At 42.5% G+C, this 128,959-nt stretch overlaps 1 protein-coding gene and 1 long non-coding RNA gene across 2 annotated transcripts; one reads left to right on the top strand and one right to left on the bottom strand.

Annotated features, from left to right (window-relative positions):
- Window positions 1–63,177: 63,177 nt before the first annotated feature.
- Window positions 63,178–104,137, top strand: Kyat3 (kynurenine aminotransferase 3). The gene is given in 15 exon segments (XM_040751674.1): window positions 63,178–63,311; window positions 66,533–66,620; window positions 76,848–76,906; window positions 77,616–77,760; window positions 81,440–81,589; window positions 84,108–84,122; window positions 84,124–84,195; window positions 84,644–84,769; window positions 84,861–84,981; window positions 88,834–88,910; window positions 92,243–92,332; window positions 95,348–95,534; window positions 98,828–98,901; window positions 99,331–99,417; window positions 103,892–104,137. Coding segments are annotated over 14 exon segments (1,386 nt in total). The 5' UTR covers window positions 63,178–63,311; window position 66,533; the 3' UTR covers window positions 103,988–104,137.
- A 6,083-nt stretch (window positions 104,138–110,220) lies between these two features.
- Window positions 110,221–128,645, bottom strand: LOC110343051. Its single transcript, XR_002385244.2, has 3 exons — window positions 127,644–128,645; window positions 112,487–112,584; window positions 110,221–110,992 (listed from the first exon to the last, which is right to left on the bottom strand). It is a non-coding gene; the product is annotated as an uncharacterized LOC110343051 (long non-coding RNA).
- Between the last annotated feature and the right edge of the window lie 314 nt (window positions 128,646–128,959).

The raw sequence follows: 128,959 nt of genomic DNA, 5'->3' as shown, positions 1-128,959 counted from the left end.
GTTTTTGGCTATTGTAAAAGGTGATGTTTCTCTGATTTCTTTCTCAGTCACTTCATCATCTGTATATAATAGGGCCACTGATTTTTTTGAGTTTACCTTGTATCCTGCCACATTGCTGAAGGTGTTTATCAGCTCTAGGAGTAACCTTGCGGAGTTTTTTGGGTCACTTATGTAAACTATCATATCATCTGCAAATAATGAAAGTTTGACTTCTTCTTTTCCTATTTGTATCCCCTTTATCTCCTTTTGTTGTCTTATTGCTGTAGCTAGAACTTCAAGTACAATATTGAAGAGATATGGAGAGAGTGGACAGCCTTGTCTTGTTCCTGATTTTAGAGGAATTGCTTTGAGTTTCTCTCCATTTAGTTTGATGTTAGCTGTTGGTTTACTGTATATTGCTTTTATTATATTCAGGTACGTTCCTGTTATCCCTGATCTCTCTAGGACCTTTATCATGAAGGGGTGCTGGATTTTGTCAAAGGCTTTTTCAGCATCTAGTGAGATGATCATGTGGTTTTTCTTTCGCAGATTGTTAATATGGTGGATTACATTGATAGATTTTCTAATGTTGAACCATCCCTGCATTCCTGGAATGAAGCCTACTTGATCATGGTGGATGATTTTTCTGATGTGTTCTTGAATCCGGTTTGCAAGTATTTTATTGAGTATTTTTGCATCAATGTTCATGAGGGAAATTGGTCTATAGTTCTCTTTCTTAGTTGTGTCTTTGTGTGGCTTGGGTATCAAGGTAATTGTAGCCTCGTAGAAAGAGTTTGGCAGTGAGCCTCCTGCTTCTATAGTGTGGAATACTTTGACGAGTATTGGAATGAGCTCTTCTTTGAATTTCTGGTAGAATTCTGCACTGAAGCCATCTGGGCCTGGGCTTTTTTTGTTTGGGAGACTTTTGATGACTGCTTCTATTTCATTAGGGGTTATAGGTCTGTTTAGATTATTTATCTGTTCTTGATTTAGTTTTGGCAAGTGATATCTATCCAGGAAATTGTCCATTTCCTTTAAATTTTCAAATTTTGTGGAGTACAGATTTTCAAAGTATGCCCTGATGATTCTCTTGATTTCCTCAGAGTCCGTTGTTATGTCCCCTTTCTCATCCCTGATTTTGTTAATTAGCATGTTCTCTCTCTGTCTTTTGGTTAGTTTGGACAGAGGTTTGTCTATTTTGTTGATTTTCTCAAAGAACCAACTCTTTGTTTCATTGATTCTTCTCAATGTTTTCCTGGTTTCTACTTGATTGATTTCAGCCCTCAATTTGATTATTTCCTGGCGTCTGCTCCTCCTGGGGGAGTTTGCTTCTTTTTGTTCTAGAACATTCAGCTGTGCTATTAATTCTCTAGTATGACTGTTCTCCAGTTTTTTCATGTGGGCACTTAGTGCTATAAACTTTCCTCTCAGCACTGCTTTCAAAGTGTCCCATAAGTTTGTGTATGTTGTGTCTTCATTCTCATTGAAATCGAGGAAGTCTTTAATTTCTTTTTTTATTTGTTCCTTTACCCAGGGATGGTGCAATTGTGCATTGTTCAATCTCCATGAGTTTGTAGGGTTTCTGCGATTTGTGTTATTGTTGAATTCTAATGTTAATGCATGGTGGTCTGATAAGATGCAGGGGGTTATTCCAATTTTTTTGTATCTGTGGAGATTTGCTATGTTTCCTATTATGTGGTCAATTTTAGAGAAGGTTCCATGTGGTGCCGAGAAGAAGGTATATCCCTTTGTATTTGGGTGGAATGTTCTATAGATGTCTGTTAAACCCAGTTGGGTCATAACTTCTATTAATTCTTTTGTTTCTTTGTTAAGTTTCTGTCTGGAGGTCCTATCTAGCGGTGAGAGCGGAGTGTTGAAGTCTCCTACTATTAGTGTGTGAGATTTTATGTGCATTTTGAGCTTTAGTAATGTTTCTTTCACGAATGTAGGTGCCTTTGTATTTGGGGCGTAGATATTTAAAATCGAGACTTCGTCTTGATGTATTTTTCCTTTGATGAATATGAAGTGCCCTTCTTCATCTCTTTTGATTGATTTTAATTTGAAGCCTAATTTGTTAGATATTAGGATTGCTACGCCCGCTTGTTTCTTGGGGCCGTTTGATTGGAAGATCTTTTCCCAGCCCTTTACTCTGAGATAACGTCTGTCTTTGGTGTTGAGATGTGTTTCTTGTATGCAGCAGAAGGAAGGGTTCTGTCTTCGTATCCATTCTGCTAGTCTGTGTCTTTTTATAGGTAAGTTGAGGCCATTGACATTGAGGGATATTAATGACCATTGATTGGTGATCCTTGTTTGCGCTTGATTTATTGTTAGTGAAGTTATTTTGTGTAGTTTCTCCTCCCTTTTTCTTTTAGTGTTTTGTAAAGTATGATTCTATATTGCCTGTGTCTTTGTGAATGTAGTTATCTTCCTTGGCTCTAGGTTTTCCTTCTAGCATTTTCTGTAGAGCTGGATTCATGGATACGTATTGTTTAAATCTGGCTTTGTCATGGAATATTTTGTTTTCTCCATCTATGGTAATTGAGAGCTTTGCTGGATATAGTAGTCTGGGCTGGCATCCTTGTTCCCTTAGCGTTTGTAGGACATCTGACCAGGATCTTCTGGCTTTCATCGTTTCCATTGAGAAGTCAGGTGTAATTCGGATAGGTCTGCCTTTATATGTTACTTGGCCTTTTTCTTTAGCTGCTCTTAATATTTTCTCTTTGCTCTGTAGGTTTGATGTTTTGATTATTATATGGCGAGGTGACTTCTTTTTCTGGTCAAGCCTATTTGGTGTTCTGTAAGATTCTTGTACTTTCATAGGCATATCTTTCTTTAGGTTAGGGAAGTTTTCTTCTATGATTTTGTTGAATATGTTTTCTGTACCTTTAAGTTGAAGTTCTTCACCTTCTTCTATACCTATTATTCTCAGGTTTGGCTTCTTCACGGTGTCCCATATTTCCTGAATATTTTGTGTTAAGGATTTGTTGGTTTTGAGATTTTCTTTGGTTGACGATGCTATGTCCTCTAATGAGTCTTCAACACCTGAGATTCTCTCTTCTATCTCTTGTATTCTATTGGTGATGCTTGCATCTGTAATTCCAGACCGTTTACCGAGCTTTTCTATTTCCAGCATCCCTTCATTCTGTGTTTTCTTTATCGTTTCTATTTCAGCTTTCAATCCTTCAACTGTTTGAGCTGTTTCCTTAATTTTCTTGGTTGTTTTTTCTTGGTGCTCTTTAGATTCTTTGAGAGATTTGTTTATTTCTTGAATTTTTCCCCCATTTCATGGATTTTTTTGTTTGTTTTTTCTTCTATTTCTTTAAGGGATTTCCTCGTTTCTTCTTTGAGGCTCTCCATCATCTTCATGAAATAATTTTTAAGGTCTGTCTCCTCTTCTTCATCTATGTAGTGCTTTTCAGGTCTTGCTGGTGTTGGATCCCTGGATTCTGGTGGGGTCGTGTTGGTGTTTCTATTGCTGAGTGATCTCTTATTCTGTCTTCTTCCCATCTCTTCTTCCAGTGGGTGCTGGTGGGGGCTTTCTGTTTCCACTGGTCTCCTTCCTTACTGCAGCTGAAGCTGAAGCTGGCCTCGCTGGGGTTGGGGTCTTGGAGGGGCTGATCTCTTTCCTGAAGCTGGGCTCGCTGGGTTGGGGTCTTGGAGGGGCTGATCTCTTTCCTGTGTGGGCGGCTCTTCTGAAGCTGGGCTCGCTGGGTTGGAGTCTTGGAGGGGCTGATCTCTTTCCTGTGTGGGCGGCTCTTCTGAAGCTGGGCTCGCTGGGTTGGGGTCTTGGAGGGGCTGATCTCTTTCCTGTGTGGGCGGCTCTTCTGGAAGCCGGGAGCGGCCCCGAAGGTGGAGGGGATGGGTGATGGGCGGGTGGTCCCAGACGGGGAGCCAATCTCACCTGAAGCTGGGCTCGCTGGGTTGGGGTCTTGGAGGGGCCTGTGTGGGCGGTTCTTCTGGAAGCCGGGAGCGGCCCCGAAGATGGAGGGGATGGGTGATGGGCGGGTGGTCCCAGCCGGGGACCCAATCTCACCTGAAGCTGGGCTCGCTGGGTTGGGGTCTTGGAGGGGCCTGTGTGGGCAGTTCTTCTGGAAGCCGGGAGCGGCCCCGAAGATGGAGGCGGATGGGTGATGGGCGGGTGGTCCCAGCCGGGGACCCAATCTCACCTGAAGCTGGGCTCGCTGGGTTGGGGTCTTGGAGGGGCTGATCTCTTTCCTGTGTGGGCGGCTCTTCTGGAAGCCGGGAGCGCCCCGAAAATGGAGGGGATGGGTGATGGGCGGGTGGTCCCAGCCGGGGACCCAATCTCACCTGAAGCTGGGCTAGCTGGGTTGGGGTCTTGGAGGGGCTGATCCCTTTCCTGTGTGGGCGGCTCTTCTGGAAGCCGGGAGCAGCCCCGAAGGTGGAGGGGGATGGGTGATGGGCGGGTGGTCCCAGTCGGGGAGCCAATCTCACCTGAAGATGGGCTCGCTGGGTTGGGGTCTTGGAGGGGCCTGTGTGGGCAGTTCTTCTGGAAGCCGGGAGCGGCCCCGAAGATGGAGGCGGATGGGTGATGGGCGGGTGGTCCCAGCCGGGGACCCAATCTCACCTGAAGCTGGGCTCGCTGGGTTGGGGTCTTGGAGGGGCTGATCTCTTTCCTGTGTGGGCGGCTCTTCTGGAAGCCGGGAGCGCCCCGAAAATGGAGGGGGATGGGTGATGGGCGGGTGGTCCCAGCCGGGGACCCAATCTCACCTGAAGCTGGGCTCGCTGGGTTGGGGTCTTGGAGGGGCTGATCCCTTTCCTGTGTGGGCGGCTCTTCTGGAAGCCGGGAGCAGCCCCGAAGGTGGAGGGGGATGGGTGATGGGCGGGTGGTCCCAGTCGGGGAGCCAATCTCACCTGAAGCTGGGCTCGCTGGGTTGGGCGGTCCTGTGTTTTATACTTGTTCAGTGTACACATAGCTGTGGATGATCAGGAAGATGATGCTTAGGCTGTGTAGTTTTGATGAACACAATAACAATAGGATATTTTACATTACTTGGACTGACAGGATTCTCAGTAACAAAGACAGCCTTTTAAACAGACATCTAACTTTAGGCTTCAGAGCAAATTCAAAGCAGGCTGGTAGCCCCTGGAGACAATATCTGGTTGTCCCTGGAGACGAATACACAAGGTCATATCGACAGGTGTTGTTTTACTGCTTCAAGGTCAGAGATTGAAGCAACTTTAGCTCCCCAACCTCAAGGTGCCTCCAATTGTTTACATATTTCCTGGGAACACACACCAGCTTAGAGCTACTTTAAAGGCCACTTGCTCACTGCCTGGTCATTGCGATATTCCTAGCCTGAGAGAAATTATGGGACTTACCATGGGGCTTGAGAAAGGGTCAGGCTCTAAAAATGAAATGTATAATTGTCCAGACTTGCACTGTGGGAAAGAAGAGCCAGAGAAGAAGGCAAGGAGGCAGAGAGCAAGAAGGCAGAGGCAGCAGCAATGTACAGAGGCAGAAAGTCAGAGACAGCAGACAGCAGCAGGGATGGAGAGGAAGAAAGACAGCAGAAAAGGTGGGGCGGAAGGAGAGAGATGGACAGAGGAAGGGAGGGAGGCAAAGAGAAGGATACAGAACTAATTAGAAATTAGGGAGAAACTGCTAAATAGAACATTGGGAGGAGAGATAAAGAGATTTTTCAGAGAGGATTTTTCAAGATACAGTAAAGAGAAAGTTACCACCAGAAAGTGTCAGTTTTTCCTTAATTTTCGATTCAGATAGAAAAGACTAGCTGTCACTGCATTTGTGGATTTTTTTACATACCCTGGCACTGACTAGGGGATAAGTCAGCTACAAGTAGCTTGTAGATTTCTTTTTAATATAAATCTAATTTCTTGAGCATATATAATTGAAATAACCCTGTTTATCCTAAAAGAGTATGACAGTTAATCATAATGATTATTAATTAACTTGACATAAATCTTCAATTCCCGAGGGGAGAAACATTCAGACATATGTGTGGGGGAGTTTCTAGATTGGGTTAATGGAGGAGTGAAAACTACCCTAGCTGAGGACAGAGAATTCCATCATCTGGAGTTTCTGTCTAAACAAAAAGGAGCAACTGATTGAACCACCAGTATTCGACTTTCTGTGTCTTCCCACCACAGATATAAACATGGCCAACTTCTTCATACTTCTGCCACTATAAGATCCCTGTCATGATAGACAGGACCCTTAGATTATGAACCAAAATTAACCCTTTCTTCATTGAATTGCTTTTGCCAAGTAATTTCTTGCAGCACAGAAGGAATCATACATATACCCAGTTTAGTGCTTTATGCTTTCTTTGAGAAAGGAGTTGATTTATCTGAATTGTCAAAGTTATTTACATGGAGTTTTCAGAATGCTTATTTTAAAAATGTTTTTGTTGAAGACAAATGGTTTTCATAACTTTCATTGTATATATTTATTATACATGGTGTTGTGTCATAACAATACCTTGCTTTTTTGTCATATGTCTCTATAGGCAGTCAGGAGGTATCTATCAAAGAAAACATATTTGTCCTTCTCAGAATGATTCAATTTGATTAATATGATTATTAGAAGTTGCATCCACTTCTAGAAAACAGCATGACCCTGTTCTCAATTGCTTCCCATATTATTTTTAAAGTAGGGTCTCTCAATGAACCCAGAGCCCATCTGTTGACTGTGCTGACTGACTAGTAGCCCCCAGTGATCCTGTCTACCCTTGCCCCAATTTCAGTGCTAGGCTTACATTTGTGTACCACCATGTTTGGTTTGCTAAGTGGCTGATGAGATCTGAATTTTCATCCTCCTGTTTGCACAGCAAGCATTTTACCCACTGATCCACAATCCCCAAAAGTTTGTAATCCCTTTAAAATCTGTTAACCACTTACTTTGCACTTCTGGCTGTTGTGATATATTTTAGATATACTAGTTAATACTCAGATCTGGCCAAAACTATGGGAAAATAATCTTTATTCTTCTTGGGTAAAAATCAACAGGATTTCAAATGCAATTGCTTAGTAATAAGAAAAGAGTAGTGTAAATTTATGGTTGAAATGAATCATTAAAATACCTTTGATATCTGTAGATTACTCATCATAATTTAAAGTCCATCTTTAAAGTTACCATTCTACATTATACTTAGTTCATTATGTTAGTATGTAATCAGTGTCAACAGTTAAAATTTATAAATATCCTATTACAGTCTAAATCTACATGGACTGAAGCAGTCCCTACTTTGGTCAATGGATCTGTGATTCAATTTCTTGCAGTGCTAATGTCTTCTTCCATTTTTCTGTAGCTATTATACATGGGTAATCTAGATTTCAATGGAGGTGTTTTGATTTATAACAAATAAGTTGCCATTGCCGAAATATAGAGCACTTTTGATATAATGGATAGCTTTGCTGGTATTTCTGACCCATCACATCCCTGGACAACTTGATTCCTAGTTATATGTCGATATTTAAGAATGTGGTAAGTGTGATATCATCTGGAAAAGATACTTCCTTCTGAGTAGTGCTGTTGGTAACTTTATTGTCATAAAGAGGTCAATGGAATCCTTGATGCATAATCTTGTACGAAGTGAAATGTGAATGCAAAGATAGCAATGAATATCTTTGCATATTTTTTCAACTAGAGTCACTGGTTCCCACTTTATGTCCTATTCAGCTCTGTCTCGAATGGCAGGATGGCACTACTCTTTAGGCTTTTAACTTATTTCACATCGCTTTCTTTCAAATGTTTTACTTGTTGAAGTTTTATTTTCTCCTCCTGTAGTTCTTCATGTATCTAAAAAGTGTACAGACAATGAATCATTACACTGAGTTTATCATTATATTTTATGCAGTTTCCCTAATAAATTTTATTATTAATTTCTTAAAAGTTGCTCAAAATTGACTTTCAATATGATTTTAACCTATTTTTATTTGTGAATAAATTTTAATGTTCAGTGGGCTGCTTTTTCTCTTCCTTTTTTGGAATTTTTTAGTCTCCCGACAAAATTATGCCTTTTCATTGGAAGCCATGATCATTTTTCATTGGGATTATTTTAGCTAAGAAACAGTTCTATTGATAAACCTGTTACCAGTGTTGATTTTCTTCATTAGTTGTCTATAATCTCTATAGGAAATCATGTGTCTATCTTCAAATTTTATCACAATAGACATTAATCCATCCTCCTACTCATCCCGGATGTATACATACAGCACAGAAACAAATTCTGATTATGTCCCTAAGGCTCTGAATCTTAGTCTAAAAAAATTTAGTCAGGGATGGAGATGAGGGCGTGGCTGAGTCAGGAACATCTCTGCTAGACTCCCAGGTATCCAAGTAAGAGCTAGATACAGCACTGCTCTGTAATACCAGACTTGGAATGCAGATAAAGGCAAATCCTTGAAACTTAGCAGTCATTGGTCAGCAAGACCACGTCCATGAGCTCTATATTCAGTAAGAGAACCTGATTCAGAAAATAAACATGGGGTGACAGAGGAAATTGGAAGTAGATCTCTGGTCTTCACATTCATGTTCAGAGATGGATAAGCACTAACATACCCACATGTGTACACTCAGAAGGAGAAAAGAAGAAAGAAGAGAGGAGGGGTGGGAAGGAGAATTTTAGTGTGAGCTTCCCCAACTTGGTATCAGGGTTACAGATGATAGGGAAGAATATAAGAGTCCCAGACTGAAGATAATGAATTTCCTCATCTAACTCCCAACTGAAGACAAACTGAGAGCAGAGTACAGGAAAGAGGAGGGACAGACAGACTGCCACATACTTGTGAGGGTTAAATAATTCCTCTTATGAATATTCTCTTAGGAATAAACTCTTACCATGTGAGATAGAAAAATTACCTTTGTAGATTCCACTATGGGAAAAACAGCTTAATCTAGTGTACTGTCTTAAAACTGGTGATTTTATTTGAGACAGGAGCTATTGCTCTGGTGGATTTTCCATTCCCTATATAGCTGAGGATGACTTTGACCTTTTGATCACCCTACCCCTACTTCCCAAAGTATTAAGATTGTGTATTCTTTTAACCTTAAGTGAACCAGTGTTTCTTCTTTCTTCTATGTAATAGGAATATAGTTCCTGGTTCATAGAGTCTTAAGAAGGAAATCAACGATATAACACAAAGCACATATCTGACATAATGTAACATATACATATCACATTTAATATATATATAACTAAATCGCTTAGTATGACACCATTACACATCACTAACTGAATCACCAGACACAGGAAACAGACTACCAAACAGGTATTTAAGGAGGAGGCTTGGTAAGCCTTTAGGATGTCTTCCATTTCAAGATGAAGAGAAATGGAGAGAACAAAAGGCTGGATAGATGGCTCAACATCAAAGGGTTGCTACAGGCTGAAATTCAGTTCCAAGCATCCATGTCAGGAGGCTTGCAACATCTATAACACCAGGTTTAGGGAATCCAATTCCCTCTTAGGGCCTTTTCAGATACTACTTACACATGTGCAAATACACACACACACACACACACACACACACACACGTTAAAATATTTTTAAAATGAAGAGAAAAACTTTACCTGTGAAATTTCCTTACAGGCTTCCTGTGCCTTCTCCATCTCCTCAGTCAATTGTTTGATGTTCTCCTCTTGGCTCTTTTTCTGTTGCAGCAACTGTTAATTCCTCTGTTGCATTTCTCTTTTCTGGGCCTGTTTTTCCTCCAGCTTGTCCCTCAACTGTTTCATTTCCTCCATCTCACTGACAACTCTCTCATGTGCTCCTCATGACTCTTCACTTTCTGTTGCAGCAACTGTTCAATCTTCTGCTGCATTTCCTCCTGTATTTTTGCTGTAGCCTTCACAGCTTCAGCTTTCAAATGCTCCACTGGGAAGGCAATCAAAAAGGAAGGTGTAAGGGCAGCACGTGATGATCTCCTCCTCACCTGCTTCATCGTTGCTGCTGACATCATAGTACTACACATGTCTGATACTAGCCAGTGAGGTACACCTTTGTTCTTTTAGATCTGCTTTAGGGTCCCAGGTTTACAAGCAATTTAAACATTCCACAGTTATCAAGGGCAGATAATTCCTTTACTCGTGCCTCACCTTCAATCTCCTTTTCCTTTTCTGTCAGAGTCTGGTCTGTCTGTAGAATTGCATCAGTCAAATCATCCTTGGACCGCAAAAATTTCTGCAGAACTTCTTCAGCCTTCAAGTACAGAGAGCATGCAGTTAACAGCAAGAATGACAACAAACATTTGTGCCTGTCTCCCTATACCCTTTCCTCTAGTGATGTTTCTTGGTGCTAAGATTTCCAGACACAGACACAGGTACATGCCACAGGTTGGACCCACTAAGTAATTCTTGTACTGGAGGCCTGTGTTCAACAAAAATATGGTCCTTCTTGGCTATGGGCTCTAACTTTGCAATTAATGGTGCTGTGGTGATAAGTGGGGTGAGTTTGCTATAACTTTCATGTTGAACAAAATGATCTCACTGAATGATTAAAATACGATTGTATTGTGAGACCTTACTTAGTGGCAGGAACTTCATTTGGTCCCAGACCATTCTTCCATAAGCTGTTTCCCACAATTTCCTGAGGCTGAGCTGCAACCCCAAACCCCCTTTACAGCTCTACAGAATAAAGCTACTCCATGAACATTGCACCCACTTCTGGCTGGTTGGCCAGCATTAGCGACAGCAAACCACAGGATTCCCTTATAGGCTAAAATTGTGCCACCATGGAAGTACCCAACAGTTTCTTCCCATATAGCAATTTCATTGGCTGAACCTTGGGAACTCTCTTTCTGGTTTTCCCCATTAAAACTGACTGTTGTCCCTGTCTTGGGGACATTGAATGCATCCCAAAACCTGCCCAATCCCCAAAATATCATAAATTTTTGCCTGCTCAAACCCTGCATTTGTGGTGGATCATTTTTTTAATTCTCAGACCCTAACATGTCAGACCTTGTCGAGAATCTGAAGATCCACTGGTTGGGTTGACTGCTCCTGACCTATGAAGCAATCTCCAAAAGTAAGCAGTAGAGGTTTGGTGGTCTTGGCATCTTTTTCTGGGACCCAAGAGAGGAGAAACTGGATGCAATATTGTTCCTGGGATCAGAGGGAGATGAGAGACATCTCATCCCCTCCTTGGGCCTCTGGCCATTGGGCATGTCTGAGGCATCTGGTCCCTAGGACTCAGCTGAGATTCACTTAGTTCTGAACAGAACCATGCTTTGCTGACACAGTCTCCCTGGACCCATATGTGTCACTGTGATTTCTCCATCTCTGTCAAGTTGGACTCTTGGTTTCACTTTGTACACTCACTATTTGTCTCCTATCTTACTTTGAGATCATGCGGGGGAAACTCCATCTGAGCGTCACCTAAATCCACCCTAGAATATTTCTTACAGCATTTTAAAGACTTCAAGATTAAGGTCAAGGAATAAGGAAATGTTGTCTTCCCTGGAAAGCTACAGAGTTTCTGACAGCTCAAGTAGGTGACTTTTGGAGTCAACTGACCTCCCAAGGGAACCTTTAACCTGTCTATTTCTCTTGCAGTCCAGGCAACAGTTTTTGCAGCCCAGGCCACCCTGACCAAATGCCTTATATAGTGTCCAGTGTGCTCTACTTGGAAGACCCTGGAAAATGGCTCCAATCCAACCTGTGAGGCTAATTGGAGGGAATTTCTACAGTCTGCCCTATTAGACATCAGGCTCCTATCTTACCTCCCTATGAGGAAGATTCGCTCCCTCTTACCTTATCAGTGGACTAAAGAAACAGAGAACTCAGGGGCTCTCAGGGCTCCCTCCTCCACCCTCCCCCACCAGTGCTATTCAGGCTCCCCTTCCTCACCTTCATACACTAACTTCACTCTACCCAAAAGCTGAGGAAAACCTGGCATCTGTCTCCGATTCTGATCCCCTTTTCTCACCCCTACCATCACGCATACCCATTCTAGGATGCCTTACCATCCCACATCTGGATGGCTGGGACACATGTCCTGTCCTTTGGCATGTCTGTACCATGCTCAGGATCAAACAAGGGGGAAACCAGAAACAGGAACCCTATTGGATCTTCACTCCCTTCACTGCTTAGTGACATTTATAACTGCAAAGCCAGACTCTCACATTCTCTGAGAAGCCCCAAAATTTCCCTGTTGGAAACCATTTTGTATGCCCACTTGGTATATCTGTGATAACCATCAGCTGTGCCTGCTAATCAATCCTCTTCACTTATTGAAAATGGGAATGAATATCAAGGGACTCTAGGAAGCAGGACCTGGAGATGATGGCAGCCAAACCCTATACCTGCTGTCATTCCAGCAGCCTTCCCTTCTCCTTAGCCCAACTGTGACCCCAATTCAGTTGGAGGTAAAGGGTCCCTGAGTGTCTTTCACCATACTTTATTGGGTGGTCTCTTGGTGGCTCCAAAGCAACACACAAATTTTTCTTAAGTCATACAGGTAGTTCAGGAAAACAAGAAGTCCCCAACTGCTTTTCTGGACCAATTGATGGAAGTGTATCTCACCTATTCCCCTACAGACCCACATTCAGAAGGAAACAGAAAGGCTATCAACGTAGCTGTTGTGACTCAATCTGCATCTGACATTAGGAAAACAGCTTCAGAATCTGGAGGGGTTTGAGGGAGAAAAGTCTCTCAAAATTTGTAGAAATAGTCACCAGAGTGTATAACAATCATGAGGACCAGGAGGAGTGAAAGGCTAAGATGACCAAAAAGTAATGTTGACTGCATTAAATGAGGATCCCATCCGAAAGACCTAGCAAGCCAGGGAAGAGGAGGCAAGGCAGCAGGCCCTCACAAGAGTGGAGACCCGTTCGGGACAGACTGTTTTACAAAGATACCGTGTGCTATTTGTAAGGAATTTGACCATCAGAACAGGGAGTGCCCTATTGGGTGAGGGGAAAAAACAGAAACTGCAGATATGTGAAAATTATACATACAAAAATCTGAATTCTCAGAGGTCTATCTGACTTGCTCATTTAGTGGCTATAGGTCTCTTACAATGTATAAGCTTCAGGGAATTCTCTAAATATTCATCTGCAGAAATGGGTTTCCCATTTACTTTCTGCTCAAGAGAGAAGTCCCTCAGAGACCACACGAAGTCTGGGAAGAAGATCACAAACTCATCTGAGTTCTCCACCTCATCCTGGTCAGGGGAGGACCTTAATCTGATTCTGTCTGTCAGCTCTGTCACATAGCTGAGCAGCTAATTAAGGAAAGCATCAGGAGCAATCATAGCACCAATCAAAGCTCCATGGTCCCCACTCTGCATAATTCCACATCTTCCTGGAACCTAGTCCCTAACCTTCATTTGTCTTGTTCCTAACAGTGTGAACACTATAGGTACATATATGTGAGGGTTTTGTTTGTTTGTTTGTTTGTTATTTCATTAACCAAGAGTCAGAGTCTTGGATCTGAAAGGTCACCCGACTCGCTCTGGTCCTATTCAGACCCACAAAATGGATACTGCAGCTAGTGCATAACCTGCTGGGTGATGGATCCAGTGCTGCTGTACACAAAGGTGCTGCTTAGAAGTACAGCCAGGGCTGGCACTCCTCTGATCCATTTCTAAAATCCATATATGAGTGAGTACATACCATGTTTGTCTTTTTGTGTCTGGGTTACCTCACTCAGGATGGTTTCCTCTAGTGCCATCCATTTGCCTGCAAATTTCAAGATTCCATTGTTTTTTCAGCTGAGTAGTACTCCATTGTGTAAATGTACCACATTTTCTCTATCCACTCTTCAATTAAGGGGCGTCTAGGTTGCTTCCAACTTCTAGCTATTACAAATAATGCTGCTATGAACATAGTAGAACAGACATCCTTGTTGTATGAATGGACATCTTCTGGATATATGTCTAAGAGTGGAATTGCTGTGTCTTGCAGTAGACTAAGTTCCATTTTCCTGAGGAATCTCCATACTGATTTCCATAGTGGCTGTATGAGTTGGCACTCCCACCAGCAGTGGAGGAGTGTTCCCCTTTCTCCACATCCTCTCCAGCACAAACTGTCATTGGTGTTTTAGATTTTAGCCATTCTGACAGGAGGAAGATGATATCTCAGAGTTGCTTTGATTTGCATTTCCCTAATGGCTAATGATGTTGAGCACTTTCTCAAGTGTCTCTCAGTCATTTTATACTCTCTCTATTTAGTTCAGTCCCCCACTTTTTAATTGGATCTGTTGGTGTTTTGGAGACTTGCTTCTTGAGTTCTTTGTAAATTTTGGAGATCAGCCCTGTGTCAGACATGGGGTTAATGAATATCTTTTCCCAATCTGTGGGGTGCCTTTTGTCTTGCTGACTATATCCTTTGCCTTACAGAAGCTTCTCAGTTTCAGGAGGTCCCATTTGTTAATTGTCGATCTCAGTGTTTGTGCTACTGCTGTTATGTTCAGGAAGCAGTCTCCTGTACCAACTTGTTCAAGGGTATCTCCCACTTTCTCTTCTAACAGGTTCATTGTGGGTGGATGAATTTATGTTGAGGTCTTTGATCCATTTAGACTTAAGTTTTGTGCATGTGATAGACGTGGATCTATCTGAAGTGTTCCACATGCCAATATCCAGTTATGCTAGCACCATTTGTTAAAGATACTGTCTTTTTTCCATTGTATAATTTTACCTTCTTTGTCAAAAATCAGGTGTTCATAGGTTTGTGGATTAATCTCAGGGTTTTCAATTCGATTCAATTGGTCTACCTGTCTATTTTTGTGCCAATACCAAGATGTTTTCAGGACTATAGCTCTATAATAGAGCTTGAAGAATCCCAGTGCCAGTGAGTCTGAGAAACAGGGAGGTACCCCAGAGAAGTGGAATGAGGCAAGATCTCCTGAGCAGATTGGGAATATCAGGGGAGGTGAGAGGAAACCAGGAAAAAGAGAGGGGGATAAAAGAAGGTGAGAAGAAGGCATGAGGAGCAGTAAGGTTGAGTCAAGGTAAGAATAGAGGAGAGCAGGATGAGAGATACCATAATAGATGGAGTATTATAGGTTTGAGAAGAGAGCTGGCACTAGTGAGATCTCCAGAGATCTACAAGGATAACAACTGGCAAACTAAGCAATAGTAGAGAGACTTCATTAATAACCCCTCCTTGATGATTAGATTGATGACTACCCTATATGCCATCCTAGAACCTTCATCCAGTGACTGATGGAAGCAGAGACAGATACCCACAACTAAACACTGAACTGAACTCCTGGAACCTAGTGACAGAGATGGAGGAGCGATGAACACAGGGGTTAAGACCATGATGGTGAAACCCACAAAGACAGCTGACCGGACAAGGGAGAGCTCTTGAATCCCAGACTGATGGCTGAGAGGATAACAAGGGACTGATGCAGACTCCATAAATGTAGTGCCAGTGAAGAGGCCACAGAAATCGCTGGGGCCTTGGGTAGTAGATCAGTGTTTACTGTGGTGTAAGAATGATCTTTGGGAGCCCATTCCACATAGAAGGATGCTCTCTCAGCCTGGACACATGGGGAAGGGCTGAGGTACAGCCCTGGATGAAATGACGAACTTTGGACATCTCCCCAAGGAGGGCCTCACCCTCTCTGGGGAATGATGTGGGTATGGGGTGGGGGTTTGGGGGGCTGGCAGAGGGACAAGGGAGGAGGTGTGGGAGAGGGAGCTGGGATTGACATGTGAAGCATTCATGTTTCTAATTTAAATAAAAACATGTATTGAGGGGAAAAAAGAAGTACAGCTAGGGTAAAGGCCCAGCAGTCATTTTGGTTGTCCACCTAGAAGTCAAAACATACATGGGACAGTAGATTTGGTTCTTTTGTCACTTTCAGATCGGCAGTGGTATATTACATAGGAATCAAGATTCACCAGACTCAGTCTAGGTAAATTGAAGTTTAGTCGGGGAGAATGCACATACACATGAGATGGATGACCACTGCAGGTTCTAGCTCCAAGTATCCTCCAAGGCAATTTCCTGTGACCCGAATAGAGGGAAGAGAGCTCTGATGTCCAGGTGACCCCAGATCTAGTCCTCTCCCCCTCTCATCATCACTTGTGGCCACACCCAAATGGACATGGTCAGTGCTACCAGTGTGGGATGGGTGAATGCCTAACTACAATGGTAAAATATGCTGACTTCATTAAAGTACACATTTGCCTAAAATATAAGAGAAATCTTTGTGACATGTGCAAGGTACAAAACCAAACAAAAGAAATAGCAATAAACCTACACATGCCATCCACAGCACTAGGAGGGTGCATGTTCTTTTGGTTTGTGGTTTTATTTGTGATGCCACTCACTAGTTCTGCTTAGTGATGAGAGTTTCAGTGCTACAGACTAGCACCCTGCTGCTCTGTGACACCCTCTCCTGAATACTTCCCTCCTCTTTGTTCACTAAACATGACTACATGTCAAGTATGTAAAAATGAAAAGGATGTTATGGTGAAGTTCAAACGCTTTTTGAAAAAAAACTAGATTACCAGTGAGAAGACTGGGTGGAGAAAAATACCTTCAGCCAAGTGCCAGCCTGAGTTCAATCCTCAGAACCTACATGGTGGAAAAGCATTGTAACACATGCAAGACCACATGAGGTGCCTGCCCATGAATGATCAGGAAGATTCTCTCTCTCCCTCTCTTACTCTTGCTCTCTTTCTCTCTCACACACTCACAAACAAACAAACAAACACACATAATAAATGAATACAAAAGGTATTTGCAGCACAGAGAAGAGTGTAGAATACTCTGAGATGAGGGGATGAGTTGCAGACTATATCCTCTGTTCTCACTTTTTCTGCATTTCCCAGGCCCTCGGTGTAAAGCAGAACGAGGGTTTGGTCTGCTTTCTGATGGACACACCAAATCCAGATCCATCTCATGTGAGATTCCAGAGCCTGGAGAGAAGCCTGAAAAGCAGAGAAGCGAAAAGAGGGATTGCATGTGTAGGAACAAGGGATTCCTGAAAGGGAAAATAAAATTAACACAATCCAATTGGAAAAATGGCTCAGTGGTTAAGTGTAGCTACTGCTCTTTCAGAGGACAAGAGTTCAGTTCTCAGAGCCTAAATAGCAGCTCACAGCTGTCCATACCTCTAGTTTCAGAAAACATTATGTCCCTTTCTAGCATGTGTGCATGCCAGGCATGTATGTGGTACACAGGCAAAATACTCATGCATGTAAAATTAAAATAAATATCTATTGAAATTCAGCAAAATCAAGTCAGGAAAATTAACTGAACCCAAAGCTAGTACTGATCTCTCAATCAGAGACATAACAAAAGTTCATTTTTCAGATATGCAGAATGCAAGTCATAAGACTTCCAAACATGCACCGGGGTTCCATAGAACGTGTATAGCAGGACCATTATTTCATTTGTAGCTCCTAAGCTTGCTGTGTGTGAGGCGGTGACTGTAAAGCTGAAGTAAAAATAGATAGAGATACCAAGACTTTAGGATGCCCACCTGGGAAAAGCCAGAGTCAGTGAGTGGACCTGGCCATAAAGAGGACCCTTGTGTCCTGTAAAGAGCAGGACCCTAGAGCTAGGATTTGCAGACTGATGTTGTCTACTGAAGGCCACCACGTCTCCTATGTACTGTACATGTAACTACAGGGTTTGGTGTTTGCCCTTTGGATGAGTCTTGCTATGGTGTGTTCGTTCCTTCCTAGTTCCCTGAACACTGAAAATGGAGATGATTATTCTGTAAACTACAGGTTGCCTTGAGTCTCAGAAGAGCTGGTGGACTTTTATACACTGTTAGAACTAAAAGACTTTGGCAACTTCATTAGTTGGTCTAAGTTGTTTTTGGGGCCAGGGCAGAATAATATGGTTTAAATGGAAATGTTCATCACAGGCCCATGTATTGGAACATTTGGTCCCTGGTTGCTGACACTGTGGTGGAAGATGTGGAAGCTAGGAGGTAGGACCTGAATGGCAGAGGACGAGCCTTTGGAGGTCATTGCTGGCCTTGATTATGGCCCTCTGCTCTCTGCTTCCTGCTCAGCCATGAAATGAACAAGACACAAGCTCCCACCATTACACATACAGCCACATAATCCTGTCTCTCCCACCCTCTCCCCTGAACTGTGAGCAACGTAAACCCTTCTTCCTTACATTGTGCCATCTGGCATTTGATCAGTGATGAGACTAATACAACCTAGAAAACATGAACTCCTGGACTCAGGCGGGTATCTCTATAACTATCTTCAGGTCAACATCATTCAGAGAACTCAGCTGTCTTCTCTAATAGTGAGTGGATACGGCAATTTTTGAAACACCTTGAAGGTATCATCTTAAATGAAAGAACAAGTCACAAAACCCCATATTTTATATGAGGCTACTTACTGGCATCACTAGAACAGTCAAATTCATAAATATAGCATGTAGGATACTGGTACAGGTACCAGTGATCTAATTCTAAAGATTGATGGTGGAGATACGTAGATGCACAAATTTGTTTAATGTCACATAACTGGATACTTAAACAATTATAAAGATAGATATGACATAACTTAAAAAACCGAAAGTCAGTATCTATTTTATATATAGCCTTTTGTAACCTTGAAGATCAGTACAAACGTTGTTACATGAAAGTTTGAGGAATGCCTTAAAGTTTATTAACATATAAATTAAATTATCTTTATCACTGTCTTTCTCCATCTAGGAAAGGAGCCAGCTGTGCTTTTAGAAGGGAAACTAGGAGTTAGATGTGGTGGTACAGTCCTGTAATCATCTCTCAGGAGACCAAGGCAAGAAGATCATGAGGTCATGGTCAACCTGGACTACATGCTGAGCTAAAGGCCTGCTTGTGCTATACAGCATGAACTTCTCTCCAAAATAAAACAAACAGACAACATAACAACAACAAAAAGGTTCCCAGTATCTAACTGTGACAGGAAGGTTAAGTTCTTCACACTTTCAAGCAGGAAGCAAACAAGGTGAGTGTACTCTTGGGACCCAGCACAGCTGTGTTGGTGGCTCTCACCTGTTCTCTTCCCAGCCAGCTTGTTCATCAGGTAGGACTTGCCTGTGTGGTAGAGGCCCACGATGGCCACCACCACCACAGGCTGCATGATTTCAGACAGAATCTCCAGAGCCTCCTGGTTGGCTATCAGTTGACCTTTCATGTTCTTGATAAGGCACATGGGTCCTGGCATATGGCCCTCTGAGGTCATTGTATAACCTTGTCCCCTAGTATAGAGAGACAGATAAGATTATCTGGAACCTTATTCTCTCTCTCAAAAGATAGAGTATTGAAACTCGCGAAATATACAATACTGCTGGCTGCATCAGACACACAGTTGAAAGAAACCTGTATAATTTTGGAATCATATAAGCTGTTGTTGAAGAATTTAACTTGTAATGTAACAGTGACAACATCCTACTGCTTACAACAAAAATATTCTGTTTAATTTTGCAACAAAATTTTTCCTTGTTTGCTTATTAACTGTTTTGTACTAGACATCAAATGGAAAATAAAATCAGATTTAGAGAAATTTTCTTATATTACAGCCTATATAATTAATCAAATATTAATTCACTAGTTTACCATTGTAATACATAAAGATTCAAGAGCTAGTGCTTTATTGTTTGATTCATGCCCTTACAATGATTTCTAGATATTACAAAATATGTTCAGTTTATGTATCTGAATAGTTATACCCATGATGTCACCAGAATTTCTAGAGATTATAAAATGTATCCACTCAGTGTATCCTAGTGGCAAATAGTCTGTATACCTAGAATTAATCACATTGCCATTCCAGAAAGAGGACCAATATAATGTGTTTTTTGCAAGCTTTGTGGAAGTATGTGACAGTTTCTCTTCCAAAACATAGCTTCACAAGAGCAGTGCCTTGAAAATTCAGCTTCATTAAATGTGAATGAGCAATGAATAAAACCTAGATTTAGTCTTACAGCAAACAAGACAAAAAACAACTATGTAAACACTCCAAAAGGAGACCCTAATGAGGAATGTAACCACAGTGAGAGGGTACATTAGCTGTCCTTCACTATATAATCAGACTAATAACTACCTTAATTGCCATCATAAAGTCATCATCCAGTAACTGATAGAGCCAGATGCAGGAACCCACAGATAAGCACTGGGCTGAGATCCTGGAGTCCAGATAAAGAGAGGGCGGAGAGATAAGCAAATTGTTTAAGACCATGTCGGAAAAACACAAAGAGACAGCTGACCTGAGCAAGTAGGAGCTCACTGGCTCTGGACTGAAATCTAGGGAACCTACATAGGACCCAAATAGGGCCCCTGAATCTGGGTGACAGTTTGAGGGCTTGGGCAGTTTGGGGGGCCACTGGCAGTGGACCCTGCATTTATACCCAAGTGCAGTAAACAGATTTTTGGAACCCATTCCCTATGGAGGGGCACCTTGCTCAACATAGAAGCAGGGGTGGGGATGGGCAGGGGTTGGATCCTGCCCCAAAAGATATGACAGACTTTGGTGATTCCCCATGAGAGACCTCATTCTCTCTGAAGGTTGGATGGGGATGATGGGGGTGATGGGGGGATGGGAGGGTGAGAAGAAGAGGGAAGTGGGATTGGTATGTAATTTTAAATTTAATATAAATAAAATATATAAAATTGTAATGTAAATTTATAGTCCTTGAAATCTATTTAGGATGATAAAGAAATATCATCTGTAGCAATCAAACTTATAGTCATATTACACATGTTTTCTAGGTCATAAAAAGATATATTTTAGAAAGATAGGTGATCATTCATTTCCTCAGACATAGACTAAGTTTAGAGTGAAGATTTCTCACCTTCTATAGCCTTGTAGGCTGGATGTTCATTTTCTTGATTGTAATCCTGTGAGGTGTCCCAGGAACCACCCTGTAAAGGCAGTAACTTCAAATCCCAGCAAAGTCTATATGTGATTATTGTCTGTTATATGTCAGGGGCACTCAATCTTTATAGCTATTGTTGCATTTTCTTCTATGTGTGTTATTGTCTACACTTTTTAGGACAACAAACACAGCATTAAGTTATTTTGTGGTTGTTTAAGATTTTATTTTATTTATCATGTGATATGTGTGTCTTCCTCCTGTGAGTGGGTCCCTACAGAAGTCTGAAGATTACCTGAAATCCCCTGAAACTGGAATTGCAAACAGTTTGATACTAGCCTACGCTAAAATTGAGAATCTTTGTCGAAAAATGTATGTGAGTGGTACCAGAGTTTACTAAAATAAGAGTAAACATATATCAGGAAATAACTATCATTTACGACAAAAAAAAACAGAAAAACATGATTTAAAAATCTGAATGAATTTCATAAAAAAAAACAAGTAAAATAAATTCCTCATTGTTAAGTTTCAGATGTTCCCCTTGGTGATCTTGGGTTGTTCTGTTCTCTAGTGTCTGAGGTTCTTGCTTTCCTCTGTTCCTCCACCCTCTGCGGAGTCCAGTTTACCCACTGCAATAACCCTGTTAGGACAGTGACGGGGTCTAATGAGGGAAGCCTGTACATCCCCACAGTGCTGTGACACAGAACTTGCGCTCAGTAACCACCCTCATGCACTGTGTCCATTTTTTTCCTTATTTGAAGAATCTGCCTCTGTTCTACGTGAACTCTTTGATCCCTATTACTGTGCTAGTGGAGCTTGCTACAGAGTTCGTCCTGTAATCTTCAGGTTAGCAAAGTAACATTCTATAGCAGCTATTCATAATTGCAGGACTTGGAAAAATGTTCCAGGAGAATGATATGCATCAAAGTATACAACAGACTCCAAACCACTCAAGAAGTCATGTGATTTCTTGACATCCAGGCTACATCTGAGAAGCTGAGCCTGTCTGCTTTCACTTTCAGTCTTGTGACAAAAGGACAGTGTCCAGGATGTTTCCTTACAAACAGAAGCAGAGGAAAGTCCATGGATTCCCTCCATACTTTACTGGGCGCTATATAGACTTCAAATTCAGGGAGGGTGAACAGACAGGCATTCAAGGGCAGACAGTTTCCAATGGTAATTGTAAAACACAGAATCAAGAAACCCACATTGAACCTCTATTAACGCTGTCCAATTTATTGTATATTGAACTCCCAGACAGAACAGCTCTCGGGGCACAATGGTCAGATATACTATTAAGAACACTTCAGGGGTTTGGAGGGATGGATTGACAGCTAAGGGCAGGGCTTTCTGCTCTTTCAAAGGACAGAGTATGTATGTATCTCAGTAACTATGCAAAGCCTTAGCACAAGTACTGTGACTGGAGGGCTGTGCCACCACACCAGCTCCTAAACATGACCTTGGGGTGTCTTTTTAGAGCTCTTTTCAAATAGACAGAGGCTAAGAATCAGGAAGGTCGAAGGCTGATGCTTGTAGTGCTAAGGGAAGGGAAAAAAAAGATCCTGAATTCCTCACTGAGTAAAGGAATTGGGAGACCAAGGGAAGCATGGAGGACAGAGTCTGCCTAGTATAGACCTAACACTTGTGCTCTGAAGACAATTTCTATGAAAGTTATCTCAGTCATTAAATTGGTAATTAATACTCTCAATAAATGGGGCATGTGTATTTTCACTGTTGTAACACCAGAGCACTTCCTGTGTATCTATGGAAATGACACAGTGACACTGTGTAATTATACTCAGTTATACAAAGACCATATGCTCCTAGGCTTTGCCATCTTCATTATTTTGGATTATATCTAGTTCTGAATATGAGATGGTCTGAAGCATATCAGAAGGTTATACTCTGAAAGGAGAAAGCAGGGGCGGCAACCGGTATGTTTAGACTTTTCACATCAAGGACCAATCAGAGCTCTTTATTTTCATCTTGATATTCCTCATTTCATACTATTGTTTGTTCTGTTTCCTGATTTTTTGTAGGAAAGTAAATCATAAACTCATATCTGTAGATGAACACCTAGATAATTCCCTGAAGTTTATTCAGGGTAAGAGAGCCACAATGGCAAAATGAGGATGTCAATTAAACACGTATAATTTTCATGTATATGCAGTTTCTATTTCTTCTAGCTGGCTACTCCTAAGAATTAGTGCTTAATATATGATTTAATAGAGTGACTCAAACAGTTTCTTTTTTGTATTAGGAACAAATTTATTTGTCTTTCACTTTTTCCTTTATAGTTGTTAATCTATTCTATCTTCTTAAGACTTGTTTTTGTATTGAAACAGAGAATATAGTACATTTGAAGATATATTTGAAAATGGCAAATGAGGTGTTACCAGTATCCTAGCCTGACTTTTGGAGCCATGTGACCCCCCAGCTTCCAGTTGTTTTTGGAAATCAAATGATTCTATACTCTTGAGAATACATATTGTCTCCACACACAGTCCAGCTATACTAAATGGGCTGAATACTTAGAATGAAGTATTCTTTCTTTTCCTAAGAAGCCTAAAAACCCAGTCAGCCTTTTGTTAGACTGAAAATCCTTAAGGCAAACATAGCCCCTCTTTTCTGTTCTTTTGTTTTGTGTTTTCAGGGTCTCACTGTCTGGCCCAGGCTGGCATCAAGTTAAAACCCTCCTACCTCAGGTTCTAGCATGATAGGATTACAAAAGTTCATGTGACGATATTTAAAAATGTTTACTCACCATCCGTGTCCTGCCTGAAAATTCTGTTTTAGCTCTATGTAGGTACTGGACACACACATAAAACAACAAACAAAGGAAAACTTATAAACACTGACTATGACTGCATCTTTCCTCTGATGGGAGGCTTTTACTGACATCATCCTTGCTCCTTGGCAGTGGAGTCCAGAGCAGAGATTTATACTTCTAAAGGTAAATGGATTTCATAATGGACTAGAGATGCCACATGAAGTAAACATGGCTCAGTGATAATTTACCTCTAATAGCTCAAGCTTTAAAAAAAGAAAGAAAAAGAATTCTATCTTCCTCAGGTCTGTATCCCATAAGTAATTCCCAAAGAAGAAATGCTTTGTCTTTGAGCAGCCAGTGCATAGGAAGAAGTTTGGCCAGCTGGAATTGCTGTGGATTCAAGACCTGGACTGTGACTTCATGGAGCAAGTGGCAGAATTCTGTTCCTATGTGTTCAGCTATTCAAAGGTTAAGAGACTTTCAGGAGGCATCAAGGTCAAAAGACCATGTGAGTCCCTTCCCAGCCCTCATGCTCACTGTTTCAGAAAGAGTATCATGAGAAAGCAATGACCAACTTCAGCTTTGAAGAAACATAAATAAACCCATCACCAGTGTAGTGCTAAGCTGTAGATGGTACCAGCATTTACAATAGATTTGTTTATCACATTATCTTTCTTATTGGGAAAAGAGAAAAGGGGATAAAGGAAAAAACTTTTAAATTACTTTAGGAATCTGCATTCACCAGATAGTGATTAAACAAATATATCTGTTAAAATTTAGATGTAAGTATAAAGTCCACACAGAACTAGTCATTGTCACATAACCAAATACATAAAGTTCTGTTGGGTAAAACAATTTATTCTATGTAACCTAATGGGGGTTAACAGCTTTGGTCAGAATCGCCTGGGACAAAATGGAGTCCATGCTGGTAACTAAGATGTAATATTCCCTCTTCTTCTAGTGGGTAATCAAATCATTGGTGTCAGGGACCCAACAATAGGAGCTTAACTACATTTATCCCCATTTGAATGAAGTAGGAGAGAGTTTTGCAGGCAGTGTTCACTTAGCATGATTAACGGATATATAACTAACCACTTCACTATTCTGATTTTCAGTGTAGTGATCCGTAGTGACCAGTTGAGAGTGTTTTGAACCAGCCCAATGTAAGTGATTGGGTCTGTTTCCTTTCCCTTAATCTTTGTCTGACTAAGCTCAGACTCTCTCTCTGATCACTCCTGTGTGGTTGTCATAGAAGCAACATAGTTCCCACAGGGCTCTTATTGCAGGACAAGAAGGGCTAATCTTCTCTTGTTCTACAGAACCGACTCCAAAAGGAATCAAGGGAGGAACTAAGATGGCTCATGGATTTTACTAGTGTGGCCAAATCTTGGTCAATTTGACTCCCCAGAGCCCAGAAATTTAGTTCTCCATTAAGAAGGGCTTAGGTATAGACACCAGCTGCTCCTGATCACCTAAGCCTATTAGCAAAGGGCCTATGGCAAGAGAGGTAAAATTTAAGATGCTCCCACCCCTCCACCATAATAATATTAATCTTGCAGAGGAGTTGATCAAGATGCAAAACTGGGAGGATTCTTATACAACAAAGGGATTTATACAGGGAGTAAGCCTGGAGGACCCAGCAAACCAAGAACCCTGGGGTGGTACCACGAACAGTGTGCAGGTTCCCCATTACCAGGGGCTTCAGTGTAAGGGTTTCATTACAATATTTCTAGTACCTGGAGTGCCCCATGTGATAAGTCAAAGAGTGGAAGCAAGTCACTTGACCTTCTATGCTGCTGAGGGTAATTTTGACTTCTTTTCTCCAGAAGCAGAGCTGATAATGGCTAGGTACAGTGACAAACAAATTTCTGATGTTTTCCTTGACACCCATTTATCCCAATATAATGGTGGTGTGTGTGTCTGGGGTCAAGACACAACTAATGGTTCTCTGTGAGATCTGGAGAGGATGTGTTTAAAATGTTGTATACATGCTATACTTAGAGAAGGGCTCCATAACTCTCTTTGTTGAACTGGCTAGGGACTGGAGCCCAGGTCACTTTCCTTCTTCCTTGTAGAGCCTGAGTAGGTATGGTGGTAGGGCCTAAAACCTCTCCACCACCCTGAACAGACTTCAGTATTCAGTTAGGGCCAAAAGGGTCTGTGATCTATTCCTCCTGTGATGAAAATTTTTGAATGCTGAAAGTATTCCAGGATCTGGGAGGACATGGTTGCACGTTCTGTGTCCCCAAGTCTTTCCTGCTGCCCAGGCAGTGGACAAACCAACATAAATAGTTATTTGTACCAAGTTTAGCTTTCTCACTGGTTGGACAGATTGGTGTTTCTCTACTCATAAGGTCTTAATTCCTTCCATACTTCTTTACTAATGTCTGATATGTCTCACATCCCCAGGAGGAACAATAAGAATCCTCTAGTCCCCCACAATTTGGTTTTCCCAATGGACCAGCATAGATGAATCTGTTGGCAGGTTGGTCTACAGAATGGGTTGCCCACAGCCAAAGTGTTGATACCCACAACCATATCTGTGTGATCCTTGATCCTGGGGTTGTCTCCCAACCTACCAGGGCACAGAGATCCATATGGAACATTTGGAACACATATGTGGTGATATTTGCAATCATAGTCCAATCCATAATGTTGGATAGGAACCATGACATCAGGACTCACATATGTAGGTAGTTGGCATTTAACAATTCAATTAGGGAGAATAGGAAAATCAGGTAGAAATGATTCTTAGCTAGAGTGTGTCCTGTAGGTGGGTACATATATTCCATTTTTTGTCCTCGCTGTATCATCTATCTGGAACTGGCTTTTAAGTGGCAGTAATGTACACAGATGTACACAGGATTTGATTTTGTCTACTTTCACTGCTAAGGTGGTCGTCAATATACCAGTGTAGGGTCCCTCATAGAGAGGCTGCAAACATTCCTTCTGGTGATTCCTGACCTAGTCAAGTTCTCCTGGCTTGTAGTTATAAGGATTTGTGTGGGGGTGGCAGATCATAGCAGATTGAAAAACCTATGTTGAATACTGGCCTCTGGCTTCAGCTGCACTGTGATTGGGACTAGGTACTGTGCTAATGCAGGAGGTTTACTACCTGCCCACGGTAATGGGAACTTTAATTGGAGCTCCTTCAATGGAGGAGCGGTCACTTGGCATTTCAGGACTTCTTTTGGGGGATTAAGGAAGTATCCTTCCCCCAGGGGAAGAGCAACAAAAATTCCAATGCTTTGAGCTTTCTTTTCATGGAATTTTATGTTGACTAATATCATCATTGAAGATCAGTGTGTGAAATGTGCATTCTTCCCACCAGCTGGTCCCAGAGTCATGGCAGTCCCAAATGAATATGCAGGATGCTATATTAATTATGAAGTTGTTGGCCTTTATCTATGCTTTCTTTATGGCTAGTTCTGAGTTAATTATTAACCCATAACTACTAATGTATATAGTTTTACAAAGTCTTATCTTACCAAGGACACCAGCCCCATGCATCCTCTCTTCCCGGGATCACATGTCAGCTCTCTGCTCTTTACTACATTTCCAGAATACTCCTTGACTCCTAGTCCCACCTATCTTGCTTCCCTATTGGCAACAGGGTTTTATTTATCAACAAATGAGACAAACATATACACAAAAGGACTTCCCCTATTAAGTTTGTGTAGCATATCTTTCCTCAGGGGAGAGAAAATGTTTTAAAATCAAATAATAAGAATCAATCATTACAGAAAAGCCATAGGAAACAGGAATCTACTCAGTGCAATCGCTCATTCATTCCACTTGTCACGCTTTGAGAACAAGTCAGACTACTAAAGCAGGGATTCCAGCAGGAGATCAAACAACTGGATATTATATATGGGTGCTCAACATTTCCATGTAGGTGTCTTGATTTATAATGAAGTTTATTATTATTTATTTATTTATTTTTATTGCTTTATTGCTTCAGTGTTTTGCCTGCATGTATGTTCACATGAGGGTGTCAGATCTTGGAGTTATGTACAGTTATGAGCTGCCATATGGGTGCTAGGATTTGAATCAAGGCTCTCTGGAAGAGCAGTCAGTGCTTTTTAACCTCTGAGATATTGCTCCAGCCCCATACTGAGCATATTCTTAAATGGTGGCACACAATTAGGAACCAAGTTGTCCAGGGATGTGATGGTTCTGAAGGACAGGCACAGCCAGTCTCATTTCTTTTGGAGAAAATATAAACTTCTACATTATATCAAAAGTGCTCCACCTTTCCACAATGACATGATTCGTGGACGCTGGTGATTAGCAATCCTATCAGTAAACTTCATTATAAATCAGGACACCTGCATGGAAATGTTGAGCACCCATATATAATATCCACAGGAAGATGGAAAATGTCATTACCATGACAAGGAGTTAGATCACAGCTCCATTGTTGAAAAAGGAAATGTTCCACTTCATGTGGATGGGAACGGTAACAGGACATTTCCACACTCTAAGAGTTGACACTAACTATAGAGTAACATGATGACAACTAATGAAAATAAATAGTTTATGTACTTATGTATAAAGTACACATAAGTATGTATTATGTACACTTCGTATGAAGTAATATATAACTTTAAAGTGGGTTTTAAATGATGATGTGTAATTAAGGAATTTTAATGACTTATCTTTATTATGAACTTACAGTGCTCTTTTTCCTATTATTGGCAGTTATATTTGAATTCCTGTTGACTTTCCCCAAGCATAATAAGGATTGTTTTCCATATTTTGACCAGATTTTGGTTGGTGAAGTATAGATAAACTATATTCCAACTTCTTAAAGTGCAAAGTAGATGGTGAACATCTTTTAAAGGGACTGAGAATTTTTTGAGGGGGTGTAGTTCAGTGGGTGAAGTACTAGGGTTGAAAGCTAAAATAGAGACAATAAAAAAACACAGTCTGAAGGAATACTGGAAATAGAAAAGCTGGGCAAAATGGTCAGGTACTACAGATGCAAGCATAACCAACAGAATTCAAGGGATAGAAGACAGAATCTCAGGTGTTGAAGATACACTAGGGGAAATAGATTCATTGACCAAAGAAAATCTTTTTTTTTGGTTTTTGAGACAGGGTTTCTCTGTATTGTTTTGGAAGCTGTCCTGGAACTAGCTCTGTAGACCAGGCTAGCCTCGAGCTCACAGAGATCCGCCTACCTCTGCCTCCAGAGTGCTGGGAATAAAGGTGTGTACCACCAATGCCCGGCACCAAGGAAAATCTTAAATCCAACAAATCCCTAACACAAAATATACAGGAAATATGAGACACTGTGAAAAGACCAAACCTAAGAATAATAGGTATAGAAAAGGTGAAGAAAACCACCTCAAAGGGGCAGAAAACATACTCAGCAAAATCATAGAAGAAAACCTTCCCAGCCTAAAGAAAGACATGCCAATGAAAGTAAAAGAAGCGAATACAACACCAAATATAGGGGACCACAAAAAGAAGTCCCCTCGCCACATAATAGTAAAAACCCTGAACATACAGAATAAAGAAAGACTATTGAGAGCAGCAAAGGAAAAAGGACAAGTAACATACAAAGGCAAGTATATCAGAATCACACCTGACTTCTCCATGGAAACTCTGAAAGCCAGAAGGTCCTGGATACATATTCTAACAACACTAAGAGACACAGATACCAGCCCAGACTGCTATATCCAACAAAGCTGTCAATCACTAAAGATGGAGATAACAAGATATTCCATGAAAAACAAGAGATTTAAGCAATTGCCATCCACTAACCCACCCCTACAGAAAGTTCTGGAAGGAAAACTCCAACCCCAGGTTGATGGGGAAGTCCTGTGTATATGTCAATAAAGCACTGTTGGCCAATAGGGAAGCAAGATGAGTGGGACAAGGAGTTGAGGAGGATTCTTCTGGGAAAGAGAGACATAGGCAGACACATCATGTAGTCACCAGAGGAGGAAGAGGTCTGGATCCTTTCTCCGGTAAGAGAAATACTTAGATTAACAATTATGGGTTAAAACCTTAAGTCATAGATAGCCAGCAAGAAACCAATCAAATGGCCAACAGCTTCATAATTAATAGTGTCTTGTGTGTCATTTGGGGACTGCGACTGTGGCAGGGCCCAGGCAGGTGGCAAGGAAGGCTACACTCTACACAAGGGATTTAACTACAACCAGAAAAACATAGGCAATAGATGATCCCAAATTATCAAAAGCCAAAAGAAAAAAGAGGTGGAAATTCACATATAATTCCACCACCATCAACCATTCCAAACCAAACAAGAATGAGCAATCAATGGTCATTAATATCCCTCAATATTAATGGTCTTAACCCGTCCATAAAAAGACACAGGCTAACAGAATGGATTTGAAGACTGAACCACACCTGCTACATACAAGAAACACACCTTAGCCTCGAAGACAGACATTACATCAGAGTTAAAAAATGGGAAAAGTGGGGGGTAGTAATCCTAATATCTAACAAATTAGATTTTAAACTAAAATCAATCAAAAGAGATGAAGGAGGGCACGTCATACTCATCAAAGGAGAAATCCACCAAGAAACAGTTTCAATTCAGAATATCTATGCTCCAAATACAAAGGTATCCATGTTCATGAAAGAAATATTACTGAAAGTCAAATCACATATAAAGCCCCACACACTTATTTGTGGGAGATTTCAACACCCCACTCTCACCATTAGACAGGATTACCAGACAGAAACTCAACAAAGAAGCAAAGGAACTAATAGAAGTTATGACGCAATTGGGAGTAATATACATCTATACAACATTCTATCCAAATAAAACAGAATATACCTTCTTCTCAGAGCCACATGGAACCGTCTCAAAAATCAACCACATACTTGGCAAAATATCAAACCTCAACAGGTACAAATAATTGGAATAACTCCATGTACCTTATCAGACTACCATGCGTTAAAATTAGAATTCAACAACAACACAAATTGCAGAAACCCTACAAACTCATGAAAATTGAATAATGCGCAATTGCACCATTCCTGGGTCAAAGATTAAATAAAAAAAGAAATTAAAGAATTCCTAGAATTCAATGAAAATGAAGACACAATGTACCCAAACTTATGGAACACATTGAAAACAGTGCTACAAGGGATATTCATAGCACTAAGTACCTACATGAGAATTAACAGCACAGCTGAAGCTCTAGAACACAAAGAAGCAAACTCATCAAGGAGGAGCACACTCCAGGAAATAATCAAATTGAGGGCTGAAATCAATAAAGTAGAAACTAGGAAAACAATACAAAGAATCAATATAATGAAGACTTGGTTCTTTGAGAAAATCAACAAGGAAGACAAACCTTTATACAAAATTAGGAAACAGCAGAGTGTGAACATGCAAATTAACAAAATCAGAAATTAAAAGGGGAACATAACAATGGACACCGAGGAAATCCAGAGAATCATTAGGTCATATTTGAAAGCCTGTACTCCACAAAATTTGAAAGTCTAAGGGAAATGGACAATTTTCTGGATAGATATCACTTGCGAAAATCAAATCAAGAACAGATCAGCAATTTAAATAGACCTATAATCCATAAGGAAATAGAGGCAGTCATCCTTAAGTCTCCCAAACCAAAAAAAATCCCATGGGCAGATGACCTCAGTGCAGAATTCTACCAGAAATTCAAAGAATAGCTTATACTCATTCTTCTCCAAATATTCTATGCAATAGAAGCAGAAAAGTCTTTGCCAAATTCTTTCTACATGGCTTCAATAACCTTGATACACAAGCCACACAAAGACACAACTAATAAAGAGAACATCAGACCAATATCCCTCATGAATATTGATGAAAAATACTCAATAAAATTCTAGGAAATCACATCCAAGAACACATCAGAAAACTCATTCAACATAATCAATTAAGCTTCTTCCCAGGGATGCAGGGATGGTTCAACATATGAAAATCCATCAATGTAATCCACCTTATAAGCAAGCTGAGAAACAAAAATCACAAAATCATCTCATTAGATGCTGAAAAAAACCTTTGACAAAATCTAACACCCCTTCATGATAAAGGTCTTGGAGAGATCTGGGATAACAGGAACATACATAAACATAATAAAAGCTATATACAGAAAACCAACCGCCAACATCAAACTAAATGGACAGAAACTCAACGTGATTCCTCTAACATTAGGAACAAGACAAGGCTATCCACTCTCTCTATACTCTTCAATATTGTACTTGAAGTTCTAGCTAGATCAATGTGACAACAAAAGGAGAGCAAAGGGATACAAATTGGAAAGGAAGAGGTCAAACTTTTACTATTTGCAGATGATGTGATAGTTTACATAAGTGACCCAAAAAACTCTACCAGAGAACTCTTACATCTGGTAAACACCTTACCTTCAGCAATGTGGCAAGATACAAGATCAACACAAGAAAATCAGCAGCTCTCCTATATGCAGACAATAAAAGGACTGAGAAAGAAATCAGAGAAACATCACACTTTACAATTGCCACAAACAACATAAAATACCTTGGGGTAACACTAACCAAACAAGTGAAAGACCTGTATCACAAGAACTTTGAGTCTTTAAAGAAAGAAATTAAAGAAGACACCAGAAAATGGAAAGATCTCTCATGCTCTTGGATAGGTAGGATCAACATAGTAAAAATGGCAATCCTGCCAAAAGCAATCTACAGATTCAATGCAATCCCCATCAAAATCCCAGCACAATTCTTCACAGACCTTGAAAGAACAATTCTCAACTTTATATGGAAAAACAAAAGACCAAGGCTAGTCAAAACAACCCAGTTCAACAAGCAACATCCGGAGGCATCACCATCCCTGACTTCAAGCTATAGTCCTGAAAACAGCTTGGTATTGGCACAAATATAGACAGGTAGACCAATGGAATCGAATTGAACACCCTGATATTAACCCATACATATATGAACATCTGATCTTCGACAAAGAAGCTAAAAATATACAATGGGAAAAAGAAAGCATCTTCAACAAATGGTGCTGGCATAACTGGATGCTGGCATGTAGAAGACTGCAGATCGATCCATGCAAAGACCTCAACATAAATCCAGCCACACTGAACCTCTTAGAAGAGAAATTAGGAAGTACCCTTGAACAAATTGGCACAGGAGACCCCTTCCTGAACATGACAGCAGTATCGCAGACACTAAGATTGACAATTAATAAATGGAACTTCCTGAAACTGAGAAGCTTCTATAAGGCAAAGGACACAGTCAACATTACAAAGCAGCAGCTCACAGAATGGGAAAAGGTCTTTACCCCACATTTGACAAAGGGCTGATCTCCAAAATATACAAAGAACTCAAGTCACCAAAACACCAAATAATCCAGTTAAAGTGGCGTACAGAACTAAGTACAGAATTCTCAATAGAGGAACCTCAAATGACTGAAAGACACTTAAGAAAGTGCTCAACATCCTTAGCCCCCAGGGAAATGCAAAATCAAAACAACTCTGAGATGCCATCTTACACCTGTCAGAATGGCCAAAGTCAAAAACACCAATAACAGTTTATGCTGGAGCAATTGGTAGAAAGAGGAACACTCCTCCATTGCTGGTGGAAATGCAAACTTGTGCAGCCAGTATGGCAGTTCCTCAAGAAAATGGGAATCAGTCTACCACAAAACCCAGCAGTTCTACACTTAGGCATATCCCCAAATGATACACATTCATACCACAAGGACATCTGTTCCACAATGTTCATAGCAGCATTATTTGCAATCGCCAGAACTGGGAAGTGACCTAGATGCCCCTCAACTGAAGAGTGGATAGAGATAATGTGGTACATTTACACAATGGAGTACTACTCACTGTAAAACAACGGAATCTTGAAATTCCCAGGAAAATGGATGGATCTAGATGAAACCATCCTGAGTGACATAACCAAGGCACAGAAAGAAAAGCATAGTATTACTCACTCATAAGTGGATATGAGACATGCAGCAAAGGAAAATCAGCCTATAATCCATGGGGGCCTTTGTATTTGGGGCATAGGTGTTCAAAATTGAAACTCCATCTTGATTTATTTCTCCTGTGATGAGTATTAAGTGCCTTCCTTCATCTCTTTTGATTGATTTTAGTTTAAGATCTAATTTGTTAGATATTAGGATTGTTACCGCCGATTGTTTCTTGGGTCCATTTGATTGGAAAATCTTTCCCCAACCCTTAACTCTGAGGTAATGTCTGTCTTTGAGGCTGAGGTGTGCTTCTTGTATGCAGCAGAAGGATGGATACTATCTTCAGATCCATTCTGTTAGCCTGTGTCTCTTTGTAGTCGAGTTAAGACCATTAATATTGAGGGATATTAATGACCATTGATTGCTCATTCTTGCTTGTTTTGGAATAATTGATAGTGGTAGAATTATAGTGGATTTCCACCTCTTTTCTTTTGGCTGTCGGTAAAGTGGGATTATCTATTGCCTATGTTTTTCTGGTTGTAGTTAACTCTCTTGGGCTGGGGTTTTCTTTCCAGAACTTTCTGTAGGGGTGGGTTACAGGATACCTATTTTTAAATCTGGTTTTGTCATGGAATATCTTCTTTTCCCCATCTATGGTGATTGAAAGTTTTGATGGATATAGCAGTCTGGGTTGGCATCCATGATCTCTTAGTGTTGGTAGAATATCTATCCAGGACCTTCTGGCTTTCAGAGTTTCCATGGAGAAGTCAAGTGTGATTCTGATAAGTTTGCCATTGTATGTTACTTGGCCTTTTTCCTTTGCTGCTCTAAATAGTCTTTCTTTATTCTGTATTTTCAGGGTTTTTACTATTATGTGGTGAGGGTATTTCCTTTTGTGGTCCACTCTACGGTAGTGGTGTTTTGTAGGCATCTTATAGTTTCATTGTAATGTCTTTCTTTAAGTTGGTAAAGTATTCTTCTATGATTTTGTTGAATATGTTTTCTGCCCCTTTGAGATGGATTTCTTTTTTATTTTGTTAATTTTTTATTTTAATTTTAAATAGCTTGTTTTACATGTCAATCCCAGTTCCCTCTCCCTCCCCTCCTCCTGCATCCCCCTATACCCCCCAGCCTCCCACCCTACTGACAATTCCTTCCACACAGAGGATATCTAGAGTCTGTCATTTCACTCAGGGTAGGGTCCAGGCACTCCCCTAAGAGTCCAGGCTGAGAGAGCATCCCTCTTTGTGCTATGGGCACACGATGTCTGTTTGTATTCCAGGGATAAACACTGATCCACTGCTCCTCGCCGCTGACGGTCTGGGGTCCAAGAGCTCTCCCCTATTCAGATCAGCTGTCTCTGCTGGTTTTGCCAGCCAATTATTTGCCAATTTGTTCATCGCTCCTCTCTCTCTGTCACTGGGTTCCTTGGGTTCAGTTCAGTGTTTAACTGTGAGTGTTTGCCTCTGCTTCCATCAGTCACTGGATGAAGGCTCCAGGATGGTTATAGACATAAAGTTCATTATCAGGAATGGGCATTCGAGGTGGTCTCTACACTATTGCTTAGCTTGCCAATTGGTGTCATCCCTTTAGATCACTAGAGGTCACACTGGTTCCTGATCTGTCTTCTAACCTACGATTCCCTCTTCTCCCTATTCTACCCCCTACTCAACCTTCCTGTTCCCCCATGACCTACTCTCTCTTCCTCTTCTCCCCTCTCTTCTTCCCAGCTCCCACTCCTCCCCACCCCTCGCCATGTTCCCCATCTGTTCAGAGGATCTTGCCTCATTTCTCTTCTCTTGGGTACCATGCATATCTTTTAGGTTCTTTCCTGTTTCCCAGACTCTCTGTCAGTGGAAGTGCAGACTGGCGCTATCCTGATCCATGTCTAAAATCCATATATGAGTGAGTACATACCATGTTTGTCTTTTTGTGACTGGGTTACCTCACTCAGGATGGTTTCTTCCAGTGCTATCTATTTACCTGAGAATTTCAAGATTCCATTGTTTTTTTTTTCTGCTGAGTAATACTCCATTATGTAAATGTACCACATTTTCTCTATCCACTCTTCAGTAGAGGGGCATCTAGGTTGCTTCCAGGTTCTGGCTATTACAAATAATGCTGCTATGAACATAGTGGAGCAGATGCCCTTGTTGTATGAATTTATTGCTGGGTCTTGTGGTAGATTGATTCCCATTTTTCTGAGGAATTGCCATACTGATTTCCAAAGTTGCTGTACAAGTTGGCACTCCCACCAGCAGTGGAGGAGTGTTCCCCTCTCTCTACATCCTCTCCAGCATAAATTGTCTTCAGTGTTTTTGATTTTAGCCATTCTGACAGGAGTAAGATAGTATCTCAAAGTTGTTTGATTTGCATTTCCCTGATGGCTAAGGATGTTTAGCACTTTCTTAAGTGTCTCTTGGCCATTTTAGCCTCCTCTATCGATAATTCTCTATTTAGGTCTGTACCCCACAATTTAATTGGATCCTTTGGTGTTTTGGAGACTTGCTTCTTGAGTTCTTTGTAAATTTTGGAGATTAGCCCTCTGTCTGATGTGGGGTTAGTGAATATCTTTTCCCATTCTGTGGACTGCCTTTTTGTCTTGTTGACTGTGTCCTTTGCCTTACAGAAGCTTTTTAGTTTCAGGAGGCCCCATTTGTTAATTTCCATCTCAGTGCCTGTGCCACTGGTGTTATGTTCAGGAAGTGGTCTTCTGTACCAACTCATTGAAGAATATCTCCCACTTTCTCTTCTAAAAGTTTCAGTGTGGCTGGATTTATGTTGAGGTCTTTGATCCATTTGGACTTAAGTTTTGTACAAGGTGATAAACATGAATATATCTGAAGTCTTCTGCATGCCAGTACCAAGTTATGCCAGCACCATTTTGGACCAAAACGGCTGCAGCAGAAATGGCGATGGTGTATTTCTAGACTTGCAGCGGCAGCAGATTCATTTTGTCCTGTCAGTGTAGTACTTTGGTCAGATTGTGTGTCACTTAATTGTTCCATGACCGCATTTGGCTTCCTTCACTAACTTACTTTACATTTTCGGCAGTTGAGGTGTAGTTTATCTATACTCCATAGTACTAACAGCTGGTCAATATATGGGCAATAATTTTTATTGTGCTTGGTGAAAATTAACAGGATTTCAAGTACAGCTACTAATAGGAAAAAGAGTAGTGTATGTTTATTGTTACAGATAATTTATTAAAGCACTTTTGATATCTACAGATTACTGATCATCATTCAATATCTATCTTTAAAGCTTCACATTATGCTTAATTATCATGTTACTATGCAATCCAGAGTCACCTCTTAATGTTTGGAAATGCCCCGTTACAGTTTCAATCTTTGTGAAGTGAAAATTTCCTTCCTCGCCCATGGATTTGTGGATTCCTTTCTTTGTCGTGACAACAGCTTCTTTCATCTTCAAGTGGAATACATACATATATATATACATATATATATACATGTGTGTGTATTAGATTCCCATGTAGGTATCTTCATTCATAATACCAAGAGAGCATCTTTCGCCCTGCCCTGATCTCTTATTAGGATATTTGAGTCATGTACCCTCTAATGAAAGTTCTGCCTTTTGGGCCAAGCCACTGTTTACAACTGGCTAATGGGCAGGTAACAAAATTCATGCAACCGTAAATGGTTAAGATCTTTTACAGAGATGGAGAACTTTAGGGGGAAGGGCATGACTCGGTGGGTAATGTGCTTGCTGTGCAAACAGAAGGACCTACAGTCAGATCCCAGCACCAACATAACAAACCAGACACCTCTAAGTCTAGCCCTGAGGTTGGGGCAGGGGTAGGAGGATCCCTGGGGTGTACTAGCCAGCCTAGCCAACAGATCGGCTCTGGGTTCTCTGAGACACCCTGTCTCAAAAATAAGGTGGGAAGCACTTGAGAACACTTATGCTGTTTGCTGGAAGTGAATGCGAGCAGAGAAAATCACATTAAGCAAGTTAAATCTGTCTCAGAAAAACAAACGTATGCTTTCTTTAATATATAACTCTTAGACTGCATACAGATATATATATAATTACATATGTATATATGATATGAAAGTCAAAACATAGCCGTTTAGGGAGACAAGGAGGACTAGTGGAAGGGGAAAGCATGAAGAGAAGGAAAAGGTACAGAGGTGTGAAAACATACAACATGTGCTCATATGACACAGCAACATGTATAATAAATATAGTCAATGAAAATAAAAAGACAGTTTTGGGTCAACAAAGAACATCATAAAAGAAGAATTCTGACAACCCCATGTGAATAGCATTGGCACAATTCAGATAAATCAACTAATTTCTCAATGAAAGCATACAACACTAAATCAACCACATTTGTTATTTCCATGATTGCTGCAACAAAACACCCAGCAAAGGCAACTTTTTAGAAACCTTTCAGAATGGAAATGAAGAAATGTGCCAAATAATAATGTGAGATTTAAAATAAGTGGAAAATAATTCAAGCTTCAAAATGAGAGGAATTAGCTAAAATAATATTTATAAATCAATGTGTATTTGCACACTATGTTAATATGAGTTTCTTCTGAACTTCACAGAATGATCCTAATATTGACTCAGAGAATTATGTTGGTCATAGGGGTCAAAGCAGAGCTCTGAGAAGATAATCTGAGATCTCTAATACATGTGTATGAGCTGGTGTGGTGGCACACACTTCAAGTCACAAGACTTGAGGTGCTAAGGAAGATATCTATCAGTTTGAAGCTAGTCACAGTAAGAATTATCTTTTTTAAAATGTGTGTAACTGATACCAGAATTTATTAAAATAATAGAAAACATATCAGGAAATAATTATGAGTAAGAAAACTGCAAGACCATGCTTTACTGATAAGAAGCTATTTCAGTTATAGCCATTAAATCAAATTCCTCATTTTTAAGTTTTCTAATGCTCTCCTTGGCAATCTTGGGTTGTTCAGTCATCCAGTGTCTGGGGTTCTTGATTCCCTCTACTCTGCCACTCTCTGAGGAGTCCAATTTACCCACTGCAGTAAACATGTTAGGACAGTGACTGGGTCTAATGAGTCTTCACGCTTCTCACAGTGCTGTGAACACAGTGTGAGGGCTCAATAAACACCAACATACATTGTGTCAATTGGTTTCCCAATTTGAAAATTCTGCCTCTGTTCTGTGTGAACTCTGTGATCCCTGTTGCTGGGCAGTGGAGCTTGCTACAGAGTTCATTTGTAATCTGCAGTTCAGCACAAAAACTTTCTGCACATGATATTCATAATCTCAGGTCTTGGGGAAAAACTTCCAGCAGCCTGATGTACAACAAACTGCACAGTCAAAATCTCAACCCATTCAGGAATGAAAACCAGCTGGATTCTAAGAAACCTAGCCTGTCTGCTTTCACTTCTGCCTGAAACAAAAAGGAGTCCAGTTTGTCCTGAATACATCAGCAAATCCTTTCTAACAGAAGAATTAGAGGAAGCATGAGGTTTTCCTTATCCATTGTTTAGAGACTTGTAGACTTCAAATTCAGAGAGGGGGAAAGGACAGGCATACAAGGTAAAAGAAGTTTCTGATGGTGTTGGTAAGACATAGTCATACAGAAACCCAATGTGAACCTATACAGAACCCAACTGAACAAAACTCAGTTTACCGTTCTCTGAAATCCCAGATGGAGCAGTTTTGTGAACATCACGGTCTGATAAACTACTAAAAGCACATCAAGGGTCTGAGGAATGGCTAGGTGGCTAAGAGCACGGCTTTCTGTTCTTACAAGGACCACAGTCTGTATCTCAGCAACCATTAGAGCAGCTCACAACTGTTTGTAACTCCAGCTCCAGGGAATCCCACTCCCCCTTCTGACTTCTGCATGGACCTGCACACAGGTGATCGACAGTCACATGAGGAAACAAAATAAAAACTTAAAAACTAAAAAATCCAACACTTTCAAGCTATACTTATTGTTCTCCAAACTGCAGACGAAATGCATATAGAACAACATACTAACACCTAGAAAGATGGAGTGCACCTGTCACATAACACAATAATCACATATAGATTGTGTTGGGCTTTGTTTGGATTTTACAAGACAGGGTTTCTCTGTATTGTTTTGGAGGCTATCTGTCCAGCCCGGCCTCGAACTCACAGAGATCCGCCTGCCTCTGCCTCCCGAGTGCTGGGATTAAAGGCGTGCACCACCACCGCCCAGCTGTGTGTTAGGCTTTTGAAGTTATTGCCCCTACAATAACTTCACAGGATTACACTCAAGAAAGTGAACATTCAGCACACAGGGCTATAGAAGATGGGAAATCTTCACTGCAAACTTAGACTGTGTCTGAGGAAAGGAGTGAGGCCCTGCACAAGGTCATGGACACTCAGGACTTAGCCTGGGCCACATGGAATATCAGTATACACAACTCCATCAGCCTTACAGCACAGGGTAACTGGTCTAGAATTCCAGTTTTTCAACTAGTATGAGGCATCCCTCTGAAGGGCTCTTTGACCTTTCTCTGTCCCCATAATCTCTGTGTCTTTCTGTCCAGCTGTTCAAGTTGGCCCCAAACTCATACTTCTCTGCTATTTGGTACCACAATATCTGCTGTGACCCAATTCAGTTCTGACAGCTGCTCACTGGGTCTCAGACAGTTAAGAAGATACTATGGATCTGCCATCTATGGGTTGTTTTAAACTGTCACACAGGTCCATGCTTGGTGTGTGATTTATGCGATCTGATCCCACACTGGGAGAATAGTAAACAGCCTTCAGGAAGTCAATGACAAAAGGAAGCATTTTTGGACAAACATAGTCAAGTGAGAGTGTTAAAAGGAGGGGCTTGTGGGGCTGAGTTTAGCTGGAGTTTACTCTTAATCTTTTACAAAATAATGAGAATCAGGAGTTTTATACTGAATGATGGGTGAATACCCCCATTCATTTCCTGCTTGGCAGAGTTCCTTGTGTCCATGTCTGTTGTCACATTTTCTTTGACAAGAGCAGGACAGAAGTATCTTATTTTCTTTTCTGAACATATGCTTTAACTCTTGCCTCCTAAGCAAAAGTTAGTTGAAAGAAATGAAGGCAAAGAGAGGAGAAGACCGCAGGGAGGTCTTCCCTGTCAGTATGGATGCTGTGCCTCCTTCTGTAGTGCTGGTCACATGCTCCCTGAGAGAAGGATGCTGTAAGCCAGATTTGTTGGACTTCAATCTGATACACTGGCTTGCCCAGTTCATATCTGAGAGGGAGAGTGTGAAATGAGAAATGGCAGATAGAGATGATAAGAAAGAGAGACAGACAGATACAGGACAGAGTTTGGGAGCAATCCAATGAATACTGGACCTTCCAAATTTATTCTTCAACATTCTTAAATACCCCCAAACAAAAAGGGAAACATGGAAAAAGACTTCTTTATCAAGATACAAGGAAGAAACAGACCTTCTTCCTTAATTCTTCAAATATTTGGTAAGCACACCTCGAACTAAATTTCTCATTATATGGCCTTGAGATCACGAGTAACTACAACTCAGAGAAAGTCTCCTGTTATTTAGATAAGACATCTACAACCAAGATGAAACATCCTACAATAGCCAAGCCTTAAACCTCTAGGTCTTATGACATTAACCTTGGAAATAAGGATAGTTTAAACCCTCTACCTTAAGTCAAGATGAGGCAGAACCATCTCTGTGGGCCCTGATATGATGAGACATGACACCTGAACAAATCATCCTAAGAGTCAGAGTGGCCTTGAGGGAAGTCCCAGTACAGCCTCTTCCTCTTTCTGATGTGGAGTGGATGCTGCTTTGATGGATAGAGTCCACCCTGTGAGTGTAGGATGTCCCTAATGGTAAATAGCCTAATATATTACAGCTGCTGAGAGTACCATACAAGACAAGGGTTTGTAAGCAAGTTTTGGCAGTAATATTTGTGTAGTCTTTGTTGTGGACTGTAAGACATACATTTAGCTGTCTTCACAAAATAAACTTAACAAAATAATGGAGATCTTAGAGTGGGGGAAGGCATCAGCACTATCTGCTTCATTTTGCCCCCGATTTGTCAGGAAAAGTAGAAGAGAAAGAAGGATGGGATCCATGGAAAGAATTGAATAGTAAGAAGGAAGAGAGTGAATCAAAATCATCATAGAAGACAGCTTTCACCTCTGACCTTTAATGGAGAGAAAGGGAAAATTTGACATATATACCAGGCATGCTTATAATGGCTCAGCATAAAACTATGATAATTAAGAAACAATCATCTGAACTGTGTGAATTGAAGACCCTTGACCAAAATGAAAGCAAGATCCTCACTGACATGTGGACAACGTCGGTGGATGGGACAGGGTGATGTTAGGAACAGGGTAGTGGGTGAGAAAGTGTGGTCAGTGGGATAGGATGGTGGGTGGGACCAGCTTGAGTGTGGGGGAAGGAGAGAAATATAACCATCCCTTCATTCTGAAGAATAAGCCTACATAGGCTGAGGCACTATCACAGAAAACATTCTCTGAGAGACTGGCTCACAGGAGCCGTTGGGGACACTAGAATAACACAGTCTGAGGACCCCATGAATAGCAGAGAGTTGAAGATGATGGAGGAAGGACAGACATTACTGAAGACCCTGGGTAGGGTTATGGTTAGGGTTAGGTTTAGGATTAGGGCTAGGGCTAGGGTTAGGCTTAGGGTAGGGAGGAGGCACTGTGTGGTAACTGATTCACTGGGTTAGAGGGGACAGTGTTCACAGAAAAGTTAAGCTGGCGGTTGGGTCATCAGGGACCTTGGAACTGACAAGGGACTTTACTGTGTTTACTCTTCTATGAGAAACAATCAAGAAAGAAGAAGGAACACAGAGACAAATACATCAACATTGTCATACCACCATGGGGACTAGCCTCAGGGACTGAGGCAGGACTAGGATTGCCCTGTCAGTTTGGTGTTGTTATAAAAAAATTAAAATGTCAGAGGCTGGATATTTTATGCAAAATGGAGATTCATTTGGTTGCCAGCACTGGAACCTAAAAATTCTAGAGTGGTAGTTCACTGTCTGCTGAAAACACATTAATTACATTACAACATGCCACATACCACCTTGTCAAGGTAGTCAGAAAGGGCTGATGTCAGCATAGAACAGTAGACTCTATTAGAAATCAGTCTGCCCATAAAGTTTTCATAGTTATTCACTCATTATACAGACAGGCAACATAGTAAGGTGGTTCAAGACACAATTGGGAGTCAAGAGTGCTTTCATCAAGATTCCTTAAATGTTATAAGTTGATGTCTGGTAAATTCTTCCTCTGCCTTTATTTCTATGAACTCAGGAGACAATATCTGTTACCACATTAACAGATGTGATCACAGAAAATACATCAGCATTGAACTGGAACTCCTGTATGAAAAAAGGCCCTGCCACCTAACTGCATGGAGCCTACAAACCAGGTGCTCTGTGTCAGGAGCTTGGAAAGCACGCTGTCCCCTCACTTACTTCACCTCTGAAAGGATATACAATTCCATGGTTTGCCTGTAATTTTCAGAAATTAGGCTATAAAGATTATACATACACTTCCCCCTCATCTTTGCTTTTCCAAGCAGCCCACAAACTAAAAATTATTCTGTAACTCAAGGAAATGCTTTGGGGGGGATTGTTTGGATGCTTTTTCTTTGTCTGCCTTTTTCCCCCAGCTATGTTTAATTATATTTTGGATTCCTGGGTGATCCAGCCTCTGCACTGGTTCTTGACCATACAGATAGTGTCAAGCTTGGGCTCCCTCTTGTGGTATGATTTTAAATAACATATGGGCTCAAGATCTCGCTGAACCAAATACTGAAGATTCTGGTTGGGAAGTCCTGACAAACCCTCCCCCTAGCACAGCTCACTGAACTTTTAAACAATTTTTTATTCACTGCCATAACCAGATGGTTTCAGATTCTCAGTACTTCACCCTACTCAAAGGTTACAGGGATTTTCAACATTTGCTCACCTGGGGAAATCCAGAAAGCCTCACAGGATTGCAGGAATTAAAAAAAGTCAAAGCCCATGCATCTGTGCTGAGCAGCAAGAGCAGTAAGAAGGGGCACTAGCTCTTGCTAGGTCTGGGGAGTCCTGATCAAAAAGGTGGGGCCATCAGCAGGAATGAGATGGCATTTTCAGGATTAATTCATTTTCTTTAGAACTACTGTGACTAGAAAAGGGGGCAGTAGCAGAGGCCCAGCAGCAGATGAACCCCTGGGTGGTATTATCAGGATAGCCAGTCTTTAAGGGTCACCACCAAACTCAATTTTAGTTAGGGACCAGGAGACATGTGACTGAAACAGAGCAGGATATGCATTGGGATTGTCTTTCTCAGTGTTCACCTCTTTTCTGGTGACAGGGACACAGTTAAATGACTACGATCATCATGGACCAGAGTTACTACTGAAAGGTCTGACTGTGATTGATTTACAAGAGGGGAAACAGAAAGAGATGTAGAGTAAAGAACAAAGAGAGAAAATGCTGTGTTGATGGAAGAACACAAGGTCTATTCTAGAGCTGAATGTGACTGATTGATGATCCGGGACCACAAGCTCAGCTTACCACACATAGCTTGTTCTAACTAGTCAAGTCTCCTGAAATTTCTGTAGCAACAGAATAAAGAAAGTCATAGATCAAGGTACTATTAAAATGCATTGGTGGCGATGTGGGGTGGGCAGATACGGGAAAATAGGGACTATAAGCCTTCTGGTGATATCTGATGACAGTCTAGCCTTTGGAGTGGTGAGCCAAGGGGCCTCTTGGAACATTACAAAAAATGTTTTCATTAAAAGTCACAAGGAGGTTAAGTCAAGAACAACAATGGGCAATAAAGGGCCATGGGGGCAGCTAAAGATAACCCAGGAAAATCTGGCTCCAGATTTACAACCATCAGATCTCCACATTCATATGAATTCTAGTCAGTCAGCCTTGTAGGTTCATTGACAGTTGTGGATGTTTTCTGGGAACCTCATGTCACAGCTGAAACCCAGAGTGAAAGATGAAGGACAGGACAGTGGCCATCACACATCTGATATCGGCTACCAAGTGAATTTCTTCGGCTGGAAGGTTGGCTCATTCTTCAGGTGCAATTACTTCCTAATCCTTCCCTTCAGGGTCAGTCCCCATATTGTAGTGAAGGGCTCACAAGACTGAGGACTAAGGCTGCTTACCTTGTCCCCAACCCCAGACCCTCAGACAAATGTTTCTGTCTTCTGAAAATCAGAACCCCAGTCTAAAGTGGAAATACTAAGATACACAAAATTGGGATGTCCAGTGATATTTTATTGAGAGAGAAATCACTTACGTGAGAAGCCAAGAAAGCTGAGAACCAAAGGTCCACATGCTGCTCTCCAGGCCAAAACCGGAACCCAAAAGAGTCTCCTCCCCCTAGCTCATTTTATCCGCTGTACCCTCTACCTGTGAACACTTCCATGGGTATGGGCAGCGCTACAGGTACATAAGATCTCTCCCTACAATTCCCCTTTTAGTCTAAAGAAAAGAGTTAGACTTAAAACAAAACTAAATTGTGTCAATATGTAAAATGTCACAAATATATATAAAGCATATACGCATAAGTGATAAACAAATTATATCTACCTATATCCTATCCTTATCATATCTATCCCATCTAAACCCTAAACTTATCTGAAAGAGATACTCAAGTCTGAATATCTCCTTCCAATCCCAACCCTAAATAATTGAAAACCTACTCTAACAGATGTAATGTCAACAGTAGTGGAAAGGGGAGTAGTATTCTCAGAATTACTTCCTGCTGAAATGGGATGACAATAACCTCATGGGGTCCTGAAGGAAGAAAATGTTAGTGTAGTGAAAGTCTCGAGTGGACGGGCTACAGCATTTGTACCCATCACCCATCACACTTATGGGATTCAAAAATTATACAGGTTTTCCTTCACCTATGTCTCTGATGCACACAACACTGTTGTGATTTTTTTATTTTAATTTTAAATAGCTTGTTTTACATGTCAATCCCTGTTCCCTCTCCCTCCTCTCCTCCTGCACCCACCCTACCAACCCCAGAGTTTCATACTCTACCTTCTGAGAGAAAGAATGAGATTCCAGCTAATCCAGCTAATCTTGTCCCTATAGAGACAGGGGACAAGCCTGCACAATGGCCACAGAGGTCCGCATGCCAGGACCCATGTGCCTCATCTAGAATGTGAAAGGACAACTCTGAGAATCCTGTCTGACATCACGTAGACTGTGGTACGGACCATCGTGGGCCTCTACCACAAAGGCAAATCCTACCTCATGAACAAGCTGGCTTGGAAGAAAGCAGGTGAGTGCCACCAACACAGCTGTGCTGGCTCCCAAGAGTGCACTGCTTCCTGCATGAGACTATGAAGAATTTAACCTTTCACTCACAATTAGATGTTGTAATCCTTCTTGCTGTTCTTATTTTGTCTGTTTGCTTTTATTTTTGAGACAAGATCATGACATAAAGCATGAGCAGGCTTTCACCTCAGCATGCAGTCCAGGCTGATCCTGAACTCATGACCTTCTTGCCTTAGTCTCCTGAGTGCTGATGACAGGACTACCACCACATTTGACTCCTACTTTACCTTCTAAAAGCACAACTGGCTCCTTTCCTCGAAGTAGAAAGGAAGTAATAAATAAATTTAATTTATATGTTAATAAACTTTAAGGTATTGCTAAAGTGGTCATGTAATGACATCAAGTTGCTACTGGTCTTTAAGGTCAAAAAGAGTATCTATATTATATGTATTGACTTTTAGTTATTATCAATTTAAAAATATTTATCTTTATAATTTTTAAGTATCTAGTTCTATGGCATTAAACAAATTTATGCATCTGTATATCTTCCCCATCCATCTCTAGAAGTAGCTCATTGCCCATTCTTTACCACTATTCTACATGCTGTATCTATGAATTTGGCTGTCCTAGGAATGCCACATGAATAAGCAGATTCACAAAAATTATGTGGTTTTGTGACTAGCTCTTTCATTTAACATGACACCTTCAAGGTTTGTCACTGTGAGAATGTGTGGCAATTTTTCTTCATTTTGAGGTTCAGTAATAAAGTATGTCTGACATCACCTTATCCACTCACCTGTAGACAAGACAGCTTGAAGACTCTGAATGATGCTGACAGGAAGATAGAGACTGCAAACATTCCTTCTTGTGATTTCTGTCCAAGTCAAGTTTTCCTGACTTGTAGCTATGAGGTTTGGAGTGGGAGGGGTGTGGCAGCTCATATATGTACTATAGCAGCATGAACAACCTATCTGGGTGCAGACCTCCGGTTTCAGTTGCGCTATGATTGGTGACCCGTCCAGCAGGCCAGGTTATTTACTGGGTCTCAAGTAGGTGTCACCTGTAGGAGTCAAACGGGGGGAGAGAGAAGTGGAAGCCAAGCGCATAAAGACAGAGTCAGTCTGAGTTGCGTCAAGGCTTCGTTTATTAGCTAGCAAGATTTCATTTTTATAAAGCGGTTTAGTCAGGGCGGGGGATGAGGACAGGGGCAGTGGAAAGTACCGGGCCCAGGTACAGGAGGAAATATATCTTATAGAATACCTTGTGTTTAGCCTATTCCAGGAACCAATGTATGCATGACCAGTTTGTTCATAATAACTTTTCAATTCAAATTGTTTCAATTCAAACTGCCACTTAGTTCTGCTACAACTTAAAGGTCTCCGGGACTCCAACAGATTGGGACTAGGTGCTATGATAATCCAGCTGAGTTATTATCTGCCCACATTACTGGGAGCTCCTTTAAGAGGGGGGCTCACTTGGCATCCCAGGGCTCCCTTCCCTTGGGGATTAAAGAGGTATTCTTCCCCCAGGGAATGAGCAACAAAAAATCCAGAGTTTAGAGCCTTCTTTTGAGGGAATTTTTGTTTGTAATATCATCTTTGAAGATCAGTTTTTGTGCAAATGCTCTTAGTGACCCTCATGGGTCACTATGAAGGAATGAGTCACTGTTCCTCTCCCTAGATTGAACTTTATTACAGTGGATCATGGGTAAATCTTGGTACCCATGGACCTTCAGATGAAAGTCTGTTGGGTGGGATTAGTGATCCTCTGGCTCCATTAGAAAGGATAATTGAGGCCTTGTGTTTATTAGGATGTCTACAAACTTTCCCTCTACTTTGAGAGTTACCATAGGCTCTGGGACAGAGACCAAACCCTGACCTCCTCAATTTTCTTCAATGTTGAGAACTTTATTGGAGATTTTTTTCCTCTGGCCAATTGAGGCACTCCCTGTGCCCCAATTCCTTACAAATAACACTGCTGATTTCTGCATAGACCTGTCCCCAATAGGTCTCCAATCTTGTGGGGTCCTGCTTTCTTGTCCCCTTCCCCCAGCTTGTCAGGTTGTTCAGCTGGGGGTCCTCATTTAATGCAGCCAACATTACTTTGCAGTCTTCCTAGCCTTCCTCTCCTCCTGGTCCTCAGGATTGCTGTAAACCCTGATGACTGTTTCTACCAACTGTGAGAGATTTTTCTCCCTCAAATCCCTCCAACTTCTGAAGCTTTTTTCTTAATGTCAGATGCAGATTGAGTCACAACAGCTATGTTGATAGCCCTCCTATACTCTTCTGCTTCTGGGTCTGTAGGGAAATAGGTGAGATACACTTCCATCAGTTGATCCAGAAAAGCAATTGGGACTCCTTGGTTTCCTGGACTACCTGAATGACTTTAGACAAATTTGTGGGTTGCTTTGCAGTCACCCAGAGACCACCCAATAAGGTCTGGAGAAAGACCCTCTGGGAGTCTTTACTTCCACATCAATTGGGGTCCAAGCTGGGCCAAAGAGAAGGGAAGACTGTTGGAATGGCTGCCATCATCTCCAGATCCAGCTTCCTAGACTCCCTTGATATTCTTTCCCCTTTTCAAAAAGTGAAGAAGTTTACCAGGAACACCTGAAGGTTATCCCAGGTGTCAGTAGAGCATGGTCCTGTTCAGAACTAAGTGGATGAGCCACCTCTTCAGCTGAGTCCCAGAGACCAAATGCCTCATTTATTCCTAACAATAGAGGGGCAGAACGAGACCAGGAAAGGAGAGGAGGCTGGGAGTCCAGGGAAGCAGCTGTTCCTCGGGCAGCATCAGGCAAACAGGCCAGTTTCCTGGCCTGTGCTCCAGTGCCTGCGGATCACCTGGGAATGGCACAGAGCTCCCAATCCCGGCGGGAGCCAAGCAACCCAGACTCCAGATCTTCTCTCCCACCAACGAGACCAGGAAAGGAGAGGAGGCTGGGAGTCCAGGGAAGCAGCTGTTCCTCGGGCAGCATCAGGTAAACAGGCCGGCTTCCCGGCCTGTGCTCCAGTGCCTGCAGATCGCCTGGGAATGGCACAGAGCTCCCAATCCCGGCGGGAGCCAAGCACCCAGACCCCAAGTCTTCTCTCCCACCAACGAGACCAGGAAACCAGAGGACCCAGGGAGACCAGGACCAGCATTCGGACAAGGAATAGAAGAACCACCAGATTATTGGACTTGCTAGCACCCACCAAAAGGGAACTCTGGTCCCCAGACCAGTAAGGGGCTCTTTCTGCACCCACTAGAAGAAGAGATGGGAAAGAGACAATACAAAAACACAGTCAGCAACCGAAAAACAAATATGACACCGCCAGATTCTAGAGACTCCACACCAGCAAGACTCCAACATTCCAATGCGGATAAAGCAGAAGATAACGACCTTAAAAGCACTTTCATGAAAATGATAGAGGCCCTAAAAGAGGATATTGGAAAATCCCTCAAAGAAATGGAAGAAAAAACAAACCAAAAAATGCAAGAAATGGAAGAAAAAACAAACCAAAAAATGCAGGAAATGGAAGAAATGAAGCAAAAAATGCAAGAAAGGGAAGAAAAAACAAAGCAAAAAATGCAAGAATTGGAAGAAGAATCATACCAAAAAAGGCAGGAAATGGAAGAAGAAACAAAGCAAAAAATGCAAGAAATGGTAGAAAAAACAAAGCAAAAAATGAAAAAAATGGAAGAAGAAACAAACCAAAAAAGGCAGGAAATGGAAGAAGAAACAAAGCACAAAATGCGAGAAATGGAACAAAAAGCAAACCAAAAAATGCAAGAAATGGAAGAAAGAACAAACCAAAAATTCATGAAAGGCAACAAACGGACGAACAGATAAACAGAAAATTGCAAGAAGCAATGCAAACACTGCAAGGGTTGAAAACTGAAATAGAGTCATTAAAAAAAACACAATCTGAAGAAAGGCAGAAAATAGAAAAGCTGGACAAACAGTCAGGCACTACCAATACAAGCATTACCAACAGAATAGAAGAGATGGAAGAGAGAATCTCAAGTGTTGAAGATACGCTAGGAGAAATGGATTTATCAACCAAAGAAAACCTTAAATCCAACAAATCCTTAACACAAAACATCCAGGAAATATGGGACACCATGAAAAGACCAAACCTAAGAAAAATAGGTATAGAAGAAGGAGAAGAAATCCACCTCAAAGGGGCAGAAGGCATATTCAACAAAATCATAGAAGAAAACTTCCCCAACCTTAAGAAAGACATGCCAATGAAGGTACAAGACGCCTACAGAACACCAAATAGAGTGGACCACAAAAAAAAATCTCCTCGCCACATAATAATCAAGACCCCAAACATACAGAATAAAGAAAGAATATTAAGAGCAGCTAAGGAAAAAGGTCAAGTAACATATAAAGGCAGACCTATCAGAATTACACCTGATTTCTCCATGGAAACTCTGAAAGCCAGAAGGTCCTGGATAGATATTCTACCTGCATTAAGAGACCATGGATGCCAGCCCAGACTACTATACCCGGCAAAGCTCTCAATCACTATAGACGGAGAAAACAAGATATTCCATGACAAAACTAGATTCAAGCAATATGTGTCCACTAACCCAGCCCTACAGAAAATTTTGGAAGGAAAACTCCAACCCAAGGAAGCTAACTACAACCAGAAAAACATAAGCATTAGAGAATCCCTCTCTACCAACAGCCAAAAGAACAAAGGGGTGAAATTCCACACATAATTCCACCAACAACAACCATCGCAAATCGAAGAAGGATGAGCAATCATTGGTCATTAATATCTCTCAATGTTAATGGCCTTAACTCACCCATAAAAAGACTGGCAGATTGGATTCGAAGACAGAACCCTTCCTTCTGCTGCATACAAGAAACACACCTCACCCTCAAAGACAGACATTACCTGAGAGTTAAAGGTTGGGAAAAAATTTTTCAATCAAATGGACCCAAGAAACAAGCAGGGGTAGCAATCCTAATATCTAACAAACTAGACTTTAAAATAAAATCAATCAAAAGAGATGAAGGAGGTCATTACATACTCATCACAGGTGAAACCCACCAAGATGAAGTGTCTATCCTGAACATCTATGCCCCAAATACAAAGGCATCCACATTCATTAAAGAAACATTATTAGAACTTAAATCTCATCTAAAGCCCCACAGTTATAGTGGGAGATTTCAACACACCACTCTCACCACTAGACAGGAATACCAAACAGAAACTCAACAAAGAAGCAAAAGGTCTAATAGAAGTAATGACCCAACTGGGATTAACAGATATCTATAGAACATTTCATCCACATAAAAAAGAATATACCTTCTTCTCACCACCACATGGAACCTTCTCAAAAATCGACCACATACTTGGCAACATATCAAACCTCAGCAGCTACAAAAAAATTGGAATAACTCCATGCATCTTAGCAGACCACCATGCTTTAAAATTAGAATTCAACAACAACACAAATTGCAGAAAACCTACAAACTCATGGAAATTGAATAATGCTCAACTGCACCATCCCTGGGTCAAAGAGGAAATAAAAAAAGAAAGACTTCCTCGAATTCAATGAGAATGACAGCACAACATACCCAAACCTATGGGACACTTTAAAAGCAGTGCTACGGGGGAAGTTCATAGCACTAAATGCTCACATGAAGAAACAGGAGAACAGTTATACCAGAGAATTAACATCACAGCTGAAAGCTCTAGAACACAAAGAATCACACTCCACCAGGAGGAGTAGACGCCAGGAAATAATCAAATTGAGGGCTGAAATCAATAAAGTAGAAACCAGGAAAACAATACAAAGAATCAATGCAACGAAGAGTTGGTTCTTTGAGAAAATCAACAAGATAGACAAACCTTTGTCCAAACTTACCAAACAGCAGAGAGTGAACACGCAAATTAACAAAATTAGAAATGAAAAGGGGGACATAACAACAGACTCTGAGGAAATCCAGAGAATCATTAGGTCATACTTTGAAAACCTGTACTCCACAAAACTCGAAAATTTAAAGGAAATGGATGACTTCCTGGACAGCTATCAATTGCCAAAATTAAATCAAGAACAGATAAGCAATTTAAATAGACCTATAACCCGTATGGAAATAGAAGCTGTCATCAAAAGTCTCCCAACCAAAAAAAGCCCAGGTCCAGATGGCCTCACTGCAGAATTCTACCAGAAATTCAAAGAACAGCTTATACCAATTCTTCTCAAAGTGTTCCACACAATAGAAGCAGAAGGGTCTTTGCCAAACTCTTTCCATGAGGCTTCAATAACCTTGATCCCCAAGCCACACAAAGATACAACTAAGAAAGAGAACTTCAGACCAATTTCCCTCATGAACATTGATGCAAAAATACTCAATAAAATACTAGCAAATCGGATCCAAGAACACATCAAAACAATCATTCACCACGATCAAGTAGGTTTCATCCCAGGGATGCAGGGATGGTTCAACATACGAAAATCCATCAACGTAATCCACCATATAAACAAGCTGAAAAACAAAAATCACATGATCATCTCACTAGATGCTGAAAAAGCCTTTGACAAAATCCAACACCCCTTCATGATAAAGGTCTTGGAGAGATCTGGGATAACGGGGACATACTTAAACATAATAAAAGCTATATACAGTAAACCAACAGCCAACATCAAACTAAATGGACAGAAACTCAATGCAATTCCTCTAAAATCAGGAACAAAACAAGGCTGTCCACTCTCTCCATACCTTTTCAACATGGTACTTGAAGTTCTAGCTATTGCCATACGACAACAAAGGGGGATCAAGGGGATACAAATTGGGAAGGAAGAGGTCAAACTTTCACTGTTTGCAGACGATATGATAGTTTACATCAATGACCCAAAGAACTCTACCAGGGAACTCTTACAGCTGATTAACACCTTCAGCAAAGTGGCAGGCTACAAGAGCAACTCAAGAAAATCAGTAGCCCTACTATATACAGTTGATAAAAGGGCTGAAAGAGAAATCAGAGAAACATCACCCTTTACAATTGCCACGAACAACATAAAATACCTTGGGGTAACGCTAACCAAACAAGTGAAAGACCTGTATCGTAAGAACTTTGAATCTTTAAAGAAAGAAATTAAAGAAGCCCTCAGAAAATGGAAAGATCTCCCATGCTCTTGGATAGGTAGGATCAATGTAGTAAAAATGGCAATCCTGCCAAAAGCAATCTACAGATTCAATGCAATCCCCATTAAAATCCCAGCACAATTCTTCACAGACCTTGAAAGAACAATAATCAATTTTGTATGGAAAAACAAAAGACCCAGGATAGCCAAAACAACCCTGTTCAACAAGGCAACGTCCGGAGGCATCACCATCCCTGACCTCAAGCTCTATTATAGAGCTATAGTCCTGAAAACAGCTTGGTATTGGCACAAAAATAGAGAGGTAGACCAATGGAATCGAATTGAAAATCCGGGTATTAACCCACACACGTACGAACATCTGATCTTTGACAAAGAAGCTAAAAATATACAATGGAATAAAGAAAGCATCTTCAACAAATGGTGCTGGCATAATTGGAGACTGGCATGTAGAAGAATGCAGATCGATCCATGTTTATCGCCATGCACAAAACTTAAGTCCAAATGGATCAAAGACCTCAACATAAATCCAGCCACACTGAACCTCTTAGAAGAGGAAGTGGGTGGTACCCTTGAAAGAATTGGTACAGGAGACAGCTTCCTGAATATAACACCAGTAGCACAGACAGTGAGATCAACAATTAATAAATGGGACCTACTGAAACTGAGAAGCTTCTGTAAAGCAAAGGACACAGTAAGACAAAAAGGCAGCCCACAGAATGGGAAAAAATATTCACTAATCCCACATCTGACAGAGGGTTGATCTCCAAAATTTACAAAGAACTCAAGAAGCAAGTCTCCAAAACACCAAAGGACCCTATTAAAAAGTGGGCTGCAGAACTAAATAGAGGAGTCTAAAATGGCTGAGAGGCACTTGAGAAAGAGCTCAACATCCGTAGCCATCCGGGAAATGCAAATCAAAACAACTCTCAGATACCATCTCACTCCTGTCAGAATGGCTAAAATCAAAAACACCAATGACAATTTATGCTGGAGAGGATGTGGTGAAAGGGGGACACTCCTCCATTGCTGGTGGGAGTGCCAACTGGTTCAGCCACTTTGGAAATCAGTATGGAGATTCCTCAGAAAAATGGGAATAAACCTACCACAAGACCCAGCAACTCCACTCTTAGGCATATATCCAAAAGATGCCCATTCATACAACAAAGATGTCTGTTCCACTATGTTCATAGCAGCTTTATTTGTAATTGCCAGAACTTGGAAGCAACCTAGATGTCCCTCACCTGAAGAGTGGATAGAGAAAATGTGGTACATCTACACAATGGAGTACTATTCAGCAGAAAAAAATAATGGAATCATGAGATTCGCAGGCAAATGGACGACACTAGAAGAAACAATCCTGAGTGAAGTAACCCAGTCACAAAAAGAGAAACATGGCATGTACTCTCTCATATATGGATTTTAGACATAGATCTGGGGAGTGCCAGCCTTCAATCCTATGGCCAGAGAGTCTGGGAAACAGAAACTTTATTTAGTGGCTGATCGAAGAAGAGGCAGACTCCCTTGGTTAAGTACTGAGCTGAACTCAAGAAAGCCAGTAACAGAGAGGGAGGACTGATGATCAAAGGGATTAAGACTGGGCTGGTTTAACCCCCAGAAACAGCTGACCAGACAAAGGTTAACTCTTGAATCCCAGGCATCAGCCTGGGAAGCCAGCATGGGACTGATCAAGACCCCCTGAATCTGGGTGTCAGTGAGGAGGCCTAGGGAATCTATTGAGCCTTGGGCAGCAGATCAGTACCCATCCCAAGTATACACACGGACTTTGGACTCCCATAGAACAATGTGAGGTGCACTCTCACCCGAACTCTTGGGGAAGGGTCTAGGCCCTGCCCTATATGAAATGACAGACTATGCACACCCCCATGGAGGGCCTCACCCTCCCTGGGGAAATGAGGGTATAACGGGGGGGGCTGGGAGGGCTCGGGAGGAAGGGAGGGAATGGGAGAGGGACCTGGAACTGACTTGTGAAGCAACCTTGTTTCTTATCCAAATTTAAACTGGAAAATAAAATTAAAAAAAAATAAAAAAAGAAACACTAAGCAAAAAAAAAAGAAAACAATAGAGGGGCAAAGAGGAGATGAGATGTCTCTCATCTCCCTCTGATCCAAGGAACAATATTGCATCCAGTTTCTCCTCTCTTCAGTCCCAGAAAAAGATGCCAAGATGACCAAACCTCTAGTGCTTACATTTGGAGACTACCACACAGGCCAGGAGCAGGCAAATGAGTCACAGACTCAAACCAATGGAAAAGACTCACATGTTAGGATCTGAGAATCTAAAAATAATTCACCACAAAGGCAAGGTTTGAGCAGGCAGAAAATTTATTTAAAAATCTGATATAATCAGGGAAGGGGCAGGTTTTGGGATACACACAGCATCCTCAAGTCAGGGACAACAGTCAGTTTTAAAGGAGAAAACTAGAAAGAGACAGTTCCCAAGTTTCATACAATCAAAGTGTAATATCGGAAGAAGCAGCTGCTCTGTGCTTTCTGAGGTTCTGAATATCACAGAGCGAGTGGGGTGACCTACCCTCATGAACCAGCTCCACAACGGTGGCTCTTGGTTAATGCTACATAACAAACAAACAAACAAACAAACAAGATAACTCATGCATGTGTAGCTACAGTGTTCCCACTGAGGTTGGGAACCACATAAGTGGAGTTTTGGGAGTAGGGTTTGGGGTGAAGCGCAACTAGTACAGGATGGGTACACTGGAGCTTTGGTTGGAGCTATGGTTGCTTCTGGGGCTTTCCTAATTAGCTGCTCAGCTATGTGACAGAACTGACAGACAGCATCAGATCAAGGCCCTCACCTGACCACGATGAGGTGGAGGACTCAGATGAGTTTGTGACCTTCTTCCCGGACTTCCTGTGGGCTCTGAGGAACTTCTCTCTAGAGATGAATGTGGATGGGAAACCCATGTCTGCAGATGAATACCTAGAGAATTCCCTGAAGTTTATACAGGGTAAGAGGCTACCACTGCTAAATGAGTATTTAAAAAACTGAGAATTCAGGTTTTTCTATTTACACTTTTCTTACACCTGAATTTCTATTTCTTCTAGCTAGCTACTCCTAGGAATCAGTGATTAATATATGATTTAATACGTTGAGTAAAACATTTTCTGCTTTGTTCTAAGAATAAATTATTTGTCTTCCACTTTTTCCTTTCCCTTCAATTTATCTTCCCTGACTCAGACTTGTTTCTATGCCAAAATACAGAATAAGGTAAGCAAACAGTATGTATTTGAAAATGTAGATTAAAGTGTTACCAGGATCCTAGCCCTACTGTTAGAATAGCATGGCCCCCACACAAGTGATGTGATGCTGGGCATGTTTGGAAATCAGATGATGCTGTACTCAGGGTTTACACTGTCTGTGCACAAAGTCAAGATATTTATACTACGTGTGTTGAACACTTTAGTGATTGCTGAGGAGCCTAACGTAATATTCAGCCTTTCCTAGACTTAACATACATAAAACAGACAACACCCCCTTTCTTCCCTTCTTGTTTTGTGACCCAGACTGACCTGAAAATATAATCCTCCTGCCTCAGCTTCCAGGATGCCTGGATTACAAGCTCACATGACCAAATTAAAAAATATATTCTTACCTTTAAGTCCTGTCTAAAAATCCTGGTGTTTTTACCCCATATAGGTACTGGTCAAAAAGAAAACAAAAAACAAAAATTTAATCTCCCTTGGCTCTGTATCTGTAAATTCTTTCCAAAGAAGAAATGCTTTGTTTTTGAGTAACCAGTGCATGGGAAGAAGCTTGGCCAGCTGGAATCGCTGCAGGATCAAGACTTAGACTCTGACTTTGTTGCTGTTGTTTTATTTTGTTTTTGTTTGGTTTGGTTGGTTTTTTGCTCGTCTTTTAATTTTCTTATTTGCATTTTTATTTTTAATTTATGATATTGTTATTATTTCTTTTTAGTTTTCCTTTTGAGGGAGACATTACAAGGGTGAACTTGGGAGACTCAGAAATCAGTGGGATTGGGGTGTGTGATGTAAAATTCCCAAAGGCTTAATAAAAAATATGTTAATTTAAAAAATAATAAAGGCTCGAGCAAAAACATATAATTCTCTACACTGAAAGTTTAAGAAGACAAAACAAAATGTTGGGTTCTTCAAATAGCTACATAAAAATCCTGACAGGGTACCCATGAACAGAAAAAAATTCCAGAGCAATGTGAGTCTCCTCTTTTGTTTCATTTAGTTTGGTTTTGGGGGTGGTTGATGTTTATCATTTTGTTTTGTTTTGTTTTTTATTTTGAAATAGGGTCTTGCTATATAGTCCAATCTACACCTCAAATCCCTGTTGGTGGGATGGTAGTATGCACCACCACACCTGGCTAGATGTCAGCTTCTTTAAGACAACGAATGTCAACTACAAAAATCCCACACCAGCATCACACTTAATGAAAAACATAAACGTTTGCCCCTCTGACCTAGGAAAACCCAAGGTCTCCCATTCTCACCACTCATGTTCAATATGGCCCTGTGTCTCCTCCCACGGTGTGGTGGTTTGAATGGACATGGCCCCTATAGGCTCATAGGGAGCGGCACTATTTAAAAATATGGAGACCTGTGGCCTTGTTGGAGTGGTGTGGCCTTGGGTGTCACTAGGGGTGGGCTTGAGGTTTCAGAAGCTCAAGTCAGACCCCAGTGGTTCTCCCTCTCTCTTCCTGCTGCCTGCTGATCCAGATGTAGAGCTCTGGGCTCCTTCGTCCCCAACTTGTCTGCCTGTGCACTGCAATGCTTCCTGAAATGATGATAATGGACTAAACCTCTGAACTGTAATCCAGCCCCAATTAAATGCTTTCCTTTATGAGAGTTTCTGTGGTCCTGGTATCTTCACAGCGATAGAACCTAACTAAGACAAACAGTGTCACAAGAAAAGATAAAATTAAGCTGTCTTTGTTTGCAGACAATATGACTGTGTGAAAATCCCAGGGAATCTAGGAAACCATTTTTAGAACTAATCAGTGAGTTTTATGAAGCCAAAACATTCAAGACCAATGTGCTGTTTACCATTCTTGTTGCTGTAGCAAAATACTTAACAGAAGCAATTTAAAAAATGAAAGGTTGAGCTGAGGATGGTGGCAGAGCCTTTAATCCCAGCACTTGTGAGGAAAATGTACCCAGATCTCTGTATCAGGGCCAGCTTGAGCTGCATAGCAAGTTCAAGGCCAGACAAGGCTACATGGTAAAGGTGTCTTGGAAAAAATGGAAGGAGGGAGTCAGGGCGACATGGGAAAACAAGAGATGTAGGCATTATATGGCATGGCTCTCAGTTATGGGTTCAGTCTATAATGCTTGATAGGGAAAGCATGAAATATGGCTGGTTACATTGCATTGCATCTGTAGTCGAGAAGCATAGAGAATGCTGGTGATCAGTTAGATTTCTTTCCATCGGCAGTTTGGTGTCCCAGCCTATGGATGGTGCCACCCCCACTTTAGTATAGTCTAAACATATCCATTAACTTAATCTAGAAAATCCCATATCCAGATGTTCTGTCTCCCCTGATTCTACATGCTGTCAAGTTGACAACATAGACAACCACAGGACTGGGGAGGTGGTTAGGTTAGTAAAGTGTTTGCCTGCAAGCATGGGGGCCCTGAGTTTGAGTACTCAACACCCACTTACAAGATGGGCAAGGGAGCACATGTCTGTAATCCCAACACTGGGGAAGGAAGAACAAAGACAAGCAGAAATTGGGGCTTGATGGCCAGCCAGTCCAGCCAGATACATGAACCCAGATGTGGTTGGAAAGTTCTGTCTCAGAAAATAACATGACTAGCCATCAATATCTATATCTAGATGTACACGCTTGCACATGATCACTAGCATATACATCACACATTTTGCACACACACACACACACACACACACACACACAACCAGCTCAGCCAACAAACAATAAACAAACTTTAACCATTTTTATACAAGCAAGGAACAACCAGAAAGCAAACTTTACAAGACAGTAACTAGAGAAAAAGTGAAATCTTTAGCTACAAACATACCAAAATATGGGGTCTCCATGTTAAAAAAAAAAAACCACTCTGTGAACAGAGCGTCAGCAGATTAACTCATGAGCCCAGAATCTCAGAATATACTAACACATTTCTTACTGAGCACCCAGTCTCTGTGAAGATGATTCAGGCCCATTTTCTATACTTAGTCCTTGCTGGATGTGGTGACACAGCAGCAGTAACAGCTGTGTGCCCCATATTGATAGGTCCCAGTGGACACTAAAACAAGTCTAACAGCATGAATCAGCCATTCATCCCAATAAAATGGAAAGAAATGAGGGCCCAAAATTCACAGTGTCAAACACTTGCCTGCCATTCAAATACATATTATACCCTCCCTCCCACAATAAAGGAGGGTGCGGAAGAGAGAAGAGCCTAAAAGAAATGACACTCTCCAACATTTTATTACAGAGATCTTCCCAGCTTAGGTCAGAAACAGTGTCTCTGGGAAGTTAGGTAAGATCTCAAAGACAACCATAATTGCCTGAACTAGAGGGATTATTTGTTGAGAGCTCTTGGTTGGACACCAGCAAGGCATGCTGCCGAGAACTGGGAAGTAGAGGCTACATAGATAGGTAGATGGCTTGATAGTTACGAGTACAGGCTGCTCTTTCAGGAGACCTAGGTTCGATTCCCAGAATCTATGTGGTGAATGGTGTGGAATAATCCTCTTGTACACTGTGAAGACTTGTTACTCAGCTTGGTTTAATAAAAGCATGACTGGCCGGTAGCTAGACAGGAAATATAGGTGGGAGAGTCAGACACAAAGGAGGCTGGGAAGAAAGAGGGATGGAGTCAGAGGAGTCAAGAGCCATGAAGAAGCAACAGGAAGTTCATAGGTAAGATGAACAAGCCTCTGGGCAGCATATAGATTAATGTAAATGGGTTCACTTAAGATGTAAGAGTTAGCTAGTAACAAGCCTGGGCTATTGGTCGAGCACTTATAATTAAGACTCGGTGTGTTTATTTGGGAGTGGGCAGGCAGGACAGGAAAACTCCACCTCAGTGGTGGCTTACAACCATCCCTAAGTCCAGTTCCAGGGAATCTGGTGCCTTCTTCAGACCTGGATGGGCACCAGGCTTGTAAGTGAAGTACATACATACAAGTAAACAAAACACTTTTACAGAGTAAAATTAATTAGCTAATTAATTAATTCAAAAGAATTGGAAAGTAGCTAACAGCCCAACCATGAATAAACAAACATTCACAGAAACCTAGATGCCCTAGAAAGAGATTTAGGAATACACTGATACATTGTTTACTTGACTGTACAATATATTGTCACATCTCCAGAGTATGCCTTACATTTACTCCCTGGCTGGACCAGCAGTAGAGAAAAAGAAACAAAAAAAAAGAGAATCCAAAATTGAAGGCAAGAGATGGAAGTGTGAAAACCTACCAAATCCATTCAAACACACCTTTAGTGATATAGCTTGCACTGAACAGCATTACTGGATATGTGAAATTCAACAGCAAAGTGCGCCATCTACTGGCTGTCACTTTCATTACAACCTACACCCAGCTGGGTGAGTCTTTTTTTTTTCTCATTTTTTTTTATTTAAGTTAGAAACAAGTTTGTTTCACATGACAATCCCAGCTCCCTCTCCCTCCTCTCCTCCCCATCCCTCCCCACCAGGTCCCCCAGTCCTCCACCCAATCTCCACTCCGATCCCCAGGGAGGGTGAGGCCCTCCATGGTGGAGGCTGAGTCTTTTTTTATTTTGTTGTTGTTATTGTTCACCACAGCAAGGGTTGCTGAAACATAGTAAATGCTCCATCAGCATCATCTAGTAGTGTTGTCTCACCCTGACTCCACTTCTGATGCTTCTCACTTTTCCCACCACACTACTATGTAAAGTCAAAATCTATAATGAAGAAAAGACAGGACACCAGTTAGGAGGCCTGGGAAATCTATGGGGCCTCTGATAGTGGATCAGTACTTATCCCTGGAATACGAATGGACTTTGGGAATCCACTCCACAGAGAGAGCTACTCTCTCAGCCTAGACACAGGTATCAGTCTGATATGACAGACTTTGAAGATGCCCCATGGAAGGCCTCACCATCCCTGGGGAGTAGAAAGGGGGTGGGATAGGGGGTTAGTGGGGGACAGGGGAGGAGGGGAGGGAGAGGGAACTGGGATATAAAGTAAGATTTTTTTCTAATTTAAATTTTAAAGTCCAAAGATGATTGATTAGTTTAAAAGGCAAATGCTAACAGCTAAACATCATTCAATCCAGAAAATATACGCACATGGAGATAGATTTAGAGTTTATCATTAGCAACCTTTCTGTGGGTAAATGCACAATGTCTGTTAAGGTTTTTGAGGCATTTAGACTAATGCCAATATCACTATTACTGCCTAGAGGGGAAGCTATGATTTACAACTTGCAAGCTGAGTATTGGGTTGCATGCCTGTGCACCCTGGTGCTCAGGAGGCTGAAGCAGAAGGTTTTTAAAGTGAGATCCTGTCTCAAAAACAGAACAAGACAAAGGAGTTCAACTTGTAGATCCCATGTTGTCTCCAAGAGGGACGCCAAATTACATTCAAACTGACAGGGAACCCTCAAATCAAAGAAAAAGGAAAGCAGCATTGCATCATGCCGCCAGTGAGAATCTCGGAACACAGTGTTCATGCCACATTCCGTGGGTTTTCAGAGAAGACGGAAGCTCATTGTAATGGTTGTATAGGAGAAACAAAGAGAAAAGAAAAGCAACAAAACAGCCGCTTAACCTTTAAAACCCTCAGAATAAACCCTAATGTTTCCCAACCCAACCATAGCAATGAAAACGGAACACCAACCACAGATTTGGCCTCAAAGGGGAAAACTCCAAGAATCCCCCCCCCAAAATAGACAGATTCGGTGACTTGGTCCAAAACGAAGTCTTGGCTCAGCTCACACTGGACTGTAGGATTGCTGGCAGAGAGACAAAGCTCATGCTCAGAATTCCTCAGAGGCCTGTGAAAGTTTCTGTCTCCCAGGAAGAGCCACCTATTGAGATATATGGTACATGCCAAGGCCATAGGACCCTCAAGGCCCCTCTCTGTCTACTCTAAACTTCCAGGTTGTTCCAATTCACAGGGTGCACACACACACACACACACACACACACACACACACACACACGCACGCACGCACCGCACACGCGCCCCTGCAGCTACCGGTTTGTCTTTATATGCCACTAGGTTTTTCTGTTTCTGCTCTTCCCTCTGCTCCCGAGAAATGTATCCCTTGCCAGTCTGCCCCCTTCCTCTCTTCCCTGAGAAGTAACCATGACTGCTCTGGCTTTCCCAAAGGTCTCTGGCTATTTTTCTCATACCTACAATAAAAAATCTCCTCCCCACTAGTGGGTCCATCAGTTCGGGGGCTTCCCAGAGCCCTTGCTTACCATGAGCTCATTTTAGCATCATGCCAAAACACGGAAGAGGCTCACTGCGCCAAGGACGGGGCGCCCTACCAAAGCCTGCTTTTGCTCTGTCCTCCAGCCATGATCGCCATGCTCGGCCTCTCTTATGCCCCCCACCACCTTCGGCTTCTTTAAAAGCTAGAGGAAGAAAATCTAAACCCCAATCTGGGCTCTTAACAGAAAATCGCTTTTCGACACCCCCCCAACACAGAGAGACAGGAAGAGAGAGACAGACAGACAGACAGACAGACAGAGAGAGAGAGAGAGAGAGAGAGAGAGAGAGAGAGAGAGACAGAGACAGAGACAGAGAGAGAGAGTCAGACAGAGATTGAGACAGAGTCAGAGAGAGAGAAACAGAGACACAGAGAGACAGAGACAGAGAGAGTCAGACAGAGACAGAGCAGAGTCAGAGAGAGAGAGAGAGAGAGAGAGAGAGAGAGAGAGAGAGAGAGAGAGAGAGAGAGAGAGAGAGAGAGAGAGAGAGAGAGAGAGAGAGAGAGAGAGAGACTCTACTCTCTTCTTTTTCGCTCTAGTTCTGGCTCGCCTCCGTCCATTAGTTCAAGCACCACTTTGCAGGAAGGGTTCCGTCTCCCTCCTCTCGCCCCATCAGATGGGACAAACAGACACCTACAAGCCCTTCTGTGCACTGCACAGGCCGAGCGCCTTCCACCGTCTCTCACGGAACCCCTGCGAATCCACCCGCAGGCGAGATTTACCCAGCCTGAACCCGGGCACACACCCGTTTTGGCCCGGGTACACACCCGAGGCCACGCCCCGTGCTCCCAGACCTGCTGCTTCGTCCACGCTCTCACTGTGCGCCGCGGGATTGGAGAACGCGCAGCCAATCCGTACCCTAAACCCTGCTGCCGGGGCCAATCCCCGGGCCAGAGCCAGGCACCGCCTCCGCCCCGCCCCCTCCTCCCTCCGGAGGGTCCCTGCTGCTGTGGCAGCCCAAAGTGGATTTTCCCCGGGACCCGCCCACCCCCCGCGCCACCCTCGCGACCTCCGAACTGAGGCCAGGGGTGCATTCGAACCCGGAGAGCGAGGTGAGCGAACGCGGAACGTGGTGCTCGGTGGCGTGGCCCCGGGGCCTGCGGAGTTTGCAAACTCAGGAGCCAAAGGGGGATAGGCGGGCTAGAGAAACTGCTCTTTGGGCCGCCACGGAGACTGCAGGGTCCAAGATAACTGGATCCCGGTCCTCTCTTGTCTCCTTTACTCTTGGTTGTGTACTCTGAGGTGTTTAGAACGCATTCTTGAAAGGACAAAACTGACTCCGTGGTATTTTGTCTGTTGAGGCAGCCCCATGTTCTGGAAGTAATTATGTAGCAGAGGGAGATCTTGTGCTTTTTATCCTCCATCTCACCTGTGATAGAATTACAGGTGTGCACCACCACTGCTGCTTTTATTTGGTGCCTGGGTAGGAACCTAGGGCTTTGTCCAGGACAGGCTTGAGCTACCAGTATAGTTCAAGGTTGAAAAGGGAAACTAACGCAGTTAAACCCGAAGTGTGAGTCTATCATTTCCCAGCGTTTCAAAAGAAAAAAGCAATCTCATCAGTAGTATCAGAAGGCCCAGAATTCCTGCAGATCTGAGCCTCCAGCCTCTGTTAGGTCCACCCTCCCTTCCCGGTTCCACCTGGGATCTCCTCAGCACCACCTGGTGGGCAGGTGACACCAGGGAAGCTTGCTCACAGCTCAGCCAGTCGGGCTGTAAATCTATGAAAAGTTTTCCCAGTGTGCTGTGTCCCAATGCCAGCATCAAGCGGCCACACAGCTTTTTCTTGTGAGAAATTTAGGATTACAGGGATTCCACTTTCCCACAGCATCCAAGCCTTTTCTGAATGGTGCCTCTTAACTCTCACTGATGAACTTTTAATTTTCCCATGCTTCCTCTCTTCCTGTGGCCTTGAACGCCTCTTTGTAGTTATGTTGCAATTAGTGAACTTTACAAACATTGGACTAACAGGTACGGCATGAGGTGACAACAAAGGCACCTGCTCGTTAGCACTAGTCCTTTTAAGGGTGCCCCGGATAATCTCTCCTGAACTTGCAGCTTAACTGAAGATTCTGAACGTCGTCAAATTCGCTAAACTAACTATTCTTTGTGTACGTGTACCGCGAATTTGTAACGTAGTAGTTAGAATGTAAGTTCAGAGCACTAAACGTCAAACGTTTTTAAACTGAGTTTTGCATGCTTTTCCTGCCTTTGAGGTCTGCATTTTGCCTTCGGTAATTCACCGACCTTGAATCTCTAGGTTGCTCACAGTCTTCCTTCTTAATCAGTCCTCTCTAGAGATGACAAAATGGCAGTTTGATTTCTCTGTTGATCATATGTATCAGGTTTTATATGCATGTGCAGTGATTAGATAGGCTGGGGTCACTCTGATTCACATTTTTGCTCACAAACCCTTGTGTTTAGAGAAAAACCAAAGGCCAGCTGCCTTTTTCCTTCCAGCTCCCGACATCTGAGTGTATCCATCTAATTAGTCTATTGGTAAATATCACTATACAGTGTTAATTGCACTGGAGCAAAAACATGTATTTCAAAGCAAAAGCCATCCAGAGGTTATGGTACAGGCCTGTAATCCCACTTGAGAGGAAATCCAGAGGATCAGGAATTCAAGGTCATCCAAAGTTGGAGATTTAGGACAGCCTGGGCTACATGAGACCTTAACGCAAAAGAAATGAATAGGAAAGCTGGAATTAAAACTGTGTGCCACCGTACCTGGCCTAAAAGCTTTATATTTAATTTAGAATATCTTTATAGATCTCCAGTTATCATGATTTAAGTGTTGTCAGTCTCCATAAAACATCAGTGGGTCTGAGAAAATTTCTCAGGAATACTAGCATGTATTCGGGAAGAGCATAGCATGAGGGGAATGCAGTGCTATAGAAAGGTAAGGGCGTATTCACAGGGAATTCAAGGAGACATGGCTTTAGGGGTTTGTTTTCTTCTAAGGTGCTGTGATTAAACACAGGACCTTGCCCATGCGAGGCGAGCACTCTATCACTGGTCTATATCCCAGTCACTCAGTATTTTAGAACAGTCTTACTGTAGCACAGGCTAGCCACAATCACATGATCACTGCCTTACTCTGATGAGTGCTGGAATTACAGGTATATACCACCATGCTCGGCACACAATGGGTCGTTTAAAATGGCTCAACACCAGGAGGGATTACATAAAACACTTTGAAGCACTAATCCTTATTGAGGAGTATTCCTTACACTGTGTGAAGACGTCACTGTGATCAGTTCAATGCAAAGCTGAACAGCCAATAGCAAGGCAGGATTTCCAGGCACAGAGGATGCTGGGAAGGAGAAGGGTGGGGACTCCAGGACACAGAGCAAGCAGCATGGGCATTACAAAGTAAAGGTAAGCATGCCATGTAAAAGAATGCAGATGGAAAGGAATGGGTTAATTTAAGTTATTAGAGCTAGTTATAAGCAAGCCTAAGCTATCAGCCATGCTTTCATAATAAATAATAAGTCTCCATGTCACTATTGGGGAGCCCACAGTCCCGACAAAAGCTACACTTACAAATCCTTTGACTTGTGATTTATAAGGCGTTGCCTTGGTCCCAGTTGAACACACAGTGGCTTGTGTCTAAAGTTGCCATGTCCTATATACCAGCCTGTGGTGGTCTTTTGTCTTAACTATAGGTGCAGAGCTGTAACAACTATAGCTTTATTAACCTTCCTGCTTTATATACTTGGTTTTTGTTCTGGTTGACACAAGCGACTCCATCTTGATCCTAATCACTTGCATGTTTCCTTTACAGTCTCTGTGAGTTCAAGGTCAAAAAGAATAATAACATTAGGATGATTCTAGAAGTGAATAATATAGAATAGAACGAAAATCCAAAAGGGAGGGATGGAGCGAGGGAGGGAAATTAGTTTACTTGTCAAAAATGTGTTCCAGGCTGGTGAGATGGCTCAGCAGGTAAATATGCTTGCTGCCAAGCTTGGCAGCCTGAGTTGGATATCCTAAACTCACAGGGCTAAAGGAGAGAGCTGAGTCCCCCCAAGGTGTCCTGTGAGCCCCACACTCACACACACCATGCACATACTCTTGTGCGCTCACACACCTCACAATAAATAAATGATATTTTAAAACTTATACTATGTTCATATTTATATAAGCTTGCATTCCTTCAGCTGCCTCTGGGTGGCTAGTGGTGATGTAACTAACACACGTGACTCCTTTCCTGACTGATGGTGATGTAACTAACACAGGTGACTCCCTTTTCAATATTTGTCTTCTCTAGCATGTTTTTGGTCCAGAGGAGACTCTACTCCCTCGTCAGCCGAGCAAAGCTTCTAAAGACGAACGCCCTTGGATTCTCCACTTCTGCTGTAGGTATTGCTTATCAGAGACAGACAAATTTATTGTATGTATTTTCTCATGTTGGTTTAAAAAAAGATGCAATCTTTCAGGGACTTTTAGTAAGTCTACTAATTTAGTGGGATGAGGAAGTTGGTAATGTGGATGGAAGGAATCTGTCTCATCAGTGACAGGAACCTAGGTTCTCTGAGCTTGCTTGCCTGTGGCTCTTTATGTTGGCCGTTCTTATTCCGTGTTCACAAAAACATTCACTCGAATGTGATCACCCAACGTGATTATATGAAACTATGACACTAAAAAGTGTGAGGTGGGTGTAGTGGCGAACGCCTTTGATCCTGGCTCTTAGGAGGCAGAGACAGGTGGGTCTCTGTGAGTTCAAGGTCAACCTGGTCTGCATAGAGCATTCCTGGACAGTTAGGGGGCTACTTAGAGAGACCCTACCTCAAAAAAACAAACAAGAAAGGTGAGTGTGTTTTGTAGAATTTGTTAGCTCACATATATGACCCGCACTAAGATATGCTGATCCTTAGTCTGGAATATTCTTAGAAAAAACATGTCTTAGTCATCTCATCTACCTCTAAGATAAGACTCACCACCAGTGTGTTATTCAACCGACTGACTGTTTGACATAAAGTTCACCACCCCCACCCCCAAGGAGTGGAATGACTGAGCTACTTGTTGACTCTAGGCTTAATTTTTAACAACTGCTATTTTAAGGATTGACCCTGTTACAAAACATTCCCACAATTCATCAGAGGCTGTGCATTAAAAATCACAGCAGACTGGGGGGGGGTGTCTGGAGAGGCACCTCAGTCTTAAGAATACTTGCTACTCTTGGAGAGAACTAAGAATTCAGCTCCCAGATCGGGCCATTCACAATTGGAGCCGGGTCCTCATACTTGCTGGGAAGTCCTCCAATGCTTACCTGTACCCTCAGCTATGATGAGATCAAAGAGACCAATTAGCACAAATTTATATGAAGTAGATGAGTTGATCCAAATAAAGGCAACCTGTCTTTTCCACAGGTTGAAGTCAGCCAAAATTCCGGAAGCAGACTTTGCTATCCGTTTGCCTTCAGTTTAGGGGTGTCTAGGATTGTACTGTGAGGTGTGTTGTGGCCAGTGCCCAGCTTCCTGTAGAGGCATAAGATTTTCCTGTAGTTCCATCTCTCTGACAGAGTCAAGATTCCCTCCCCATCACTCACTTGTTCAGTCAGCAGATGTTGAATACATTTTACTTGTTGGCAGGTTGGTTTTGTTTTCTTTGGCTTTCAGACAGGGCTTTCATGTACCCTAGGCTGGCCTGGAACTTGCTAGGTAGCTGGGGCTGGCCCTGAACTGACCTTCCTGCCTCCATCTCTCAAGTCTTGGGCTAGAGGTATACTTCACCATGCCTGTCTGTCTACTTATTTGTTTCTAGAGACATGGCCTCACTGTGTAGCCCAGGCTGGTCCGAAACATGGTAGACAGATCAGGCTAACTTCAAATCTGTATTGATTCTTCATCTTCAGACTCCAGCACTGTAGGATTACAGGAATGCGCCACCAAACCCAGGTTAGAAATAATTCTGTATAAAATAGCGCAACTAAGTATGTGTTCTTTAAAAGTTTCAGTTAAATACGGACACCTTTGTATCGGGTATAACTGCCTCATTCTTAAGTCTTAATTCAGATGTCCCACCAAATTTTACATTCAGTTTTTCACTACATTGCCAAAGCATTTTATGTTTATACTGCCATCTAGTGGCAAAATAACGTAATTCAAATGGTTTTCAGAAGCTAAAACGTTGGAAGATCTGAAATCTGTAACATAATTTTGTTAGTGTTTGATTGAGGAACATGTTTTTTTTTTTCAGAGAGAGAAAGGAGGCATGATTTTAGAACACCCTGCATTTTCAAATCAGCTCTGCCTAGATACTGCAAACTACAGCTTTAGGATGGCAGTTCAATGATCACTTATTTGCCGGAGGAGGGATAAACCATGAAATCCCCGCCACAAGCAACCACACAGCAACTCCATCACCCCTAAAACGTTCTCCATGCCCCTCTGTAGCTCATGCCTTACCCTGTGGTGCTGGGAATTGAGCCCAGAGCCTTGCAAACATTAAGCAAATGTTCCCCTGCTGAGATATAATCCTGGTCCTTTATTTGCATGTTATCACCAAGGATTAGTTCAATTATTTATATAATATTTTATATAAATAAGAATATGATGGTGGCACATGCCTTTAATCCCAGCACTCAGAAGGCAGAGATGAGTGAATATCCATGAGTTTGAGGCCAGCCTGGTCTACAGAACAAGTTCCAGGATTGGCTCCACAGCTACTGAGAAACTGTCTCAAAACACCAAATGATAGATAGGTAGATAGATAGATAGATAGATAGATAGATAGATAGATAGATAGATAGATAAAAATAACACATCATATAGCCCTTTGCTTGGGTTTTTTTTTTCCATGCCTACAATGATTTTAAGTGTAGCATATTGGTGAGTCCTTGCTCGTTGTTGAGCACTAGTTCAGTTTGTAGATGTACCTGTTTTCTTTTCTTTTTCCCCTTTGATAGGCCTTTGGATTGTTTCTTGGTTTGGGTTTCTGTGAGTAAACTTGTAAAGTATCTCTGTACATTGGTTTATTAGCCATAGTTTTTCATTATCTTGTAAACTCAGTACAGTGAGATGTATGGTTTATTTTTATCATATTTAATTGCATTTAATTTTTAGGTCACTGCCAAACCATTTCTCAAACTGCCTGGACCCTTTAATCTTCCCACTAGGGACGAACAGTATACCAGGTACCCTATATCTTTGTCAGCAACACTTAACATCTACAAGCATCTTAATGGATATATCCTGATTAATTCTCATTTCCCTAATGATTGTGAGGCCTAATGTGCTTTAGAAACAGTTTTGAGTGCTCCAATTTCCAGTACTTCTATGATAGTGAATTTGGGAAGTATGACTGTATTTATTCTCATGTCATAGGAAGCAGAGATGAAGCAAAACCTTGTGGGGTTCAAGGCCCCCTCTGTTACCTGTCAAATGGAGGTAACAACGTTCATCTTCTCTTTCTCTGGTACTGTGAGCCTTCTTATCATTCTCTTTTGTGTCAAAGGAGATGCAAATTTAGTTTGTGTCTCATGCAACTAAGGTCTGACAGCTTTGGATTGTCGCTCAGCTGCGCAGCCTGTGTCCTAGAACGTGCGGAGGGTGTCGGGGATTGACAACACAGAGACTCGTTCAACGATGTAAAGAAAACTTTAAGCAGGCCCCAAAAAGGTTCAAGAAAACTTCCTAAGAAAGGCTCCCTCCGGAGAAGCTTCTGCCCTCTCCTCTACCCTGGCTGGTTCTGCTCTGACACCAAAAACTGATCTGGGCGTGTCAGAAGAGGCGGTTAGTCTTTGAACAAGGTCGAGGTCAGGGCGGTTTCCATGGGCAGGCCTTTTCCAGGAACCTATTGCCCCAGGCATTGTATTGTTTTTAGTAAACATGTTTTTAGTAAACTTTGTCTTACAGCTGCCTACTCCCAGGCCGAAGGGGAAGTGGGTCTCTGCTCAAGGTCTGGTGTCCCCACATTGGGTTGTCAATGGAATCTGATATGCCGAGGGAAGCTTATGTCCTTGATAATGTCCCAGTGCCATCCTGGGAGTGCCAAATTTCACAGAAGCCCGAGTGATGGCTGTGTATTTCACAAAATAAACGACAGCATAGGTTGGGGAATGGTATGGTGTTTTAGTATAACATTTCCAATGTGTTGTAAACAAACAAACAAACATAAAAGACAATTCAGAGGTAATATTAATACTAGGGAATGAAGGAAGTAAGTGTCATCACTGTGGGCATTGAAACATCAAAGTATTTTCTAAAAGACTGATAACCCAAAATTAATGAAGCTTATGTGTTCTTGGCAATGTATATCTCTGTTGCATCAAATCACTTCACTACAGCCTTGGTAATACAATGTGAATATTTTTCAGTGTACCTGCCATCATATTGCTCAATTCCAACAGATGCTGTTTCAAGTACTGTGGCTCAGTAGTACGTTTATTATAAAGACAAAGTTTTCTACATCTTCTCTCATAAAAACTTAGTGGCTTTATTACAGAAAACAACCTCAGTAGCTCTAAACCATCAACCCTCAGAATGTCAAAATTGCACTAGTCTATTTCAGATTTTATTGTCTTGGAATGTTTCATTTTGAACTTTATTGTTTGTTTGCAGACTTCAGGTTCATAGCATATCATATTAAGGGAATTTTGCCTTTGGATTGGGAAATTATCTCTATTAAAGAAATGACCCTAAAAAAAAGAAACATCAAAGTGTAAAAATAAGTAAAATAAAGACACAGCAAAATGTGTGTGTACATGTGTGTGTACACTTAACACTGTACACAGCTTTGCCATTTCTGTATTTGGCCTTTCTTGCCCTCTAGTAGTTTTTGGCTGTTCCCTGACTCCTCTGGGTGAAGATTTGATTAAGGACTCCTACTGAATAGATTTGACAGCCTTGATTTCCTCAGCTTCAGCCCCTCCTTTGGAAGACTTTGTCTCTACCTGTCTCATCCTACCTATGTGCATTAGGTCTTATGGTTTCGTCCTTAAAGTGTATGCAGTTGGAACTTTGGTAGCAGTTGTAATTCCTTTCATTTTAGGAACTTGCTTTGCTGAAGCTTTTCCTTATCTTGGCCAAACTCGCCACCTTGTGGTGAAGCTGTGGAATAGCACCCTTTCCCTTCAAGCTTCAAGGATGATTTGGTAGCTTGTGGTTTCGATGGTAACTGTGTGCTACAGCAGCCTATGTGTATGCCAGCCCTGAAATGCAACTGCTGAAAATATCTGCAATCGAAAACCATACTAGACCTATACATGTTCTCTTATATATCTGAGAGTTCATTCTAACGTTCTGCCCTGGGTCTGCCCCAGGAAATAGGTGTGTGTGTGTGTGTGTGTGTGTGTATTTCAAGACACGGTTTCTCTGTGTAACAGTCCTGGCTGTCCTGGAACTCCCTCTGTAGACCAGGCTGGCCTCAAACTCACAGAGATCCATTTGCCTTTGTCTCCCGAGTGCTGGGATTAAAGACATGCAGCATCTCTGCCCACTGATGAATGTTTTATGGTAGTGAACAAAGATAGTCTAAATGAAGCCGCTTTTAAAATACATTGTTAAGACATTAGGTAGGGAGGTCAAAGCAAAGTGTATGTAGGGGGAGGAGTCTCTCCTCTGTGGGCCTCGGGTATTATCTATGACACTAGCCACTTGGTTGGCAAAGTGATCTGTTAGGTGAATACAGTTCAAAGTCTTCCATCAATTAGTGGTAAAGATGCTAAGGCAGACACTGAGTCCCCTACAGGGGCTGAAGATAACCTGAGATAAACTGTAATTAGGCTCAGACCTGCAACATTCCAACCTCTCCCTGCCCACTGTAGTTCTAATCAGCTAACCAACCCCTCTGAAGGGTCAGTGGCTTCTCATCTTCCCCGAGTGTGGCTATTCTTGGTCGTCACCTTGACTATATCTGGAATGAACTAAAATCCAGAAATGGAGGACACGTGGAATCCATATCTTGAGTCAGGAAGACAGCATGCCTTCGATCCCAAGCTTAAGGCTGGAAGACACTCTTTAGATCCGGATCTTGAGGCAAGAAGACACACTCCTTTAATCCAGATTTTGAGGCAGGAAGACACACCTTTTTAATCTGGACTGCACAATCTGCTGGAAGCCTGTGTACCGACAATAGAAGAGGAAAAGGGCGTTCAGTCTTTCTTTACCTGCTTGCTCTCTCGCACGTCTATTCCTTCCCTGCCATTGGAGCCTCCTTCTTCAAGATTCCAGCATAAACGGGAGGCCACTGAGACACCCAGCCTAGTGGAACTGAGCAACTACTGGATTCTTGGGCTTTCCCTTCACAGCTAGCCATTGTTGGACTCGACCTGTAAGTCATTCCAATAATTTCCCATACATCTTTGTATATATGAGAATTCTATCAGTTCCGTGACTCCAGAGAATCCTGACAAATACAGTCAACGAATTTCCTCCGGCGGTTTTAACAAAGCAAATGCTTAAGACACAAGCATTGCCGTTTTGTTTCCTTAACTGCGTTTGTGGGCTGGAAAGACTGAGACCACTGTAAATAGAGACATTTCATCCTACAGAGTGAAGGAAACGTCTTCCTTGACTTTCAGTGATTTCCTGGGGAATTTGGCATCCTTGACTTTGCCAAGCCCTTCATACTAGGTTCTCTCTGTGTGTCCAGAGGTCTCCTTAAATGAGGAACCAATGGGACAAAGTGGTGTGAACTCAGCTTTACGATCTCATTTTAACTATTGCATATGCAACGGGCCTATTGTTGTTCTTTCTTATTTTTTGTTTTGTTTTGTTTTGTTTTGTTTTTTGAGACACCTTTTCTCTGTGTCATTTTGGAGCCTGTCCTGGTCATGGTACTCACTGTGTAGATCTGCCTGCCTCTACCTTCCAAGTGCTGGGACTAAAGGCGTGCTTCTCCTCCTCCTCCTCCTCCTCCTCCTCCTCCTCCTCCTCCTCCTCCTCCTCCTCCTCCTCCTCCTCTTCCTCCTCCTCCTCCTCTTCCTCCTTCTCCTCCTTTACCACCCGATCTATTTTTTAGCCACAGTCAAATTTTTATCTTTATTATGCATATGAGTGTTTTGTCCACATGTATGTCTATGTACTATGTGCAGCAATACTGCCCAGAAGAGGATGCAGAACTCCTGGGAGTGGATTACAGTTTTGACACACCATGTGGGCGCTGGGAATCAAACCTGGATCCTCTGGAAGAGTAACCAGTGCTCTTAGCTCCCAAGCCAATGAGACCCCAACGACCCAATTTCTATGGCCACATTCTGAGTACTGGGAGTTAGGGCCTCAGCGTATGTAATTGAGGGGCACTAAATTCAACCTGTAACAATGACCCACCTGGTTTTGACTTATGGGGTGGGCTGAATGGCAACCATTGCTGCTTAACGAAGTTCCAGCATTTTGACCTTACAGATCACAATCCTCCAGTACCTTTTACTCTCATTATTCATGATTCTCGGTGTTCTTATCGGGAGTCCCTTATGCCTTTTCCTTTGGGAAATTTTGCTCAGTCTTTGAAAGATGAAAATGTATAAAATGGCAACCTCTTTAGACAAAATAATTCTTTGGAAAAAAATCTCGGCCACTGTAGAACCATATTGTGTGATAACTCTGCCTAGTCTCTCCACCAACGCAGCCAATCAAGCCTAGCCGAATCAAGAATTAGTTTAATAAGCAAAGCAGCTCCCGGGAGGTAGAGGAGAAACCACGTGGCAGATCAAGGGACCAAGCCTTAAATAGCCTGTAGGCGTGGTCTTGAGGGGGAGGAGCTGCCGATGGCAGGCTTTCTGAGACTGGGCAGGGTTTGGAGCAAGGACGAGCAGAGCTGGAAGGAGCTTCCCAAGAACTGATAATCAAGATTTATAGAACCCTAAGGTTTATTCGGGTTCACAGTAACATTTGTCTAGCCTTGCTTTTCCCGGTTTAAGTTTTAGCAATTTGGATACAATAAACCATACAAAGAACCCTGCCATGTTCCATAATACAGTCCTTTTCCCATCGTCAGGCACTTAGACAAAAGCGCCCATTCCCTCAGGGGTTTGAAGAAACTTCCAGCTTGCCAAAAAGGGAGTCATTCTTATTTCTGGCAAGAGGAACTTGTGGCCCTCCATTGACATATGACTGGTGCCTATTAACTTGAGAAGGTTAATGTTGGCTTCCTCAATCCCTGATCACAAGCCACACCCCAGTTCACGCGCCCCTTTCTCCCACTTAGTCTTTTGTGCAATTAGAGAGTATAAGCGGAGTAATCTTTTTTTTTTTTTCTCGATGAAGTAGCAGCCATCCCGATTCAACCTCAGATCGTGTCTGTCTTCTCTTCCCCCTCACCGACTCCACGCCTCCACTTTGGGAACTGAACCCCACGGGAGCCTGACTCCGGCAGCTCTATTAGTTATTTCTACAAGAACTTACTGCTTCCTCTGCTGGTTGGCTGTATAACCTGGCTCCGTGCCTCAACCATGAAATCACTTTGACCAAAAAATGTGTAAGGAGAAGCAACGTGTACATATCCAAACAGGAGCTTGTAAGATCTTTCTGTTCTAAGTAGGTTGTGTTCTTGGCAGAGGTGACTATGACTCAGCGGGAGTGACTTGAAGCAGAGCAGCCGCTGAGTTTCAGGGTGTATGTAGTATAGACAAAAGGAAAGCCTTTATAACTTTATACCACTAATATATTAGGGCTGGGAGGTTCCGGCACTTGTTGCTGAAGTGTGAGCACCTGCATTCCAATCCCCCAAACCCATAAAAAGCTGAACAAGACAGGATGTGTGCACCCCAGCCCTCCTACAGGTAGTCGGGGGAGTGAGATAGGAGAATCCCCCAAAAACTCAGGCAAACAAGAGGCCCTGTCTCAACTCTAAAAAGTGACTGACTTACAGACTTGGAATAAAAATAAGGCTAAATGTGCCTTTTTTATCTCCACTAACTAAATTTGAAACAGTCTTACTTCATGTCCACGTTGTCCGCTGCACTCGATAATGACTTTTTTTCAGTTTGTGGGGGAACAGTGCGTGTGGGAGGGGCGCACATGCCCACATGGGAATTTGGAGGCCCAAGGTCAATCCCATCCCGCTATCTTTCTCAGTTGCTCTATCCCATCCCGCTATCTCTCTCAGTTGCTCTCCACCTTATTTTTGAGGCAGGGTCTCTCGTTGATTGGTCCAGGGTTCACTGTTTGAGACGCACTGGCTGACCTGGGAGCCACACTATCTGTCCCTTAGTCTTGTAGTTGTAAGCATGTGAGAGCTTGGCTTCTACATGGTCCTTGGGATACGAACTCAGCTCGTCACGCTTACACAGAAAGTGATTTACCCACTAAGTCATTTCCCCAACCCTGGTTTTTATTTGTATGAATCTGCTTTGCATTTCTGGTCACATGCTGAATGAATCCTTAAGTTCTCAACTCTATCTCAGAAAGAGGGGAAGGCCTTTCTAAAAATATCCTTTTCTGTCCTACTGGGTCTTTTGAGTTTTATAATTTTATTCTCTAGAGTAGCACCATGCTCAGGTGGGACTTCATCAAAATGCTGTTCTAGAAGTGTGTTAGCCTCCAGAGAGTTTGCTTGTGATTCCCTACACTGGAGATTCAAAGATTACAAATAGGAGATTGAGAAAGCTATTTCTTTTGTATTGCTATTGGAAATAGACTGAGAACAATGTTCTATTTAATAACCATCATTATTATCTCTCTCCCAGATTGAATTAAAATTGCTTTAATATTCTATTACAAAATTCCTTGCAAAAATGCTGTCAATCATATTTCTTATTCCAACATCCTGCTAACAATGAGCTCAAAGCTAATTCAATACTTTGGAGAAATAGTCAAAACATAGTTTTTTAATTGAAAGAACTGAGATATGGTGTATGGTATGATAATTACAACTTCTAATATTTTCCTACTGCAGTCTTAGATTACTTGGTATTAGGTGCTCTAATGGGAATGACTACGACATTTTAAGAAGCAAGTTCCAGTCATGTTTTTTAGAAGGTCTTAGTGTGTGAAAGACAGTAGAAGATAGTATAAGTATGGGCTGTAGAGAAAGGTCATGAGTTCAAATCTTGGACTGAGCCTGTTTGAGATTGTTTTATGAACTTTGGCAGATGTGAAAAGTTTTTTTTTAATCTCCATCTTCATCGTACCTCATAATGCTACATAGGGATATATGAATGTTAAAATTTTAGTAATGCAAAGCACACAGAATGGTACCTGGTACACAGCATTGCTTCATAATTCATTATTAAGGAATTTGGAACCATTTGAGTTCTTCCTGTAGGCCATAGGAGGAACTCCCTTATAGAGCTATGGGTGCATAATATGTTATGCAAACTTCATAGCACGGCCCAAGATTCTCTTGAAACCTTCTCTGTCGATATTATTGTTGCGCTTTGAGTGTGTTTCAAGCCTTTAAATTGATTAACTCTGTATGCTGGGTGGTATTTTTGTCCTTGGGTGAGACTGTGAAGATCTGAGGGCCTCAAGAAAAAGCATTCTGTAGGACAGTGGGGAAGAGTTGACAATCCCTTAGAACTCCTTTCCATAGAGCTATTTACAATATAACAGAAGAAAAAAAGGAAGAATGGCCCAATGTTTACTGGCCTCTTTGAATGTTGGCTAAATAATTAAAAGAAAATTTCAATATATATCTTTCAGAAAATGGCTTTGAGATTCAAAAATGCCAAACGAATTGAAGGCCTGGACAGCAATGTGTGGTGAGTGTCTCATATGAACCAAGTTTCCTGTGGTTCCTTAAATTGCATTTTAGCTTCTGCCACAGTCCAGTAATGAAGCCATTCATTAAATTCCTCCCATTAATTAAAATTACATGGAGGGAAGCTGGTCCCTGGGCTAGCACTGGATACATGGCAGAGAATATAGAAACTAAGTTTGACTGTTGTGTTCATGAAATTTATAACTTTTTTTTCTTGGAGTGGGATCTTGCTATGTATGTAGCCCAGGCTGGCCTCAAACTCTTGATCCTCTTGCTTCACCCTCCCCAGTGCTGGGATTACAGACATTTACAGGCATTATTATATCTATATACATATATGACTCAAATATGAATGTTATTAAATTGAGGGGTCTAAGGAAGATAGGGTCATTAGCTCACCCATCATTTGCTAGATATATTCATCTTGTGAGTAGTAACATTTGGTTGGGAACTCATTGTTTTTCATCTCTAAGACTAAGATATATATATATCATGTGATTTTTGTTTTTCAAAACAGTATTTCTCTGTGTATCCCTGGCTGTCCTGGAACTCACTCTGTAGACCAGGCAGGCCTTGAACTCACCTTCCTTTGCCTCAAGTGCTAGGATTAAAAGCATGGGTCACCACTACCTGAAAACATATGATATTGAAGCTAACTCTGTAATTATAGTGTTTTCTAATTTTAATTGTTGCTTTCTTTTTTTAATCAGGGTTGAATTTACTAAGTTGGCTGCAGATCCTTCTGTTGTGAATCTCGGACAAGGCCTTCCAGATATATCCCCTCCTACCTATGTGAAGGAAGAGTTATCAAAGGCTGCACTGACTGATAATCTGAATCAGTACACGAGGGGCTTTGTGAGTCTTATCAGGGTCACATGGGGCACACACTGATAACTCAAGCTGGCATGTGTGAGTGCGCATGCGTGTGTATGTATGTGAACCCCTCCTTCTAGGATCACCTGTCCCAACCTAGAAAATCAGGAGACCCTTGCCCCTACCTCTTGGGATGTGCCTTGCCCAACTTCCAGCCCTTTCAAAGATCTGCTTTGGCCCTTCATTGACTGATGTTCTGAAATGAGGTCACAGGACATCAAGGGAAGGGAAAATAACCTCTCATTAACACTCATGTAGTCTTAGCATTGGCTTCTTAAAGAACCCTGTTTCTGACTAGACGCTTGCTTCCTCTCTAGCCTCTCTAACCCCTTATCCATCATCTGTGCTGAAATGCCCAGGTATCCAGACATTTTAGATTAGATTGACCTTGAACTGTAGACATTTGTCTGCCCTGCCTGCGAGCTATGTGGTTATCATATGATCAAGCATCTTCTTTTCCTTTCCTGAGAATGTGGAAAATGTGGAGGAGCAGGACATGGAAAGAAGTCTTTACATTTAGTCATTATGAGTCCATCTAGGAAAGTCCAAACAGTCCACACACAGTTTTGCTTTGGGAATAAGAGCACAGGGGAAAACAGCAAGACAGACCTGAGCTGTCACAGACTCTCACGGTCTCACTGACTTCATTGGGGTGTTTACGGCTATGATAAAATACCATAGTCAAAAGCAACTTGAGAAGGGCTTTTTTTTTTTCATTTTACAACGTGTAGTCTATCATGCAGAGACACCAGAAAAGGGACTCAAGGCAGGAACCTGGAGGCAGGAACTGGTGTAAAGGTCATGTTTACTAGCTTGCTCCTCATGGCTTGCCCAGCCTGCTTTTTTATAGTATCCAAGACCAACAGACCACAGTGAGCTGAGCCCTCCCACATCAATATCAATCAAGAAATTGAACCATAGACTTGCCATAAGCCAATTTGGGGATGGGTGCATTTTCTCAATTGACTTTCCCTCTTTCTAAATGACTCAAACTTATGTCAAATTGACAGAAAACTAGCCAGCCCACTCACTAAGCAACCAGCCTAGAAGCCCCCATATCAGACCTGAAACTATGGAAGTTGTAGAAGAAAATATAAGGGAAATAGGTCAAGATATTGGTATAGGCTATGATTTTTTTTTTACTTAAAGCCCAAAACACAAGTTACAATAGCAAAAATAGACAAATATGATCTTAGGAAACTAAGCAATTTGTATATGTCAAGGAAGCATAACAGAATAGAGACAGCCTATAGGATGGGAGAAAGGCGCTCACTGGACAAAGGGTAAATGTCTAGAGTGCATGCAGAGGTGGGAAAGCTATATAACAAAACAAGCTTACAATCTACATTCTAAAAAGGAGAAACAGAAGTGGCTAGCATGTATATAAAGAAGTTCTTACCATCACTAATCAAGACAATTCAAACAAAACCATGAGAGATCATTTCAGCACGGCCAGAACAGTTACTATTTAAAAATCAAAGCATAACAAATGAAGAAGAGGGAGAAAAAAATCTCTTCTGCACCTTTGGTGTCACCGTAAATCAGTGCTAGTGACACAAAAGGCAGCACAAGTAGATTTGGCAAACTGCCCAGTGGGTGAGGGCACTTGGTAAGGCTGAACTGCCTGAGTTTGATCCTTGGGCCACACAATGAAGGGAGAGAACCAACTTCCCAGTCGTTCTCTGGCCTCCACATGCACACATTAAAAAATTGTGGAATATTTGCACACTGTGAAAATATATTTTGTGACTGGTTTAATAAAGAGCTGGCTGGCCAATAGCTAGGCAGGAGCTGTAGGCGGGACTTCCAGGCAGAGAGAGGAGGAAGGAGCAGGTAGTCTAGGCACAGGAAGATGCAGAGCAAGCTGATCGTGCAGGAGGAGAAGTAACAGCCATGGGTCAGGTGGTGACATGTAGACAAATTTAAATGTGTTGATTTAGGTTATAAGAGCTAGTTAGAAACAAGCTTAAGCTACAGGCCGAGCTTTCATAATTGGTAAGTCTCTGTGTCATTATTTGGGAGCTGGAAGGACAGAGAAAGACTTGTTACAATGAATAAATGTTAAAAAGAATTTAAAGGAGCAAAACACATAAAAATGTCTGGATTTATATTCAAAGGAAATGAAGTCAATGTCTCAGAGACACCAGACACCCACACCCATGTGTGCTGAAGTGCTGTTCATTGTAACTAAGATACTGAATGAGTCTAGGTGAGCATCAGCAGAATAGAAGAAAATATGCTACCTTCCCCAGGAGACTATTATTCTGCCACAGGTAGAGAGAAAACCAGACAACTGCGGCACAGATAGAACCGGCAACTATGTGAACTGGAATAATAAGGCAGACACAGAGAGACAAATGCTGAATATTTTGTCTCTATGGAAAAGTTAAATTTTTGTAGATCTGGAGGTAGATGAGAGTTGAAGGGTAGTCTGCAGAGGCTAGGAAGAGGAAGTGGGCGGAGACAAAGGGAGATTAAATAATAGATACTGAGACCCAGTGAGATGGGAGGAAAATTTTCTATCCTCTACAGCACAGACAGGGATTACAATTCACAATAACCTGTTATATATTTAAGAACTATAATAGAGAAGAACTTGAAGGTTTCAAAGAAATGCTGGAGGAAAATGCTAATAACTGGCTTTATCTATATACTGTAGTCAAGTGTTGAGGTATTATACTGCCCCTTAAATATGTGCAATTATTGCATGTTAGCTAAAATAAAAATTACTTACATCTGAGTATGAGTTGAACCCAGGGCCCTATACCTGCTAGACAAGCACTCTAGTACTGAGCTGCACCCCAGCCCTAAGGAGAAAGTTTTAGTATGAGAACCACGACATAGCTCACATTCTGTACATGTGTCATCATCCTCTTTCTCATCTTATGGGAATCACTGTCCTTGGTAACTGCTCTTTTCTCATCAGTGAATAATTCTCTGCTTCCTGGTAGCGTTTGTCATCAGCAGCCCTAATGTGCATGTCCTTGGGGAATTTGATTTTCCTTCTCTTAGTCCATGGCAGACAGAACCTCCCCGGCAATTGAGAAAAGCAGATACAGGAATATAGCAAATGCAGGATTTTTTACATTAATTTAATTTTTATGCTATTATAAATATACTGGGAGGTAATTCATTTTTATTCAAAACAACCTCTTTGAAATACTGTATTTGCACATCTTCCCTTTTGTGGATACTTTTCATCAACACCAAGTTTTCATAACCATTCATAGAGACACTCAAAGGCCAAAGGCTTTTCGAGTTTAGTGCTACTTTGGAAATACAGACTTGGAGGCTGGAGGGATGACTCGGTCAACTAAGAGCACTTACTGCTCTTGCAGAGGACCTGGGTTCAATTCCCAGCACTCACATGGTGGCTTAACTGTACAGTCTGTCACACCTGCCTGTAACTCCAGGTCCAGAGGAGCCGGCACCTTTTTTTCTGGCCTCCACTATACTCATGTGGTGCATATGCACACGTATAAGCAAAATGCCTGTCCATATAAAATCAATCTTTAAGAATACAAATGTGGGGATAATGCTGGACATCAAACCCAAATTGAAAACCTTTTTCATTTCAGAGTTACATTACCTCAAAGAAGTAGCTTTCATAATCAATTTCAAGGTGGGTTTTTTATTTTTGTCTTAATCTTTAATACAACAGGGTCATCCATCACTTGTGAAAGCTCTGTCCTGTTTGTATGAAAAAATTTATCAACATCCAATTGATCCCAATGAAGAAATTGTTGTGACAGTGGGTGGATATGGGTCTCTCCTTAACGCCATTCAAGGACTGGTTGACCCAGGAGATGAAGTAAGTACATGATCACTGTTACAGCGTCTGCTTCCTTACGTCTGTCCTGTGCTGGAGCCCTCTCCTCCTCTTGTTCCTTTCTTTTTCTCTTCCGATCCATGCAAGTCTAATGGCGGCACAGTGAAGTTGACGGGCCTTGAATGTGGAGTGGGATAAATTGCCACGTAAGTGTAGTGCACATAAAGATGTCACACCTGTCCAGGGTCCAGACACTTTGAGTCATTTCCTGGTGTATGTCTCCCAGAGTTAACCGCTATTCTGTAATCTGTACCTCAGTTCATTCTCGTGGCTCTTTTGCTGGATAGAAGTTGGAATCAGATGGTACAGGCTCTTGAATTTTTTTTCTTTTCATTCATTGTTATGTCTGTGAGATTTGTTCACGTTGTAGCATTCCTAGTTAGTTAGTTAGTTAGTTTGTGTTTGATACACGGCCTCCTTTAGCCCAGGCTGACCTAACTTTGTATGTGGCCTACATGCACCCCTGTGCACACATACATACACACAGATTCAATAAGAACATTACATTGTATGTACTTGTAAAACTTTATTTTTTTCATCTAGAGGTAGCAATCATGTGAATTTATTCAACCGACCATATACACAATCACAACGCTGTTATGTATACATGCAAAAGATAAGAAAATAATTCTTATATTCAGCAAACTCTCACGGAGACATTAACGGAAGAGCAAAAGTTAGAATTGTGTGGCATTTTCATGAAATTGGGCTAGGTTTTAAAAAGACATAAAAGCACGGGCTCCCTGGGCTGGCAAGGGGAGGGGCTCCCTTGGTAGGGCCATTTTCTGCAAAGCCTGAATTGGATGCCCAGAACCCCACGTGACAGAATAAGAGAACCAACACTGACAAGTTGTCCTCTGACTCCTGATGTGGGATGTCTTTCTGTATTCTTATCATTGATTAATAAAGAAGCTGATTTGACTAATAGCCAGGCAGACTAGAGCCAGGCAGGAAATACAAGTAGAGATACAGGGAGAAAGAAGGCGGTGTAGAAGAAGACACCAGCCATTGGAGAAGCAAGACATGTAAAAAGTGAGGTAGCAAGCCATAAACCATGTGGCAAAGCATAGATAAGAAATTTGGTTTAATTTAAATATAAGTGCCAGTTAGTAATAAGCCAGAGCCATCAGCCAAACAATTAGAATTAATATTAAGCCTCTGAGTGATTATTTTATGTGACTGTAGGACTGGATGGGACATAGAAAAGCTTCCAGCTACAGACTGTCACATGTGCCCCATGGTACACCCAGGCGCATGTGCACAACAAATAAATAAATGTAATCAAAACTGTACAAAAGCAAAAAGCTAGGCAAACGTGGTGGTGCGTACCTGCAGTCCCAGAATTTGGGAGGTGAAGCCAGGAGGTAAGGGCCCTTCTCAGCTCCATAGTGAGTTGGAGATTGGTCAGATAAGATCTTACTTCAGTGGAAGAGAGACAGGGAGGAAGGAGATTATCTTAGTTACTTTTCTATTTCTGTGACAAAATGCCATAATGAAGTCATCTTGCAAAAGAGTTTAATTGGGGGCCTGCTTAGATGCAGAGGGTGAGAAGAAACCGAGCCCACCATGTGGAGAACATGACAGGCAGGCAGACACAGGGTCGCAGTGCTGGGGCCGTAGATGAGAGCTTTCACATTAAAGCGACAACCATGAGGCAGAGAGAGAGCAGAGTGGAATGGAGTAGGCATTGGAAACCCCACTGGCACGCTTCCTCCAACAGGGCCACACCTCCTAGTCCTTTCCAAACAGTCCTGCAGACTGGGGAACCAAGCACAGAGACACAAGAAAATGGCAGAAAGGTCCTAGATTGGGTCTGAGGGCCGGGGTGTGATGGCAGCAGACCCGAGCACCCACTCAATCTGAAACTGTAGCAAGGGTGCTTGCATCCAAAAGCTGGGTGTGAAAAAGGTTCCAAATACCAAGTACCTGGGGGGAAGGAGGTGCCGTGGGCATCACGCAAGAGCAGTAACATCCTCTGTCCCATGACTGAATCACATGTTTACTCTCAAGACACTGCCTTGAGACACTGCCAAGAGACTGCCTTAGCACTCCACTCTAGAGACGATTGCCATTCCCTAATATCCTGCTCCTATCAAGTACCTCTTATACTGTGTTTTGTAACTTGAGCTACACAAACCATCCTTACTGGTCTTGCTTAGAACATCCCTTTGAAATATGGTGAACCGTCTAGGCCCCAGGTACATCTGGGTGTGCACCTATAATAACTGGCAATTTAGAATGTCCCCGCTGTAAGTCTATACTTGGATCTCCCGAGAGACTGAGAACTCCAGCCTTGACTCCCTGGACGTCTTTATCCGGGCTCTTTTGCACTCAGACAGTGGCTCCACGAAGACGGGGCCTGTCTTTTCCATTGCTGCGTCTTATCACTTAGCCCCCCCCCCCCCAGAGGTGCCGCGTTCATGCGGTGCACGTTTGAGGCGCCGACTTCATGTGGTGAGTTGCTAGCTGAACCCTGCGTTCTTGTTCACTTTTCTCTCAGGTCATCATAATGGTGCCCTTTTTACGACTGTTACGCGCCCATGGTGAGAATGGCCGGAGCAACGCCCGTGTTTATTCCCCTGAGATCTGTAAGTCCCCAATCCATCCACCAGCTTGAAGAATGTTTTAACGTGCTAATTTCTTTGTCACTGGAGATGTAGCTAAGTCTTTTGAAAGCAATGAATACAGTAACTAAAGTGACTCACAGACTCCTCTGTCAGTCTAATGGTGTCACACGTTGCCCATAGATACAGCCGGCTTCTGGGAAGGAACAACAGCTGTTGTGCCGACAGCGTTCATTGTTTCCTTTAACAGGTGTGTACACAGATTCCAGTCCTCTGGGTTCTCGAGGTTGAATTAGAGCCTAATTATTTGTGTTTGTATTCTTCGCTAGTCATTTATTCAGTTACCTTTGCCACGTCTGTCTTTAATCTTCTCTTTTCTTTACTAGGTTGTTTGTAAGACAGTAAACACGAATTAATTTGTCCAAATCCCATCTTAATTTGTTCACATCCCATCTTTCTTCTTCATGCCTAGAAACCCACTGATGGGGTGAAGTGGTCTAGCTCTGACTGGACATTCAACCCTCAAGAACTGGAAAGTAAATTTAGTTCCAAAACTAAAGCCATTATATTAAATACTCCACATAACCCCATTGGCAAGGTAAGTGAGCCTGTTCACTTACGCAGGCTGGGAGTCACTGTTCTCTCACGTGTGGAATAATTGTCCGTGCCCTTTCCTTTAACATGTGTAGGTGTATACCCGAGAGGAGCTGCAAGTCATTGCTGACCTTTGCATCAAGTATGACACCCTGTGCATCAGTGATGAGGTTTACGAATGGCTTGTCTACACTGGACACAAGCATATAAAAATAGGTACTGATTATGAAGGTCTCAAGGCTGCATGGGTCTGGGCACATGTGGAACAGCTGATTGGAAAGGTTCCAGGCCAGCGTTAAAAATAGTCTCTGTGATGGGTATCTACGTGAGCCCTTCCGAGAAGTATTTAGATGGGCCGTGCTTGAGTGATTGAGGTTCAGCTTGATGAGCAGATGTTCAAATGGGGGAAAGGACTTGAGATCACAATGAAAAGCTGGGGCGTGAGCAGAGCAGTTCTTTTGCCCATCTCTAGCTTCCTAACGAGAACCCTGCTGTCCTTGGTATGTAAGACACTGGGACAGAAGTTCTCGTGAAGAGGTTCATGACTGTGCTGCATTGAGTTGCCAAAATAACAACAAGAAATTATGGAATGGCAAGCTATGGCTATGGCTAGTCTGTCCTCCGTTGGATTTTGCAATTGCTACTAGGCTGTCTAACCCAAATACTGCAGTATCGTCTGGGGTGGCCCAAGCTCTGAGCTGCAGGGCTGAGTCAGCTGTAGGGTGACCTCGGGTCTTGCACCTGTCTTTCCTTGGATAGAGGCATTGTGCCCCTGATGTCCACATGACTCCCTCAGGTCTTTGTTCCCATGTCACTCTCCCTCACCTCCAGAAATCACTTCCTTCACTTCTTTGTTTTCCCCTCTATTGTTAACAGAATCTTTGCACTTTGCTTCTGAATTACAAGAAGCACAAGATTATTATCTGTGTTGGTCTCTTCTAAATTCCCATTTTCCATGTTAGCGTCCTACACGTGGTAGGAGTGCCTCAACTTGACACAGCCCAGAGTCAATAGAGGAAACCTCAATTGAAAAACTGCCTGAATCACACAGTCATATGGCCACTTCCATGAAGGACTATTTTGCTTGATGATCTATGATATAAGAATGCAATCTACTGAGGGCAGTGTCATCCTTAGGCTAGTAGTCCTGGTCCCCTTCATGGGTTCTGCTATGCTCCCTGAGCTGGAAATGAGTCCCAGGCCTGACTTCTTCAGGGCTGTACTGCGATGGAAAAGTATAAACCAAATAAACCCTTTCACAAGAACAGAAAGCAAATTAGAGCATCAGGCAATCGAATGGCTTTGCTGGATAAGATGAGTAGGAAACATGGAAAGGAGGAGGTAAAGATGTAATGTATGTATGAACAGAAGTCACATGCACCATAACTGTTCCAGTAGATGGAGGGAGACAACAAGTGTTTGAGGAGGTTAGAATGTAACCAGTCTTTCTCTGTCCCACCAGCCAGCTCCCAAATCACAGCATGCAAACGTATTGTAAATTGTGAAAGCTCGGCCTATAGCTTAGGCTTGTTTCTTACAATGTAATTACCTCATTCCTATTACTCACATGACTCATCATTGTCACCTCTTCTCCTGCATGTCTTGCTTGTTCTTCATCTCTCAGCATTGTCTCTGCAGCGTTCTCTCTGCCCCCCAAATCCTGCCTAACCATTATTAAACCAATCCGAGTGACACATCTTCACAGTGAATAAAAAGATTATCCCACAACATTAGAAGCCTTGGAGAAGGGGTAAAACCCTTGCAGAAGACAAAGGCTCTGAGGTTTGCTAACAGATACATTGAAACCTCAGTATCCTGCATCCTAGAACAGGGGCATAATGAAACTAGAAGTGATTCTGCGTGACAGAAAACTGAACATTAAAAATACACTATTGCTGCTGTTGTTTTAATCCAGGTAGGTGGCTGGAAAAATGGTTCAGTACTTAAGAGCACTGGCTGCTCCTCCAGATGGCCCAGGTTCTATTTTCAGCATCCACATGGTGGTTCACAGCCACCTGTAATTCCACTTCCAGGGAATCTGGCATTCTCCTCTTGCCTCTGTGGACACCACTTTGGTACATAGACATATGTGTAGGCAAAACACCATGTGCATAAAAATAATACTTTTCAAATTCCAGTTATGTACATAGCTCTATAACAAAGCTATCTCAGCAAATGCATTTGAGTTTTCTGACTTGGTCATTAATATTCATTTACTAAATCCTCTTTGTAAGTAAGTGATCTGTAACTTTCTAGATCAGATAAGTGGCAGCAACTGCCAAAGGCTTAAGGAAATCTTGTGGATAAAGACCTAAGGTGACTTTTCAAATTCCTGATTAACTTGATTCCCCAGAGTGGCCATAATTATACTTGGAGAACTATAGTGAAAGGAATTGGTTCTGTGGCTGCATTATAAAGTAAATTAATAAGCTCCAAGTTTGGGTGAGGGTCAGAAGCAAATCATGTATTTTCCAGCTTAGGTGATGCATAGGGACTGTGAAGAAATGGAAACTCCAGTCAACCCTGGTGACACACACCTGTAAACCACACTGCTCCTGAGGCTGAAGCAGGAGGGTCTGAGGTTCAAGGCCAGCCTGGGCTAGATAGATGTAGAACTATAGAGCTCAAGCTCACCAGCTGCAGTGAGAAGGAAACACACACGTTTTTTGACTGCAGCCCGGGATTACCAAGCAGCACTAAGACTTACCTAGATACAGTATGTGTTGTAAGTTTTTGCTGAGTGTGTTCTAGGACACTGGGGAGACCCCATCTGGAGATAAGTAACATTGCCAGTGAATGATTAGGCTCAGATTATGAAGGGTGTTTTTTGCAGTCATCCAGATTTTGGTGGCAACTAGATCCATGGAAGAGACGTCTTTCAGTGTATAAACAGAAACTGTGGAAAAGGATTCGTAGTTCAAGGTGTTAATTGCACAGCTGCCTGCCTAAGCTGATGTGGTGTTCCAAAGTTTAGCCAAATCATCCCCAGCCCAGGAGATCTTCCCTCCCCTTCCGCTATTGCCTAACATGTCTGCCTGCCCCTACTCCAGCCCCCAGCACAGTGTCACGGCTGCCGCCTTGGTGTCTACTTACTCTGCCAGACCCCAAGCTCTTCGAGGCAGGAGATACATGTCCCTCTTCTTTGTTTCCTTTGCCAGTCTTAGTTACTAAGAAAGAGTTGATGGACAAATGTGAATGAATGACACTGTAAGGAATCAGTCAACAATGGTTTGGTGACTTACTCGCCTCTGGTTGGAAAAACTGTTATGAAATTAAAGGAAGTGATAATTGTGCGGTAGACTGGGCCTGGTTATCCAGAATGAAATTTTTACCTCAGTGACATTGTAAGCAAAGCAAACACAGATAGTGCACAGGACATTAGTAAACCTGGTTTGCCTTCCTTAAACATTCCCAGTGAGAACCATTGCTCTAGAGGATGTGGAGAAACAGACCTAGGAAAGAGGACTCACAGTAGTCATGTCCAAAGCCAGCCCGTAGCATCACAGCGGTGGACAGTGGCTCAGTGGTAGAGCACACTTAGCAGAAATGTCATGATCATGGTGTCTCTTCACAGCAATAGAAACCCTAAGACAGCTGGGCGGTGGTGGCGCACGCCTTTAATCTCAGCACTCAGGAGGCAGAGGCAGGCGGATCTCTGTGAGTCAAGGCCGGGATGGACCCATAGCCTCCGAAACAATACAGAGAAACCCTGTCTCGTAAAACCAAAAAAAAAGAAAAAAGAAAGAAACCCTAAGACAGACAGACAGATGAAAAAATAAGCACATAAATAAATGTAATAGAGGTCTCGTATCTATCTGCGTATGGTTTTCTGTGTGTTGTTTTGGTCCAACACTGCAATGTTTTCAGGCACTATAACATTTTTAGCTGAGTGAGCTAAAGTTTATGTTATCTAAAAAAGGACTGAAATAACTACACTCATACTATTTACTATCTCTGCTTTCACTGAGTTCATATAGTCTGCATTGTTTTTAGATTATACTAGAGGAAAACTAATTGGAAAGGAAGCATGCTGGCCACTTATCTGCTTATTTTTCTTTTCTTTCTAAGCCACTTTTCCCGGTATGTGGGACAGAACAATAACAATAGGAAGTGCTGGCAAGACTTTCAGTGTGACCGGCTGGAAGGTGAGAGGGGAGAGTATTGCCAGGCTGGGAGTGTGGCTCAGTGGCTGAGCACATACTTTGCCTATGAAAGGTCATGGGTTCAATCCCCATTACCCTCCAGGAAAAGGAGGCTGTTATACAGAGAAGCCCTGTCTTGGAAATAAAAATATAAGCCCATACTTTATTTTCTGCAGACTATTTTGCATTTTAAATGCACACAGAATATATGTGGGGTTTTATACTTAGTGATCGTTTCAGTATTTGCTGATTTGTTTGGTTCTCATGTCAAGCTTCAAACTTTTATTTTTAATTACATGTATTTACTTGGGGGCTGGGGATGTGTGCTGTGGGGTGTGTGTGTGTGTGTGTGTGTGTGTGTCTGTGTCTGTGTCTGTGTGTGTGTGTGTGTGTGTGTGTGTGTAGGGCAAAGGGCTTTGCATGGGAGTCAGTTCTCTCCAACATGTGGATCCCTGGGTCCTCAGGTTGGCCACAAGCAAGTTTTTACCCTCTGAACCGTATCACTGGTCCACATTTCATTCTTTTTAATACCAATAAACTTCCTTAAAAGAAAGAAAAATCAAGTAATTTAAAATTTTATGAGTTATCAAGTAATGTTGCTTTTTTTCTTTACAAAGAATATTCACCTATGAAAAGAGGAAAATAACACTGGCTAAGTAATACTCTGGCTTTAACTATGGCCTGAATGCTGAGTGTTTTTAAGCACGCTAATTCTTTTCATTCTTGTAAGCACAGTGTAAAGTGGGCAAGGTTTTCATCCCTGTTTTACAGATTACAAAACTAAGTCACTGTCTTGCCTGAGGTTATGCTGGTAATAAACTCAAGTCAGGGCAGGCAGCCCACCTTCAGAGTTCATGCACCATCCAGAGCACTGTTGATCCCACCTTCAGAGTCCATGCACCATCCAGAGCACTGTTGATACCACCTTCAGAGTCCATGCACCATCCAGAGCACTGTTGATCCCACCTTCAGAGCCCATGCACCATCCAGAGCACTGTTGATCCCACCTTCAGAGCCCATGCACCATCCAGAGCACTGTTGATCCCACCTTCAGGATCCATGCACCATCCAGAGCACTGTTGATCCCACCTTCAGAGTCCATGCACCATCCAGAGCACTGTTGATCCCACCTTCAGAGCCCATGCATCATCCAGAGCACTGTTGATCACACCTTCAGAGTCCATGCACCATCCAGAGCACTGTTGATCCCACCTTCAGAGTCCATGCACCATCCAGAGCACTGTTGATCCCACCTTCAGAGCCCATGCACCATCCAGAGCACTGTTGATCCCACCTTCAGAGTCCATGCACCATCCAGAGCACTGTTGATCCCACCTTCAGAGCCCATGCACCATCCAGAGCACTGTTGATCACACCTTCAGAGCCCATGCACCATCCAGAGCACTGTTGATCCCACCTTCAGAGCCCATGCACCATCCAGAGCACTGTTGATCCCACCTTCAGGATCCATGCACCATCCAGAGCACTGTTGATCCCACCTTCAGAGCCCATGCACCATCCAGAGCACTGTTGATCACACCTTCAGGATCCATGCACCATCCAGAGCACTGTTGATCCCACCTTCAGGATCCATGCACCATCCAGAGCACTGTTGATCCCACCTTCAGGGTCCATGCACCATCCAGAGCACTGTTGATCCCACCTTCAGAGTCCATGCACCATCCAGAGCACTGTTGATCACACCTTCAGAGCCCATGCACCATCCAGAGCACTGTTGATCACACCTTCAGAGTCCATGCACCATCCAGAGCACTGTTGATCCCACCTTCAGAGTCCATGCACCATCCAGAGCACTGTTGATCCCACCTTCAGAGCCCATGCACCATCCAGAGCACTGTTGATCCCACCTTCAGAGTCCATGCACCATCCAGAGCACTGTTGATCCCACCTTCAGAGCCCATGCACCATCCAGAGCACTGTTGATCCCACCTTCAGAGCCCATGCACCATCCAGAGCACTGTTGATCCCACCTTCAGAGCCCATGCACCATCCAGAGCACTGTTGATCCCACCTTCAGGATCCATGCACCATCCAGAGCACTGTTGATACCACCTTCAGAGCCCATGCACCATCCAGAGCACTGTTGATCACACCTTCAGGATCCATGCACCATCCAGAGCACTGTTGATCCCACCTTCAGGATCCATGCACCATCCAGAGCACTGTTGATCCCACCTTCAGGGTCCATGCACCATCCAGAGCACTGTTGATCCCACCTTCAGAGTCCATGCACCATCCAGAGCACTGTTGATCACACCTTCAGAGCCCATGCACCATCCAGAGCACTGTTGATCACACCTTCAGAGTCCATGCACCATCCAGAGCACTGTTGATCCCACCTTCAGAGTCCATGCACCATCCAGAGCACTGTTGATCCCACCTTCAGGATCCATGCACCATCCAGAGCACTGTTGATCCCACCTTCAGGGTCCATGCACCATCCAGAGCACTGTTGATCCCACCTTCAGAGTCCATGCACCATCCAGAGCACTGTTGATCCCACCTTCAGAGCCCATGCACCATCCAGAGCACTGTTGATCACACCTTCAGAGTCCATGCACCATCCAGAGCACTGTTGATCCCACCTTCAGAGCCCATGCACCATCCAGAGCACTGTTGATCACACCTTCAGAGTCCATGCACCATCCAGAGCACTGTTGATCACAACAGTGTATTCATCAGGATCTGATACACGGGGAGTTGAAGGCAAGAAAATCAGGAAGCCAACTTTCTCTTTTTGTGAGTTCAAGGGCTACAGGAGATACTGTCTCACAAAACAACAAATAATCCCCCAGTTGAAATTCAGTTCTCTTTGAGCCTTACAGATGCTAGACAGGGAGAAGTAAGCACAGGGACTGCAGGGACACCAGGAAAATTAGGAATCGTGCTCTGATTGTGGGGGAGTGTTCTGAGCTGCCATGCAGAATTACTTGTGCCTGTACTTCAGGCAAGTGCAGCTGCTGGCTTTTGATCCTCATGAGTACCGGAAGGGGCACATCGATCCTCATGAGTACCGGAAGGGGCACATCGATCCTCATGAGTACCGGAAGGGGCACATCGATCCTCATGAGTACCGGAAGGGGCACATCATAGAGGGGAAGGGTTCACTCATCACAGGTTCTGTTTACCTTCAGAAGGCAGACTGGGTGGTGAAGACAGAGTTGGGAACTTCACAAAAGCAAGCTTTGCCCCTCTTTCCTCCGGGGACCTTTCTGACTCGCCTATGTTTGTCATTTACACTCAGTACCCTGTTAGATACGATATATATTCTTAGATTGCGTTTTGAAATCTGCTTTTATCTTTTCCCTTCCCAGCTTGGCTGGAGCATTGGTCCTAGTCACCTGATAAAACATTTACAGACCGTTCAGCAAAACACGATTTATACCTGTGCAACTCCTTTACAGGTATGTGTTGGCCTTTGTGAATGTGGGAATGAGATAGCTTCTTCATGAACAAGCCCTTCTAGCACAGTTTGGGAATTTTGGAGTAGACACATTGTCATTGGATAAAGCCTAATTTCAAGATTCATAATTTATGTCATGTCTACAAGGTTCCTCTGATAACACAGGATAACATATATTAAGGGACAGACAACTTTGGTCATTCTTCATACTAGGATAGCGATTTAAAAGGAAAGAAAAGGTCCCTGGGTGTGGCGGTGCATGCCTGTCATGTTAGCACTACAGACTTCAATCAGTTGAGTCATGAGTTCCAGGCTTAGTGCGGGCTACACAGAGTCTTCAACGTATTGCTGGACAATACAGGAAGACCCCATGGGAGATGGGTAGCAGGCAGAAAACAAATAGTATAACTGATACAGGAGGAGTTCTAGAACATACTGTGAAGTTAAAAAAAAAAAAGCAGGATGCATGGTAGTGTGTATTTATACTAAATTGTACTATATATTATGGAAGAAAAGGGAAAACTCCTGTTTTCTAAAAAGAGCTCTTAGATAGTCCACAAGAAACTGGTGAAATGCTAACGGTATGAACAGGAGGACATGACAGTATGCAGAGGCCCCAGAGATGGTAGACTCTTTCTACCAGGACACTCTTTTTCTCAAGAACAATGCCATGCCTTAACCTCCCAAGCCGTGAGATAGCAGGCAAGGACCACCGTGCCTGGCCCTTAGTGTGTATCTTTGTTAAATTGTTGCTGGTTCTGAACACATTTCTAGAAACATCTATTTATCATTCTCCTAGAATACCCCAAATACTAAAAAGTTGTTCTACTTCTACGAGGAGTAATGCCTGAGAGAGTAAAAGTATTGGCTTAAGTGGACTTGATTGATCCTTTCTCATGAAAGGTGTCTAACCCAATAGGAAAAATTCCACTGGTTTTAATGATCCAGGTTGGAGAGTGTATGGTGTCGTGTTGGGTAGGCCCCATGGAGAAGACAGCATATGAGTGCTGGCTAACCTAGAGCAGAGCCCTGAGGACTGAGAGACTAGGAAGAGCAAAGGCCCAGCGGTAGACAGCATGGCTGCCATATCATATCATAAGCATGGCTGCTGGGATGAGGTGACCAGGGAGGAAGAGTAAGAGAGCCTCAGATCTGAGTAGTAGCTGGGAGTCACATCCTCCTGGGCCATGTATGTCACTGTCAGGACTGAGAGACTGGGGAGCCATGGCAGCGATTGCATGTTATCAAAGGAGTCTGGCGTTTCATTGAGGGAGACGGTAAGAGAAGAGTTCCATGGGAGAAACGTCAGTGGACTGGACCAAGGTGAGGATGGCAGAGGTGATAAGGAGTGATGGAACACTGGATGGAGACAGCTGCAAGGTTAAGCCCGTGGTGTTTGTCACTGGGCAACAAAACCAGCCGTGGAAGAAAGGGAAACCCAAGTACTCTTAGCACAGACGTTTGTGTCTCTTTGCTTTGAGGTTTCCGGGGCAATGACGTCTATAGTGAATGGACAAATTGCTCAGGAAGGTATAGCCAAGGTTCTCGAACCGGATGCTGAGTTCCTAGTGTTGAAGAATTACTACTCACTGTCTTATTGCTAAATTCTCCTGCCACAGACTTCTCTGTGATCTTGCCCCCTCTCTCCTCCTCCTCATACTGTCTTTTGCTACAGTTCTGCCACACAGAACAGACTTTTTGCCCTGCCCTTTCCAGTTCTCCTCTGCACCCACCCTTCAATATGTACTAATTGGAAGTTTTACGAAAGCCAAGGCCATGCCCATGTTGTTGACCGTTCTGTCCCCAGCTCTTACGGAAATGGCTCCCTTTGCCTGCCAGGCCTCTAGCCCCCTGCTGGGCAGATCTTTGTGCTGTGTGCCTACTCTCATTGTGACTTGTTTTTATCGTCCTGACCTGTTTCTCAGTCACTGGCATGGTCCTTCCTGGCTTAGTCTGTGAAGGCTGCTATAACAAAGTACTAGAGACTGTGTGGCTCATAAAGGAATTTGCAATGGGCGGTGGTGGCGCACGCCTTTAATCCCAGCACTCGGGAGGCAGAGGCAGACGGATCCCTGTGAGTTCGAGACCAGCCTGGTATACAAGAGCGAGTTCCAGGACAGACTTTAAAGCTACTGAGAAACCCTGTCTCGAGAAACTAAAAAGAAAAGGAATTTATTCCTCATGGATCTGAAGATGACTAGCAGATGCCACAGCTGATAAGGACAGGACCTGCTGCCTCATAGGTGACACTTTTTCAATGTGTTCTCCTGTGATGGAAGTGGGGCTCGAACCACTCCTGGGACCTCTAGTCTTCTGTCCAAGTCACCCCGAAGGTCATATCTCCTAATGCCCATACCTTAGAGACCAAGAATTCACCATATTGGGGGGGCACAACATTAAGTCCTTTGCTCTTACAATATTGGTTCATCTTGGTCCCACTTCTCTCTTCTCTTCTGACTCAGCACTACTAGAAGAGTTGCCCACGCATTCATTCGTTTCTACTCCCCACGTGACTTACACCACCTTGCTGGGATCAGAATGCTTTTAGCATTTCCTCTGAGGAACTCGGAACTCATGTGTGCTTGTCAACACAGCAGGCCGACTTTAATTTCCTCCTGTGCCTTCCTTGGTAACAGGAAACATTGACTCCCTCTTCTCCCCTCTGGCCAGTCTTTAGGCTGAGATTTAACAAGCTGGACCACAGCTCTCCTCAGTAGAAAATGATTCATGTCTCTGTTCCCAAGTACACCATATTTATGTAACACCCCTTTTTGGTCGGGATTTTCATGTCTTCCTCTGTTTGTCACATTAGATTTAAACACTTACATAAAACTCCTTCCTCCGTTAGCCTATGGAGCTGGACAGTTCACAAGAATCTGGCTGTAACTTTCTGAGTGACTTCCTTGCCACAAATCTTAATTGGATGACCTTTATTTATTCTACCAGTAAATGGAGCCATAACTGACATAACCATGCTTCCTTTCCACTTTTTTTTTTATCTTAATATACAATGCAGGCAGCTTTGGCCCAGGCTCTTTGGGTTGATATCAAGCGCATGGATGACCCAGAATGTTATTTTAATTCTCTGCCAAAGGAATTAGAAGTAAAAAGAGATCGGATGGTCCGTTTACTTAACAGCGTTGGCCTGAAACCCATAATTCCTGATGGGGGTTACTTCATCATCGCTGATGTGTCTTCATTAGGTTTGTAAAGTCTTTGCTATTTCACATCTACAGACACTTACATTTGACATGAAAGCAGAGAAGTATGAGGGGAAAGTGTCAAAACCAGAATGGCATTTTATCTCTAGATGAGAATGTGTTTACAACACCAACACTTTCAACCATTCGCTTTCCTTTCAGAACTGTTTACCTTGTTCCAGTGTGTAACTGGAAATTCTGAGCGTGAAGCGGTAGACTTGAAATAATTCCCTTGGAAGTTTTCTTTTGTTTGCTTGTTTTCTAAATGCCATTTGGTAGGAAAATGGAAGTTTCTAGAAGTTGGGAAGCTGTGAGGAAATACTTGCTAGTTTCAAAGGTGCTGAAATGAATGCTATAAACAAGGGGAACCACTGGCCCTCAGTGAGCGTCTACTGCATGTGAAGCACTCAGATTCCCTCTTCTAGGAAACACTGCTAGCTTCATCTTTGCAGGCAGGAAGGCTTAGGCAGTCGTAAATAACTTCCCAGCGTCATGCATCTGGAATCTTTACAGTACTGTTTCCAGAAAGCATGGGATTAGTTATTCATCTTACACTGGGGTGTGGGGCGCAAGCCACGGCTCATGTGTAGGGCTCAGAGGACAGCTTTGGGAATCACTTCTCTCCTTCCACCATGTGGCTTCTGGGGCTTGAATTCAGGTCATCAGACTTGCCTTTACTGGCTGAGCATTTTTCTGACACATGCATAGTCCTCTATTGTCTGTAGTTGATGATATAATCCTGAATTGCCACCAACAAATCTTCAAGTTGGAAGCATAATAATGTTCTACATGGATCTTGTTGACCTTCTCCAACTTATGCAGATCCATCTACAAGACCTGGGATTTGAGGATAGAGATAGGTTGAACTATATACTACAGACAACCTTACTTCAGTTTCAGTGTGGTTTTGTACGTGAATGCAACAAAGAAAGCAATGATCCAAAGAAGGTTGTTTTGAGTTCAGAAAAACATGTAAATAAAAACCAGAAGCAACACTAAATATTAACAGAACTAAATATTAACATACTAAATATTAACAGCCCTTTCCCAGAACTTCTCGGGACAGGCCAGCTTAAACACAGCTGCCTGGAACATGCTATAGATTATGTCTGACGTGAGAGCAAGGTAGAAGACCACATCCAGATTCGGGGTACACAGCACTCAGCTTATCCTTTCACCAGATTGGGTTCTATGGCTATGTTCTGACATCCAACAAGAATAAACGTGTCTTATAAATTGAATGTAAAAGTTCGTCACGGGAGGCACGAAGTCACATCCAAGAACAAGGCGGGGAACACAATGCACTTGAGGTGAAAGGCCTTCTGCTTTGTTTCCTGGAGCTCTCACGCTTTCCCAATGCACTGTTCACCACATGTCCGTCCTTTGGTCATGTTCCCACAGCTTTTACATAGAACTCATATTTCCTTAATATTTAAAAATAGTATTAGTAGTAAACCTTTGGGTATCCTTCATTGATTGATTATGATAACCCTAATGTGGTTTTCAATATTTTAGACCGTAATAACAGTATGTGCCACTGAACTTGAGAAACTGAAGTTTCTCATCTGTGCTAACTTTTAGAAACCGGAGGGAATGATTCTATGTTAGCTTTTAGTGTGTGTGGCAGCATGAACATACATTCATTAAGAGAACGTGGGGGGAAACCCCTGAAGTGGGAGGGGTTCCCTTATCTCTGTATCCACATGGGAATCATTTTGTAATACACAAGCATTAGACATTAGTAATTTTTTTTCATTATCACAGGTTTCAGAAAACTGAGATGCTAGACTTTCCTTTCCAGAAACTAGTCCCAAGGTATGGCCCCATCTTGGATAGCAGGTGAAGCCTGCCCCACCTTGGGCTGCAGGAGAGAAAGGCCATCACAGATTTTACTGTGAGCCTTTGCAGAACATACCCTTGTTTGGTGAAGAGCCTTCCCTCCCACAGGAAACTTCTTTAGACTGAGACGCCTTTGTGATTCATCTGATCTGCATCCAATGTCTTCCCACCAGCCATTCTTTCAATTTCAAATCTACAGGATTTTTCACCCAGATTTATTTATTGGGAAGACAGGTGGAGGACACCTGGGAAATGACACTGGGGTTCTCCACTGGATCCAGTTTTCCCTGGACAATAGACTGTTAGGAAGGAGTTACCATGGTGTTGTACTAAGCAGCCTTTCCATATCGCCAGAGCCAGCCCATCCGGTGCTCACATCAGACTTGTGTCTTAGTTCTAGATACAGTGTGGTTATGTAGGAGCCAGCAGGATTTGGATGGAAAACCCTTTCTGATGTCGTGGAAGTGGGAGGCTATCCCTTCTTTATGACACGATACTTATGGGGGAAATATTAACATCTCAACCTCTCCTCACATGACAAAATTTAATTTACTGTGTGAATTGTTTCCTGTACTAGGATTTAGTTCTCCCCCTTTTCTAAAGATAAAAAGCTAAAGTCTCATCTGATGATAGCATAAGATTAAAGGTAGCCAGGGGGTTTGGAATGGAGAGATGACTCTGTAGGTAAAAGCACATATTGCTCTTGCAGAGGAACAGAGTTCAGTTCCCAGAACCCAAGTAAGGCAGCCCATACCAGCCTGTAATTCCGGCTCCAGGGACCACATGCCCTCTTCTTGCTTTCTTGGATACCATATGCATGCACAAACCCATGTGCATACACACAATTAAAAATCAAATTAAATCATTTAAAAGAAAAATAACCAGGCATGGTGGACACATCAATAATCCCAGCCCTTAAGAAGCTAAGGCAGGGCAACTGCTGTGTGTTCACGGCCATAGTTCCAGTCCATCCTGGACTACAATGGGAAATGCTATCTCAAAAATTATAAATGTACACCATAATTGCCATTACACTTTACAATGAAGAGCAATGACTGACCATTTAATAGTTATTAAAATATATGGAATGGCAGGTCTTGTATTCAGAAGTCTAACTATCACATTCTCAAGAGAGCCGTATAACATTGGTGCTGTCAAATCCTCACTGAGAGTTGACAAAGGCTAGTGTCATGGGGTCATCTTTCTGATGGAGAAGGAGCAGTCCCCATTGCTTGCCATACCCTTCTCTTCCTGTGCTGGCAGCTACATGGACATGCATGGTCCACTGTGTGTGAGTGCTGCCTAGTATGTCAGTCATACCCATCGTATCATGTAAAACTCCAGTGTAGTGTATCAGTAGCCTCTAGAATGTTCTAGGTTAAACCTGTGTGAGTCACGAGAAAATCTGGATCCTGACAGGCTTAAGTGACTCCGCCCACCTTTCCCTGTGGTTGTAGATGCTGACCTCTCTGACATGAAGAGTGATGAGCCTTATGACTATAAGTTTGTGAAGTGGATGACGAAAAATAAGGTAATGTTTACTGACTTTGCCATGCTGTTTTATAGGTGGATGTGCTTTGAATGATCCTGAATCCTAGCTTTGTTTCTTCCCCTTTATTTAAAATTTTTAGTTTAGTTTAGCTTAGTTTTTTTTGAGACAGAGTCTCACCAGGTAGCCTTGGCATGCCTGCATTTTGACGTGTAGACGAGGCTAGCCTTAAACTCTTAGAGATCTGCCTGCCTCAGTTTCCCCAGCGACAGGTAAACCATGTGAGCGAGCATACTGCCCTAATTCTAGCTTTCATCCTAACAGTCCACTTAGAACTCTTTGAGAGATTTTAAAAGTGATTTTCTTTTTAAGAACTATGACCATCAACGGTATCTATTTTTACTGTCTGTGGTTAAGTAACATTTAGAACGTGTGTGGCTTTCCTACTGCGTCATCTTCCTCATTTTTCAGAAACTGTCAGCCATCCCTGTTTCCGCATTCTGTGACTCGGAGTCTAAACCACAGTTTGAGAAGTTGGTGCGGTTCTGCTTCATTAAAGTAAGTTTCTGTGTTCTCACAAATGTACCTTTTATTCCAGTCTATAAAGCACCTCTTTCCTGTTTCTAAAAATGATGTATGTGAAGTGACATTTGTCAAATTTGACTTGGTGCCATGAGGTTAACTGTAAATCGGTATTCAGCTTCTGTTTACTGGTTTTTGTTTATTTGTGGTTTCTTGAGACGGGGTCTCACTCTGCCCCCAGACCCATGACAGTCCTCTGACCTCACTTTTCCAAGTGTTGGGAGCCACCATCCTTAAGTCGGCCTTTTTGGGGGGAACCAATATAATCCCACATCCTCCTCTGACCTATGTGGATGGATATGTGCGCACTAGTTTCCTAATCCCACATCCTCCTCTGACCTATGTGGATGGATATGTGCGCACTGGTTTCCTAATCCCACATCCTCCTCTGACCTATGTGGATGGATATGTGCGCACTGGTTTCCTTACATGTGTGGCATGTACTCACACAGACACATTCACATACACGTGGCTTTAAAAAAAAAAGGAGAAGAATGAATTTTTAGAAATGAAAATGAAAGATGTCTCTATGGCTAGCTGAGAGCGTCATCGTTAGACTGTCCTAGAAGATCTACTATTTTTAAGATTTTATTATTGGGCTATGAGGTGACTCAGCAGAGAAAGCACTTGCTGGGTAAGCATGAGGGCCAGGGTTCAGATCCCCAGGACCCACACAGAAGCAAGACACAGTCAGGGGCCTGTAATCCCCAGGCTAAGTTCACGGCTACACTAGCCCAGAGTTGATGACCAGGGAGAGACCCTGCTTCAATATATAAACACAACAGCATTGTAGTTTCAGGTCTCTGCAGGTAGGACGTGAAACTTTCACCCACACACATGCAAATACCATACACACACACACACACACACACACACACACACACACACTACGTGCATATTATGTCTACTCAAAACACTCTTTGAGGCAGCCTCGATACTGACTCAACTCCCTAATACATAGTCTATCTAACATAACATAAATACTTTTTTGTTTTGTTCTGTTTTTGTTATTCAAGGCAGGATTTCTTTGTGTAGCCTTGGCTGGTCTGGAACTCGCACAGATCCACCTGCCTGATCTGCATAGTGAGTTTGAATCCCAGGACAATCAGGGCTATACAGAGAAGCTCTGTCTTGAAAAACAAAGCAAACAAAAACAAACTTTTGTTTTAAAGCAGTAAACACAGCCCTACCCTTTTCTCTTCTTGGAAATAACTCAGGAGAGTTATACAATGATTTCACAAATGAGCCAGCAAGTAGGGAAGGGTTGCCAAGTGTCCTAAAAGTAATGGTAGGACACAGTGCCTAGAAAGGATCTGTGTCTCAAATAATAGATGAAGCCTATGGAGAGCAGGTACCAAGAGCATTAGGAGTGCAGATGTTCTGACAGTGGGAGAAACAGGGCACAGTCTTGTTATTTAAACACTGTGAGGCTCGGTGAAAGGATACTCTGCTTGGGCTGTGGATTTCCTCATTTATCCGTCAAGTGTTGGCAAAAGTTGGGTTGAGGTAATGTGGAGGAAAGGTCTCCAGTTAGGCCATGTAATTAATTCCCAGTTGGCTGACCTCTCTGTCTCTACATTGGAGTTGGGTTAAACTTACTGACGAACAAGAGAGAATTTCTGTTGTCTTCTAGATGGCCTACTTCCTCCTTGCTAGACATCTGCAAATCCATGGGGCCGGAGAGATGTCTCAGCCCTTAACAGCACTGGCTGCCCTTCTTGAGGACCCAGGTTTAACTCCCAGCACCTATATGGCAGTTCATAACTCTAACTCCAGTTCCAGAGGATGTATGATACCTTCATACAGACATACATGCAGGCAAAACACCAGTGCACATGAAATAAAAATAAATAAGTCTTTTAAAGTCTACACACCTATCTTCAGGTCACACAACAACACAGTCACTCCTCAGATCAGCAGCAGTACGTGAACTGGCAGGAAGAGCTTACCATGGGCATTCAGTCAAAAAACCATTCATAATCACAAAGGCATGAGATACGCACCTTCAAAGGGCATCCTAGTAAAAAGGAAAGACATATAAGCAGAGCAACCTCCAGAGTATTCACTGCAAAAACGAACGGTGCCAGGTACTCATTGTGAGCAACAAGCGCTCTCAATTCCTGTGCCGGCTCTCCATCCCTACAGCAGAGTTTTTCCTTTAAGTCAAGACTTAGATAGTGAGAGTGTTCACTGCTGTTGTGTGTTGCTGTTCCTAGGCCCTCCCAGCAGGCAGAGGTGGAGAATATATAAATACACATGCACATTTGTATATGTCAGTCATACCTCTGTAACAAAGGGTGATTAGTTTCATACTCCCACAAATCTGTTTATCAAACTCCAGGATATTCAAGTGACTTATATAAATGGCATACTATTTGTCTATAATGTATGCACATCCTTCTGTATGTATACTTTAAATCATCTCTAGGTTATTTATAATCTAATACAATGTAATGCCATGCAAATAGATGTTAGTGTATTGCTTGTGAATCATAACAAGAAAAAGAAATATGTGTATGCTTAGTGCAGCTGTAAATTTTTCTCTCACATATTTCTGTCATCAGTTGGTTGAGAAGCAGAATCCTTGGGTAGACAGAAGTGATTGCATACATACTCACATCTGTATTTGTATCCGAATTTATTGAAAACTATCATAGGGCTAATTATAATTTTTCCATTTCTGTGTTTCTATCATTTAATTACCTGATTCCCATCATTTAATTACTTAATGCCTCTGTATGTGATTGATCTCTGGCCAGTCACACAGGCACGTTTTTCCGAGTGTGTTTGCACACACACTCATGCACGTGCACGCACACGTGCACACACACACAGACACACACAGAGAAGACACATACACACACACACACACACCCTTCATTGGATGACCCTACCAACACACTTTGATCCCAGACCCTGTTCTACCATTTTCCCTCAGAGGAGCCTTCCTCGAAGTCTCTATGCCCCACCCTAGGCAGTCTCTGATCTCACTTTTCAGGCTCTCACACCTCATGGCAGGTGCCTCCCCTGTTCTACTCAGAGTCAGTACCCTGTATGGGCTTCCCTACCACACAGATGCTTCACCAACTTGGACCCCCGGGTCAGGTCAGAACTACCTCTGCTGATGTCAGCACCTTTGACATGCACAGTGGCTGCCCTGGCTGCACCATGCTACTCTAGGCTGCTTGGGCTCTCAGCCTCCAAATGTGGTACCCTCTTCTCTCAGCCCCAGAAGCTGGCTTTCCTGCCTAACCATTTTAGGAGGAAGAGAGGGAGGGAGGGAGGGAGGGAGGGAGGGAGGGAGGGAGGGAGGGAGGGAGGGAGGGAGGGAGGGAGGGAGGGAGGAGCGAAAAACATCAGACTAGATTTCCACTGTTAGCTCTTCCATTTACTTTATAGCATGAACATGCATTGCTGGGCTGGAGAGATGGGTCATCAATTAAAAGCACTGGCTGCTCTTCCACGGGTCATAAGTTCAATTCCCAGCAACCACATGATGACTCACACCATCCATAACAGGATTTGATGCCCTCTTCTGGCATTCAGGCATACATGCAGACAGAGCACTCTTACCTAAAAAAGAAAATGTAAGCAAAACATGTATTGCCTATTCAAAAGCTAAGAGGAATAGTTTTCAATAATCACAGCAGTTTTCCTCAGAGTATTGATTAGAATGAACTATTTTCCTTACTGAAGGCAAACCACAGTGAATGATACAATGTTCACAGATAAGGAAATAGAAGCCTGAGCACATGGTTGGGTTTTAATGGCAGCTATTAGAACTAAACCTAACAACCGGGAGAGACTGACTTGGAGAATGGAGGGATTGACAGGGGAAAGTGAGGGAAGTCGCCTGTTATTTTCCAATAGAGTTGCCTCTGAACTCATTGGCCTCTTTCTCTAATTATAATTAATTTAATAGCTGCTTTCAGTTTTTTTTGTTTTTTTCTTTTTAAAATACTTGTGTGCGTGTGCGTGTGTGTGTGTGTGTGTGTGTGTGTGTGTGTGTGTGTGTGTGTGTGTGTGTGTGTTTTCATGTAGGGCAAAAGAGGTCATCCCAGCTCCTGGAGCTGAAGTTTTAGGCTGTTTTGTGAGCCAGCCACCCCACAGGAATCCTCTGCAAAAGCAGTACACACCCTTATCCACTGAGCCATCTTCCCACACCTCACACTTTAGTTTTTACATTTGTGTTTTTACTTTGAAGTTGTTTCTGCACATAAAACTAGATAGTTTCTTATGTCTTCTATGGTTTTTGTTTTGTTTTGTTTTTTGAGACAGGGTTTCTCTGTGTAACCCAGGCTGTCCTCAAACTCAAGAGATTCCTTGCCTCTCTCCCCTAAGCGCTAGGATTAGAGGCGTGGGCCACCATCATTACCACGTGGCTGTATCTTCTGTGTTTAAGCATTGCTATATTGGTATATAACGATACAACTATCTTATTAATCTCCAGAAAGACAGCACGCTGGATGCTGCTGAAGAGATTATCAAGGGATGGCACAGCCCGAAGTCTGATGTGAACAAGCGTGCCTTTCCCAGCCTCTTGTAAGGGCTTAATACTGAGTGCTGCCACCTCATGGGTCCTGAAAGGAGGGCATCTGAACCATTTCCACTGTCTAAAACTCACCCCATTCCTCATAAGGTCCAGTACACTCTGGCTTTATTCGATTGGGACGTATTAAAACACCTTCCACTGCAATTTCGTGAGGGGCAGTTTCTCTGTGTCGCGTTTCCTCACGCATGGAAACAGATATCACACGGACATTTGCTGCGCTAGGTGTGGTGGCATGTGCCTGCAATACCAGCACTTGGGAAGTGGAAGCTGAAGGTCATCCTGGGCTATGTGAGGCTCTCAATAAAATGAAAGGAACAAACAGAAACAGCACACGCTTCATGTGAAGCTTGTCTAGGAGGATTACTGGCTCAGTCTGAAGAGAGCATGGTAAGCTACAGACACTCACGTAACGCTGGCCAGTTTCACTTTTCCGTAGCGCCAGGAACCAAGGGTGCCTATAGCTCTCTCCCAAGGGCACTGAACTTCGCTTCTCTGTCCCAAGTGCTGCCATGCCTTGGAGGTGGCGTCAAGGTCCATAAGGGCAGCTAGGTTTTTCATCCCTTGACCTTGTTGCCTCTGCTGATGGTGACCTCTGCTCCAACTGAGCCGCCCACTCCCTTGGCCATGCCTGGAAAGTGTTGCACCTGTGACAGGTAAATTCATCATCTCGCTGTAACCACCTGTCCTCTAGCTCATGGCGTCCTGAATACCCCCTCTCCTCCTGCTCGTGTTTCCATGGCTGTGTTGCCCTTCTTCCTCTCCCCTTCTCCCCCTCCTCCTCTCCCCTCTGCTTCCCTCTCTCTGTCCCTCTTTAAATATACTACAATTACAAACCCAATGTTTCTCAGACAATGGTCCATAGCCTCTTTTGTCAGCATCAGCTCAGAGCCTCTTTAAAACAGACTCAGGACCTTTCCTTGAGAGTTAATAATTTCAGGAGCTGACCCCCCTGGGGTGACTTTTACATAGACTGCAGTTTGCTGTAGTTCACAGACCCTTCAGTGTGACTCCTATTAGGCCTCACAGCTATACTCATTACCTCACCAACCCTAGCTCTCATTGTCCAGTTTGACTTATTGCCATGTTGTTTGAACTTGCCTAGCTGGCCCAAAATAAGAACTCCACCCTGGGGCTAAAGTTCTCTGCATTCACCAGGGCTGCCGAGCACAAGCAGGCAAGTACCAGCAGGTAAAAGTTCACACCCTTAGCCTTTGATAGATCTCATTCTGAGTCTCCCAGTGAGTCTCCTCTACTTGTCCCAACATCAGCGGTTGCTAACATTCTCTGTGATGAACAAAAATATCTACTCTCTCCCCACATCACAGTCCACCACCAGCACAACTGAGTCACAGCAGAGTCTTTGCTTGTGGGAAAACCAAAGAGACAGAAACTTATCGTCCAGGAGAATGCAAGCCTGGCCCCACCCATTGGGAACCGGGCTAAGTGTGTCACCCCTGCACATAGCAAGCTGTACCTTGGCTCTAGGCAGAAACATGAGGTCCCTTTAAGAAATGGGCTCTGCCTACTCCCACTCTTTCTGCCATTTCTCTGAAGAGATGGGCAGATCTGTCTCTCTGTCTCTTCTCTCTCTGTGTCTCTGTCTTCTCGCTCTCCCTGAACTCCCTTTCCTTCCCCAGTAAACTTCCTTCCCATATAAGTTCTGCCTGATGGTGCATTTGTCCCTCACCTGCCCTGGGACTATTCCAAGGTCCCCCTTGAGCTGTGTTCATACCAGAAGCTGCTTGTGATGGGGCCCTGAGCTGGCATTTGTCCTCTCTTCATTTATATAGTAACAAACATCATCCCTAAACCTGTCCCGGCCACACAGGTTAGGGACAGTAATGGAGCAAGGAAGGTTGTTGGTTAAAAATTGGGCCCAGCTCTCCAAAGGAAAGCTCATAGTTGGGAATGTAGCTCAGTGATACAGTGATCACCTAACACATGCAAGGCCCTTTGCTGGAGTCCCAGACCCAAAAAAAAAAAAAATAGTAAGGTTTAGAACCCCTGGAGACAGCTGTTGCATGCTAACTTCTCAGGAAACATTTGCCTGTCAGCCTTGCTGAAAACTTGGGAAATTTTTCACCTGGCCTCGGGTCTGCCCTTTGAAGCCAGGATTGAATTTGTTCACGGTTCCTCTCATCACCTGTGCTCTGCTCTTATGTGAGCAAACATTCTCTAGGTTGTTTTTCTCAGAATGATTTTAGATGGGATTACCATTCAAATGGATGGCTTTTGTTTTATTCTTGAACTGGGTGCGTTGTTGTTGCTCCTATCGCCTGTATGTGTACACTCCACCATTCAGCAACACCTCTAGCCCTGAAAATAGTGGGTTTTGAATCAAACAGGCGACCTCTACAATATGAACAAGTGCCCTGTGATGTATCGAAGCTTTGAATAGAACAAAAAGGCAACACATAAACACAGCAGCAAGATTGTGTACCTGCCAGCCCCCGCTAATCACGTGAACGAAAGCTTTAAAATAAGCATTTTTCTAGATGTCTACACACAGGATTGTCCCTTTCTCTGGAGAACCATGACTGATATGAACAGGTGAGCCACAGGTCAAGTCACCTACAGACCTCCTATTGGATAACTCATTATTTGATGTCATTCTGTCACTGGCTAAACACACAGACAATCCACGATAATAAGGATCTCATGAAGACTTCTTGTATTCCAGAGGAAATAAAGTGAAACTCCAGTTTGGTTGTTAGAAAACAGTGTCCAACTTTTCTTTAGATTATTTCTATTGTTTAAGCTAAAACGCCAGGGTACCAGCTTTTTGTACAATTAATCCTAAGTGTCTCAGAAGGTAATAACTGGTGAGAAAAAAAGAACACTTTTTGTCCTCTGTATCTCTATCTTCTCCTACTTGGAATTTAGTGATAAGACATAGAGATGGAGCCGCCATCTTGCATTCCTGGAAGGTGTGCGTCTGCACACTACGGAGTACAAAGTGCAGAAAGATGGAAGGAAGTTGGGGTCAACCCTTGGAGGCAAGGGAAGCCTCTGCACCTACCAAGAGACTTCATCATGCACAAATAAACCTTTATTTGTTTAACCAATTGTAATGCTTTCTGTCTTCTGTGGATGAATGTATGGCTATCTGATATAAATGACAGAGCTTACAGGTCAACCTCCCTGAAGATTCGTTGATCAGAAGCAAAGAGAGAGCAGCCTCTCACTCAGTAGGTGCCATCTGACCCCAGGGAAAAGAGGGTCAGGCTTGGGAGGATGCAGGAAAGGGGGACAAGTTACACAGAATCTTGTTAAACTCAGGAATTTTCCCCATCTTAACAGTGAAAGCAACTATGCAACCATGCGATTTTCAAACATTTTAAATGAAAAATTGTCCCCAAGTAAAACAGGGTGGTTCCCAAGGGGATAAACCCCAAGGTACACAACACAAAACAGAAACCTCAACCACAGTTCTGAGACTTGGGAGTTTCAAGGTGTATTCTGAGTTTACAGCTAATTACTCCATCTTGCCAATTAATCACAAGTTCCCCTACTGACAAACAGCCATCTTGGGATCTATCAAAAGGAAATTGCAGTGATAACTGGATTTTCTAATCAATATTAACTTCACCATAGTATACAAAAGCTTCTTTCCTTACACGTACATTCCGGTACTTGTGAAAGAAATATTACATAATTGATTGGAAGCTTTGTTTTTGTAAACTCTCAGCTGTCTATTACTCAATAAATATGTCACTTTCGCTGGAACCTCAGAGCTACAGTTTCAAATAATAGCTTCCTTTCAGCATAGATTCCTAGGTTAATTCACTGTAATTATACTTTGACGTGTTTTCATACATTCTGTTCAACAACAGGTGCGTGAAGAGGTAAAAGTCTCAGGAAAACTCCCATTTTCTAAACTTCTTCCCTGAGAAATGCTGTTCCCTTGGTAAAACACTGGCATCATGCCCCACCCTTGGATGCGATTATTTTGAAGGACTCAGGACTTTACTGGGAAGCTGCAGGGATGGCAGCTCTGCAGTTAAGATCACCTGCTGCTTTTCCCCTGGGCCTGTGCTCAGTTCCAAGAACACACATCAGACAGCTCATAATCCTGTACCTCCCTCCAGGAACTCTAATGCTGTCACTGGCCTCTGTGAGCACACACATTCACACACACAAACACATATTCACACACACACACAAGCTTAAAAACAGTTACATCTGACAGAAGGGTGATTTCCAAAATATACAATGAACTCGAGAAGCTAGCCACCAAAACACCAAACAATCCAATTAGAAAGTAGGATGCAGAACTAAATAGAGAATTCTCAATAGGGGAGTCTAAAATGGCAGAAAAACACTTTTTTTTTTTTTTGGTTTTTCGAGACAGGGTTTCTCTGTATTGTTTTGGAGGCTGTCCTGGAACTCGCTCTGTAGACCAGGCTGGCCTCGAACTCACAGAGATCTGCCTGCCTCTGCCTCCCGAGTGCTGGGATTAAAGGCATGCGCCACCAACGCCCGGCAGAAAAACACGTAAGAAAGTGCTCAAATCCTTAGCCAACAGGGAAATGCAACTCAAAACAACTCTGAGATATCATCTTACACCAGCCAGAATGGCTAAAATCAAAAACACAAATGACAGTCTATGCTGGAGAGGATTTGGAGAAAGAGGAACACTCCTCCATTGCTGGTGGAAGTGCAAACTTGTATGACCACTTTGAAAATCAGTATGGCGGTTTCTCAGGAAAATGGGAATGAGCCTTCCTCAAGATCTAGCAATTCCTTTCCTGGGCATAATGCACATTCATACAATAAGGACATATGTTCAACTATGTTCATAGCTGCGTTGTTTGTAATAGAACCTGGAAACAACCTAGATGTCCCTCTACTGAAGAATGGACAGAGAAAATGTGGTACATTTACACAATGGAGTACTACTCAGCAGAAAAAAAAAAACACAGGCAAATGGATGAAACTAGAAGAAACCATCCTGAGTGAGGTAACCCAGTCACAAAAAGACAAACATGGTATGTACTCTCTCATATGGATTTTAGACATAGAGCAAAGGAGTACCAGCCTGCAGTCCACACCACCAGAGGAGCTAGGAAACAAGGAGGACCCCAAGAGAAGAATGCATGGTTCCCTGTAGAAGGGGATGGGGACAAGAACCCCTGAGCAGGGGAGAGGGGGGAAGTGGGAAGGAGTGAGAGGGAGAAGGGGAGGCAGGAGGAGAACAGGAGAGGTCTGAGACAGGGGAGAAAGAGATGAGGGCAAGGAAGGAGATGCCTTGATAGAGGGAGCCAGTACAGGTTTGGAGAGCGATCTGGCACAGGGGAAATGTTAGGGGATCCCTACAGGAATGACCCCAATTAAGAATCTAGACAGTGGTGGAGAGGCTGCCTTTGATGACCTTCCCCTATAATGAGATTGATGACTATCTTAGTTGCCATTCCTAGAACCTTCACCCAGTAGCTGATCAAAGAAACAGGCACCCACAGCTAAACACTGAGCCATACTCCCAGAATCCAGTTGCAAAGAGGGAGGAGAGATGAGCAAAAGAGCCAAGATGGTGCTGGAGAAACCCACAGAAACAGTTGACCTGACCTAATGAGAGCACACAGACCCTAGTCATAAAACTGGGGATCCAGCATCGGACTGAACCAAGCCCTCTGAATGTGGGTGCCAGCTAGGAGGCCAGGGCAGTCTATGGAACCTCTAACAGTGGAGTCAGTGTTTATCCCTAGACCGCAAATGGACTTTGGAAGGCCATTCCCTATGGAGGGATACTATTGCAGCTCAGATACGGGAAGGAGGGCCTGTGCCCTCCCCCAAATGATGATTCCCTGTGGAGGGCCTCACTATCTCTGGGGAGTGGGTAGGGGGTAGGTTGGGGGGTCGGTGGGAAGCATGGGAGGATGGACAGGTGAGGGAATGGGGAGATGGATATGTAACTAAGAGTGCTTCTAAAATTTAAAAAAAGGTACATTATTGTCTCATTTACTATAGAGGCCAATTTTGTCCATCTAGCTGATACATTTATCTAATTATGCTTTATCAATAAAAACTCAGGAATCAGATATTGGAATAAGAATTTGAATGATCAGGGAAACTTTGAAGAAGTGACCAGTGATTTATCTCTTTCATCCCTCCATCTAAAAGGGTCAAAACCCTCTCTCACCTCACCCACTACTATTTCCTGTGTCTATCTGTCCTCAGTCCTTCAAAACCTCGATGGTTAATTTTGGTCACCTAGTAGCTAACTATTCTCTGATTCAAAACAAGCTTTATTGTCAGTCTTGGGAGCATCAGAATGTAATCAAAATATCACACATTTCCCCCTTTTTGTCTAAATAAAAAGGGAAGGTTTTAACTCTGACACAGAAAAACTAATTACAATGAGAACAATTATTAGGGAACAATTACATTCACAATGTCCAGTTCATTTGCATTTGACAAATGCAGAGAAAATACTCCATTATCTATCCTATCTTGGTGAGTTCAAAGTTTTGTACCTTCTTCACTTTCTATGCTAACATGTATCACCAACCCAAAACCATCATTTTATATCTCTCAACCTTACACACTTTATACCTCTGATGTGAGTTTCTTTTCTGGATTTGGTAACAAGGAAAACTATAACTATAACTAACTACTCTTCAACTCCATCAGAGACCCCAGAAGGATATAATATTGCCTGAGAAGATAGGAAATGTAGAACAACTTCTAAAACTATAGAAATGACAGAAACATCTGGTTGTCTGGACAGTTATACAAGGTTCCTTTGCAATGTTGGGACATCCATCTTCATCATACATGCCTAGAATATCTGACAGACTTTTCTGTGAAGCAGGAATTTTGAAGAACTGTCACACCTTGTTTTGAAAAAGTTTAGCAGTCCTCTCTTTTGTGTCCTGCTTGTCCAATTTGGATAGCATACTTCCATCAGTCAAAATAAGGGCAGTTTCTTGCCCAGCAGCTAACTTTTGCCAAAAAAAGGAAACTCCAGATGCCCGTCATCTTCTCTGAAGTAGGTTGGTGCTGCCAAGAGGAGAGTCTCATTTAGTAACATGAAAAGCCTCGTAGTACTAAAACATCATGGCAGATCTCTCAAGTGTTTGAAGACTACTTGTCTATCTAAAATATATCTTGGTATGACCTTGATAACATACCTAATGTGACTGCAAGTTTAATTGTTATAGATGAATATTAACTCACATTTCTTAATCATCTTAAACATTTAAGAATAACTTTCAATGATTAGAAATCTGCATTACATTATTAAGTAAGCTGCACAGGTACAATACCTTCAACAAGAGTAGAAATATGTGTTCAGTACAAACCATTACAATGAAAAATATTTAAGATAATTGCTTTTTTAGTTAGTTTAAAAGTAGATTCAATAATCTACCCTTTCATTCTATCATTTCTATACCCCCTTTCTTTTCAGAATGAGATCCCTAAATCTAATTTTTGTTCAGCCTATTTGCTGAGCACTTCTGACAACACTTGTGACCAACTCCCCTAAATGATGACAGCTATCCATAACCTCTTGAATGACCAAAAACCACCCACCCCACCCCACCACCTCTTCAGAATGTGGGTGTCATGTTTTCTAGATTGCTTCCTGGTGCCTGGGGAGGCACAGGCGTCTCTAGGAGACCATGAGAAAAACTGAGATAATGGTCAAGTCTTGGGAGCGCTAGCTGTATCATCTGTTGCCAGTCCCTGTGTGACGGGAAAGTGTAGGGCTCATCTGAAGTCCTGGTTGGAGTAGTACATGAGACTGGACCATCTCAACTGGTCACCATGAAATTGTCCTGAGCAGTTTGTAGTCCAAATCTGATCTCTGGGTGGTATTTGAAGGCTTAGTGGCATTACCACAATCCAGGTGGAATTATTGTTGTGGGGCCCTATCATTCTTGTGGAGTCTTCAGAGATCGCTACAGAATGGTCAAGGTTCACAGCAGAAAAATTAAACATTTTATATGTCATATGCAGCAGAACTCAGAGAGGTTAAATGACCACAATTTGTTAAGTACATTTGGGGTACACAAATTTAATTCCTAGATAGAGACTCAAGCCTGAAATCATGTACAGGAAACTTGATTAAGCCTTTTTCTAAAATTAGTACCCTATAAGACCATTAACATTACAACACAAGGTTTAAATTTATAATTCTTATAAATATTGAGATAATATTTATACCTTAAAAAAGTTTTAAAGAGTCAAAGTAAAACCAAAGGATTATGAGATTAGTGGCAAAAGAATAGTCCCCTAATTTTGGTTTTTCTTCTGTGGCATACCAAGTAGCTCTTCTGACGTGAGTCAGGGATTTGGGATTTTCCTTTAACAAGCATGCTTGGTTTAGAGAAGGAGAGAACCATACTTTACCTCCAAAGCCAGCTTTGATTTTTAATTGGACTGGGACTACCAAAAGGTTATTTGCCCTATATGTCTGTAGAGAACAGCAGAAAAAAACATTTGGGAAAATTTATCCTGTTTGAGATGTGCTATATCATTAGACCAATTTACTTTTTTTCTTGGGACATTTTCTCTGGATGATTCATCCTTTTTCTTAAGATGTTTCATTTGTCCACTGGGTGCTTCCTTAGTTGGATGCTTTCATTCTCCTGAAAAAAAAAAAAAAACAAAAATAAAACCCTGGCCCAAACCTAGCTTTGGGGAGTTTCCTTTTTGTCAGGTCATATCTGATCAATTGAAAGACACTTGTTAGTCTTATAAGTTAGTTTGGCATGAATGGCCACACCGTTTGATGAACTATTGACTCTTCTAACCAAGAGGTCTCTCCTGTTCAAATCTAATCTTTATCCATTTTGATGGTAGCCATAGCTTTTCTCCTCCTGTGGAAACAAAAGCAAAACCTCTTCCCCAACATAACACATATTGTGGTTTCCATTTTGAGGTGAACATATTTTTAAAGTATAACAGGCTGACTTATTTTTTTCATCCTCAAAATACTTATTACTTCATTTCCATTAATATCTTTTAATTGTTCCAACAAAAAACAAATAATAATGACATTTTATTAGTATTTACTAAGAGTGATATTAAATACTGTGTGAGAATTGGAATTTTAACTTCACCCACAAAAATTGTTAGGTGTATATGTGTGAAATGAATTACATTTGCTTATGTATAAATGATTTCTGTTAAAAAGCCTCTTACAAACCCAAGAGAGGGAAGGGACACATAGTACAGGCTGATTTAATTCAGTAGTTTTTTTTTTCTATTATCCAATGTCTCTACGCAGCTGTCCTTCCTTTCTTAATAGCATTAAAAACAAAACAAAACTCTGGCTGTTGGAATACTCTCTGTGCTGTATACCTTTAAGTGTTCATTACTATGGTTGGTCATTAAGTATGGGGAACCATGCAGCCAAGTCCTGTCCAATGGGTTTCCTCTGGGCAAGACATCCATGGAAACAAACTCTCACTTGGCAGCCAAGTCCTGTCCAATGGGTTTCCTCTGGGCAAGACATCCATGGAAACAAACTCTCACTTGGCAAGGCCCAGTAGTCCATGAGACAGCATAGGAATTTGCAAAGTTCGTGCAGCTTCCAGGCTCTTTTCTTTCTCATTACATTGGTAATTATTCTTTGGTTGGTTTTTAGTTTTACTTTGCCAGTCACACACGTAAAAGCTGTAATTTTCCCTGGAAATTCTTCTCTTTCCCAAATATTTTCTCCTAGGTTTCCACAGAGGGATAAGGTGTCTCAAATCTCTTATCTGGAATTCCTAACTACAACTCCTAATCCTGGGAACTGTTCTAATTGTCTCTAATTCTCAATAGAGACAATTAGGTACGTATGAGAAAACAACCCCTGGAACATTAACCATGTCTCACAGTTCTGGAAAGGAGAGTAAGGCATGCATACAGAGTAGAGAAAAGGCCTCAAGAGTACACATAGTGCCAACTGTTTAGAGTAAGTTCCCTGGGCACCAAACACAGAATCAATGACAGGATCTAGTATGATCCAATGATGACAAATGCAATGTAAAATATGGGATGGAAAGATTCTCCTTTTTCAATATGCAGGAGCTTATTAGAAGAAGAAATCTGGTGAAGTGAGAGGAAAACAGTGTCTTCTCAACGTCAGCCTTTACAGAGAGACTGAGAAGGAAACTCTCTTGTAGAAAAGGCAACTGTAAGCCGGGCGGTGATGGTGCACGCCTTTAATCCCAGCACTCGGGAGGCAGAGGCAGGCGGATCTCTGTGAGTTCGAAGCCGGGCTGGACCGATAGCCTCCGAAACAATACAGAGAAACCCTGTCTCGTAAAAAAAAAAAAAAAAAAAAAAAAAAGGCAACTGTAAAAACACACCTTGCAGACATGAAAGAATTGCCTGGGTTTAAATATTGTTGTCCTTAAAGCATTTTACCCATGTCTATTACATTCTTTTTGTTTGGTTGTTTTGGTTTTGGTTTTGGTTTTTTGAGACAGGGTTTCTCTGTGTAGCTTTGGAGCCTATCCTGGCACTCGCTCTGTAGACCAGGCTGGCCTTGAACTCACAGAGATCCACCTGCCTCTGCCTCCTGAGTGCTGGGATTAAAGGTGTGTGCCACCAATGCCTGGCGTCTATGACTTTTTAACTTGGTACCTGCAAGTATCTGCCAGCTGATCTAATTGCTTCAAGAGCAGGATGTGCCTGGCACCATATTTAAGCCTGAAAAATGCTGAACACTATGTCTAGAATAACATTATGTAGGGGGTGAGAAAATGCTATTTGGGGAAGCACAAAGGGAAACAATGGGAGGCCTTCATAATGATTATGATGTAATTCTTACAATATGATGTACTTCATAAAATTCAAATATAGGGGACAATAATATAGCTGCTCATATAACCCTGGTAAGAAAAACTCTGCCTAAGTATAAATACTAATGGCACAAGTTATTCAGGGCCCCTTGAGTGGAATCCACCTGGAGGTCAGATTTCTTCCTTGTGCCAATGTCCTTTCTCCATCTCAGGACCTGGACATGAGACAAGGCTGGACCCCAGTATTTGCCAATGTTTATCTTCTGTCCATAATGAGAAAACTTTAGGAACCGTAAAAGGTACCACAATATCTGTTGGGTTCATTCCTGTTAATTAACAAAGTCTTAATTTTGCAGAAACCTTTTTTTACATAGGTATGTAAGTTTTTATTCTGTTTGTGTGGTATTTATTATTAGGGATATTATCTTCTCTCTGCATAAGAATTTCTGTAGGAGAATGAGTGTAGAAAGTAAAATAAGCAAAATATAATCAAGCTCTGGATACAAACACTCCCCATGTACTTCCTGTAATTTCTTTTCTATCAATCCAATTCTTTTTTTTTCATTTTATTTATTTATTGTGTATACACTCTTCCTGCCTGCACACCAGAAGAGGGCACCAGATCTCATTATAGATGGTGGTGAGCCACTGGACTTGAACTCAGGACCTCTGGAAGAGCAGTCAGTGCTCTTAACCTCTGAGCCGTCTCTCCAACCCCTCAAGCAAATTCTTTCTCAGCTTCAGGTGATAATCTCCTTGGACTATTTAAATCCTTGTCACTTTAGGAGGTTTGGAATAAATTACCTAGTTCTTGAGTTGTCAATCTCTCCAAACAATTTTTGAAAATCATTAAGAGTTTGAAATTGATCTCCTTTGATTTGTACTTTCTGTGGTTGATTTTTTGTTAACCTATCTTATATCCTGTGTAACTAACTGAATGTCCTCTTTCTATTTTTGTAGGAGTGATTTGTAATTCCCAACAAGGTAAAATTTTCTTTACTTCTTCAAGCATTTTCCCTAAGGTATCTTCATCTGAAACAGCTAATAAGATATCAATCATATAATGGTAAATTATAGATTGAGGAAACAGATTATGAATTATTTCCAATGGTGTTGCGGAAAATATTGACTCAGGTAGTGCTGTTTAACATCCTTTGAGGAAGAATCTTCCACTGATATATTTTAACAGGATGACAATTACTGTAAGAAGTCACAGTCAAGGCAAATTTTTCTCTGTCCTATTCTTGTAAAGGTACAGAAAAAAAAGCAGTTTTTTTTAAAAGTCAGGCACTATAATAGACCATCCTTTAGGTAACAGAGAGGGAATTCCAGGCTGTAAAGAGCTCATTGGCTGAATCACCTTATTAATAGCTCTTAGATCTGTAACCACCCTCCATTTTCAAAATTCCTTCCTAATGATAAATATAGGAGAATTCCAAGGACTGGTTGATTCTTCAATATGCTGAGTATTTGGCTGCTCTGGTACCAGCTGTTCTAATGTCTGTAACATTTCTGGTGTGAAAGGCCATCCACCCAGACAGGTTTGTCTGTTAACCATTTTAGGGAGGTTGGCACCTTTGAAAGATCAGCAGCCATTGTGCTCTGTTTATGTACAACTTGAATGGTTGGTTTCTGTTCTTGATGGTAACTTTTAATGTTTTTCTCAGAAACATTAATTTATGGTTTGCTTCTGAGATTGGAGGAATGTTAGTCTGGTATTCCATTGCTATATCAAATCATGTCCCCATCAATTCATTTCTATGTTAGCCACATATGGCTTTAATTTTCCTGTCTATCTGGCCCTATACAGTAACAACTGAAACCCAAGTGAGGCAGTTGATCTGGTGTGGCAGCAGCCCAAGGAAAGGGTTCAGATGAAGTCGTCGACCCACGGAGAGAGGGAGCCTGCTGCCTGAAAAGTGGATTCGGGAATGTTCAGAAGAAGTATGTCCGGTAGGAATTGAGCTCACGGGGCTCACTGAAGGCAGCGAGCAGCTGTAGGTCCAGTAAGCCCAGAAGCCTCTCTGGAGTTTAGCACCAGGAATGGGTAGCAGCTGGAGGCTACTAAAGAGAGACTGCAACAGGAAAATCCCAGACTCACAGGGCTTGAGGCAAGGGAGGAAAATCCAGCAGCCAGGGGCCAGTGGTTACCGTGTGATTTCAAGCCCCAAGTTGGATGCCAGGTGTAAGCGTTTCGGGATGGGTCGGGACAGGATGGAACAGGAGTGGGTCAGGTATTCTGGCACTCGGGAGTCACAGAATACTGAGGGTTACACAGCTCAGGTGGAAAGGTATCCTGGAGCTCAGAAGCCAAGGACCACCACAGGTTGCAGTAAGCTTAGCAGCTTACAGCCTTGCCTCAGAGAAAGGCTTCTCCGGTGTATCAGCTCCGCTCCAGAAGGACAGGGTCTTCCAGAAGGGGTGTTCGCCTAGTGTAGCAGTTTTGCTTGGCAGGAGGTTTCTCAGGCGAAGTTGCTACAGTTCAGCTCTGCTCCTGGAAAGCAGAGAGCCGGGAGCGGGGAGCTGGGAGCAGAGTGTAACAACTCTGCTCTGCCTAGGAAGGTTTCCCGGGCAAGTGTTACAGTCCTGCTCGCTTGCTCTGCTCTGCTCTGCTCTACTCTGCCCAGGGTTGCCTCTGCTCTGTTGCCGCCACAAAAGAAGATCTTCACCCAAAGGGATTTATTGGAAGGCAGCTGGACCAGCCAAGCTGAACATACACAGGGATTCTTGGGGGCGGGGAAGTTTTTCCAGAGTAGGGATTGGTCCGATTTCAGTGCTGAGCTCAGATTGGCTAGAGCTCTGCTCCAGCATTGGTTACTTTTTTACACAGGATTAGGGTCAGATTTGGCTCTGGTTTCAGGGCCAAAGTGTGTTTCTTTCTCTGGTCCTTTTTAGCCTTTTGGCTCCAATTTTAGGGCCAGGGTACTTTTCTTCACTGACTCTGATTCCAGGGACAAAGTGTGTTCCTTTGGCACTGGTTTTAGGGTCAGGGTACATTTCTTTGGTTCTGGTTGCAAGGCCAAAGTGTGTTTCTTTGGCTCTGCTCAGGGTGTGTTTCTTTGACTGGCCCCTTTTCCCTACACCAGGTAATTCGTTTATCTAATTATTCTTTATCAATAAAAACTCGGGAGTCAGGTATTGGGATAAGAACCCGAACGACCAGAGAAACATCAGAAAAGAGACCAGTAATCTATCACTTTTGTTCCTTCATCCAAAAGAGCCAGGACTCTCAGCCCCATCCTGCCTATCTGTGTCTGTCTGTCCTCAGTCCTCCAAAACCTCTATGGCTAATTTTTGTCAGCCGGTAGCTAGCTCTGCCTCGGATACAAAACAAACTTTATTGTCAGTCTTGGGAGTGTCAACATACGATCAAAAATATGACACAACATGTGACCCCTGTATTTCTCTATCCTCATCTCCTCTTCCCTGCCCTTGATGCGTTCTGGGCAGCCTGGGCTCCTTGCCCATCCCTGGAAAATAGGCAAGCTCCAGTTTCCCAATGTGCACTGGGTGATTCCCTTGCCTGGAATGTCTTACCCTGGGCTCCACCTCAGATCTTTAATCATTTCTGCCCTCAGGGGAGAACCTGACCTTCTACCTAAAGCTGTAGCTCTCGACTGATTGTAGTGGCCTGTGCCTTTATCTTCAGCTACTTCGGTGGTTGAAGTTTAAAAAAAAAAAAAAGCATAACTGAGACGGGTCTAGGCACATAGTGAAATCCCATCTTAAAATCAATCAATACATAGATCAATTAACCAGTAAAACAACTCTTGCTATGTATGAGTTACAGCTGCTGGGAATACTGTAGCAAGAAAACAGAGACAAAATTAATACCATCTACAACTCACACTCCAAAGATGGGAACAGGGCAACAAAGAGGCAGATTAAAGGTGGCAACAGGGTAACAAAGGGGCAGATTAAAGGTGGGAACAGGGGCCGGGCATTGGTGATGTACGCCTTTAATCCCAGCACTCGGGAGGCAGAGGCAGGCAGATCTCTGTGAGTTCGAGGCCAGCCTGGTCTACAAAGTGAGTTCCAGGACAGCCTCCAAAGCCACAGAGAAACCCTGTCTCAAAAAAACCAAAAAAAAAGAAAGAAAGAAAGAAAGAAAAGGTGGGAACAGGGTAACAAGGGGGCAGATTAAAGATAGACTAGTCAGAATAGGGAGGAAAGGTAGAGACTGATGGGCCAGGTACCAAAAGGTATTTTAGCAATGGTTTTGCATTCTTCTTTGGTTTTTGTTTTCTTTTTTTGTTGTTGTTGTTGTTGTTTTGTTTGTTTTTTTGTTTTTTGTTTTTTTTTCGAGACAGGGTTTCTCTGTGTAGTTTTGGAGGCTGTCCTGGCACTCGCTCTGTAGACCAGGCTGGCCTCGAACTCACAGAGATCCGCCTGCCTCTGCCTCCCGAGTGCTGGGATTAAAGGCGTGCGGTTTTGTTTTGAGAGAGGGTTTCTCTGTATAACAGCTCTGGCTGTCCTGGAACTAGCTCTGTAAACCAGGCTGGCCTTGAAGTCACAGAGATCAGCCTGCCTCAACCTCCCAAGTGCAGGGATTAAAGGTGTGCACCACTAATGTCAGGCTTCTTTTGTATTCTTGCTAGTAGGAATAACCAGAGAACAGAACAGAAAAGCTAGTGCCCGAATGCCAGGAGTGACACAGTCATCTCTCTCTTTTGCCTGGTAAGCTGATATTTCTAGTCAGAGTTTGGTTTTTGATTTAAAATGATACTGACAGGATGTCTCAACTGCTGTTGTCCAAACCTGGGGAAATGCACCTCTGAAAAGCATCAGAGTGAACGAATTCGTTTCTAGGGATCATTTCTACAACCGTGAATGAAATGTAGTATGAGTGTGGCCTTTGAGGCCCCAGCTATGCTGATTGATATTTGCCACGTGGATGTCCATGTTGGACATGAATATTATCAGAGATCTTCCTGATGGCATTTGTTTTGATAACTAAGAACTGGAAGGAACTGCTTTTGTCCATTATTGATGGGAGAATTTGGCTCAACTCTGTTCCTTGAAAAACAAAACTGAATAAGTGAATGAGATCTGTGTGTGTGAATAAAACATGACCAGATGAAATGCAGCACAATAAGGTACATTATAATATAATATGGATGTATTTTACACGACTTTAAATTATGAAAATTAGGCATGAGGTCATGTATAAATATTAATACAGTCTTCCTTGCGATTAGGGTTTTAAATTTTCAGGAAATGAGAGCAGCTGTCTACAATGCTTTATGAAATATCTTAAAAAGTTATGTAACTTCTCCTTTATCTGATAATCAATTAAGCAGAGAATCATAGTTGACTGTCCCTCATCCAAAATGTTTGGGATTATACCCATTTTGGATTTTTTTTAATTTTGAAATATTTGTATATATATATACATATATGTGTATATACACATATGTACATATATACATATATACATATTGAGGTATCTTTAGGATGGGATCAAAATTTTAAAGACATTCTTTAGTTTTATATACATCTTATACACATAGTCTGACAATGATTTTATGTGTTTTAAGACATTATATTCATGACATAAAAAAGTCTAATGTATGATATACTAATACAGTGGTTCTCAAGCTTCCTAATGCTGCAACTCCTTAATACAGTTCCTCATGTTGTGGTGACCTCCCAATATTAAAATTATTTTCATTGCTACTTCATAAGTAATTTTGCTACTGTTGTGGATTGTAATGTAAATATCTTATTTGCAGGCTATCAAGGATGTGACCCTAAAGGGATTGCAACCCACAGATTGAGAACCACTGTACTAACAGGACTTAAAATCATTTGGCTTTTGTAACTTGTCAGTAGTCAGATATTCAGAGTAGGTAAGCTTGATCTGCATTTCCACATTAATAAATCAACTCAAAGAAATTAAAAAAGGGTGTTGCTGTATAGCTAAGGCTGGCCTCAGACTAGAATTTGTGATTCCCCTGCAGCAGCTTCCTCAAGTGCTGAGACTGAGTTTGCATTGGCTCTAAATCCAGTTGTTGTTTTTGTTTTCAGTTCCCAATAAAAAGTGCTTAAAGGTGTGATCTGTCACAGCACAGTTTAGTTGTTTTGAAGCAAGCCTGAGCTAAATTCTTATTAAGCCGAAGTGTATCTTGTATCACATGACTCTGGCAAAGTGTCCTGAGAATCTGAAAGACTGTAGCTGGAGTTTAACATAACCCGAGGGAGGAATAGGCATGTTCGGATTGAGTATTTATCAGAGCACTTCAAAATTAAATTGTGCCATGAAGAGACTGAGGCAGAACAGAGGAATCCAAAGGTGTGCAGGTGTAATAGGAAGCTGTATGCGGGGAAGCACTGAGAAAAAAGTGGGCATAGCTAGCTAGCAATAATGGAGACTCGCGCCAGTAAATCCACAGTGATTTTCCTTCATTATTATAAAGGAGAGTATAGGCGATTGTTTTTAAATGCATGTATAGTGTACACATGTGGAGGAAGGATGCCTGTGCACGCATGTGCATATGTCTTCTTTGCTCACTGTCTCCCTTATCTTTTGAGACAGGGCCTGTCATTGAATGCAGCACTCACTAATTGGCGAGACTGGCCAGTCAGCCAGCTTCTAGGTTCTACTTGTCTCTGTTCCCCTGCCCTTAGGGGAACAGGTGCCTAAGCTGGCCTTTTCACATGAGCCTTGGGATCCAAACTCAGGTCCTCATGCTTACACAGCTGGCTCTTCACCGATGAGCCATCTCCTAAGCTCTACAGGTAGTGGCATTGTCACTTCGTAAGTAACTTATGAACCAATATGTACTGGGTGTCCACTATATGCAGATGGATTAGTCACGAAGGTTCAAAGATGCGCCAGCATCCCCAGGATCACTGTGTTTACTTTCAAACAGCTGAACGAACAGAATCAGTCTTGGGAAAGTGTTGCGTAGAGAATGTCCTGGGACTTGGACTGGCTTTAATCACTAAAACTGCATGAGGGTGCCTACTGTTTTCTAATCCGATAGTCAAGGCTGCTTCCTGATTTAGAACACCATGGCCAAAGTTGCAGGCTCCCTGCTCTGAACATTTCTCTTATTTGTAATATCATGTGAATCTGGAGGACTTTGCATGGGGCCGCTTCATACAGTATCTCCTGTTCCCATTCCCTCATTCCAGGTCTCGGAAGAAGGGTTCCTGGATCCAGGGGCTTTAGCAGATAAAGCTTTTCTGGAGTCTTTCCAGGTCAGTTTAGAACACTGGGAGTAGTGCATGGCAGGAATGAAAGCAATGGCATCATAGTCACACCTCACGGTCATACTTCAACACCTTTAGAGTTTAGTTTCTAATAATGCGAGTGTATCTGAGATTGCGTAGTCACGTAAAATAAATCTTAGTGTATGCAGTCTCCAGGTAGAGAGACTGGCTCAGTGGTAACGATCACTTGCTGCTTTTGCAGAGGACCAGAGTTTGGATCCTGGCACACATGTTAGACAGCTCACAACCACCTCTAAGTTCAGGTCCAGGGGATCCAACAACCTCTTCTCACCTCCAAGGGTACTTGAACTCACCATACGCAGGAACTCATAATCTAAAACAATAAAACACATGTTTCTGTTGTTGTTGCCTGCTTTTTAAATGCAATTTTAATAAATAGGCCATCGGTGTCAATTTATGCTTACAATCCCAGCACAAAGATGAATTTCAAGTCTGAGAGGAGCTCATCTTGCATGAGTGAGACTGTGTGATTTAAAAAAAAATAAAAAGGAAGTCTGTCCTGATGTCTGAGAGGACAACAGGGGACTGATCCAGACTCCTGACAGGGAAGAGACCTCAGAAATCTCTGGGGCCTTAGGTAATAGATTAGTGTTTACCATGGCATACGAATGAACTTTGGGAGCCCATTCCACATGGAGGGATGCTTTCTTAGCCTGGACACATGGGAAGGGCCTAGGTCCTGACCTGGATGAAATGACAGACTCTGGAGATTCCCCCAAGGAGGGCCTCACCCTTCCTGGGGATGATGTGGGGATTGGGTGGGGGCTGGAGGACTGGTGGAGGGACAAGGGAGGAGGGGTGGGAGAGGGAGCTGGGATTGACATGTGAAGCAAGCATGTTTCTAATTTAAATAAAAACATATATTGAGGGGGGAAAAAGGAAGTATGTCTTAAGGGGACAGGAATAAAGAGATCCATACTCTCTCCCCTAGTTGCTCATCAGAGAACTTGGTTAGTAAAAAAGATTTTAAGAGCAAATATCTAGACTAAGTAAATAACTTTAAAAGATTTGGGGGAGATTATAATATCATTAATCAAACGGTTTTGTTATTATAAAATTGGAGAGTTATTATTTGAGAAAAATACAGATGTCAGGACACAAAAAACAAGGCTGGGTGTGGTGGCACACGCCTTTAAAACCCAGCACTTGGGAAGCAGAAGCAGGCGGATCTCAGTGTGTTCCAGGTCAGCCTGGTCTACGTAGTGAATAGGGGGGTAGCCAAGACCCTGTCTCCAAACAAAACAAAAGATACAAAAGTTACAGAATAAAGCCACAGAGAAACCCTGTCTCGAAAAACCAAAAAAAAAAAAAAAAAGTTACAGAAAAAAAAAAAAAACCGGGCAGCAACAGTTTTGAAACCACACATTGCCTTGGACTGCCAAGTTTAGGATTTACCCAATTAGGGCGCCAGGGAATAAAGAAACAAGACACACAGAAAATCTGGGATCTGAAGGCTGGGAAGTACTTTGGTGGACATGCATCAACCGTCCTTCAGACACTCAGTCCAAATAGGAGGCTAGATAACTACTCTGTGGGATGGCAACTGACAAATCTCAGTAACAGGCTGGGGGGTGTGGCTATCTGATCTCTGTAGGGGGTCTATGTGGGACAGTGCAATTTCGGTAGGAGATCTACCCGAGGAACCTAATCTCAGTTTCTTTGTAATTGTCTCTGGTTGCAGTCTTAGAGGAGAGGAAACAGCAATTGATACTTTGGGTATACAATGTCCACATTAGGACTTGGACCAGGCAAAGGGTTTACAATTACCACAGTCTGAGGCATTGGAGTCTGACATAGCCATGCTTATGTCAATAATACACATTCACTCAGAAGTCATCCACTCTCCACAACATTCTTAATGTAAAGTATCTTTTCGGTGAAGCCTTTGGGGTTATTGTTTTAATCACAGTCGTGTAAAGGGTCCAAAGAAAACTACTGCTCTGTGAACACTGAAGCAAAGTGTTTTCATTTCTAACATGTTCCCCTCCGATTCTGAAGTAGGACACTGGGCTTTTAGCTACGGTTCTTAGTTATAAAGCCACATTAAAGTCTGTGTACGATCACATAGGATTTGGAGATGTATGTTTTTCCCAATGAAAACCTGGGTTTATCCCCAAATGGAGAATGAGCCACAAGTAAGGTTTCCAACCCATCAGAGCTGGTAAATTCAATATTATATACACAAGAACTCTTAGCAGTGAGCTGTGAGTCAGGAACATTTCAGACAAGGGAGCACTTGATCTGGCCAACTCAAGTGTCCTCATGTGGACAACTGGTAAGTGTATTTTGGATTGCAGCTGCCTCGTAAAATTGAGACCACAAGATTGCAGTGGGCACCCTTTTATTAAGCCCATCCACTGATCTTCAACTCTATGGATCTAAATTTTGTTCCAAAATCTGTATTAGGAGGCACACTGCATGGATTCTGAAGTCAGTCTGTGGGGATTCTAATCCCATCTCTGCCATTACAAGCTGCACGGCTTCAGACTGGTTACTTAACAATTTATACTTCCAATGCTGCCTCTATGAAGGGGGACAACTCACTGAGCTGTTGACAAGGCTTAAGGAGGTAATGTTTCCACAGCATTACATAGTTCCTGGCTCTTAGTAAGTTCTATAATGTTTGTTGCTACTATCGTTAACCGGATTTCTGGTTGGTTTTTTTTTTTTTGGTTCCTCCTCTGCCTCCCTAAATTAAAATAACATTTCATAATTAAGAAATCAAAACACCAATAGACATCCCTAGAAATATATCACCGCATTTCCCAAGGTATAGTAATTTGAAGCCAGACAGAAGGAAAAGTAATGAGACACAGGAGGAGGAAGAAGGTACTCATTTTGGAATGTGGCTGGCCATCTGTTCTTCCTCATCCAAAACGGGGTGCCTAAGAATTTCCAACAAATGTTAGCCAACCCTGATTCAAGTGAGGTTGCCATCTTAGCCAGTACCATCATCCCAGCACTTGTGAAACAGACATCTCTGTATCAGTGTTTTTGAAAGTGAGGGCATGAGATACACGCCATGAACCTTCACAACAGTATGCCAGAGCTGGGTGGGTTTATGACTGTAACCCCAGCACTAAAGAGGCAGAGGCAAGAGCATCTCCAGTCTGAGGACAGCCTGGGCTACATAGTGATTACTGGGTTCAGCTTGGGTTACATAATAAGACCTTCATTCAAGCCGGGCGTTGGTGGCGCACGCCTTAATCCCAGCACTCGGGAGGCAGAGGCAGGCAGATCTCTGTGAGTTCGAGGCCAGCCTGGTCTACAAAGTGAGTTCCAGGACAGCCTCCAAAGCTACAGAGAAACCCTGTCTGGAAAAACCAAAAAAAAAAAAAAAAAAAAAAAAAAAAGACCTTCATTCAAAAATAAAATAATAAAAGAGGGTGCCATGGTACACATATTTAATTGGAGACAAGTGAGTTCGAGGCCAGCCTGGTCTGCAGAGCGAGTTCCAGGACAGCCAGAGCTACACAGAGAAACCCTGTCTCGAAAAAATAAAATAAGAAAAATAAATTAAAGATAAACATCAAGACAGTTTAAAAATTAGTACGATTTCTTACATATTAATTTACAAAATAATATTACTTCTCACCAGAAATTGTAGTCAAAGCTGGTCTAAGTCACTGATTCTTAGGTGATAAAACCCAAGTGTGTGTGTGTGTGTGTGTGTGTGTGTGTGTGTGTGTGTGTGTGTGTGTGTGTGTGTGGTCTTACATTGAAGATCAGAAATAAAACCTGAACATAAAGCTGTTGATTAGAAGACCTTAAAAACTGCTAGTGCCACACTAACAAAGAAACCCTTGCAAGCCTAGAAGGTGGGCAGAGAAGTGTCATCAGTTGCTCTGCCTCCCCGCTTTAGTTTCAGTTTCCTTAGTTTCTTCCCTCAACAAACACTGGTAGCTCTCCACCTTGAATCCACTGGGTCCTTGTAATCCCCCAATATTCCCAGTTGCTCTCTTTCCCTTCATTCACCACCTGAAAGTCTGAAAAGTCTACTGGTGTGGGTCTCCCTAGTGGTGGCGCCCTTTCCTAGTTAGCCCTACTTGTCACACTACACTGTGTCATGACTTTTTTAAACCTCCAAGACAGGGTTTCTCTGTGTAACAGCCCTGACTGTCCTGGAACTCGTCCTATAGTCCAGGCTGACCTCAGACTCAGAGATGTGCCAGCCTCTGCCTCCCGAGTGCTGGGATTAAAGGCGTGTGGAATGACTACCTGGCAAACTCTCCCAATTCTTAAGGGAAAAGACATCCCACAGGAGCATAGTCAGGTTTTCAGTTTAGAACTAAGCAATGACAGATCGAGGTGGAGGTCATCATGCTCCCCCACCCCCACTCAGATTTTAGTTTCTATGCTCCTGTCTCTTACATGTTAAAAAATAGTTATATTCATACAATATATTCTGATCACAGTCTCTCCTCAATCATCTACCAGATCCTTGACACCCTTCCAAGCCCACACCTTCTTTGTCTTTCTCTCTCTCTCTTAAGAAAAGAAACAGCCTGGTGCCGTGGTGCACACCTGTGATTCCAGCATTTGGGAGACAGAGACTGGTGAATCTCTGTGAGTTCGAGGCCAGCTTAGTCTACATAGAAAAGTTCCAGGACAGTCAGAGAGACATAATAGAGAGACTCTGTCTCAAAAAGACAAGGAAAAAGTAGGCAAACAAACAAACAAACAAGTATAAGACAAAACAAACTAACAAAAAAGGGAAAAAAGAAAGAAACTAAAGAAAGATTACCAGAAACAGCACCCTCCACACACACACACACAAGAAAACTCAAATTGGTAATCATAATATACACCCAAAGGTTAAAAACAAAGAAAGCCCAAACCAAGCAATATGAGACAATTTTTTTTTCTAAAACTACCTTTGGGTTATTTTTGTTTTTGTTAACATCTACTGCAGTGGGTGGGGGTGGGGAGCTGCCCTTATGTGTGATTCATACTTCTTTCTTAAATTAACTAACTAATTTATTTTTTTGGTTTTTCGAAACAGGGTTTCTCTGTGGCTTTGGAGGCTGTCCTGGAACTCACTTTGTAGATCAGGCTGGCCTCGAACTCACAGAGATCTGCCTGTCTCTGCCTCCCGAGTGCTGGGATTAAAGGCGTGGGCCACCAACGCCAGGCTAAATTAATTAATTAATTAATTTAGGTTTTTGCGATAGTGTCTATGGTCTATTCAGAATTACCCCACACTGGATAAAACAGTGTTTTCCTAGGCTGTGCCTTGCCCTAGGAGACTCCATTTTACAAACAGCTTTAGACTCCATCTTGACAGAGGATAATGACTACAGCCCTTTCGTGGATCTGCAAACTACCCATGCAGCACAGAATGATAAATGACTTATTCCTGGGAGTATAAACGGAGCTACTCTATAAGATATGGGGGTGAATTGAGACTATAGGGGCACATGGCTGTATTAAAATCATATGTGGAAATGAGGTCCAAGAACTCGCCAGACACACTAGGCCCAGGAAAGGGTGTAACTCCCTTACCTGGAGGGTCATACACCAACCTATCATCCACCCGGTCGAGGACCAATCAGCAGAGGACTTCCTGATTAACCCTTTTCAGCTCGGCTCACTGCCTGGCCTCTGCTGGGCTGCCTGCTCGTTAATCTTTCACCTCTCTGGACCCAGACCCTCCATCTCCCCATTTAAGCCCCCAGTACCTTGCATCTGAAACTCCCCAGCTTCACATCCAAACTCTGGCTCAAGCAGCTCCAACTTCGGCTTCTTTCGTCATCCTCTCTCGGGCCACTTCCAATGCCTTCGGAACTCTGTTGTGACCTCTTTACCTTGTGTTACCCTGGAAGTCACATCCATGCATCTAGATATACAGACACAAGCAGCATGTGCGGTGTCGTAGGAGAGTTAACATTAGCAGTTGGGGGTGGAATCGGAGAACCTGCCTTGCCTCAGCCAGACTGCCAAATCAGGCGGCTTATATGACAGGTCGCCACCATTGAACCCACTGAGCCTCGCTAATGTATTGTTATTCAATACCTTCTCACAGTGTGGAAAGAAATCAGGTGCTGTAGTCATAATCCGCCCTCAAAACGGAGTCAAAGGCTGCGTGTAAAACAGTCTCCTGGGGCAAAGCGCTCCGGGAACGGAGTGCTTACAACAGACAAGCTTTCCTGTAAGTCAGACTAGCCTCAAAATTCATTACGCATCCAAAGGTGACCTTGAACTCCTCTTCTTCCGGTCTCCACCTTCCAAGCGGTGAAATTTCAAATTTGCACTGTCATACCCGTTTTTTTCTTCAGGGCTGGGAGTCGAACCCCGGCCTTCATGCATTCTAGACGAGCAGGCTACCCACTGATCTACATTCCCAGCAAGTAGCTTCTATTCTGTTCAAGGAAACGGTGACTGCTCAGTGACATTTGATCTCCATTAACAAACAAAGCGTTTACTAATACTAATATCGGAGTTTTCATTTCAGCAGAAGATGCCTCTTGTGCAGTTACTTGAATTACGACTTGGTCAGGATGGTTTGTTCACGGGAAAGTAGCATTAGTGCCTTTGCTAAGGTCAGGCGGCAGGAACTGAGACAGGCTCTCACACGATGGTCTGGACCTCTGTGCCTCCTGCCTCTGCCTCCCAAGTGCTAGGATTACAAGGATGGACCACAAGACCTGCCTAATTATTTCCATTTTGATGCCAGTTTAACCGGTTAATGAATCTAGGCCCTTGTACAGTCGTTAGCTGTTCCACTATATTTCCTACTCTTAGCTTTCCGTCCAACGTCTGATGACGATGGGGGAAAGACAGCGTGGACCATGGCAGGGCCAGACTTTTCACAACACAGACTGCTGTCCCCGGGCTCCCTGTGGTCTCCTGTCAATTGCAGAAGTATCTTGAGGCAATACACTCTATCCCCACACTGGCAATGCCTGCAGGAATTCGAAGCTTGTTGTTAGATGATAGAACTTGAATTGGTTCTTTTTTAGTTTAGTTTTGCTGTTTTTTTTTTTTTTTCGAGACA

Source organism: Mesocricetus auratus, unplaced genomic scaffold (genome assembly GCF_017639785.1).
Source record: "Mesocricetus auratus isolate SY011 unplaced genomic scaffold, BCM_Maur_2.0 Super-Scaffold_100009, whole genome shotgun sequence".
In the NCBI taxonomy this organism is placed as follows: Eukaryota; Metazoa; Chordata; class Mammalia; order Rodentia; family Cricetidae; genus Mesocricetus; species Mesocricetus auratus.
Note: the sequence above shows the minus strand (reverse complement) of the source record. Positions and strands in the feature narration are given on the sequence as shown.